Source organism: Lemur catta, chromosome 5 (assembly GCF_020740605.2).
Source record: "Lemur catta isolate mLemCat1 chromosome 5, mLemCat1.pri, whole genome shotgun sequence".
NCBI lineage: Eukaryota > Metazoa > Chordata > Mammalia > Primates > Lemuridae > Lemur > Lemur catta.
This window is the reverse complement of record NC_059132.1, coordinates 10,387,009-10,509,299: the sequence shown is the minus strand read 5'-3', so window position 1 is coordinate 10,509,299 and position 122,291 is coordinate 10,387,009. Positions and strand designations below refer to the sequence as shown.

General features: G+C 44.4%; 1 protein-coding gene and 1 long non-coding RNA gene across 7 annotated transcripts; one reads left to right on the top strand and one right to left on the bottom strand.

Moving 5' to 3' along the window:
* Positions 1–4,425: 4,425 nt before the first annotated feature.
* On the bottom strand, positions 4,426–119,223 carry SH3RF2 (SH3 domain containing ring finger 2). Of its 5 annotated transcripts, none has more exons than XM_045551119.1 (11): positions 118,197–118,660; positions 116,552–117,035; positions 71,271–71,540; positions 68,066–68,161; positions 60,790–61,101; positions 34,497–34,588; positions 33,035–33,205; positions 25,875–26,107; positions 22,207–22,562; positions 18,963–19,271; positions 4,426–5,213 (listed from the first exon to the last, which is right to left on the bottom strand). In XM_045551119.1, exons 2-10 carry the CDS (start codon positions 116,927–116,929, stop codon positions 18,996–18,998), a joined length of 2,184 nt encoding a protein of 727 aa, XP_045407075.1. In that variant the 5' UTR covers positions 116,930–117,035; positions 118,197–118,660; the 3' UTR covers positions 4,426–5,213; positions 18,963–18,995. The 5 variants fall into 5 exon arrangements, with proteins under 5 accessions (XP_045407075.1, XP_045407072.1, XP_045407074.1 ...); XM_045551116.1 differs by lacking the exon at positions 4,426–5,213 and adding an exon at positions 117,703–118,082 and having other exon boundaries at positions 16,776–19,271; XM_045551118.1 differs by lacking the exon at positions 4,426–5,213 and adding an exon at positions 16,776–17,036.
* On the top strand, positions 27,773–31,591 carry LOC123637925. 2 transcript variants are annotated; one of them, XR_006735093.1, is made up of 3 exons: positions 27,773–28,527; positions 28,957–29,118; positions 31,437–31,591. It is a non-coding gene; the product is annotated as an uncharacterized LOC123637925 (long non-coding RNA). The 2 variants fall into 2 exon arrangements; XR_006735092.1 differs by having other exon boundaries at positions 28,859–29,118.
* Positions 119,224–122,291: the final 3,068 nt, after the last annotated feature.

Genomic DNA, 122,291 nt, shown 5'->3' with positions numbered 1-122,291 from the left:
CTTCCTGATGCTAAAGGACAAAATCTCAGGTTGGTGCTGTTTTTGAACCTCCAACACTTGCAAATGTTGAGGCCCCAGGCTCAAAGCCTTCGGTAGGCAACTGTTCTGGGTTGAATTGTGTCCTTCACCTCCCACCCCTCTGCCAAAACATATGTTGAAGTCTTAACTCCTGGGACCTGGGAATGTGACCTTATTGGAAATACGGTCTTTGCTGATGTAAAGTTAAGATGAGGTCATCAGAGTAGGTCCTAAACCAATATGGCTGGTGTCCATATGAGAGGAGAAGACATAGAAATAGAGACAGAGAGGGAGGACAGTCACCTGCAGATGGAGGTGGCGATTGGGGGGATGGTGCCCCACACCAAGGAATGCCTGGGGCTACCGGAGGCTGGAAGAGGCAGGGGAGGATCCTCCCCCAGAGGTTTTGGGGGGAGCGTGGCCCTGCTAGCACCTTGATTTTGGACTTCCAGCCTTCAGAACTGTGTCAGACTATGTTTCTGTTGTTTTAAGCTACCCGGTTTGTGGTAATTTATTACAGCAGCCCTAGGAAGCCAAGAGAGCAATCTTCTATATGTGAATCCAACGCTCTTGTTTTTGTTAGGGCAGCAGCACAGAACAGCGCTGAAGACTCTGGGTTCTGAAGCCTGAAAGGTCTCCTTTATTTACCAATTATGCAGCTATAGGCAAATCTACTAGCCTCCCTCCATGTCAGTGTCCTCCTCTATGTAGGGGGTAGTGATAGTGCTGACCTCACAGGGCTGTGAGGATTAGAAATCGAGACATTTAGCACAGTGCCTGGCAACAAGCAAGGGCTCAGTAAATAGGAGCTATGACTATTGTATGGCTACTTTATATTTATAGCAAGTTATACTAGTTTCCCATTATAGTTGGGATGTAAAATTTTTTAAATTTTAGATGAAAATTGAGTCAATTAAAATAGAAAAATTAAGTAAATAACATAGGTGGTAGGTGGATATGGCAAACATTGTGAAGGTGGTCAAACACTAATTTTTTTTTTTTTTTTTTTTGAGACAGAGTCTCACTTTGTTGCCCAGGCTAGAGTGAGTGCCATGGTGTCAGCCTAGCTCACAGCGACCTCAAACTCCTGGGCTCAAGCGATCCTCCTGCCTCAGCCTCCCGAGTAGCTGGGACTACAGGCATGCGCCACCATGCCCAGCTCATTTTTTGTATATATATTTTTAGTTGGCCAGATAATTTCTTTCTATTTTTAGTAGAGACGGGGTCTCGCTCTTGCTCAGGCTGGTCACGAACTCCTGACCTCGAGTGATCCACCCGCCTCGGCCTCCCAGAGTGCTAGGATTACAGGCATGAGCCACCGCGCCCGGCCCAAACACTTTATTGAAGACTTGTGTGTGCCAGGCGCTGTTCAAAGCACGCTACGTCTTTTGAGACATTTATCGTTAATATCTCTTGGGAAGGTGGTATTATATCTCCATTTTCCAGAAAAGGGATCTGAGCCACAGAGAGGTTAAGTAACTTGCCCAAGGCCACATGGCTGGTAGCACAGGCAGAGAAGGCTTCCAGCCAAGGTGCCTTCTTGGGCCCACGTGGTTGTACAACGAGAGTTTGCTCTGCAGAGCCAAACTTCGCCCTCTCAGCGTGCGCGGAAAGTGCCACTTGTCTCTGCCTCCACCCATCCGACCAAGTGATTCCTGTCTTCCCAGCCCTCCCTTTTGGATGACTAGAGCAGCTGCCAGGAGCTACATCCCTTTGGGAAAAATTAAATGTTCGATGTTGACATTTAATCTATGAAGAAGTACTGGCCTCTCCAAACCAGCTACTGAAAAAAATCCAGGCCTGGGGGACAACTCTATTAAGTGAAAATAAATCTGTTTTTATTGTTTCATGCTAAAACACGTATCAGGCATCACAAGCATACAGCTGGGAACAATACACGTTTTTGGCAAAGGAGGCTTGAGTAGTCTCTGCACTTTCATATGGTTGACCTCTCTCTGCATGAAGAGCAGATGGTATTTCACACACAGGTTTCCGGCGTAGTTCTTCTGGCGGCTGATGTGAAACGTGCGAGTGGACCCCTCCAGCAAAGGAGCCACCCCTGCTTCCCCTCTGCTGCTTCTCATCCGCCTGGGAGGTGAAGAGCCGATTTAGCACTTCATTAGAGCCACTAACCCAAGTAAGTAAAACTCCAGGCTCTGAAAGCATTGAGTCTACCACAGAATCACAGAACATAAAACAGAATTAACGTGTATAGTCCTTAGATGGTAGACAGTGGTCCTGGAGGGAGGTGGCTTAGGGCCATGGCTTCTGTTTTTTTCTAGAAGACCATGTCAAGTCCGAGAACAAAGGACTTGACAAAAATATATGCTCTCCAGGAAAAACATTATCCAATACTAGATATGTAAGTGAAAGACAATAACTCTGGTATTAAACATCCCATTAGCCTAGTTTTTACAAAAAGCTCTGAGTGGTACAAATCTGAGAGTTACCCAATAGGGAAGACATATTCTGTATGTTTTTCTTCTTACTAGAAAATTCCTTTTGGTATTCCAGGATACAATGTGTAGAATGAATCTCTGATGACTCCAGGTGGGTAAACAACACCAACACACATGCAACAGACTTGTTAGAGTAATCCGTACAGATCATTATAAATTATAAAACCAGAAAACAAACAAAAAAATTCCCCAAACCTCTTGCCCTTACAGTGGAATATACTAGGGAAATAAGCTGCCAGCCCTGGAACTCTCTGTTTTTTGGAACAAAGATATGAAAAGTTTGTATGTCCTTAAGTGTCCACTGCCCTAAGCAATGTTTTATGTTTATATATATTATATATCTAAAGTTTATTTATATAATATTCTATAATGACTAACACATTATACCCCTTTTATGAACATTATTCACATACATATTCATAAAGATTATCTTTGGTCTATTAAAAACGCTATACTTAAAAAAATAAGCAGAGATACAAAAATCACAGCTTTTCTGCTTATATTTCCATGGAGGAGTGAGTTTTTCTCCTTGTCCATTTTCTCCTTCCTCTTTTTTGCCCTAAACAACACTCTCTCCCCTGATCTAACACGTAGTAATAAGAAACAATTCTAGGAGATGCAACTCAGCCTTCATGGTTAGTTAACTGTTCTGGGGCAAATTTCTGGGCTGACATTGTAACCATTCAAACTCATTCTTGCCCAGCTCCCTAACTCCCCCACCACTTTTTGACCCATGACCATGTGGAATCTGTGTGCCGGAACTGAGAGTCCAGAGATGAAAACTTTAGAAAATGGGAGCTTTTCCTAAGGTGCTGGAATTGGCTGGTAACAAATCAGGTTATTTATTTTGTGTTTTAGAAAATATTTGGTTTATTGGCTGAGCAGGTTCAAAGGAAGAGCTAAATCCTTATGAAACACCCCACTATAAGTCATGGAAAGTTTCCAGAGACTTAAAAAAAAAAATACAAAACAGCAGGTGTAAGAATCAGAAGTGGTGGTTTCCTGCTGCTCAAATTGTGAGAGAGGGAAGCCAGTGTATGAAGATGGACATGTGGGTAAGAGGTCCTTGAGGACAAGGTTGTAAATAGCCAATGTGTCAATCATACCTCTTGCCTTCTTGGCAGATAAAGCCAATGCTCTGGGACTTCTTCCCACCTTCTCCCCTGGTTAACCGAGAGAAGGGTATGGTTAAGAAGTCCAAGTTATACATCCCATTAAAAGATGGGTGCTGGTGTAAGCTCCACATGTGACCATTTCACACAAAAGAAAACGTTTCTGTAACCTCACAATGCAATCCTTGCTCTGCTCATGGTTTGGCTGATGCTGGCTCCTATTTACAAGCAGAATTGGAGGAAAGACTGAGGATGCTTCAGTGTAAAATTAGGATCTGAACTTTAAAACAACAAACATAACAATGATTCTGCATTTCTGCCATCGTCTTTGATATACAGATAAGTATGTGCTTTTAAAAATGAAATTCTGGCCAGGAGGGCTGGTTCACACCTGTAATCCCACCACTTGGGAGGCAGAGGCGGGTGGGTTGCTTGAGGTCAGGAGTTTGAGACCAACCTGGGCAACATAGTGAGACCCTGTCTCTGCAAAAGATTAAAAAATTAGCCAGGCATGGTGGTGCATGCCTGTAGTCCTAGCTACTTGGGAGGCTGAGGCAGAGGATTGCTTGAGCCGAGGAGTTTGAGGTTGCTGTGACCTATGATCACACCCTAACCTGAGTGACAGAGTGAGACCCTGTGTCAAAAAAAAAAAAAAAATTCTTATTGATGTCTTAAAAGAGAGAAGATGAAAATGTGTAGTTCAAAAAGTATCAGGATATTTGTGAATTTCACTTACCTGTGCAATGTCTCTCTCAGGTTAGCACAGATAATTTAAAAATTGTATTTTAGATTACAGTTTTTTAAAAAAACAGTAGAATGTCTTCTAATGGCTTGTTCTTTGTGATGGCTTATTTATGAACATAAAAGAATGCATGGTTATAACTGATATTTATATCTTTATACTTGAAATAGCCTCTTTGTAAGCATTGCAGTCTGTGGTATCTCTCGTATAACATCATGGATTTTTCTTGTCTGAGATTCTTTATGTGTCGAGTTCCTATTTCCTTGATGGCTATGTTCTAACAGAATTCCTCTGGGTCAGCAGGTATGGGGGAAAGACAGAATGGAAACGGAATGGGAAAGAATGAGGATGTGACAGAGGCATGCAGGCTGCTTGGCAGGGAGTCGGGTGGGGTGAAGGGCAGAGAACGTGGTGAAGAAGCAATGCACTGTCTGGATTGAACACCCAAGAGAAGACTGTTATGTCATCCCCTGCATTGCTCTAAAGCTAAGCTGGAGAGACAGGCCAGACACAAAGCTGGAAGGCATTTGACGTCCGGTCTTTTCATGTGTTAGGTGCCAAGCTGTGAAGAAGTCGGCAAGATAAAAGTTAGGCTTTGACAACAGGGGTGAGGGGAGTCAGGAGTAATCTGTGACAGCGCCTGACTCACTTGCTTCTGCACCCTGGCCCACCACCCATTGCTACTGGGGGTGAAGGCAGATTTGCTCTTTTTCCTGTCTTGGGAGCCAGACTATTCTTATTCCTGTGCCATCCCTGATGTTCAAGGAATATCACATGGTCCACAGACTCTCCATTGAGCAGTTTCCATCTGAGCAGATCATTTGTTCTCTTCAGCATCCCAGTCACTCCTAGCTCCTCCTGAGAAGTTTGCCAAGGCAGGCTCTGTGAAAGTGAAAAAGATTTCAGAATCTATTTTGTGTGAATGCAGTTGGGAAGAACCAGAATTCTTTAAAATTCTTAAGCCTTTTGGGCAGGAGTTTGTCTTGTCTTGTCATAGAAGAGATGCTGTGTCCTTCTCAGTGCATGATATCAGGAGGTACCTACTATCTATTTCTGCATTACTGGTGATGCTGACCTTGGTCTTTTGGCTATGGTGGTTGCTTACCAGGTTTTTCCACTGTAAAGTTGTGATTTTTTTCCTTTGTGATTAATAAGTGTCTTGTGAAGAGATATTCTGAGACCGTTCAAGCTTTTACCTACTAGTTTTAACATCCATTGATGATTCTTGCCTGAACCAATATTACTGTAGTGGTTGCTGTCTGATGATTTAAAAATTCCATCATTCCCTCTACACTAAGTCATTGGCATCTACTGTAAGGAAGAGCTTTTCCTTTTCCCTCATTTATTTATTCATAGCAGTTTGAACCCAGGGATTCCTGTTTGATTCTTTGGATTATCATCCATTACTGTCAAAATTAAAAAATAGGAATCTAATGATGAAGAAATAACAGACAAACCAAAAATTGAGAGAAATTCCATAAAATACATGGCTTATACTTTTCAAAATGCCAAGACCATGAAAGACAATGAGTTTTGAGGAATTGTTCTAGCTTCAAGGAAACTATAGAGATATGATAATTACATGCAATATGTGCTCTTGAAAGGGATCCTAGACAAGACTTTTGGAAAAAAATTTTCTATAGAGGAAAATAGTAGGAAAATTGAAAAAAAAATAGTAGGTCAATTGAAAATAGGTCAATTGAATAAGACCTGTAGACTAGTTAATATTAATAGTACTATATCAACATTGATTTCCTTATGTAAGAACATATCCTTGTTTTTAGGAAATACCCACTGAAATGTTTAGGTATAAATGGGCATTTGTTCTTCAACTTCCTCTCAAATGGTCCAGAAAAATTAAAATGAACACAGTACAATGTTAACATTTGGGGAGCCCAGTGGAAACATTTACAGGAATTCTTTGTACTATTTCAGCAAACATATAAATGCTTTACTATCATCCCCACATACGTAACTGACGTCCTCCCCTCCCTGCCCAACCTTTTGTCCCTTTTCTCCTCCTTAGGGTGAGCATGCTCAGGAGGAAAGTGCAGCCCAACACCCCGGCAGCCCCTGGTGAGGGCAGGTGATTTGAAGGGGTATAACGGGAACCAGTTGTTCTTTATGACTTTGTTGCCAGAACCTGGCTCTTGGCCCTTCTGAGTGCAAATAAAGTCCACACCAACCGTGCTGAGGAGGAAAGGAGAAAGCTAAAAGGATGCTGAGAAATCAGTTTGCTAAAATTTACTAAGACTTTTGAGTTCCCATGAAAAGCCAATAGAAACAGAAAAGTAGGACAAGCAGTTTTCCATTTCTTGCCCAATTTCTTTTCATCTAGAGCCTTATTTCTTTTCTATCTGGGGACTTGTGCTGATTTAGCAGGCTAGTTTTCTCCCTGGGGAAACTTTCATGATGATCGCAGCCTCACTCCTTAGGGGGTGGTGTGGAACAGCCACATCTTGCAAGCAAAGTTTGTGGGCATCTCACCACATCAGTCTGGGGAATCTTACCCAACCCCCCAGGCTCTAAGGCAGAACCATGATCAGTGGCCCCAGAGACTGGATATCCCGGGGGGAGCACTGGCTTTCAAGCAGGCAACCACATCTGGGCTCAAAACTGAGCTTCTCGGAGCTCTTAGGGCCAGTAAGTGCATTGCTGCACGTGCCCATTTGCTAATGTGCTCCTTGCAGCACGACAGCAAAGCCTCAGAGGCTTCAGGTGGCTGCTTTACATTCAGCAGCAGAGGCGGCACGAACACAGAGTCTGTGATTACTAGGATGCATCCTGTGTCTCACCACATCAATAAATTACACAGGATTTGGAGTTATGCTGTCTTTACTATACACCACTGAACATGGGCAGGAGTTTCATTTTGTTATTTATGTATTTTAGCCCTTAAAGAGGAAGGCGGCCTGTCTTAGACATGTCCTGCCTCTCTTCCCTGTGCCCAGGTTGTGGCAGAGCTGATGCTGCTGTCAACCTGTGAATCTCACGGTGGGTCCAGGTGTGGCTGCTTTGATCCACACATCAGTCTTGGTGCTGGCAGCTGGGAGACTGTCCCTCCAATACCAAAGGCAAGATTATTTTGGATTACTGCGTCTGGATCTCAAGGGAGTGGTGGTGGTTTGTTTGCTCTTTTAACTACATTTATTGTGATGTAGCATTTCTGAGAACAAGCATGGGGCAGGGAAGTAATAAGGAAGTAGCTGCCAAGGGAAGGCTGGCTGCCACATTCATCTGACCTTCCAGGTTGTGCTAAATGATGTAGAAAGAACTTCAACTCTAAGATCAACTGACATTTTAATAGGCATCTGGAAATCCTATCAATGGTGGGAAGTGTGACTTTTCTTCTGGCTGGTGCTGTGCAGGATGGGGGAGCAGCCCTCACTGGTGCTGCATCTATAGGGCAGGGGTTTTAGGATTAGGCAGGTAATAATAATTTTTCCTGTACTGAGTGCTCAGAAGGCAAGTCTATTTGAAGTAAAAAAAGCCCTGATGTCTGCAGGATGCTTTTGCGTCTCATCTTAAGTGAGGTGGCAAGCAGTTGGCAGCCATAGACTAGGGCCAGATGACCTGGGTTTAGTTCCAAACTCCACTAATTCCTACCCTTGTGACCCCATGAAAATGATACAATCTCTCCAGGCCTTAGTCTTCTTACTAGTAACGTGGAGCTAGTAATAGCATTTACTTTGCATGGTTGTGGTGAGATTTTTAGATTGGTAGATACACAGTGTAAGTAAAGCATACAGAACAGTGTCTGACACATAGTAGAAGCTCTATAATTGTTGGCTCAAAATTATTGTTATAAATTAAATGGCATGATGAAGGCTATTTGTTGTGATGCTACTTCTCAATGATCTCAAACAATGAAAAATCCTGCAGGTGGAAACAGATCATGAGACAGTGGCTCACTGTCACACTCTTTGCTAGAGTTTCTTTTGCCCTAAAAACCTGTTTCAGTTTCCTAAGTTGAGTTCTTAAAATCTTACATCATAATCTATGAAAGGATAAAAATAGATAGTAATGAGGATAATAATAGCTTCGTATTTACTTTATATGGTTGTTTTGAGATGGCCTCTATTATTATTTCCATTACACAGATGGGAATACTGAGACTTAGAGAGGTGAAACGACTTGTCCAAAGTCACACGGCAAGTCGGCAAGTCGTACTTTAGATACAACTCAGATGTCCCAATTCTATAGCCTGGGCTCTTAACTGCTGTGCAGAGAAGGGTGGAGGGAAGTAGCAGGAGAAGGAGAGAAAGAGAGAGAGAGAGGAGGAGAAAGAGAGGGAGGAAGGAGGGCGGAAGAGAATGAGACTCACAACTAGTAATAAGTACTTTTTGAATGAATAAGGGTGTGCAGAAATTCAGTAAATACATCCTAATGATAACAAAGGAAATGACATTTCACACCTTGTCTATACAATTCCAAACAACCATTTTGTCTTAAAAAAAAAATGACAGATTGCTTTTTGCTTGCTGCATTGTCATTGCTTTAAAGAGCCGTGAGGGCCAATCCCTCTGGAAGGTGAGTTCTGGAGACCCTGCAGTCCCAGCGTGCTAGCACTCAAGCCAAGCCCCTTGCTTTAGAGAATGGAATGGGGCGGAGAAAAGGGACTAACTTGCGTTGCAACTTGTACTAACGCCAGTGGCATCTTTCTTAAATTCCTCCTTCCTATGAAGGTTCCTTCTTGTCAGGAAAAAGGAGGATTCATCTATTCTCCAATTGCTCATTCAACAAATATTGTGTGATCAAAAATGTTTGATAAATGAAGGGATGTTCATCGAATGTACCCCATGGCGAGCTTCCTGGGTGTGCTGAGCTCGTTCCTGCTCTCCTCACCATGCTGTCTGTCTGGTTCCTTCTTACTCTTCAGGTCTCAATTCAAATGCCACCCCCTTGGAGAAAGCTTCTCTGGCCACCCCACCTAATATAGCTCATGACCCTCAGCTATTCTCTGCCTGTCACTTTGTTTCCTTTGTGACATCTGTCAGACAGAAATCCCCGTTAGTTTACCGTTTCCTCCTCTTCACAAAGGTGGGAATCTTATCTCCATTGCTCACTGTGTATCTCAACTGCATGGAACAGTACCTGCCATACAGTAGACGCTCGATATTTATTGAATAAAAAATGAAGGAATAAGTGAATGAGGTGACATCGATTTTTACCTAGGAAGAAGACATTCTGTGACTTTAAATGGAGATGACTTTAAATGAGAGTGACATTGGCCTGGAGTCCTCGGGTCACAGTGGCACATCCAGCAGGAGTTTAACTAATCGGCACATGTATTTTCTGAATTACAAAGTGTGCCAGGGACATTTAATTTCTGTTAATTGGCACCAAGGAGGAGGGGTTGTGACTGAAATCACCAGCCAGCTGGAGGCATGTCTGCAGCAGGCCTATTTGCAAATCAGAGTGGACAGTTCATAAATGAAATGTCCCTAGAGGGGCAGCACCCATGTGCTTGCTGGCTGCATTTTGCGGCGCAGACAGCCCCAAACCTTAAATCTTCAACAGATGAGGTGGTGAGGTGGTGGGCACAACCAGAAGAGAAAAGACTGATGCAGATTATAGCATAAAGTGCATTTTTAAATAATTGTCATGTTGCCCCAACTCTGGCACCATTTACCAGCTTATCTGAATGGAAAGAGAGCAAAGAAGCTGAGGTTTCTAGTCTTGCAGAGCTGGTCCCACCATTTGCTAGCTAACCTTGGACAAGGGATTTAGCCTCTGAGCTTCAGTTGTTTGATCTATAAATAAGGCACAGTAACACTTAACTCACGGGGGTGGTGGTGAGGATTAATTGAGAAAATGAATGTAAATAATAATAACGGTAGCTAACATCACAGTACTTTCTACATGCTGGGCACTGTGCTAATGACTTTATGTGCATTATCTCATTTAATCCCCACCAAACTGTTCAAAGAAAGCACAATTCATATCTGCATTTTACAAGTGAGGGAACTATAGGTTGGAGAAGTTAAACGACTTGCCCACGGTGACACAGTGACGAAACATGGAGCCTGTATTTGAATCCAGGTCACCTGACTCCACTGGGCTGTTAGTAACCCTGTGGCAAACCCTCTAAGGGACTGACTGCTCAGTACCTGGCGCTCTGTACAAGTCTAATACATGACAGCTATTAACAGTAAGATTCTGTCCCTAGGCTCAGTATTCCTCCTGCTCACTGCTTTCAGGCCTTCGTCATGCCTGCAGTCTCCAGCAGCTACCCTTCTGGGGACCTTCTGCACACCAGCCTCTGGCCTACTCATTTCACTTGATCTTCCCAACAACCCTATGAAGTGTCCATTATTGTTCCCACTTTTCAGATGAGTAAAAAAAGGCTCAGAGAGGTTAGTTAACTTGGTCCAAGGTCACACAGCTGAGAAGTGGTGGGGTTGGGATTTGAACCCAGGGACACGTGACTCCAGAACCCAGGCACTCTCCTCTCCATATCACAACGTGTCTCCATACTGCCCATCTTGCAGAACCTTTTCTCCTCCATGAAGCTCTCTTGATAACTAAAACTCTCTCCCATTGTTCCCCTCTCTTACTTCTGTCTGATACAGCATAACTTATTGTAGTACTCTCTGTTCTTGAACTGTGCCTGCATATCCATTACTGGTATCAACTACCATGTACTGAGCTCTTTGATGTGCCCAATACCACGCTCGGAGCTGGACATGTGTGATCTTGTTTCATCCTGTGGTGAACCCTAGAAGGTAGATGTTCTGATCACCACTTTGTAGATGAGAAAACCGAGGTCTAGGGACATGTTAACCTTTCTAGTTTCTTTAGTTATTTGCCAAAGGAAACACACAGCTGGGACAAAACCCCAGGTAATCTGGTTCCAAATCTCATCATCCTAGCTATTATATTAAATTGCTTCTCCAGATCTTGTAAAGTTCTAGTGGATTGGGAACATAGATGATACAGTTTCAATCTTTGTCGACTGATGCTTTAAGTCCTCTGTTGGAGGCCCCATAACAAAGAAGGCCTAAGCTCCCAAACTTGCCAACATCTAAAAACAACTTAAGCTTAAAAAAAGAATTCGGCTTATAAATAGAATGTGCAGAACAGAATATTTGGAAATGTGGTTCTGATATCTAAAATTAGCCTTCCCTTCAAAGCAGTATCACCCCTTCTGACTGTCTGACTGTTCTGTTCCTTGTCATGGAAGCTGGTGCTATCTCTCTCTCTAGCTGTGACTGACATGTCCTCTGCGTTTAAGGCAGTCCTCCACGCTCTCCTTGACAGAGATCTAAAACAGCTCCCAAGGAACTGGGGAGAAGGTGAAAGGGGCTGGGGGACGAGCAGGAATCTGGGTGCAACCCTTTGAAGGCAATATTTATTTGAATTCCACTTTGATCCTCCAGGCCTGTTTTAGCTGCCTCCCTATGTTTAGATTCAAGTTTGCTTTTCGTTTATTTGTGAGGTTCTCATGAATGCAAATAGCTTTCATAATCCTCTTGGATGGCCAGGGTGTTGGTGTTTTCACGGGAAGGTCATTAGGATGGTGCTGGCCTCCAGGACACGTGTGACCTACAGCAGTCAAACTTTGACATCACAAATGGCTCTCATCAAGTCGGTCGATCACGCTAGCACTGATTTTATAGCATTAGCAAAACTGCACACAGTGCACAAAATGGCCTTTTGCCTTTCTCTCTCGGGTCTTAGCTGGCATCCTTTTAGTCCTTACCAGGCTACAGCTCTTGTCCATCCAGCAGTGACACCATTTGCATAATTAGCTTGCATCCGTGGGTGTGTATCTACCCCCCAAAGCAATTGCACTTGAACGTTGGATAAACACCAGCATGGAATACTGGAAGATGTCAGTTCTCTCAGCTCTCTTATCCCTCTTGTTACCATGGAGGAGATGAAAGTGGGGGTCACTTTGAAAATCATATCCCCTTTCTTCTGGGACTCCACTCTGTATCATTTAGAGCGAGGACAGACAAAACCAGAAATAATCTCACGAAGAGAGAGTGAGCTGGGGAATGCAAAATGATCACTGTGTTTTGATGTCAATGATCCAGAACAACACTGCAAGCTTCAGTCCTTTCTCAAGTTGCTCGGCTCTGTCTGGCAGCCCTCGAAGCAGGGGTAGACTTGCTTTTTGGATTTCTCTGGGCAGAACACAGTTTTCTTCCCTCCCACTCCTACTTATTAGACAATAAGACCTTACCTTGTAGTTTTTCTCTGAGAGCTTGACTGAGTTAAACTCTCCTCTGTCTCCATCCCCATCCTGGTGACCTCAGCAGCACATCCCATTTGTCCATACTCTCCAATCTCATCCACGTTGACAGTTACCATTGAAGAAGAGGCAGGTAGTGACTTAAAATTAAGATTTGGGCCTTAGAGTGGATTCTAGTCCTTGTTGCTTTGGACGGGTCATTTGACCTCTGAGCCTTAATTCTCATCTCTAAAATGGAATAATAACTGTACTTCTGTCATAGGACTGGGTAGAATTAGATGACACAAAGCATGTAGCATGTAAAGTGCTTGGTACATCCTGGTGCTCAGTAATGATGGCAATTATTGTTGGATGAGGAGTCAGAGATGCTATTTTTTTTTAAGTTTCCACTCCATCTCAAAGTAATTCTGTGACCTTTAGCAAGGAATTGAAACATTCTGAGTCTCAGTTTTCTGATCTGTAGTCTGGGGACAAAAATAGCTTTTCCCTCCCTTCTCACAATGTTCTTATGAGACTTTATCAACAGCAGTAGTGGCAGCAGCAGCAGCAAGATCTCTTTCAGTTTCAGATTCAGAGGAGCTGCTTTTGGGTTCTGTGGTTGGCTACTCAGGTGCCAGGCAAGGCCCAGAGGACAGCTGCCTGAGAAGCCCTGCACTCACACAACTCTGGCACAGCCACACAACCCGTGTTTCCTTATTCAGAAGCAGCAAGGTCTCCAAAGACAGCTGTAATTGGAAAAATTCTTGTAAAAAATCCCTCCACACTAGAACCTCTAAACACCAGACATGCTGGTGCATCAAAATCTCGGTTTCTAGCAATGAATCAAAGCCTGAGACTCCCAGGGACAGAAGCCAGATGTGAGCTCAAATATTCAGGCAGAATGTCTATGGCCTTGGGTTGCAATATTCGCTTTGACTAGTGTTTACCGAATACCTCTCTGCGCTACACAGAAAATGCCATATGGTGCACGTGTGGGAAAATGACAAGGGAAAGATAAGCACGGAATTCAGGGTAGTGGTTGCGAGGGAAGTTGGAGGGGAGGGGAAGACAGGAACAGGATTGAGAGGCACACGGTGGGCTGCAATGGTATTGACAATGACTATTTTTATAAAAGCTGGGTGGCAGGCATATGATTATTTGTTTTATGATCTCATATAAATATATATGTGTGCATACATATATATTTCATATGTATGAAACATTTAATAATAAAAAGGAGAGAAACTAGAAAGGAGTTCTCAAATCCAGAAAAAATTAATGAGAAACAAACACTGTGTAAGGGCTGTATCTGTTTTTGTCTATCCTGTTATCTATCCCGTTAATGTTTTTGTCTCCATTGCCTCTCCCAGGGTCTGGTCCGGAGTGGGTGGCGGTTCCCTGTGACTGAGTGAGGACACGGACGACTGGACGGTGAGTCTGTAACGCTCCTCCATGGCCCAGCCCCACCGGCCTGACTGGGCAGCACCTTGGCTCCCACGGCTGCTGCATGCTGTCTGTTAGAGGGGAGGTCCGTGGGCAGAGGGCCTCCTGGGAACATTTTGTTTCTGCTCTGGTCTAGGACATAATACCATGGCTTGGCAAACAATGCTCAAGATGGCTTGATCACTTAACATTCCCCTATTTCAAGCAAAACGTCCTTGCATGATTTATTCCCAGTGACACCAATCTGCTGATAGCATCTCTGGAGTGAACTTCTCCAGTTTGGTCCTGCCTGCCAAACACACTCCCTAAGTGACTGTCTTTCACGGTCACCTGAGAGGTTGCTGGAAGAGAGTGCTAACGCTCTCTTTCTTAGCTAAAGGGAGAACCAGGGCATTTTCTCTCAGACGTAAATAAGAGAAGCATCGGTGGCGGCAGCTGCTGAATCGGGCACTGCCCCACACCAGCTTGCTGAGCACTTGGGCCCAGCTGGAGAGATGGGGTAGGACTTTGCCATTTTGCCTGCCACAGCTGTTCACTTCCCGGGAAGGGAGTTCAGAGGATGTGTGGCTGCCTGGGTGGTCAGAGGTGGGAGAGAGGATGAGGATGGATGCCTGCTCTTCTTATTGAAACAGATGACTTCTGTACCTGCCGCACTGGTGCCAGCTAGGAAGCTCACGGGCATTACTTACATGTGTGAAAGTGTTAGCAGAAAAAGGCAGACCAGCGAGCGTGGAACTGCCCTCCCTCCCAGTCAGCTCCTTTCCTAGGCCAAGGGCTGGGCGAAGGTGATTGCCAAGGACTGGCCAGGAGCCAGGATGGGGCTGGGAGTGCTCCTGGCCTCTGAGTGACCTCTCTGGGCCCTCCTCTGTACTATAGGGTAATAGTCAAGATATTTTGCCACGAGTATGGCATAGGCACTAGCCAATCAGAACGCAGAAGGGCTTTATTGCTGGGGGTCTCAGCTGCACCTGGCCTGAGGGAGGCAGAGTGTTGGGAAGGGCCCTGGGAGCTCAGAGCATCCACTATTCACCTGGGAGTACAAACCTATTTCAACATTCTAATGACCAGGGTGGCCATACTCCTGTGGAATGTCAGCTCTGCTACACAATGTGACAAAGGTGGATTAGATCTTCACATGCATCACAGTCAGTTGGGGGGAGACTGATAAAAACACAAGACACACAGATCCCTCTCCCACACTACTGAATAAGACTCTCTAGGGCCCGCGCTAGGCTCACTATGCTCCTGAGACCCGAGCTCCCTGGATCCGCTCGCCTATCTCTAAGGATTCAGCTCCAGTGTTTGAGGGGTTTGTGTTGCCTTGAGAGACAGAATCCAGCACACAGTCTCTAGGGGGTCATGCCTGATCCAGGTGCAGGTCATGGGGGTGAGTGCAGCAGGCTGGGGGAAGCATAGCACATCAGAGAGTGCCTTGCTCCTGAGCCAGCCCCCTGGGTAGCTGCAGCTCAGTAGTGCAGGCCTGGGGCGGACAGATCCCCTGACTTCTCAGGACATACTGGAAGTCATTGAGCCATGTATCGAGTCCTGCATCCACCTGTCACAGGTGGGAGCACTGCCTTACACTCTTCCTGCTCCAGAAGTCCTGGCTATGGGATGGGTGAAGCGTGGGGGAGGCGAGGCTGGTCCCACACAGGCAGGGAAGGAGACAAGGCCTAAGTGAGTGGTCTAAGTGCTGCTTTAACAAGACCATTTCCTCAAGTATCATCCTCAGAATGTGTCTTCCACCCCTCAGATGTCCCCCACGTCCCCCATCCAAATCCCACCCTCAGCACCACTAGTAGCACCGGGGTGCCAGGGTCTGACCACAGGACAAAGGGGCACCCTTCCTAGGGACTGACTATCCGCATCTTAGCTGGGGGTGGAGCTCCCGCAGATGGAATTTTACCTTTAGACTTGATGTGCTGGAGTTCAACCTGGGATCTCTGGAATGTTCCATGACGGAACAGAGTCCTCTACGTGCAAGAGAACTTGGACCAAGTGTTATAGTTAAACCCAGTGGCCAAAGCTCTCCCTCTGCTTGGGACACCCGTTCTCCCACCACTTTGTCTACCTGACTCTTACTTGTCCTTCAGGACTCAGCTTGCACTGTGTTCCAACCTCTGAGACTAGACTGTCTCTTTTCAGCACCATGTCATGTCACCATAGTCCTGGGCATGCCCTCGTGTTAGAATTTCTCTCCTGAAATTTCAGTGGCCCATTTTCTTAGAAGCATCCAAGCCTAACATTTGTTAGGTGTTCGCTATGTGCCAGCATTGTTTAGGTCACTCTGTATCATTATCTCAGTTAATCCTCACAACAGCCCAATGACGTTGGCACTACGTTATATTTTTCCTATTTAAGTCAGTGTGGCTCTGCTGGGAGGTTAAGAAACTTGCTCAACGTAACATGGCCAGAAAATGGTAAATGAGGATTTGAACCCAGTTTCTGTGCAGCAGAGCCTGTTGGGCATTTTTGCGTTTGCAACTAAAATTGCATTATACATTTGCAGCCACATTGCACTATGCTGCCTCCTAACGTCTGGAGTCAGCGTCCTGAAGTCAAGGACGGGCTTTTGGTTCATATAGCAAGTCCCAAGTTGGGCTCTGAAGTCAGATGGCTTGAGTCTACATCCTTCCTCTGCCACTACCTGTGGTTAACCTTCAAGCCTCAGTTTCCTTGGCTCTGAAATGGGGATAATTGTATCTGTCCTGTAGGATTATGGTGGAAATTACATGAGAGGATGTGTCTGTCATCCTCACTGCTGTGCCTAGCATGCAGTGAATGTTAGAAACATGTTGGCGGAATAAATGAATTGAAGCTGCCAGTGAAGTCAACTCATTTTTACTTGGAAACAACATCCCCTTCCCCTTTTAAACCCTCACAAAGCTCCACAAAGACGGGATTTGGTTTGGGAGGGAGTGAGTTTGAAGCTGAGCGTAGGAGAAAAGGCTGGATGCAGCAGGGGCGGCAAGCCTGGGAGTGTTTACATTTCTCAGAGAGGTTATCCCACAGAGATAGTGGACAGGGGGAAGAACATTCCATTTCACTTGGAAGGCGTGGTCGTGTCTCCATCACACCCAAGCAACCTGTTTGTCAGCCGCAAAAGTTAAAAATTAACTGGATTCATTGCTACTGAGGCATAGACTAACTATTTGGTTGGCTGGTCATGCCGTATCGCTGCCACTCTGGGTGTAGAGTAGACGGCTAGACCATTGCTAAACTCATCGAGAGTGCTTTTGGGGTACAGATGAGATGCAGGTACTCATATTTGACACATCATAGGATGCCTCCCTGTCCTTGTGACTTTATCCCCATTCTCCACCTGGATTCTTATATTCAGTTCAGTGAGGCATGGAGTTGGGGACGCTGATTTTGTGGAGTACCGGTGGGTCAACAGCTCACAGAAATGCTGCAACAATGTGCTACCATGTTGGCTCTCCTGGCCCCAAAGTTCTGACGTATTGGCAGTATTCTGTGGCAGAATTATGGTTTTGTTCTGTTTTATTAAAGTCTGGAAAAGCCTGTGGACAATTCCATTGGCCAAGTGTATGGGTGGGTATGGAAAAGGTACACGTTGAATCCCAGTATCTTCAAGAACTGTTGAGGGGAAAGGCCTTTTCTTTCTTTCTTTCTTCTTTTAAATGGTACCCAGCCTTAGTACCTAATAGTATTTATGTGTTTAAGTGCCCACATTGATGGGCATGCCCTAAATGTTAAATCGCAACAATTAAATATAATGGGAATTAACGGGCTGTCATACAGCATTGCCTTGCTTCCCTGGGACGCCTCCTCACCCGGTTACAAGGCTCTGCCTGGGTGGTCCCGAGCACGCCAGCCCCATCTTAGTGGGGTCACCTAGTTTCACCCCCTTCCCCCTTGCAGACTCTGTCCTTCTTTCACCACCTGTCAGGATGGCAAGGTTGCCCCCTTTTATCTCCTTCCCTGATACTCTCAATCCTGTATCTTTCTCTCTTACTCCCACACCCTCTTCTCTCCTCCATACTTTCTTCATTCTCCCTCTTTTTTTTTCTCTGTTTTCCCATTTCCTCTCCAACCTTCTTTGTCCAGTCCCTGTTAGGGCAGCTTTCCTCTAGGCAGCACCCACCCCAGCCTTGGACTGGCGTGTTCCTGTGACATTGTTGCCTTGTGGGCAAAGCAACTGAGCTGCCCCCCATGAGAGGAAACCAGGGGAAGTCAAGGCTGTTGCAACACAAACAGAATTTACATCCAGACTCCATCCCCATACAAGGCTGTCTTTAGGCATGTTGTGTTCTCTTGGGAGAGTCAGGCTATAGAGCCAGCATGAATCCATTGCCAGTGACACCATACATGGCCCTACCCACAGCCACGTGCTTTCTGCTTGTCTATCGTGTAAGGACTGTATGTGGGAAAACAGATCTAGAAGCTTAAAGTATGACAATCTTTTGATACTTGGTAGTCAGCTTTCTCTCTGACATTCTTGTTTGGAGCAAACTCGGGGAGCTGACTCTAGTTTTGGTGGGTTCTCAGAATGTTCAAAGTATCCATCTCACACCCCTCCCAGAAATTCTCCCTTTGCAGCTAAGATTATGGCTTTACAGAGGGGAAAAAAAATATGGTAGCTGCCAGTAGCCAGTGCACAGGCCCCAGAAGATGGCGGAAGCTGTTAAAATGCTTGCTGAGGTTATGATAAGGTCAAAAAAGCAATGCCAACAATCCCCCCCTTGGTCACCCTGTTAGGACACCATGGAAATTCTAGACAGAACACAGGGGGTGAGGCCACATGCTCAATGCTGGGGAACCAAGTGGGCACAGCAGTCCCCCACTCCTTGGTCTGAGTAGTGGGCTTTGCTACATCAAATCATTATGTTTGGAAGGACACCCCATCTATCCTCCCACCCAGGGCAGGAATTCCCACTTCCACTTTTTGTTTTCCTGGAGGTAAAATGGGAAGAACAAGGACCCGTACTCAAGTCCCCAAAGAATGGCAGGATGCCCTTAGTGGAGGCAGACTGTATTTAAATGCAATTCACCTCTTTGGGGTCTAGGAAAAGCCACCTGTAGATTCATTTGCTGGGAAACACGGTCTGCATGGCTGAGGCAGCGGGAACCAGGGTCGTGGCCTTGCCAGGAGCTGACTTTCTCCGGAGGTCTGTCTGCTGTCCGGAGTGGCAGCCACTTCGATGGGCGAATAGGACGGTCATCTCTGGGCCCAAGGAGGATGCTTCATGCTGGGACCCCTTGAGGGTGGCTGGCTGTTCAGGCTTTCCAGAAGTGGGATGGGAGGTGTAGTGTTTGGTGGGAGGAGGGCTGTAATTCTGAAATCTCACGGTTTTGACTTGCTGCAAGAGAAAGAAGAGGAAAGGGACACGGGTTAGGAAGGTGGGAGACTTGTGATATTTTACCCTGGGACTTGGTTCATGGTGTTTTTTTATACTTTTCTACACTCAAAATGCCTCTTCTATGTGTTCACTCAGCAAATATTTGTGTCTAATATAAATGCCTACTATGCACCATGCGCTCTGTTAGGTGCTATGGATCCCACAGTGAACAAACCATCCTGACAGACATTTATAACAAGTGCTGTGATGGGGGAAGTATAAGATGCTGAGAATGCAGAGGAGTATCTACTTCTGCATGGAATGGGGTAGACAGGGAAGTCTTCCTAGAGGCAGAGCTGTTTAAGTTGAGAACTGCTCAGCACTTTGGGAGGCTGAGGTGGGAGGATTGCTTGAGGCCAGGAGTTCAAGACCAGCCTGAGCAACATAGCACGACCGTGTCTCTACAAAATTAGAAAAATTAATGCGGGACTACAGGGTGGTGGCGTGCGCCTGTAGTCCAGCTACTCAGGAGGCTGAGGTGGGAGGATCGCTTGAGCCCAAGGAGTTCAAGGCTGCAGGGAGCTGTGATGGCGCCACTGCACTCCAGCCTGGGGGACAGAGGGAGACCTTGCATCAGATAAATAAATAAATGAATAAATAAATAAAACTGAAGGATTAGGAATTATCTGGGAGAAATAGGGTAGGCAACCCCCTGTGAAAAGGTCCTGAGGCAAAATTTTCTAGAAAAATGAAAGTTTACCTTCCCTCTCTCTTCTCTGCCCATCATTAAGGTCTGTCTTCAGGCCTCCCTCCTCCTTGGGCCCTGTCCTGATGACTCCATTTAGAGATTTCCTTAGAGCAGAGTTTGCAAACTGGACACCTGCTGGCTGATTTTAGCCTGCAGAATGTTTGAGGGTTTGACTGACTTGCCAACACATACAAATTGGGAGATTGCATATAAAAATCAGAATTTCATATGTGTCTTTTAAAAAATGAAAGATCTGGCACACTGGGCCTATGGCCCATTCTGCAACAGCTGGCTGGAGGTGAAAATCAGTCCCCTTTATATGAGATCCATGATCTCCAGTTTGTGGCAAGCCACCCCCGCCCCTGGCCTCACCTCTCCCAGCCTGTTGTGTATCTGCCAGGTACAGTATCTGTTTGGCCAATCCCTGTCTTAGGGAATAATGAAGTGTTCTATGGCACTGCTTAGGAATGATTTCTTGTTTCCATAAAATTCAATCCTAGTGTTCCCCACAGAGAATCTAAGATTTTTCACACTTTCTGACCCTTGCCATATCTGGCAAGGTCTGGGCACTTATTAAACACTTACAGTTTGAGGGCTATATCTAATAATTGGAGTATTGGGCAAGTGGGGCCTAGAAGACTTTGAATTATTTGAATACTATAATTCAGAAAGAGAACTCCCAACATTTACATCAGTTAACACTAAGTTTTTCCAAATGCTTTTTCCCGTAAGCATATAGCTTAGCATTAAGAGCATGGATTTTTATATCAGATCTGGATTCTACTCCAGACGCATGGGTCAGCTGTGTGACTTTGGGTGATGCTCTTTAACTCCCTAAGCCTCCATTTCCTCATTTTAAAATGAGGATGAAACTAATGCCTATTTCAGAGGGTTGTTGTCAGGATTAAATGAGATGAGGCATGGGAAGTACTCAGCATGGTGCCTGCCAGGTCGTTAGCATTCGGTAAATGCTTAACAAATAGGGGAAAACCACATCCTCTTTCTCTTTTGGGGAAACGGGTGATGCTGATGGTGATGGTGGTAGTAAGATGGTGATGGTGATGGTGATGATGATGGTGGTGGTGATGATGGTGGTGGTGAGATGGTGATGATGATGGTGGTGATGGTGATGGTGATGATGATGGTGGTGGTGATGATGGTGGTGATGGTGATGGTGGTGGTGAGATGGTGATGATGATGGTGGTGATGGTAATGGTGATGATGATGGTGGTGGTGATGATGGTGGTGATGGTGATGGTGGTGGTGAGATGGTGATGATGATGGTGGTGATGGTAATGGTGATGATGATGGTGGTGGTGATGATGGTGGTGATGGTGATGGTGGTGATGGTGGTGGTGGTGGTGGTGGTGACAGTGATGGTGATGATGGTGGTGATGGTGGTGATGGTGATGATGGTGGTGAGGATGGTGGTGATGATGGTGGTGGTGGTGATGATGGTGGTGATGGTGATGGTGGTGATAATGGTGGTGGTGACGTGATGGTGATTGTGGTGACATTCAATGAGCATCACCTAATTTTCTAATGTCACCTCTTCCTTCCCACCATCTGTCCTGCTTCAAGGATATTACGGAGACCATAAGCTTTTTACAAAAACTCTTATGCTTTCTAGTGGGAAAAGTCCTGGACTGGAAGTAAATAGATTTGACCTCTGCCAAAGAGGTCACAATAAGTTGATTGTTGGAGTCGTTATCATTCAGTGTGAACTTGATGTCACTTAAATTCTCCTGTGTCTTAGTTGCCTCTTTTATACAATGAATGATTATGTGCCAAGCCCTATGTAAGCACGTCACATATCTCATTTAATCTCTACTCCAACCCTATTTTGCCATTACTATTCTTACCTGCATTTTACAGATTAGGCAAAAAAAGAACCCCAGAAGGGTGAAGTGTTTTGGCCAAAGTCACCCAGCTAGCAAGCAGGAATTCAAATCAAGACATGTCTGATGCCAAAGCTATGTTTTCTTCAAGCCACTCTGGGCCTCAGAAGAAGTATGTATGAAATATTTGGGAAGCACCCAGAGAGGGTGTTAGTGGTATGAGGACGTGTGTGTGGGTGTTGTGTGTGAGGAATCATTTGAGGCTGCAGCTCTGGTTCCTTGTCCACTGACACTGATATCTCAGGAGCCGAGACATGGTGCAAAATTGGGGATCTAAAGACTCAGGTCCCCAGTGTCACCCCACGCCTACCTTTTCAATGCCATTTCTTGAGTTTTCTGGTTTCACCAGGATCGATGGTGGTGCAGACGCGGGCGGTTTTGGCGGAGGCTCGCTCTTGTTGGGGATGTCCTTGCCTTCCATGATGAGGGAGCTGGTTGCCGAGTGGATCCGGGCATCGCTGCCCCTGCTGATGCACGTGAGGGCGGGCTCCCCCGTGGGCGCAGGCTTGGGGCCCATGTCCGCTGCCGCCGATGGGGAGGAGGAGATCCCGTGTGGCTGGTAGAATTGGAACTGCTGAGGCTGCACGACCATGGTGGGGCTGCGTCTGAGGGAGCCCAGCACGAGGGTGGGAGCCCCTGGCTGGACGGGTCTCTGCAGGGATCCATCTGGGGAATCAGATGACAGAGACATCAGCAACTGGGGCGCTGACGGCCGCTGGGTGGGGCTGGGTCAGTGCTGCTCCTGATAGCCCAGAATAGGTAAGTGCTTTCCTCATCTGACTGCGCTCACATTCTCTCGGGGTCGTTCAAAGGTGACCTTATTCTTTTTTTAGCGCTGTTTGCTGATGTTGGCAGCAAATAACTCTCTAGCTGAATGTTGCGTGTGTGGGGCTGACAGCAGGTATATTGCTTCCACTTCCCCCCTCCCCTCTCTATCTCTCTCGGGCACGTGTGCACGCACACACCGCACAGTGTGAAGCAGACACAGAAGCAGGCAGAGCAAATAGGAAACAAAAGACAGAGTCGGAGACAGGAGACAGAGAGCAGAAACTGAGAAACACCAGGGAGTGGCAACTCAGCAGGACGAGACAGAGGGAAAGAGGAAAAGAGAGAGAGGAAGGGAGAGGAGAACTCTGACCAGCTACTTGCTGAAGAAAATTCTAACATAAGCTTCAGGCAGGTGGTGGTGGGGTCTCTTTTTTGTCGGGGGCTGCAGGGAGGACGGGTGCGGGGACATAACAGTGTGTGCGCTAGGGGAGCGCGGCCCCAGACAGAGGCCGATGTGGACAGGTTATTTATTCCAGAGTTTGTGCTGGGTGAACAAGCTTTGGAAAGTCTCATGACATAGATCTGGAATCAGATCTTCTCCTGGGGAGCCTGGGAGAAGTAAGTCACATCACCTGCTTGCACCTCGGTTTCCTCATTTGTAAACTGGAGATAGTGACAGTATCTCATAGAGCTTCTGGGAAGATTACGTTTTATGAAGCGTGCAGAGTGTTAGCACAGTGCCTGGAATGTAATAGATGCCCCGTGCCTGTTAGCTATCATTATTTTTGGGTAAACCATAGCATACCCTCAAATTGCAAGGTCAAAGAGTTTGGTTTTGCCCCTTCTTGAGCTCATTCTTTTTCTTTTTTTAAAAATTGAGATGGTCCTTCTTCAGTAAAAGGAAGCCATCTTTCTCCTCAAATTCTCCAGAAGACAGGAGATCTGCATCCCCTGGACATATTTCCTGTGGGTGACCTGGGGAATTGGGAGTTCACTGCGTTCTGTGGGGTGGTGGGGGAGACACCCCTGAGAAACATTTTGGGCCATTTCTCTGTAAGAGTCTGCCAGCATTTAGAGAGCCATAGGTTACGTCCCGGCCAGAGATGTTAGTAGAATACTTTGTGACACTCCATGGACACATGTTTGAATCAGAGTCATTTGTGTCCAGCACAGAGGGCCTGAGCCAAGGCCACGTCTGCACTGTGACTCTTCGTCAAGCCAGATGCGTACATGAAAAGCAGAATGCACACTAAACACCGTTGGCATCCTCAGCTGCTGCAAGCAAGCCAGTCACCATTTACACAAGTTTGACCTTTCAGTTGAGACATTTATTTTTCCACTGACAGCCCTGTGAGGTGCACATGGTCAATTCGCTTGTCATTTCTCTTCACTTTGGGGAGATTGATAGCCTGACCAGCCTCACCTTGGGAAAAGGGAGAAAGAGAAAGCCTCCGGGACCCGGGAAGTCAAAGCAGCACGGGACAGACATGGCCCAAGGCTCTCATCAGTGTGTGAAAAATGGGTTTTATGCCTTGTCTATTTATCTTGTCAATTCCTAATTTTGAAGAGATTTAATGCTTGCTTATTACATGTGCATACAATGCAAGAAGTCAAAGCTGCAAGCCAAGCAAGATCTATGCGAAGATGGAGCGGGCATGGATCAAAGAAAGCGTGAGCAGTTGCCCAGAGGATGCAATTCTCTGCATTCCTAAGTGGTCTAGACTGAGTGTGGACATTTCAGCCCTAAGTGAGTTCACACTCTGGATGGACCAAAGATGATATACTTAGTTATAGGAGCAATGATAACCCTAATAAAATAACACTATAAAAATTAATGTTTCTTGAGAGATTAATTACGTGCCAGGCACTATGCTATTAATTAGCCAGGCACTATGCTATCAGCCTTATGTGAATTGTTTTATTAAATCCATTCAGTAACCCTGACGAGGTAGGCATTATTTTTATTTCTTTTATAAATGAGTGATCTGAAGACTGAAGAGGTTGGTAACTTGCCTAAGGCTGTTGTGGTGGGATTATGAATTTTGTGGGTGTGCTGGGGGGAGAGGTGGAGGACGGATGGTAGGGAGGGTGAAGGAGGGGGCAGGCTGGCAGGAATGCAGTGGCCAGAGCAGTGGTCTGATGGTCAAGCAGGTTGTCAGATGAAAGCACTGGGACAGGTGGAGCTAAATGTGTCTCTTTTTCTCGGTGAATGTTCCTGCGTGGCATCTTGTCCCACACGCTTGCTATTCTTCTGCCTTGACTAGTCAGACTGCATTTTCATGTTAACCATTTGTTAAGATCCCAGGAGAGATTGCGGGCCCCGATTTAAATCAGGGAACATGGAATAAATCGTATTTACTGTGCTTGGCTTTTTGTCCTCTGCAGAGATGTAAGAATATAAAATTTTGATTTTTTTTTTGTTGTAGAACAATTGGGTTTCAAATACTTTTTAGAACACCTGAAAATGGAATCTTGTATAGAAGCTCCACCAGTGAAGAGATAAATGCACGGTTCTTAAGATGAAGAATCTGTATACATTGCCATGTGTGCAATGTGGATGTTACGTAGGTAAAAATGAAAGCAAGGTGCAGAATAGTGCAGTGAGTATGATAACAAGTTTCTGTATTTTTCTATTTCTCTGTCTATCTATGTATGGAAGAACTTGGGCTGGGGGTTAAGGATATGAGAGACTTGCTTTTGAATACTTTGTGCACTATAATCTTTTTTGTTAGCATGCATTCATTACTTAAATAACATGGGAATCGGGAGCTCTAAGCACTGCCTCTTCAATCCGCATTTCCTCTTCCCACCCTCTGCCTGCTTATTCCATCCTTCCCTGTTTCTCTTGTGGCACCCCCTGAGGGTTCCCTGGAACATAGTTTGAGAAGCACTGACCCAGCCAGTGCTTTGGTCATTCTGTCTTAAGACCCAGCATCCACGTTGGCCATGTTCTAATTACGTGTTGGCACTCACGGCCACTATCACCCAAGTCATTCAATTTGCAATGTATGAAGTAACCCAAGGCAGTGACCTTGGGTCAGTCTAGCTTCATTCAATAGAACAACTCATCCTTTGGGAATTGTAAAGCACCTTTTGCAGAGGCTCAGTTTAAAGCCGAGATCCTGTTTGTATGAAAAGCATCCGGTGTACCCTGGGGTCATATCCCCCCATCCCTTAGCTCTAGGCACATACCTCTCCTCCACCACTTACTCTTTCTCATGCTGCTCCGCCCTTTCCGAAGAGACCCTTGTCCTATAGTCCCGGGGCCGGCTGTGCTCTTTATGGGGTTGACAATGGCGGTGGGCACAAAGACGGATTTGAAGGGACGGCTTTGTCGGGGATCACCTTCTGAAATGCTGCCTTGGGAGGACACAGAGGAGGTGGATAACGTCCATGTGGCATAGAGACCAGGGCTCCGGGAATCTGGAAAACTAGAGGTCTTTCTGGTTGTTGGACATTTTTTTTTTTTAAAGAGAGAAAAAATAGAAGAAAACGTTCAGTTTTATTTTAAAAACGTAACAACTCCCAAGCATATATCAAATGTAACCACTTTTTACCTTCTTCCCACCCATACACACAATTTTTTTCAACCACAGTCGGCCCCACCTCCCTATCCCTTGTTAACGGTGAGGTTTGTCAAGTGCGGGGAGAGGGGCTCACACCGGGCCCTGGCGGAACTCGAAGACTTGAATTTCATCATCTCTTGCTCTGATTCTGGTCACCCCTCACCCCACGTCCCTTTAGCCCTTGAAAGTTCAAAGCACAAGACCCTGTGTGCATTCAATTTGTTTGCAGTGGCAGTTTCTTAGTCAGTGACTTTTCCACTAGGTTCTAAACTCTTTGAAGGCAGAGAGTTTATAACTTACTTTATTTTTATTTATTTATTTTTTACAGACAGGGTCTTGCCCTGTTGCCCATGCTGGAGTGCAGCGGTGTCATCATACCTCACTGTAACCTCAAACTCCTGGGCTCAAGCGATCCTCCTGCCTCAGCCTCCCAAGCAGCTGGGACTACAGGCGTGCCCTACAGCAGCTGGCTAAGTTTTAAATTTTTATGTTAAGATGGGGGTCTCACTATGTTGCCCAGGGTGGTCTTGAACTCCTGGCCTCAAGCAATCCTCTCGCCCAGCCTCCCAAAGTAATGGGATTACAGAAGTGAGCCACAGTGTCCCACCTTATTATTAATACTTTATCTCTCTGTATTCTGCATATAGTGTTGATTAATAAACATTTGTTGAATGGCTGCCATGATGCTTTCAGCACTGATGCCAGTCATTTTGGCTAACACAGGTTGAGTGCTTACTGTATGCCAGGCATTGGCCAAGTGCTTTGCCCACATTATCTCATGGGTTCTTTACAACAGCTTTCTTACGTATGTGCTCTTAGTGCCACTATTTTATAAATAAAAAAATACAAAGACTTTCAGTTACTTGCCCAAGGAACTATTGGGCCTGGGATTTGAACCCAGGTTTAGGCTGGCCCTCTGTTCTTACCACTGAGCTACACCACCTCTAGTTAGAGCATTCATCATTTGGTAGCAGAAAAAGCCCTTTATTCCACCTGAAATAAATGAACTGAAGCAGCTGGTAGGCCCTACGTATGCCTCCATAAGACTCTAATTCTTCAGCCTCAGGCTGTGACTTTCGAGAATAGTATTAAAGTTTTATGAAACAACAATCCCTTGTCCATTGTTTCCAGCCTGCAGCTCCCTGAACTCCGTGGGGAGTGGCTGTCATCTTCGTGCCGTTCTTGCCCTTTTACCAATCCAGCCCCAACATCACATCTCTTACCGAGCAGCCCATCAATCACCTTGTCACTCTGTTGATTAAGTAACTTCTACTAATTCCCTGGGAATAATGAACACAGCCAAAGCCCTGGCACAGAAATGCCCTCATGGTTTCCTTCCCACCAATGCCTCCAGGTCTTCTGTAAGGTCATTTCTCTTTCTCCTCATCCTCCTCCTGCTCCTTTTCTCTCCTTCTTTTGATTAAAAAAGTGATATGTAGCTTAACAATGAGTCAGTGTTGTATGAAGATAGGCAAAGCATCATTTAATTGTGGCCAACGCTGCTCAAGAAGTATATCTAGCCAAACGCTCCAGGAACGGATGCTCACAGCCAGGGGATTTCTATTCATAGCTGTCAACCTGCCTGTGGTCCCCATGGTGGTGCAGTCAGTGAAGAGGAGTGGGGCTGTCTACCAGGGAGGGGTCAGACTATATTCTGGAGAGAAATGCTCAGCACTGGCTTCCATGGCAGGGTGCACCTGATCTGCCTGTCTTTTGAAAAAGGGCCTCGAGGTGTTGGATGCTGCAAAATGGATTGGCAGCAGGAAAGGCAGGTTCCCAAATTATTCCCAGCAGTAGCAGCAGCAGCGGCATTAAGGACAGAATACAGCTAATTAGGCCCTAGACACTCTTACTCCACCAATCCCTTCTTTGAATGATTGTTTATAGACTGAGGTGCGACCCCATTTCTCCAGAGTCCGCACTGGGCTGGATTCCAGGAGCTCCTAAATCCCATATCCCCCATCCAACACCGAGTCCCTCTATGTCTTGTGGCAAAAAGCTCAGCACTTACCTGGCACTTTCTTCCAACATCAGAGCACTTTACTAACATATATTAATTGATTCCCGTGACACCCCAGTCCTGCAGACATTGTGATCTTTGTTTTCCAGATGGGGAGACCGAAAGACATCCTGGGCTTATGTGGGACGAGTGGAAGTTGCACCTGATTTGCTCCATAGTGCAGGTCCCTGTGTCCTTCTCTCTAACTGGGACATTAGCCCTGACAAGCCTGCCCGATTGCACACGGGGCATCACAAACAGCAGCTCCTCTGTGCTCACCCCTGGCAGCAGCCTCCTGGTAAGGAGAATGGTTGGACCTTGATAATCTTTGTATAGATGTGTTTAGAGAGTTAAAGGCCAATGAGCGGTGGCCCATTTGTTGCTTTTCTCTACCCATAAAGTACCAGGTAGGCATATGTGTCTGAAGTTGCAAGAAAGAGGAAGATCCTGGCTAACAGGGCAGAAGCGGGTTTATTGGGAGGGCAGGAGTGGGAGTTACGGGCTTGGAAACAGGATGCAGGAGGCTGCAGAGAGCCGGGCGGCAGGAAGCCTCAGGTCACACGCTGCGGCTGGGCTCTCACCATGAACGGTCTTTAGCATCGCCGGCATTGCTTCCTCCCTTGTCTAAGTTTCAGAGTCCCCAGGGGGAGCGTTAGATTGGCTGGACCTGACCCTTCGCTGTGGTGATGGGTTGAGGAGGAAAAAGGGGAGGATTTGGTTTCTTCAGCCTCTGAAGACAGAGGACGCGCCTGCCTCCCACCAAGACTGCCCATGAAAGAGGACACCCAAGGGATGCTGGACGCCGCACAGACGGAAACCTGACAAATGCCCTGTACAAATGTCTCCGGGAGCTGGGAAGAGGCACCATGGTGACGGAGATTCAATTGTGGTCAGTAATAGCTGGACAGCTTGGTTAGCTGCCTTTTCCTCTCTGGTGGTTGAAAGCCTCATTCGCTGAATCTTAAATCTAAACCCTGACATTTTGGTCAATTCTCATCTACAGTTAGTCCCTAACCTCTGGCTGGTGCTGTTCATTAGGGGCCGATGCTAATAAGAGCAAAGGTTGCAGTGCTCAGGGGGCACCTTACACCGCGGAGCCCAGGCCGTGTTATGAGAGGCTGCACTACGCACCATGGGGGCTGCATGTGCAGAGCCACCACTGCAAACGGAAACAAAGGCTGGGGGGGAAATCCTCAAATGCACGGCATCCGGGAGCAGAATGGGCTTGCACACGTAGGCCGGCCCACTCTGATCTTGCACACAACTTGCTCATGGTTGTAGAAACTCAGCTGACAACAAACAGCATCATTCAGCCTCGACAGAGGGAAGAACTAAAGTTCCCGCAGTGGAAAGGGTAGTTAAGAACAAGGGTTACCTGCCTGCACCCAGGTAGATAAATTGGGTGTATGTCATTCACGTCCAGGATTAGTGGGAAGGGAACTTTCTTTGCATCAGTGAGACCATCAAGGAAAACATGCTAACACTGCAAAGGCCTCGATCCTCTGTCACCTAATAACCCCCCAGGAGCACATCCTCTGACAGGGACTTGTTCTTCTAGGGAATACTGGTTCCCCATAAGCACAATCAGGCCTCAACATTAGCAGCACCTCAACATATGCATATGTTCAGATTTCTGTGAGCTGGGAGGAAGGGGTGAACCCAGCAGCAACCTACAATGCCGAGACTCCCTCCATCATCTCTGACGAGCAGGCATCTCTGAGGGGCTGAGAACAGATGCTGACCACTAGACTGGCCCAAGAACAGAAGAGATCTACCCAGGAGAAAAGCCAAGAAGGAGAGAAACGGAAGCTGGAGCCTTGAAATATACTGGAATGGAATCCTACATGCATTCTAGTTAGGGTGACCCTAGGGCCTGATTTTCCCAGGAGAGTCTCAGTCCAGGATACCTGCTCAAAATTGTCCTAGTTTGGATGATAAAATATATGGTCACCCTTATTTTAATGGTTCTTTAATGGCTTAACCAGGATGTTGGGTTAAGTCCTAATGTCTAAGCAAATATCATAGAAGTAGGCTGGGCCCTGGGGAAATCATGGAAGAAACCATTCGTAAGTTAGGACAGGCATCCTCCTTGCTCCTCACTGTTACTTCTAGAACACTCCTTACCCTCCTCAATACTTCCCGGCTGACTCATATCATCAAACTGGACCACCCATGCGCCACCTTGCCGCAGCCATCATTTACCCTCCACGTAACACACCCTCATTCTTAACAATTCTAGCTGCTGGCTGAGTTTTCACCCTGTGGATACAACTGATCCTACCATGATGGTCTCATCAAGTCTTACGGCTTTAAACACCATCTCAAGGCTGAAGCTCTCTCTTAGATGCTAAACTGGTGTACTCAACTGCTTACCAGTATCCTTACTTGGATCATCAAGAGGCATCTCAGACTTAATCTGCTGCCAACTAAGCCTTTGCTTCCCTTCATACCTCAAAACCTGTTCCTGTAGTGGTCTCCTTCATGTCTATCATAGTGAAAAGCAATTCCATCTTCCAGTTACTCATGGCAAAAACCCTGGACTCACCTTGAAGCCTCTATTCTTTCATACCTGATATTGGATCTATTAGAAAATCCTATGGTTTATAACTTCATGGTATATCCAGAATCTACCTAGTTTTCCCTACCCTCAATGGTTAACGCCCTGGATCAGTTCACCATCCTCTCTCCCCAGGATTATTACAGTAGCCCCTTAACTAGTTTTTATGCTGTTCCACTTTCCTGTCTATAGTTTATTCCTAGTGCAGCAACTAGAGGGATTCTGGTTAAACATAGCTTAGATCACACCACTCTTCTGCTCAAAACCGTGCAGTAGGGCTAAAGGCCAGTCCCTCATTCTGCATGATCTGGCCCCTGATGCTATTCTGACCTCACCTCCTACTCACCTCCCCTCACTTGCTCTACTCCAATCCTGCTGGCTTTTGTGTCAGGCGCTCTCCTACTCGGGGCCTTTGGACCCGCGGTTCCTGTGGCTTGGAATGCACCTCCCTCAGAGCACCACTCGGCTCACCCCATCTCCTTCATTCCTCCTTACTTCTCAGCAAGGCCACCCCAAACCAATTGTCTGAGATCTTAACCACTCCCACGCAAATGCTATCTGCACCTTCCGATTTTTCTTCTTAGCCCTTATCACTAACACACCACATATCTTACTTATTTATTTTGTTTCTTATCTGTTTCTCTCACTAGAATGTAAGCTGCTGTGGGCAACAATTTTGTGTGTCTTGTTTACTGGTATTTCTCCAGTGCCTGGAAAGGTGCCTGACGCAGAGTTAGCACTCAATCAATATTTGTTGAAGATGGCCTGCCTGTAGTCCCAGCTACTTGGGCGGCTGAGGCAGGAGGATTGCTTGAGCCCAGAAGTTTGAGGTTGCTGTGAGCTAGGCTGATGCCACGGCACTCACTCTAGCCCGGGCAACAGAGTGAGACTCTGTCTCAAAAAAAAAAAAAAACAAACAACATTTGTGGAATAAAAATGAATTAAAACATCAATTATGGATACCCTTAGTTTGCCTTTGGATAGTTTGCAACTTTGTAACAAATTTCAAGAACCTTCCATGGAAAGAAATGACTACGGTTTCCTATCCCATCTTTCTGCCATGTGAAGAAATCTTTTTATACAACCCTGGATCTAGGGGCACCCAGACTTTGCCTGTACTCTTCCTAGAAAGGGGGTTACCACCCACCGGCCCGCCTGGTTGGAAAAGAGCTATGGGTTAGAAAATGCTGCCTTTTATTGAACCCAAACCTTTTAAGTTGTATACGCTGGTCCACTCCACTGCCCGCTCATGGAACAAATCTACTTCCTGGTCTACACAGTCTATTATGATCCGTCTGCCCCTTTTCTGCTACAAGTTAAATAACCCCAGTTTCTTTGTCGGTTTCTCCTGTGACCTAGGTTGCTGTCTCCTCACCATCCTTGCCGCCCTCCTCCGGACTCAGTGCCCCGCCTAAATGCAGGCCCCCAACCTGGGCACGGGGCTCCAGGTCTGACTCCCATAGAGAACAATGGGCAGTCACTTTCCTGGGAATTGTGACCCACTGGTCTGTCACAATTGTTTGACGGGGGTGGGGGGGGGTGATGGCCTCAGTGCCTTGAAGCAGGCTTTGCCTGGGCTGATGGGGGTGGAGGCAGAAGTCACGGGTAGCGTTGGGGCCCGTGTGCATCTGCAGCAGTGGTGTGAGGTGGCAGGGCAAGCTGGGGGTCGATGACATTAAGAGGAATGCGGCGGAATGGTAAAGGCTGGGAAAAGCTGTTGGGGAGGAGGCCCTGCAGGGTAACTAGCGTTTGATGTGGGCGGTGCATGAACAGGTAGTGGTCTGAGTTCAGGGAGGCTCTGCCTTAGGGCCTAGCAGCCTGAGAAGAATCCCGAGGTGCTGGGGAGGCCATTCGGCCACATTTTCCCTGTTGTGCCACTAGATGGAGTATTGGGGTGGAGGATGTGAAGTGGGATTTCTGGGATTTGTGCAGAAGAAAACCTGACATCTAGTTCTTGAGCAAGTTGCTTAACTCTGCACATTCGTTTCCTCGTCTGCAAATTAATCTCCACCTTGCAGGGTTCTTGGGCATAGCCAGTGAGCTAGAAGACATGAAAGTGCTTGTAAGCTGTGAAGAGCTGCAGAAACGATAATGATTTTCGCTATTTTGATTGAAGAGTTAGAAGGGCACTAGCTCTTTCTTAGCCTATACTCTGAGAGAGCATTGAGTCCTCCATGAACTCAACTTGCAGATGGCTGCTGGCCATGATGACCCGACCTCCCGATGCCTGGGATTGGAGGAGACGCACCTGAAAATGGGGATGACGTAGTTGCTTGGGAAGATGCCGGCTCGCCCGGTGACCAGGGAGATGCCCCTGAGCCACCCGTCCTGGCACTTCCCCAGGACCCTGACGCCTTCTCCCTTGTGCAGGTCCAGCTCGTCAGGCCCATGGGCTGCGTAGGAGTGCAGGGCCACAAACCTGGGGAGACACAGGGACCAGGTGAGGGAAGAAGGTGGGTGCGCCTGCTGGCGGGCGCAGAGCCGGTGGGGGGAGTCGGATCGCGCAGCCCGTCAGCCCGGTGGTTAGCAGTAAAGACCTCACACTGACACCACGACTCTAAGGCAGACAAAAGTGGCAGAACTTGGTTGAAATAGCAATGGAGGGGGCCAGATCTCTGCCTCCTTCATCCCTTCCTCCTCCATACAGTGCTCCTAGCTGCCCATCACTAATGTAGGCTGACCTCGCACTTTAGCAATGGGGAAAATGGCCTTGAACAGAGAGAGAAGTTGGCCACCGGGAGTTAGTGGCAGAGAGGGATCCCGAAGCTAGAAGTACGGGCTCTGCATAGGATGCTTTCCCCCAAGGAAACAGTCGCAGCCAGCAGGGTTCTGGGAAATAAGAGGTCAGCGATGGAAACCTCTCTGATCCACTCCCATTTCTGAAAGCAGGGACATGTCTGACTCTCAGGAGTGGCCCGACGAGCCAGCTTAATGTAGGCTGGGAAGTGGACACTGGGAGGCAGGGGGTAGTTTTGGGTTTTTGGCGTTCGGTGTAATATGGGCTTCATGGTGGGGTGGAGGGGGATGGGCCTGGGATGGGGCAGGAATGCCCTGGGCTTAGAGCAGAGACTTTGCGCTCGGAAGTCCACCCAGGAATCAGGTGAGCATGTCCAGGTGTGAGTCACGGGGGTGAAGACAACAGGGAATAGCGAGGTCGTGGAGGCGAGAATAGCTGCCTGACTACAGCCATTAAAAACCAATCCTCCTGGGCTTGCCAGATTCAGGCGTCGCCAGCACACGGCCCTCAGGCAGCTCAGACATTAGGAAGCCCTTCCAGGCTCTAAGGACTGTGAGACACCGGAGTGTTTTCTCGAAAGAGGGGAGTGTTCTCATCTACGAAGATTTTTTTTCTTTCTTCCTAAAATGCTATATTTACTTTTTGCTGATTACTAAAGCAGCATCTATTTATGACCCAACATTTTGAATCCAAAGCAAGACAATAGAAATTTCTCAATACCCAATCTCCTGGTGGTGTTGTGGTACATAATCTTCCAGTCTCTTTGTACTTCTGTGGGAGAATGAGCTAGGATGATGTGGTTGGCTCATTTGTGTTTTTCGCCACTATTTCATTTGGAGGTGGTGGAGGAAGGGGAGCCGCTGTCTCTCTCGACGGGATGGTTTGAGGGGGTGATGCTCGTTGGCAAAGGGCCGGGGAAGCGACCCCCCCCCCAGTGCCAGGGCTGGGGTGAAGGGCTGAGCCTTTTACTCACATGTTGGCTGGGAGGTGTTGCTGGGAGCCGGGCACCCTGACCATGGCCATGGAATGTCCTGGGGAGGCAGGTACTGGGTGGAAAGTGCTGACCTGCACAGACACACAGACAGAAAAGACAGCCAAGCAGAACTGGTGAATGCCACGAGCCAGGCCCAGAGCAAACAGAGCTGCCACACAAAGGCCTGATACAACTGAAAACCAAGAGCCAAGCCCAGCGCCACCCAGCGTGCATCCTCTCTGTGGTTTGCAGCTGTGGGCACCGTGGGGCGGGGACGGGCTGTTCATGGCCTGCCAGGGTGGCATGCCAGAGCCACGTTCCAAAACGCTGCTCAGATACTGGGGAGGATGAAGAGCTGTCCAGTTGACAGTCCATGGGGCACTGCCAGACCCTCCCCCCAATCTCCCAGTGCGCTCACCTCCCTCTCTGAAAATGATGCAATGGCTAGCACTGATTCAGAACTTCGCATCTGCCAGGCAGTTTTAAGTGCTTTATAAGTATCAGCTAAGTTAATCCTTAGTAAAAATAATATAATCCCCATTTTTGGATGAGAAACTGAGACACACAGGGAAAGAAAGCTCACCCAACTAGTATGAAACAAAGAAAATTTAAAATCAGGTAGTCCCGGTTCTGAGCTCATACTCTTATCACCTATTGCTAGTATTAACACACACACACACACACACACACACACACACACACACACACACACACAGCAGCTGCTCCAATAACTTGTGGATGAGTCTGAATCCCTTTCACTTTTCCAGGGCCAGGACTTTGCCTATTATCCAACACACTGCTTTGCTTACTTCCTTCTTGGCACATATCACAGACTGCGATTATTTCCTTGTTTATTTACTGACCATCTCCCCCCTCCCCTGGACTGTATGTTCCCTAAGGGCAGGGACTGTGTCAGTCTTGTTCACCACTGTATTTCTTGTGTCCCCAACATGTACTTGTAGCTTAAAAAACAAATGAATGAATGAAAAGATCTTCCTACCTAGTACACCAAGGACTAATGAAATCTCAACCATCTCCATGTCATCCAGAGTAAATATATTCAATCTGTTTTCAGATACTCACCCATAAGTGATGGGAACTATGTACGTGTGCTTTTCAAGGACCATGCTTTTATGCTTTTGTGTGTCTCACTACTGTTTGTGTATTTGTGTTTGTGCAGGTGTGAATACATTACTAAATGCGTGTGTCTCTGGTTGTATGTGCAAATGTGTATGTTTGCTCAGACTCACAGCAATTGCATGCACCTATGTGATGGTATTGGTCCACTGTATGTCTGCTTATGTTCACACATGTGGTCTATGGATTGAAACGTGGTGCATGTGATTATATGTACGTGACTGTAAATATTGAAAAGATTCTGTGTGTCTGTGAACTCCAGAGGTGTGTGCAAGAATGCACAACCATGTAGTTTTGTATGTGTCTGTGTCAATGATTGTGTAAATGCATGTGTAGTTGTGCATGTATTTGCGACATTTCAAAAACCATTTTAGTCAGATAATAACAAGTGTTGGCGAGGAAACAGAAAAACTGAAACCCTCCTACATTGCTGGTTGGAATGTAAAATGGTACAGCCCCTTTGGAAAATAGTCTGGCAGCTCCTGAAATGATTAAACATAGGATTGCTATATGACCCAGTAAGTCTACCTCTAGTATGTACACAGGAGAAATACCTACTATATACCCAAGAGAAATGAAAACATATGTCTGCACAAAAACTCATACATAAAAGTTACATTATTCATAATAATCAAAAGGTAGAAGCAACCCCAATGTCCATTAACTGATGAACGAATAAACGAAATACAGTATATCCATCTAGTGGAATATTATTCAGCCATAAAAGGGAATGAAGTATCGATGCATATGAGAACATGGATGAACCTTGAAGACATTACACTAAGTAAAAGAAGCCAGACGCAAAAGACTGCATATTATTTGATTGCATTTACCTGAAATGTCCAAAAGAGGTAAATCTATAGAGACAGAAAGTAGATTAGTGGTTTCCAGGGGTCAGGGGAATAGGGGATTATAGGGTGACAGCTCAAGGGTCCTGGGCTTCTTTTTGAGGTGATAAAATGTTCTAACATTGTGGGGTTGACGGCTACACATATCTGTGAATATACTAAAAACCTCTGAATTGTACACTTTATATGGGTGAATTGTATGGTAGGTGAATTATATCTCAACAAAGCATTAAAAAAAGAAACCATTTCACAATCACCCATCTGAGGTGCTCTAACACCGCATAAAGTGTTCTGCTCTTTGCAATCAAATATCGTCACACCCGTTCCCTCAAACAGACACGGAAAGGAGCTGGCTTTGGGCTAGGCTGCTCCTTCCCCATGACTGGGCAAAGTAAACCCCTGCTGGGCTTGGGAGACCTGCCAAGGGAGAGCCTTGTTACGTGAACAACTAATCTTATGTTTGTGGAGACTGTTGGATCACTGATTAAGCAGGATGAACTTCACTTAACACCCCTGGCTTTCCAATGTTATGTTTGAATAAAAAGCACTTCTATCCATAAACACCATTCATCATTGAGGGAGGGAGAAGATGCCAGAATGCAAAGCCATCTACTCATTACACCAGGCTCTGTCTTTTTTTACTTCTCTGAGCCTTCATCTGGGGAGGGCATCTTTCCCCCTATTTGGAACACTGACCCTGGGCAGGACAGAAATCTGTGGGCTTGTGATGGAGTTGTCTCTAGTGTGCAATGGGAAAGGTTGTCAGATTCTCAGGTTTTGAGAAATCTAGGAGAAGATAAGGGAGAACATGAGAAAGAGGCCCAGGAGAAGGAAGGAGAGGGAAGGGTGGTGGAAGACCCTGAGAGTGGGCTCAGGGTCAAACTGGGACAGGGACACCATGGGAGAAAGACCCAGAGGGACAGAGAGAGGAAGGAAGGAGAAAAGAGAGACATAAAAATGGACGGGAGAAACTCTTACAATACATTCATAAGAAGAAAAACAACCCAATAACAATGAGCAACAGATACCACAAAGCAAGATATAGTGAGTAGCCAATAGCACACAAAAAGGTGCTAAAAATCAACCATTATTGAAGAAATGCAAATTAAAATCACCATGCGATACCACTACATCCCTATGAGAATGGCTAAAATGAAAAAGACGGATCATACCAAGTGCTGGTGAGAATGTGGAGCAACTAGAATTCTCATACACTTCTTATGGGAATGCAAAATGGTGTAGCCACGTTGGAAAACAGGTTGGACATTCCTTATAAAGTTAACTATACACTTTCCACACTACTCAGCCATTGTCCTCACAAGTATTTAAAAGAAATGAAAATTTATATCCGCTCAAGGACCTGTACATGAATGTTCGTATCAGCTTTGTTCATTTTAGCCCCAAATTGGAAGCAACCCAAATGCCAATCAACTGATGAATCAAATAAATTGTGGTATAACCACGGTGGAATATTCCCCAGCAATACATGTGACAACATGGATGACTCTCAACAACATCATCCTAAGTAAAAGAGCCAGAATACAAAAGACTACATACTATATGATGTCCTTTACGTGAAATTGTTAACAAAAAAAAAAAGCCAGAAATATAGTGACAGAAAACAGAAAACAGACTAAGGGTTACCAAGAGCCAAGGGTGTGGGGAGAGATGATTGGTTACAAAGGGGCACAAGAAATCTTTTCAAGGTGATGCAAACGTTCTGATTTTGGTAGTGATTACATGCTGCATACATTTGCCAAAAGTCGTTGAACTGTATACTTAAAATGGTTGAACTTTATTGTATGTAATTATACGTCAATAAAGCTGTTAAAAAAGCAAATATGAATACAGTATCTAGTTGGCAGGAAATGTCCAAGTGGCCTTGGCTTAACTCAGCTCAAGCTCTGGAATTGGCCAGTGAAGGGGTGGGAACAGCTCTGCTTAATAGAGGGCAGCTGGCGAGTGACCCTCACGGCAGGAGGCTGCCTGAATAGGAGGGAAACCGAGAGAGGGAACCTATGCACCGGAGGCTCAATCAATAAGGCAGAGGCAAAATGAATGAATGATGGAGGAGACAGGAAAACAGAGCACGACGATCAAGGCAGGGAGGAGAGAAACCGGGTGGGAAGGAGGGCAGGCAGAACAAGACAGAAATGAAGGCCCCACCCGGTACATGAAGACAACTGGCTAGATGGCCAACTTCTGCGGAGGCAAGTCTGTTCCTGTCGCTGAGATCGAAGGTAGGAGGCCCAGCCTTTCAGAGGAAACGGGCCTGGCGGTGGTTCCTTTCCCTGGGGTCAATTGTGACCTCAGGTGCCCGTGCCACAAGGGGTTTTTGAGGCTGGATGGGAGGTTCTCCTGCAGCCGGTGCTTCCCGGCAGAGGGTTCAGGGAGCTGAACAAGATCAGGGAGTGGGTGAGGCTGTGAAGGGTGGGGTGGGGATGGGCATGTCTGCTAAAATCTAAACAGTTTTCCCTGCCTTTTGAAGGAAATGACTCATTCATTTAAAAGGAGAAGTCTTTACTGGCCACAGAAGAATCCACAGCTGTGCATCTGGCTTCTGGGCCTTTCCAGGTCCTCAGGTGTTAAGTGAGGGAGGAAGGAGGTAAGGGGCCTGGTGCCTGCTGCCCACCCGGCGGCCCCTGCCGCCCTCACCGCTGGCCACTCAGGCGCAGGGCACGCGGCCGCCCCGCAGGAGCCTGGGAGGCCGTCTCGCTTAGTGCTCAGGCCTGCGCCGCCACCGTTAGCCACGTCTTGTGATCTTGGGCAAGTGATCAGGGTATGTGGAGCCTCCATTTCCTCAAAATCTGTAAAATGGGGCAATGGTGGTATTTCTCTCAGAGCTGTTATGAGGATTAAGTAAAATAATCCATGTAAATGATTTAGCACAGGGCCTGGCACATTGTAAGTGCTCAATAAATAGTCCTTATTTTGATCTGCAAAGAGATTAGTTGCTGCAGAGGGTGGGGATGGGGTGGATGGGGCACCTCCTTCGGTGGGACGACCCGGCAGGTTCCTGGAGCTTGCCCCTCTCCTCTAGGGGAAAACCTCCCCAGCTTCCCAGAATGTAGGTGTGCTGTCCCCCTCCTGACCCACTCAGCTATTTCCTCCAAGGCTGTTGCCTTTTTGTAACTCGGTGGATGTGGGGTGACTGTCTTCCCCAGTAGAGCCTGAACGACTCTAGCACTTGGTATTCCCAGGACCCAACCAGGGCCTGGAACCCACAGACTGTGCACTCAGGGTTGGGAGAAGGGCTGCATTTTAGGGATAGAAAATTAGGTATTTGGTAGTTTCTGTCCCCACCACTGGGGATAATCCGGAGTTGACTATCTGACTTTATAAAGTTAAAAGCTCATTCCCCTCTACAGATTCAAAAAGACTTAGGAGCCACATTCAGTAACTGCAGGGTGTGGACCTCACTGGGTCCAAGGCACTGTGCTGGGCACTGAGGGGACCGCAGGGAGCAAGACTCACAGGGCTCGTTCCCACGTGGAGCTCACCGTGTAGCCCAGGAAGGCAGTTGCACCTGTGATTGTACCGTGTAAGCATGGCGCGCGTTGGGGTGGGACAGGATGCTCCCCTTGACCTCTGAGGGCCGTTTTACTCTCATGCTATGACTCCAATGCCAGTTTATACACATGGGTCCCCTGGTCATTATCCCCATTTCTACAGATGGGGAAACTGAGATAAAAAGATTTCACGATTTTCTGAAAGTGGCCAGCAAATGGGCGCTCAAGTTGATACTAGAGGCAAGAACTCTAGGCTCAGAGTCCTTTCTGTAGAACACCAAGGTTAATACTTGCCGTTTCCAAATCTCAGTGTGGTGAAAGGGGTCATATCTACGAGGCATGTGTGTGTCCCCCAGAAAAACCACCTGGCCCAATACAACATTCTGCAGTTTACGTTCGTGGTTGTGGTAACCACTGTCCCTGTCCAGTGTACCTGGGAACAAGGGATAGATCTGAGGGCAGGTGGAATGTTAAATTGTTTTTGTTTGTTCTTCTCTTTTCCTCCCTGGCAGAGCCGAGGTGCCACCACGGCTCAGGCTGCTTTCAGCCCTTCTCCACCTACGCCCCATCAAATCCAGCCCAGCCTGCAGCCCTCCCTGTTCTTGATGAGCACGGAGCAGCCACTCAGGGTTATTTATTTGTCCTGAGAGTAAAAATACTGTCTGAGAAAGAGAACTCATTTATGAGCTGTCAGCAGGTCCCTTTAGGTCCATCTCGGAAAAAAATTTTTTTCTAAAGTACATGGATGGGCCAGCAGAGGTAATATCGTGTAGCGCTGTGAAGACTACTAAATTGACAGTTCCGGGGCAGTCCTGCCGTTTGGCATCCTCTGCCATCCGCCTCCTGCCTTCCTCTCCAGCCTCGCTTCCTCCACCTGTTCCCCTGTCCCTTCGGTGGGGTCTTTTCCCAGCTCTTCGAGCAGGCCACACCATTTCTGTCACCCTTAACCTTTGCACCTGCCCCTTATGTCCCACCTCTGGTCTGACTGTAACTTTCATTTGTTATGAAATTTAAAAATTATAAATACATTTTGCATATAGGTAAGTATATACTTTTATGTACCATTTAATGAATAATAACAATAATAAAACTGACACCTGTATACATACCACCCAAATTAAGAAATAGAATAAAAATCAAAATTGAATACTGTACTTAGAGGCCCTCTGTGTATTTCTCCGTAATCAGATGTTGTCCCTCCCCCCAGAGGTAATGTTACAATGCTGAAATTTCTGTCAATCCTTCCAATGCTTTTCTATGTATTTTTTTTTTTTTTACTACCTTGGCATACATTCCTAAACAATATGTTGTTTTAGTTTTGCCTGTTTTTAAACAACGTATGAATGGACTCACAATGTGTGTATGTTGTGACTTGCATCTTTTGCTTAACACTAAGCATTGTGTATATTGGTGGATAATTTTCACTGCTGTCTCGTATTTCATTGTATGACTATACCGCCATTTAGCCGTTCTGTCATTTATGTGTCATTTGGGCAATTTTCAGTTTGGGGCTGTTATGAACAATGTTGCTATGAACATTTTCGTGCATGTCCCCTGTGCACAGGTACAAGAGTTTCTCCAGGATATACATCTAGGAGTGGAATTGATGGGCCATGGGCTACGAGCCTGTTCAGTTTTATTAGGTAATATCCAACTGTTTCCCAGTGTGGCTGTAACAATTTACACTTCCAACAGCAGCAAATGACAATTCCTGTTACCCCACACTCTCCCTAGCATGTGGTAATATCCAACTTTTTAACACCAGCCTAGCTGGTGGGTGTGAAATGCTGTCTCACTGTGGTTTTAAATTAATTTCTCTGAGTACCAGTGAGCTTGAGTTTTTCTTTTTCAAATGTGTATGGGCCATTCTCGTTATATGAAATGTCTGTTCATGTCATGTGTCTCTCCTTCCCCCATTGCGTTGTTTATTATTTTCTTAATAAGTTATGGAGTTCTAATATTTTGAATATGAATTCTTTGCAGCTGATATTTTACTCTGTGGTGTCTTTTAATGAAGTTCTTATTTTTAATATAGTCAAATTTACAACATATTCCCTTATGGTTCAGACTTTTAAACAATCTTAGATAAGATTTTTTTTCCCCCCAAGGTCATAAAGATATACTTCTACACTGTCTTTTAAAAGTTTTATAGTTTTGCCTTTCATGTTTAAGTCTTTAATACACCTGGAATTGATTTTTGACAAGGGAGGAATCCAATTTCACCTTTTTCCACATGGATACCCAATTAGCCCAGCACCATAGTTCATCCTTCCCTTCTGATCTGCAAAGCCTGCTCTGTCATAAATCAAGTCTCCATGCTGTGTCCGTTTCTAGGTTCTCCAGCATGTTCCCTTGGTTTAGTAGAATCTCTCTCTGCTAAACGCGGGCCATCTTAATTACTATAGCTTTAAAATAAAAACTGGTATCTGATTGGGTAAGTCTCACTCTTCACCCCAACCAAATTCCATCTTCTTTGTTAGAAGTATTTTGCCTCTTGGCTTTTTGTTCTTCCATTTGAATTTTAGAATCACTGTTTGAGTCCCATACAAATGAACTAGCAAACAAACCCATTAAGATTTGAATTTATGGTTAAATTTGGGGAGAATCAACATCTTTAAGAGATCAAGCCTTCCCATCCAAGAGCATTGCATACTTCTCCATTTATTTTAGGTCCTCTTTGATGTCTTTCAATAAAGTTTTATAAATTTTCTCAGTAAAGAGTTTACACGTATATCCATCCTGAGTATGCACTCAGAAAAAGAAAAAACAAAAAAAAGAAAGAAAAAAAAAAGCTTGCATGTCTTTTGTTGGATTTATTTCTAGGGCTCTAAACAATTTAGTTGCCACTATAAATGGTATCTTTTTTAAAAACTATTTTTCTTTTTAGTGTACAGAAATGCAATTGACTTTCTTCTTATTGATGTTGTATCCAGTAGACTTGATAAGCTCATGTTTATTCCCATTACATTTTTTGTAGATTCTTTTGTGTTCTCTATATAGATAATAATATTATCTGCAAATAATGACAGTTATATTTCTTCCTTTCATATACTTAACCTTTTACTTCTTTTTCTTGCCTTACTGTGCTGGCCAGGCCCTTTGGGACAGTGTGGAGCAGAAGCATGCTAATGGGCATTCTTTTCTTTTTCTAATCTTAAAGGAAATGCCTTCAACATTTCACCAGTAAGTATGATGTTTGCTGTAGATTTTAGATAGATTCCATTAATCATGTTAAGGAAGTTTCCTTTTATTCCTAGTTTGCTAAATTTTTCAATAAATGATGATGGATATAGAATTTTATCAAACATTTTTATACCTATTAAAAATGTCACATGGTTTTTCTTCTTTAATCTGTTAATATGATAAATTATATCAGTTAATTTTGTAATGTTAAACCCAACTTTCAATCTTGATCATGATGTATTCTGTTTTCATACATTCCTGCGTTTGGTTTGCTAATAATATACCCTTGAGGATTTTTGCATGTGTTCCTGAGTGAGGGAGAACTCTACTTTTCCTTTCTTATGTTGTCTTTTTCTGATTTTTTTTTTCTTTTTTTTTTTTTTGAGACAGAGTCTCACTCTGTTGCCCGGGCTAGAGTGAGTGCCATGGTGTCAGCCTAGCTCACAGCAACCTCAAACTCCTGGGCTCAAGCGATCCTCCTGCCTCAGCCTCCCGAGTAGCTGGGACTACAGGCATGCGCCACCATGCCTGGATAATTTTTTCTATATATATTTTTAGCTGTCCATATAATTTCTTTCTATTTTTAGTAGAGACGGGGTCTTGCTCTTGCTCAGGCTGGTCTCGAACTCCTGACCTCGAGCGATCCACCTGCCTTAGCCTCCCAGAATGTTAGGATTACAGGCATGAGTCACCGCGCCCGGCCTCTGATTTTAATATTAAGAATATCCTGGCCTTATGAAATGAGTTGGAAAATGTTTTATTTTTTCCTATGCCTTGGAAGAGTTTATAAAAGTTGAATTATCCCCTCCTTGAAAGGCAAAAGAACTCATCTGTCTCATCTGTAAATCTGTCTGGGTCTGGAGTTTTCTTTGTGGGAAGATTTTAAATTCCTGATTCAACTTTTTTTTTTTTGAGACAGAGTCTCACTCTGTCACCCTGGGTAGAGTGCAATGGCATCTTTGTAGCTCACAGCAACCTCAAACTCCTGAGCTCAAGTGATCCTCTTGCCTCAGCCTCCTGAATAGCTGGGACTATAGGCATGTGCCTTGACGCCCGGCTAATTTTTTTTTTTTGGTAGAGACGTGGTCTCAGTCTTGCTCAGGCTGGTCTCGAACTCCTTAACTCAAGCCATCCACCTGTCTCGGCCTCCTAGAGTGCTAGGATTAAAGGTATGAGCCACTGTACCTGGCCCTGATTCAACTTCTTAAATGGTTAGAAAAATATTCTGAAGGGTTTCCAAGAGTTGTTTAACAGATGTAAAATATTTTTTCAAAAACTCTTTGTTGAAGAAAGGTTCCTGAGGGAGCATTTGCCTGGTGGTCTCTGCAGGGGAGAAAAGGGGGTACCTGGAATATCTGCATAGAGGCTTGGAAAACCCCAGCCAACATGGGCCTTCATACTGTCAGTTCAAGTCCTTAGAGAGCTCCAGAGTCCCACTGCCTTACTCAAGAGGAAGCCCACAGGACAGTCACTGATTAGGTGGCATTTTGTAGTTCCCTGAGACACTATGCAGCCATGGCTAACAGAATGGATTTTGGGGGCTGTCTAACCTGGGCTTGAGTGTTGGCATTATAACTTACATGAGGCTCAGACTCAATTCCTCTGGGCCTCAGTTTCCTCATCTATGAAAGGGGGCAATAATCATGGCTACCTCATGAGATTCTCATGGATTCAATCAGATGTGCATGCAAAGTGCTTTGCATAATGCACTCATGTGGAATATCCAGTACCTGGTTACCACTGTTACTGTGGCGAGATGAGAGACCTACCGGGCAGATGTGTGGGGAGACGAAGCAGGCCATGGGACTTTCTCAGTAGCACTGGATTTGAGAAGGAAAGATTCATTCTCTAGGACACAAGGGCCAGCCACCGTAGCCCAGGTTCCCTTTGAGGAAGACCCAGTGATGGGTGGCTGTTGGGGGACATGTATTTAGGAGTCTTTCTTCCTCAACACTAGGCTGGGCTATTTTCGAGCATCCTGAGGCTTCCAGGGAAGTGGGAGCTCTGGCACTCCTCTGCAGCTGTGCCCTGCATCCTCTGCTTGGGAAAGCAGAAAATGCAACCCACACTTCAAACCACAGACAAAGCCCTCCCCCTGCGCTGGGTCCTCTGGTTGGGTACAGAGTGCCTCTTGCCCTGCCACTCCGCTGCCACTTTCTGCCTCAGGCTTTCCTGAGCCCAAGGCCAGCTGCCTCCAAGGCAGGGCTTGGCATCGAGGTGGAGTGTGTTGGGCTGGGTACCGTGAGTGCTTTCTGAAATGCCAGGGCACACGGAAATCTTAATTATAATCCTTGCCCTCCTGGTCATTACAATCCACTTGGAGAAGTAACTGTTTGGCAATAATTATAATTAAATCCTCTCACTGGGCCTCATTAAAGGCCATACAAATTTAAATATGCAAAGCTCCTCTTAAGTCTGCTGTGGGTCTCCTCCTGGCATTTACTCACAGAAGATGCTGCTTAAGCATCTAGTAGGCACCAAGTGCTGTGCCAGGTCCTGGGATCAGTGACAAGGCCCCTGCGCTCATGGGCAGTGGGGACTGTGTGTCCCATCTCCTCTCCGTCCCACACCAGGGTCCTGCCCTCTCATTTTCCAGGCAAGACTATCCCAAAGATAGGCAGTCTCTGAACATCTAGAAATTCCCCTGCTCCAGCCACCTCTGACATAGACTAAAGGACTTTAAGTCCTTAGAAAGTGGCTTTTTATGGTGGGAAGAGTAGCCAGGGAGGTTGTTTCCTGCACTAGGGAATATGGACCCGCAGGGAGAGTTGGGTAGGGTAAGGAGCAGAACACAGCAGTCAAGAGACAATGTAGCACAGCTCTTAGGAACTTGGGTTCGGAATTCAGATTTCCCTGGGTGTGGGTCCTTGCTTTGCTGCTCTTTCACCGTATAATCACGGGCAAGGTATTTAACCTGCCTGGTCCTAGATTTCGTCATCTGGTCTAGGTGAGCTTTAATAGCTTATTCTCTAAGGACTTGCCAACGTTTATAAGCCTAGTGGTCTCACTTCAGGGCAGACAGCTGGTGGTGCAAACGGAAGTCAGACTAAAGAAAAGTTAATTTTAAAAAAAGTTCCTTCTAAGGAATTTAGAGAGCCCAGGAATCATTTTACAATGTCGAGTTCATCCTGGCATCTTTAGAAAGTTTAGTTTTTGCCATGTGTTTGTTGTCTCAATTATTTAAAAAATTTCTCAAAGGATGTTCTAGCAACAGCAATGGACATTTTTAAAAAGAAGAGAACAAATAACCGCTCAACAGCCCCCACGTTATCCAAGCAGTTATCTCTGTTGCCTTTGAGTAACCGAGCCCCCTCCATAAATGAAGGATTTACATTCTTGAAGGCACAGGAGCTGATGCTCTCATGGTACCTTGAAACACTGCCTGAGACCTTCTTGTTGGCAAGTCTGCCTTCCTCTTCTCAATTATTACTACAGGAGACCCCTGGGGAAACACTGCATACTAAGGCTGAGACCGTGGTAAGTCATGTAACAATTTCTCCTTCTCATAAGATTAATAGTACGTGGCTGCAGAGTCCCCCAAGATTGGAGAATCCTTTCTAGAGATAGGCTCAGGGATCTGCAACAAGTGAAAAGGACTGGTGATGTTTCCAAGGTTATCACTTAAAGCCCCTTTCTGAATAGCGTGCTTGCTGGCTTTGTAGGAGTCTGCAGAAATCAGGAGAAGCTGGTCCCTCACTGTCTCAAATCAGATTTAAACAGTTTTGATTGGCTCCCCCCAGGGGCCCACCATTCCTGCCTGGAGGGCCCAGGCTGCAGTGCTGGACGAGGTTCCCCTGCCCTGCCAGGGAGCCCTCTGCTGCCTTTTCCCATCACTGGGTGGCCCTTGCCGGCTTGGGCCCCGGGCTGTTTGGACAATTGATGCATCTGACCTTTCAGAGCACTGCATTTGATGGAAAGTAAAGCGGGAGTAAAACCTTTCAGGTAATCCCTGTTTCCAGGCGTCCTAATATTTTATCTCATTGTGCTAAAAAGAAAGGAAAATATTCACTTACATTGAAAAGAAGGAAATCTCTAATTTGGGCCCATCCTTACAACAAATGTAAATTTATTTATAGCCCCAGCTTTTCAAACAATACCTGAGCACTCGTAGGTGTTTGTTGAGTCTGCTTTTGGGAAGGTCAGTGTCTCTAAACCATCTGGGACAGATGTGAAGAGACTGTTTGTCCTTCTCCCAATTCTCTCTTCTGTTCTTGTTAAGAATTTGATAACACCAAACAATTGAGATTATATTTGGTGGTGGTGGGGTGGTCACTTTTGGTTCTTTACCTTTCCTTGCTGTTACCGAATTCAGTCTCTTTTCCCAACCAGTGATTACTCACAAAATGTGGGCGTCATTTTTCTCACAAGAAGGCTCAGGGCCAATGCTCATGGATTTTGACTAAGGGAGCTCCTGTAACATCCAGGGAACAGTGATTTGAGATTGTGTCGTCCCCCTGCAATTGACAAGTGCTCTGAGCTCTAGGTGACACAACGTGGAAGATGAAATAAGGTTGAAAAGAAAGCATAGTCCTTGTCCTCAAGGAGTGTGTAATCTCGCTAAGATGGGGAAAACCAAAACAAATTTCCCAAATTATAACCACTGCAAGAGCTAATGTTTGCAGAATACTTGCTGGGGGCCACACATCCCTAAACACCCTATTATCTCATGTAATCTTCACAACACACCAAAGGGCTAAATACCATTATCGTCATCATCATCATTCCCATTTGACAGATGAGAATGTCAGGGCAAAAACATCACAGCAACTAGTTCAAGGCCACAGAGCCAGCAAGTAGGCTGAGCCAGGATTCAAACCCACACAGTCTGACTTCAGAGCCAGCCCTCAGCCGACCTGCAGTACCGAAGGCAGCGTGTGCATTTGGGTGCTGGCTGTAGGGCTGGAGGGTTCTAGAGGGCAGGAGTCAGTGGGAGCTGGAGCTCTCAGGCAAGAGCCTCTCCAGCTCTCTGTGCCTCATTTGCTGGGCTGAGCCAGGACAGGTTTGCCCAGTTCCTGAGGACTTTGCAAAGATGTCTGAGAAGAGACTCCTCAGTCATTTCTGTCATGAGGTCTTTATGGGCACACTCTTGTAACTTTCTCAAGGCATAAGCAGCAGGATGTCAGACCGGGCCTTGGCCCTGCGCAGAGGCTCAGCAAAGCCTGAGGGAGGTGATGATAGCGTCTGGATTGTCTTGGCCAAAACAGAGATGTGGCCACACCTAGTGCCACCTCGCCTCTGGTCACCTGCCAGATGAAATAGCCATCTCCTATGTAATAACCAATTTTGTTTATAAAGAGTTGGGGCCAGGGGATCCAGGTTCATATTAATTATATGAATCTGGAAAAAACTGAAGCCCGTGTCCCTAGTTTTAGATTCCTAGTATGTGAGAGTTAAAGGATCATCTAATTTAATCGCCTAAGCCTTGAAGAGGAAATGGTGGGCTGAAGGTCACCCATGGGGCTCGGCAGCAGAGCAGGTTCAGTGATCTGATATACCACTGGCTCACGTCTGTTTAGGGTTTGTCTTCCGAGCACATGCTCCAGGCCTGGCGCACAATAGGGACGCAGCAAATCTTTACTGAATGCACAGACAACTGGCACGTGGTAGACACACCATGTTCGTGAACAGAAACAAGGAGGCAGCCGGACTTCAGGCTGAGTCAAAGGCGCTGGGGAAAGGTGCGAAGGCCCATTTAGGCAGCCCGAGCCTAGCCCAGCAGGTGGGAACAATTTGTTCTCATTTCTGACTCTGCCCTCTGTCCTCAGCATTGCCCTATACCCAGCGTGAGAAAGCAGGACTTTCCTAGCCAATGCGTCTTGGAAACAGACAAACTGGTGCTTGCAATATTCTTTACCCAGGTAAGCAGTTTTTAATATGCATCTGGTTGTGCAATTTTCCACCAGGGCTTGATTGTGTTGGGGTGGGAAGAAAGGAAGAAGGATGGATATTGTATCTCCCAAAGTTTGTGCTTTGAAATATAGTAAATGGGTTTGCTTTTCCATTAAAGAAAATGGTCCATTTTCTTGGAATTTTCTCTTTTCCTTTCTTTTGTTTTCTTTGTTTTTCAAAAAACACTATTACTGATCAAAAATAACATTCCTGAGGCATTAACAAAGCGTTGTGCTAGGGGCCCATATCTTGTTTTTCTATGAAGAACATGCCCCTTTTGTGCCCTCTGTAGAAACTCTCACTTGAGAAGAAGGCCTGATTTTTAGCTATGTCTGGAGATAGCACAGAGCACATGAGCTTGTTCACTGAACACACGCAGACGTACCCGTAGCCCAGAGCAGTCCCCAGGTACTGCTATAGGGGGCCACTGAGTCTTAGATGATGGGCTGCGTGGGGATGGCAAACACATGGCACCTGTGCCCCATTTCCTGCGCCTGGGCCCATGACTGACAGGTATCACTAATCAATCCTTCATTCCTTCCCACTGAGCCTGGCTACTGCCCTAGAATCTCTTCTAAATCATCACTGTGGACTAGATTAGCACGTGAGATGCCACACTCCCGCCACTTGGGCAGGGAAAGCGTGTGGGCTTGGAAGACAGCCAGACCTGGGTTCTGATCCAAACCCTGAAATGCACTTGCTGGGTAACTTTGAATCAGTTACTTAGCCTCTCTGCATCTCAGTTCCTCCATCTAAAATGGGAAGGATAACGCCTATGAACAGTACTCGTGGAGTATGTAAGACTGTGGCACTGGGTCTGTCACAAGGTAAGTTCCTGTTCCTTTGTGCTCAGCAGGACTGGAAAGGGGACCTGTCCTAGCAATCCAGTTAATGCGCAGACCCCTTCAGCCCCTGTGTTTGCAGCGCGTGGGGGAAGAATGGACTGCCGGGGCGCTGCAGAAAGGGCATTTTTTTCCACACAGGCCTTAACTTAGCTGCCATTTATCCTGCATCTAGTGCATGCCACAGCCTGTGCTACAGCACATCAGTGGTTCTCAACTGGGGGCAATTTTGACCCTGGGAGGACATTTGGGAATGTCTGGAGACAGTTGTCATTGCCCTAAGTGGGTGGTGGGTACTACAGGCATCCGTGGCTGAAGGCCAGGGATGCTGCTAAAAATCCTGCAATGCACAGTGTAGCCCCCACAACAAAGAATGATCTGGCCCCAAAGGTCAATAGTGCTGAGGCTGAGAAACCTTTCTGTGTGTGAGTATCTCACTCAATCCCCTAACAGGTCTAGATGGAAGATGCTATTAGTTTTCCCATTGAAGATGATGAAACTGAGGTCTTGCAAGGTTGAGCCAGATGGCCAAGGTCACTGCACCTTTAAGGTCTGTCTGTGTCTCTATACTGCCCTCCTTGTCTCCTGGCTACTGCCCTGACTCCGCTTTTCTCTTTCATTCGCCCTTCTATTTTATTTTACTTCTCTTGTCTTCTCCTCTTGCTGAATTCTGTGTGTGTGTGTGTGTGTTGCAGGCCCCGGTGGCCTTGGATGTCAGTGTCCCCTGCTCCTGGCACCCAGAGCTAAGGTGTCCATGTTAAAACATCTGAGGTGAAGGCTGGGCCGCTCCCTCTTTCACCCGGGCAGGGCTGGGTCTCCTCAGTGGCTCACCTGTCAGGATTAATTGGGCAAAACAATGATGTAAAGTTTAACCTCTCGTTGGAGAAATGCTGAATCAAGGAAGCAGGCAAGGTTAATTACCGAACCTGCTTTAGTCACCAGAAACCAGAAGGCTTTTTTCCCAAAAGACCTGAGGGAGTTTGGGCAGGGCCGGGGATCTGAGTCTGCCGGAGTCACCGTGCACCAGGGGTACTGGCGTTTCCAGGCGAGGACCTCGTATAAAGGGGGTTGGGCTGCTGGGGCTAAGCAGAGGTGTATGCAGGATCTTGGCTGACTTCTATTACCCTCCAGGCTTCCACCTGAAGGTCACTTCTTCCAGGCAGGCCTCCCGGACCTCTCAGCCTGGGTGGGCCCTTCATTCCTCATCCTTGAACCTCATAGCACTTTGCATATTTATAATCTTGTAATCAAGTATTTTAACGCTTTGTTTAGTTTTTGTCTTCCCTGCTAGCTTGGAGGGGCCACAACTGTAGGGGCCATGTCTGTCCTGTTCACTGTATCACCTGTGCTCGGCTCAATGCCTGGTGCATGGTGGGCATCCAACAACCCCTTGTGACTGGTTCACTGACAGGCTGTGAGGGGCTTTGGCAGCCAGGCCCACTATAGGCCCTGGGCACTCACCAGGTGAGGCTCGCAGAGAAAGCTGAAAGGTGCATGTGGAAAGCAGTGGGCAGATGGCTGGCCCTGCCCCACGCTCCATCCTGGTCTCCTTTGTCCAAAGCCCTTTTTCCTGCATTCATCCCTGGCTTCCCTCACATGGGTTCACATGGGATTGCAGCTGAGGGTCTGCACTAAGTAAGTGCAATTGCCCCAGGTGCCCCCTGGGTGCAAGCCACATGTCACACTCCTTCCTTCTGCATTGTCACTGCTTATCAAGGAAGCAAAGGGGCTTTTGGAAGCCTTGGCACTCCAAGGCAGGCTCCAACAGATCATCCCTCTGAAGTGTGTGGCTGGTGAGTCTCACTCTCGGCAGGCCTGTTTGTACAGGCCAGTCCTGGGGCAGTGGGGATCGGGGGTGGGTAGATCTTCTTGGCTTGACCCAGAGTGAACATTTATTGAGCCATTTACCACTGCTGAACCCTGGCCATTAGCTCATGTATATTCATTGCCTCGTTACATCCTCGTGGTAACCTTAAGAAAATTACTATCATTAGTTCCATTTCACAGATATAAAAACTGAGGCTCAGAAAGGTTAAGTATTTAGTCCAGGGTTATACTGTTCAGGGAGAACTACTGGGAGATGGCTGACCCCAAAGCCCACGTGTGTGTTTCCTCCCTGTACTGCCTGTGCCAAGAAGCTCTTTGCTAGGAAGCCCAGAGAACTCTACCTGACACCTGCTGGGCTTTGCACTGGCCAGGGAGAAAACAGGTCTCTTGTGAATGTGTGCTTGAGCAGAAGAAAGGAGTCACAACGATAACTACCATTCATTAAAGAATAGGAACAGCAGCTCTTCTCCGGGGTTACCTCTTCAGAGTGTGCTGTTAACTAATTAAGCCACATAATACTCTGCCAGGTCAATGTTGTCATTCCACCTAGCAAATGAGAAAACTGGGACCCGGAGAGGCAGAATGCCTTGTTTAGGGCTACACAGTTAAAGTGTGGGAGTGCTAAGATGACCTTCTCTTAGGTCTAGCTGGTGACATGTCCGTCACCTGTCTTGTGCAAATAATGATTACTATAATACCACCCGGGATTATGTGGCTCAAGCATGAGGCATTCAATTCTATGTTATAGGGATTCTTCAGTGTTAAATTGCCATTGTTTATTTATTTATTTAATTTTGGGGGGAAGACCTTGAGTCTGTTGAGGAAGTACCTTTCCCTGTCGGTTTTCTTGCATATAGAATGAAACAAGATCACACTTTCCCGTGTCTGCTGGTAGTTATGAAAAATACACCTTAGAGAACTCCCATTAGAAGGGTCATCTAGATTTTAGAAGATATTTGGCTCCTTCCCTGCCTTAAGTCAGGAATTCTCCTCAGTCACACATGTTCTCTGCTTGGAGGACAGAAGGGGAAGGTAACAGCAACGGCTACAGCTTATTGACTTACTGCCAACCCTCGCACACACCCTGCAAGGAAGGACTTATCCCATTTTGCAGATGAGGACACTGAGGCTCACTGGGGTTGGTACTGAGTTCAATGTCATTATTAGGTGGCCACGCCATGACAAGAAGCTTTGCCTGACTCAAAGCCTTTCTATTTATACCAAGCTGCCTTCCTCTACCGGAAAAATAACAGTCAAACCAAAACGCACCACCACCAACAACAAATTCCACAGGCTCCTTCAGCATCGTCAGTATTGAGTTTCTAACAGTCTATGTGATAGGAGAGATTTCTCATCGTAGCTGCCCAAATTCGTCCTGTTTTGATTTAGGGGCCTTTTCTCTTCAGAACCCAGGAACACAAAGCGGGGATGTAAACCTAAGTTTGGAAAAATCAAGTCATCACCCATCCCCACCTCAACCCTGAAGCCTTTTCTTCTCCAGCCTGAACGAAGTCAGGCCTCTTCCTCCTGGTCTTGGTCCAAGTGTGGAACCAGCCCTCAGGAGGGCGGAGGGGGTGAGCACGTGGGCCCCGAGGCCAGGCCGAGGGCAGCGATAAGGCCGCAAACAAGGAGACCGCACAGGCAGGCAGCAAGCACCCGCCCAGCTGGCAGCTGCCAGGGGGGAAAGGGGGAGCAGTTCAGTGATAGCCAACATGCCAGGTGGGAAGGCGGTGAGAAATGAGACCTGTCTTTGAGCTGGGGGCACACCCAGGAACAAATGAGAGAGAGAGAGAGAGAGAGAGAGAGAGAGACAGTTAGGTTAAGGACATGAGCACTTTAGATTCCCCAGTACTACGATGTGCAGTGAGATAAAGGTCACTGTGCAGCATCCTAAGTATAGTCAGCTCTCAGAAAGGAGTAGTCAATATTATAGAAGAATTGTGGCTTAAAAAGACTTGGAAGGAATGATAGATTTGGACAGATAATAAAAGAAATGTTAGTAAAATGTGGAGAAATTGGAACCCGCATACACTGTTGGTGGGAATGTAAAAGGGTGCAATCGCTTTGGAAAATAGTTGGCAATTCCTTAAACAGTTAAACACAGAGTTACTATATGATCTAGCAATTCTATTCCTGGGTATATAATCATATGAAAACAAATGTCTACACAAAAACTTGTATACAGATGTTCATAGCAACATTATTCATAACAGCCAAAAAGTACAAACAACTCAAATGTCCATCAATTGATGAATGGATAAACAAGATGTGGTATATCCATACAACAGACTATTTGGCCACAAAAGGGAATGAAGTACTAATACCTGCCACAACATGGCTGAATCTTAAAATATTATGCTAAGTGACAGAAGCCAGCCATAAAGACCAAATATTGTGTGCCTCCACTTATATAAAATGTCCAGAATGGGCAAATCTACAGAGACAGAAAGTAAATTAATGGTTGCCTAGGGCTGGGGTTGGGGGGAAATGGGATCTTGTTGGGGTGATGGTTAAGAGGTGCAGGGTTTCTTTTTGAAATAATGAAAATGTTTAAAACTGGCTATGGTGATGGATGCTCAACTCTGTGAATATATTAAAAGCCACCAAATTGCACACTTAGACAAACAAACAAACAAAAAAACAAGAAGTACTTAGCACTGTCTATGAAATATTCTTGCCAAAAAATTGAGCCTGAAGCTGATCAAGTTTCTAGATCCAACTATTAAATATCAGTTTACAGAGAGTACGGGGGAGAGAAGAATGTGTTAAACAACACTGCAGGGATGCAACCAGCAATATCCAGAATGTGGAAAATTCAAAAGGACAAATAATTTTTTTTTTAATATATACAAGACAGGGGACGAGAGAGAGAGAGAGAGAGAGAGAGAGAGAGAGAGAGAGAGAGAGAGAGAAAAGACAGAGGGGGGAGATAATTAGCTAGGGAGGGATGTGTAGAATAAAAGAAGTGTAAGAGACATAGTAACCCAATGCAAAGTGTTTACCTCATTTGGTTCTTATTCAAACAAATCAACACTAAAAAAATTTATAAGGCAAATATGGAAATTTGAACACTGAATATTTAGCGTTTTAAAGAAATTAGCATTCATTTTGTAATGTATGGTAATTGTATTATGGTTATGTTAAAAATATTATTATAGAGACATTTATGAAATGTTTATGGATGAAATGATATGATTTCTGGACCTTGTTTTAAAATAAACCAACCGGGGGGCAGGTGAATGAGTGGGGATATATCTGAAATAAGATTGACACATGAGTGGATAATTGCTGAGACTCGGTGATGTGTCCATGAGGGTTCATTACGCTATTATTTTAACTTTAATATATGTTTGAAATTTTCCATTATAAAGAGTTCAAAAAAATGTACAGGATAGGGATTAAAGAGCAATCTAGCAATTGACTAAAAATTTTAAAAACAAGAACAATAATAAAAGTGGTAGCCAAGCACTTTGCATCCACTTTCATTTTTTGATTTTCTCAACAACTCTGTGAGGCAGGGGTTATTCCCATTTTTTTGTTGTTGGGAAATGGAAGCTCAGAGTGGTTACCAGTTCGTCCAAAGTCCCATGATTGAGATGGGGATGAGGCAGCTGCTCTAGGTGGCTCCTGATAGGTCTTTACTCAGAGGGCACTGGTGGAACAGAAAGAGCTGGGGGCCCTCTGGTCTTTTCTTGTTTTCTGCCCGTGAACCCCTGCCAAGGCATTAACTCATCATTTCTGAGAACAGTTTAAAGGGCTTTCTTCACCCAGGGGTATATTCTTGAAAGTTTAACAAATGTGTTTCAAACCCCTGTTAGGCCCCATAAAAGGGATCACGGGATCAGATAACGATGACCTGAACAGAGTGGGTTGAGGGGCTGGTGGAACCGCCCCCTTTTTCTGCCTACACAACATCATTTATAAGTATGGATGTGTTGAGTGAAAATTATAAAACGAAAGAAATTTATATTAGAAGATATCAACATAAGAATGTAAACATAGAATTAATTTATCTCTGTAAATTACCTTCGAAGGAGGATTAGCTAAGAATCTTAAACCTAAATTTGCATTAAGAGAGTGTCCAAAGGAAAGAAATGATCTTAATAATAAGTAAAAACCATTTTTCATGGCATCCCTGAGTACCATAAAGTTGGGTTGGGAGACCCCTATAAAAGTCAGGGACAAAGGGAGACCCCTGGAGAAGATCTGGAGTTATAATAATTCTAGCTCCTAGAAACTTTTTTTTTTCAGACTATTTCAAACATGGGGTTAAAAGAAGAGTCAGCTTTATAGACCTCAGAATTCCCCAAGATGCATGACAGATCATCTTCCCAGTAGCCCAGGAAAGATGGTTGGACTTGGCATTATCACCCTGGCTGTGCCCAGGCTGGAGGAGGGTAGGGAAAGAATCACATTCCTTATGCTGACTTGAGTGACTGGCTTTTCTCCCTCCCTCTGATCTCGTTTGTTTTCTGGGTGATCGGAAAGGGGTTTTGGAAACTCAGTAGCAACATAAGTGAATAAAATACCATCCCTGCCCTTAAGTACTTGTCAATCCAATGAGCATGGTGATGATATGTATGTGTGTGTGTATATACGGTATTTACAGTACAAAGAAGATGTTATATATTCTAACACAAATATGTTCTAATACAACTATAAACAATGTACTGTGAACACAGGGAAGAGATATAATTCTGCAGGGGACAGGTGGCAAGAGCTTCCTAGAAGAAATGGTACGCTTACAGGGCCTTTGGGTATAGATATGACTGGAACAGAGGAATGCACCAAAAATACATTCCAGCAGGAATAGCATTTATTTATTTAACAAACATTTGTTCATTGCTCTGAATAATGCAGGCATTGTGCTAGGTACAAGGACAGAAAGCAAAGAGATGGCCTCATATGCTGTGCTTAGGAATGTTGAATAGGCCACTGTCACTTTCATGTGTGTGCTTGTGTGTGGGGGGTGCTGGGGTGCTGGAAGGCGAACTCTGTCAGGTCATGGAGGGTCCAGAATGCCATGCTAAGAACAGATTTAGGGGAGAGAACATATGTCTGTCCGTAAATCCTGGCTCTGTTCCTAGCTTTGAGACTTCAAGCAAATTACCTACTCTTTCTGTCCCAAAGTCTCCCCCTTTGGTAAAATGGGCATACCAATACCTACTCTGAACAGTTTTGAGGAGAGTCATAATGTTTGTAAATCATTTAGTATAATTGCTAGCTTTTTGTGGCCACTCAATAATGAGAACTATTGGTGGTTTGGGGAAGGGACATGGCTGAATGGATTTGGGTTTTCAAGAGGTGATTATGGAGGCCATGATTGGAGAAACGGATGGGGTGGAAGGGTTGGGCAGGGCGAGGGGTAGTGACTGAGTGTGGGCTTTGGGAGGCCAGCAAAGAGCCTGGAGCAATAGTCTAAGCAAGAGACGAGGGGCCAAACTAAGGCAGGGGGATGGACTAGACAAAAGCAATACCTATGTAGGTGGCAAAACGAGCTTACTGACTAGCTGAATGTAGGAGGCGAGGGAAAGAGAGCTTCTAGTTGTACAGTCCCACTACCCTGGATGTGTGATAGAGGAGGAGGGGACTGGGGAATGGGCAAGGGGATGAGAGAGGGGCAGGGGGAGGGGAGAAAGAGGAAGCAGAACCTCTTAGGAAAACAAGAACACCTCATTGTTCTGTGTGTGTGGGAGATGGAGCCAAGAAGGCTCCGTGTATATCCTGAACCAAGTCAATCTTAGAATCACCAGGATTAGCCTTGCACTCATAACTTCCTCCAAGGAGGCACTGCTGAAGGAATTCCTTCTAACTTGTGTCCTGTGAAGTTGACCTTCTTTCTCCTTCTAAGGCACTCCTCAGTGCAGACCTAGAAATAATCTCCAAGAGTCTCCCAAAGGCCAACTACATTGGACTCAATCCACCCACTCAATCTCCTCCTGTGCAGTTTTCCATGGAACTTACTCAGCGCCTTCAGGTATAATCCTAAATTGTTCTCAAGTACAATTGTCTGTAGTTACAGTAGATCTTTGAGGCCATTTCCTGGTGCCCTACCCAGAAGAGTCAGGTGGTTTCCCACAGGTGGAAAGACACAGTGACAAAGGGAAAACAAAATTCCCTACTCTAGCTTCTCTTTATGAGAGGGTAGCAATGGCTGCCCTTTGGTGCTTCAGACTTGAGGGACAATCCAAGACTTGTCTCTACTATAGGAAGGGAACCAGGCAACAGCTTATTCCTGGTGCTGTCAGCACCGTACGATGTTTGGATACAGTTGGTAGTTCATACAGGAGCAAAGTAATAGTAAATGGAAGTCTTGTTCAGTTGCAAAAGACTTCGGACAGATTCTTTACTGAGGGGCTGGTGGGGAAGAGAATGCTGGAAGGCCTTAGAGTTAAAAAGGAGTCAAGTGAAGATAACCAAGAAAAGGGAGGCTGCAGACATGCAGGATAAACTGGGTTGGCATAATGACAGCATAGCATAGTGCCAAGAACTTATGCCCCAGAATTAGACAATTCCAAATTCAATCCAGGTTCTCTACCAATTACATGAACTTGGCCAAATGATTTTTTTTTTTTTTGGCGGGGGGTGGGGGTGCTTAATTACTTTGCTGTAAAGGTTGATAATACCTCCCCTACAAAGGCTCTTGCCACATTTTTACGATGGATGGCAGGACATAAAGGACTAGCAGCAAAAGAAGACTTTGCTATCAGAAGATATCCTATCTGTCTGTCTGTCTAGCTGTCTGTCTAGCTATCTGTCTAGCCATCCAACCATCCCTCCCTCCCTCCATCCATCCATCTCATATTAGTTTCAGTAAACTTTGAGATTAATGTTACTGTTCTTGTTGTTTTGGTAGTAGAATTGCCAGTGTTCATGATGGTTATTAGCACTTGGTAAATACTCAGTAGCTATTTATTGGCTGGAAGAGTTACACTGGTCTGTAATCTTTCTATGGGAAACTACCACCTCTAGTCTTCCTTAGGTATATGTCACCACCATCCACCCAGATATTTAAGTCAAAAGTCTTAATTCCTTGATTTATTGAGGACCTACTATGGTCTAGGCACCCTGTGGTGCCTTGATAAGCTAGACACAATCATAGTTCTCAAGGATGTTGGAGAAAAAGGAAGCAGATCTTGTCATTTGTTCAACTTTCTGCTCATCTTTAGGTATAGCTCATATGTGGGGCATATTGAGTGTGCTGTGACAACACCTAGACAAACATGTAGAAATACTTATCCACAGTCATCTGGATTGAGAAAGGGCTGTCAGTACTGTATGGTGGTTCTCTGGGTATAGGATGTGTGAATGCCACACTTAGGAATTCTCACTATTTGTGAAAACTAGGAGGGAATAATACTTGTTTTGAATCCTACTAGGATTCTCCCACTCCAGTCTGGCCTCTCTGTAGATGAGGTAAATGACTAGAAATAAGAGTTAAAAAGGCACGTGGAAAAGGGACTCTTGGCTAAATTTTTTGGGAAGCCAACTTGCAGCTGAGTAAGCTAGCTTATTTCTACAGAGTGTGGGCTGTACTTTCTATATCTGTGTCTATATATAAAGAATGGTTTCAAAAAATTTGGTGACTCTTTGGCTTAATGGTGAGTCATAAGGCTCCCACTTTAGAGAGAGAGAGAGAGAGAGAGAGAGAGAGAGTGTGTGTGTGTGTGTGTGTGTGTGTGTGTGTGTGTGTCTGTGGCAGAGGGATAACTTTGAGTACAAAGCATGTATGTTTAAAAAAGTGTTGGGAATGCATGTGGGATGTTTTATGGGTTTTTTTTTTTAATTCAAGGAGAGAGTATGTGAAGGAGAAAGTGTGTGTGTGTGAGATGCGGGTGCCGAACAGAATTATTAATACACGAGCAGCCAACTTGTCAGAGATCCAGACAGTGGTATGAGATATAAAATGTTGCAGGAGGTGATTGTTTTCCTTTCAGAATAGCACACAGGTCTTTGAGGAGCCCTTGACTTTCTCCTTCCTCCTTGTCTTGTTAAAAAGGGATTACAGTCCAATTAAGCCATTTAATCCCAAGGTGGAAATTCATGTTTAAAAACAAGATTTATGGCTTCTTAAGAAAAAAACACATCAGTGCAAGTTAAGGTTTGTCCTTTCAAGTCGCCACCTGCATGGTTCCAAAGAGTGTTTTTAGCCGAATACCCAATAAGCAGTTCTTCTTAATTATGATACTTTGTCTCATCCCTCTACTGCTTCATCTTTTAAAGCACCCTTCAACCTAAATAGCCACATGCTGTTAGAAATACTGTTTCTGGATGGCTATGACTGCTCCTTGGCTTATCAAGCTTCAGTGACCAGGGTTAATAACAGTGGTATTAAGAGCTAATACTTACCTGGTGCTTGGTGGGTACCAGACATCATGGTGCTAAGACTGTACATACATCATGTTATTAGCTGCTCTATGTGAAAGCACCCAGGGCTGGCTTCATGGGTTTGTGACATGTATAGTCATATCGGCCCCTTCACTTGGTTTAATGCTTTGTCCTTGCCTTCTTGAAATGCTTAATTATTTTAAACAAGGGATTTGCATTTTCATTTTGCACTGGGGTCCACAAATGACGTATGTGATTGAGAACACTCAGTGACTCACAGTTTCTTTTGCTTTCTTTCCACATGATGCCTAATACGTTGTCAGAGAATGGGATAGTGAATCCCAAATTGTGATGCCGAAATCCTCTCTGGAAAATGGGTGGCACCCTCTCTTTGGAGGGAAGTTCTCTAGGGGACAGGAACCATTACATGGCACTTAGCAAGGGAAGGAAAAGTGTCTGTGAGAATTTGGGCAAGTTGTTTCAGCCTTCTAAGCCTCAGTTTCCTCAATTGCAAAATGGGGATAACAGTCATAATACCTAACTCACAGGCTGTTCAAAGATGAAATGAAATCATGGACATAGAGCTCTGATATGCAATACATACAACGTTAGTTATTATTAGTGCATTGTGTGTGGTTAGCAAGTACTGAATATCAAATATTGCTTGTGACATGGTGCAGATCACTTGCCCAACTCCAAGGTGCCCTTATCCCGGGGATGTCTTCCCTACCTGCCCTGAAGAGCTGGGAGGGACGTCTGCCTTCTCCGCGTGGCTGATCACAGAGGGGTTGCTGGAGCTGATGAGCACGGGGGTGCTGATCTCTACCATATGGCGCCCCGAGGGAGAGTGGACCATCCGGTTGAGAGTGTTCAAGGCTGTTGTGATGGAGAACTGCCCGGGCCCCTTCCTCCTGGACCCTGGGCCCCTGCGGAGGGTGGGCGTGTTACCTCTGGAGGATGAGGGCACCAGAGACAGATTTTTTGCTCGGGATGACTGACGGCCTTTGTTCTTCTCCAGGAGGTGTCTTGCGGTGAGGTTTGGCTGAAAAGACAAAAGGTCCGAAGCGAACTTAGTCTTCCTGATCTAACGTGAGTAGCTAAGTCCTACCCAGCCTCGTCTGAAGCCAGGTCAGATGCCACCTCCTCAGTCATTGGTTCAGGTGACCATTTCCTGGTCAACATCATAACAGCTTCCATCTTTCATCAATATGTCCCACTTACTTTGTTCTATCGATAAATTTCTCAAACTTTCCTGCCAAGTAGACATTAGTTTTTTACTGAGGTACAAAGAGTATAAAAATAAGCCACTGATACTCTTTCCTGGTTGGGAGTATTCTTCCTTTACCCATTTCTCCCAGCCATGTCCAGCCCTTTTCACCTGGTGGCTCTCTCTCCTCTCCCGTCAGTCATTCCAGAGTCCCCTGCTGGGCTCCAGCAGCGCCTGGGCTTCCCTGTCGTTGCATTTTCCACTCCACACCATTAGCATTTACCTGCCTTCCCCCCCCCCCCCCCCCCCGCTGGTCTGCTAGCCACCTGGGGGCAGGGACCTTCTACACAGTATTCTCTCCTGTACCCCAGAGTGCGTGCTCAGTGAGAGTTTGTGGAGTAACGGGCGAAGGAAGTTGCTTAAGTACACATATTTGACAAGCTAGAATGTAAATGCATGCAGGACCCGGATCCCTTATGCTAAAACTGTCCTTTACTACTTCCTTTAAATACTTTCATCTCATCACCATTCTTCCTTGTTTTAGACCTCTTAGTCAGTGATGTGCCGGTAAATTAGGAAAGAGAAAGAAAGGAAGGAAGGAAAGAAGGGAGGGAGGAAGGGAGAAAGAGAAAGAAAGAAGAAAGAGAGACAGAGAGAAAGAAAGAAAGACATTGATTTGTAGAGTTTACCAATCTACCAGTGGTTTAACAACTGGCTGGCAAAATTCCTAAAAATGTAACAACTAGCTCTTGCCATGTAGCTCCAGCCAGCTAAAGCGCAACACTGTATTACTGTCTGCCTTCCCCACCGAAATTCCCACAAGAAATATCTTCCCAGTGCCCTACTCACTGAGGGCCCCTGTGGGTTCATTTCCTTTAGAAATCGAAATATGTTGATGAAACAAGGATTTGTGTGAATAACCCTTACATTTCAGGACGATTACTTAAATTTCATTATCATCATTGTCACATGATGCTCTCTAAAACCACACGTCTCAGTCTAGAGGTAAAAGGGAAGTTGCCCATTTGAGAACTTTTAATGACAGTGTGCAGAGGATGAACATAACTGAGATAGAAAATTTTAAAGATGTAATTCTTGCCTCAAGAAGCTTGTCATATTGTGAAAAACTCATCAAGTAGGGGAGTGGGCATTATTCTGTCCACTTTAAAGATGAGACAATTGAAGCCCGGACAGGGTGACTTATAAATGACAGAGCCATTTAAACAAGAACACATCAGGTATCATAAGTGCTGAGCTGTGATACAGAGTGATCGGAGAGTAGCTACCTTAGATGGGGGCGGCAAGAAAGACCCGCTGAGAAGGCAGCATTTATGGTGTGACAACAAATGACAAGAAGGAGCTAGGCACGTGAACATGGGGGCAAGAACATGCCAGGGAGAGGGATTACAGGCTAGTGGGAAAGCTCTAAGGAGGGAAAGAACTTATCTTTTTTGAGAAAAAGACAGAATCAACAAATCGAGAAGGGTGGAACAGAGCAGGTGAGGAGCAGGTGTTCAAAGGGGAGGTCACAGAGACAGGCAGGGCCACACCTCTAAGGCCCCAGGAGTGGGGTGTCCATTTTATTCTAAATATCATAGGAAGCCTTTGCCAAGATTTAGGTAGAGGAGTGATATGATCTGAGTTATGCTTTTAAAAGTCCCTGCCACAGTTTGGCAATTTCTTACAAAGTCAAAGCCATGCTTAGCATCGGACCCAGCAATCCCACTCCTAGGTAATTACCCAAGAGGAATGAAAACTTAGGTTCCCTCAAACACTGGGATGTAAATGTTTAGAGCAGCTTCATGCATCGTTGTCAACAAATGGAAACAACTCTAAAGTCTTTCGACTGGTGAATGAATAAACAAACTCTGGTATATCTGTACAATGAAATACTACTCAACAATAAAAAGAGATGAACCACTGATACGCAGAACAACATGGATAATCTCAAATACATGATGCAAAATGAAAGAAGGCAGGCTCAAAAGGCTACGTTTTGTGTGATTCCGTTTATATGACATTCTGGAAAAAGAAACCTATAGGAGCAGAAGACAGATTGGTGGTTGCCCGGGGTTGGGAGTCAGGGAAGGGACCGACTACAAAGAGGGAGCATGAGGGATTTGGGGGAAGAGTGTTGGAATTATTCCATATCTTGATCATGGTGTGGTTATACAATTATATGTATTCATCAAAATTTATAGAGCTGAACACCAAAAAGAGTAAATTTTACTGCATGTAAATAAAAATAAACAAATGAAAAGCTCATTCTGGCTGTTACTCAGAAGTGCCAGAATAGCACTTAGTAGGGAGACCAATTAGGACGTGACTGAAATTGTTTAGGCAGACTCTGGTGGCAGCCTGGCCCAGGAACAACGCCTTACACGTCCCAGGGCACCTGTTCCTCCATTATTCACTCAATAAAAGGATAATGTACACTCTTTGAATGAAACGAGTAAAATTCTTTATATAGCCATTCATGGCTTTAATGAAATAAATTAATTTTTTCTGCTTTGACCTAATTGTTCTGTCCCCAGGTAAGCCCCACCGTCAGCTTTTCCGACATCAGCATTGACAAAGAGCCCCGTGAGACTCTGCATCTTCCCTGTCCTCTGCCAACATGATTAATAGCTCTGTTGGGGAAGAACTGCAGGTCTCTTAGATTTGCACCCACTCACTTGAAACAATATCTTTGAGGTTCACTGGGCTGAGCAAAGTTCATATAAGCCAGGCAGGCCCCGTTGGAGAAGTCCTAACAAGAATGGGCATAAATTCAGCCTTTGCTTTACCACCTTTGAATGCAGCTACAAGTCAATAAATCAAATGATGCATTAACAAGAAAAATCCTGTGTATGCCAAAAACACCCCACGTCACCCTCGTAAGGCCTCCCTTCCTCCCAATTACTTTGCATGGCACTGGTAATTAAAACTTATTTAAAGAGTTCTCAGCAAGTGCTAGTCTTAATGAAATGACTGGAGTCAAAATTTAAGTAGTGCTTTAAAAAGCTCAATTTGGGTTTCAAGTAATTTTTGAAAACCAGTTTCCCAGATCAGAGCAACCACTTGATTATCCTTTTCCCCTCCTAGCAATTAGGAGAACAAATGAAGCAATGGCTAGTTTAATCATCATCTTGAGGGTTCTCATAATCACTAATTTTAGAGGTGAAGTGGTAGAGAGAGTATCCAAATGAATAATCATTAAATGTAGAAGTTTTGGGAAGATGGGTTTCAGAAATGGGTAATAATATGAGTGGTGCCTTCCCCCCAGCCCTCAGAGGTATAAAGAAGCATCTCAAAAAATAATTCAAGAGACCATGCATAAATTTCTGCAAAAATTTAAGCACCTCCTACGTGTCCATTTAGGTACTAATTGCAGCTGATCTCTGCCCTTGGAGAGTCAACCCTTGTCTGCCAATGATCACAACTGTTCCTCCTCAGAGAAGCTTGCTTGACCCAGCAAAGAGCTCCACCACTGACCTGGGTACACAAATCAGAAAGTGGGGCTGTCCTTGACTACTTCCTCTCCCCTGCCCTGCCAATCTCCCCACTTCTGTCAACCTCCTAGTACTATGGATTCTACCTCCTGAAAGGTCTTTGAATCTACTTGTTTCCGATCTACTGGTCTAAGCCACAGTCGTCTCCTAACTGGGCAATGCAGTAGCCTCCTAACTAATCTTTCTGTTTTCTTCTCCCTTCTCTTCAAATCATTCTTCCCACTGCAGCCAGAGCAGCCTTTAAAAGGAATTCCAAATCTGACCCCTTAAAACGTTTCCATGGCTTCTATCTGCCTTTGCATCTAATCTAAACTCCTTGTGATATGGCAGACAATGACACTCACCCGATATTTCATGTGTTCCCTTATACTTCTCAGCTGACCTGAAGTCAGGAGGGGCTATGTGACTGGTCCAGGCCAATGGGGTGTGAGTGGGAGTGACAATTGTCACTTCCGAGCTGAGGCATTTATTTGCTGACACACAACTCACTCTTCTTCACTTTTCTACTGTGGAAACTAGGAAGCCCACAGGTTCCAGGTGGTGCAGACACCAGATGGCCCAGCCTTGTCAGTCTGGGTGCCTGAGTGACTGTGTGAGCAGAGCCTCTCATCGTCCTCTGCTGATCATGCAATGTGGGTGAGAAATAACGTTTTCTTTGTTGAGTCCCTGAGACTTTGGTGCTGTTTATTACTGCACACAACCTAGCCCACTCTGACGACACAGGACGGTTTACAAAGCCCTCTGTGATCTGTCTCCCATTTACTTCCCTGCCTTCATTTTTTGTTACTCTCTAAGCTCCAGCTCTGGTATTCTTTTGGTCCTTTTGATACATCACACTTCCTCATCCTGCAGGACTTTTGCACATGCTACTCCGTTACCTAAAAGGCTCTTCCTTGCATACTTACTTACCTAACTCTAATCATCTGTCAGATCTTGGCATAAGTGGCATCCGCCGACCCATCCGCCCAGATGGGTCTACTTCAGTCTTTGCATCATCCATCACTCCTGTGATTACAGGAATACTGCCTGACTTTCCAGTTTCTGAGAGTAGGGACCCGTATCTATTTTGTATCTTTAGTACTTAACACAGGACCTGGCATAGCATGCACTCAATGAAAAATTATTAATAGTTGAATGATTAAATCTATATTTAGGATAGGGTCACACTGAATGGTTTGCTTTCCGAATTTTTTCCTAGTAGCTCTGACTACCTTCCAAATCATTTTTCATTCATTCTCTTGTTAAGCTATTTTTTTTTTTAACAGAGTACCTGTTCTGCGTTAGGCTGGCCTGTGAAGTACGATCAACACACCCATCAGGTGCTCACAGAGGAAGGGGATCACTAAGGTTTCAACCAGTAGCTGAAATTTTACGTAAAGTGGGTTGCTATCTGAGCCTTGTAAAATGAATGAAATTTGACACGTAAAGAGAATTGGATGGATATATCTGGAAGGAGTCCCAGCAAGAGAAAAAGCATTAGGAACCAGAGATAGTAAGATGACCAGCCAGCCCTTCTGGACCCTTCCTCCATCCCGTCCATCAACTATTCATTCCTTCAATACTGACTGAATAGAGGGTGGACAGAGAAGCTTGCTATTAATAACTATAGCCACCCTACTCTGCTATCATACGGTAAATTTTATGTTATGTATTTTTTTGTCACAATAAAGCAATTAGTTGCACTATATGAAGCCAGGAAATCTTGAAAACTGTGCAAGGCTCTGAGTACATCATTCATTTCAGAACCTGCTTTAGCTCTTGTGATAGGATGAAATGGTCCCTTTCCATAATATCAAATATTAATATTTCCTTAATTATGCCTCTGTTCTGCTTTCACCCCACCTTCCTAGAGGGCAGAGAGTGTGCCTTTTACTTCTTTCATAGCTCTCCGCTCCCCATTTTTATTGGGTACACTTTATGCGTGCACCCAATAAATGCAGTTGAACAAGGAAAACTCTCTTTTAAATTTTTAATGACTTGCTCCAGGCTAGGGTGAGGCTCATGGCTAGTGAGGTTAGGGACTACAGGTTACATTATTATACTGAAGAAATAGATAGATAACCTAGCACGTTAGCACGTTTTCTTTCTTTCTTTTTTTTTTTTGTAAGTAGCTTTAAAGAAAACAGCAGTAACAAATACATGCTCATTTCAGAAGATTTAGAAAATACAAATTGGCAGAAGAAAATGAAAATCATCTGGAATCTCACCACCTAGTGATCATTACTGTTAACATTTTGGTATATATCCTTCTAGTCCTGTATCCATTTATATACACAATATAAGTAAGTTGGCTTCATATGATTCAACTTATTTTTTTATTGTGGTAAAAAACACATAGCATAAAATTTACCATGTGATAGAAGAGTAGAATCACTATGGTTAGTAACAATGTACTGTATATTTCAAATTGGCTGGAAGAGAGAACTTGAAATGTTTCCAACACATAGGAATGATAAATATTCAAGGTGATAGAAATACCCTGACCTGATCATTACACATTCTATGCATGTAACACAGTATCTGTGCCCCATAAATACGTAAAATATTACATGTCAATAAAACTGGAACATTAAAAAGATTACCATCTTAACCAATTTTTATGTTATATAATTTCCCCCAGACCCATCTTAACCATTTTTAAATATACAGTTCAGTAGGATTAAGTATATTCACGCTGTCATGAAACAGATCTCCAGAACTTTTTTATCTTGCAAATCTGGAACTGTATACTCATTAACTTATTTATTTACTTAACAATAAATCATATATCTTTGCCTAATATCAAATACTTCATCATATTAAATATTATTCTCCAACATTATTGTTAATAGGTATATATTTTTCCATTGCTACAACTTTTAAAAACTAAATCCTTATTGTTGGATATTTAGATTATTTCTGATTTTTCATCATTATATACCACCACACTAATGCTATGGTGAACATTTTTGCACATTTTGTACGCATATCTTTGCCTACTTATTTAAATATTTCGTTACAATAAACTCTCGGATGTGGAATGGCTGACTCAAAGGAGGTGCACAGTTTTAGGATTTGTGATCTGAGTTTATTGCAATTTGGATATGAGAGATTTTGCCAGTTTGCACTCGCATCAGCAGAATGGAAAAGGCCCATTTCCCTACACTCTTGCCAGAATTGGGTATTATCGTCTGACATTTTTTCTTTAGAGATTTTAGTCAGTCCTGAAATAATCCTCATATCAAATAGGAGTTGCTCTCAGGCATCGCAGTGGCACGTGCATATTGCTGAGTGGGCGTGAATGAGATGCATACTTGATACTCACGTACCTCTACAAACAGGATAGGGAAGATGCCTACTTTATCCCCTAACTTGCCTTCTGCCCAGTTCTCATCCACTCGGCTGATCACAGTGATGATATCGTCCTGAAAGAGAAAGGCTCACGGTCAGCATTTACTCTCAGTTTTCAGGTGGTAAAAGCTTTCAGCGGAGATCAGTTTGGAGTCCCAGATGGTATGAGGGGCAAGGACTGTAGCTCATGCATGATTTATTTAGGAAACCTCCCTGCTAAAATGAACTTTCTCCATAAAGGGTAGTATTTAGGTCACCAAGACCATAAGGGGAATAGAAATAATTTGGAGGATCAATGGACTCCAATAGGAAAACTTGGAAACGTTTCTAATTTTTAATCACTGGCAGAGTCCAACCTTTTCATTTAAATTACTCTGATGGAGAAATCAAGATGGAAGCCATAGGGGGACACACCTTTGGCTTACCAAAAAGAATGAATTTTATTCTCATTTTGGAGACTTTTTAGAACCTATTCATTTTTTAATGTATCAGACATAAAGCAGCTTTTTATTCAATTTTTTCTTATTATAAAACATTATATGTAAATTTGTAGAAATGTTTAAAAACACAGATAAGCAAAACAAGGAAAAAATTCTATCACAATATAGATACAATCACTATTAACAGCTTAACATATTTTTTCCATCAAGATAAAACATTTATACACATAAACATATATATAAATGTTTATATGTGTATATGTATAAAAATTGATTTTTATAAACCTGTCAACATACACACATGCATAAAGTGCGTAAATCTTAGATATAAAGTTTAAGGAAGTTTTACATTTGAATATATCCACAAAACTCCTATCCAGATGAAGATATAGAACATTCCCAGCACCCAGAAGTGCTCTTTGCCACAACCCAGCAAGAGGTAACCACTATTCTGACTTCTAGCACTATACATTCATTTTGCCTATTCTTGTACTTCATATATATGAAGTCATACAGAACACACTGATTTTTTTTACTTAATACCATATCGGGAACATCTTTCCATGTCCATACGTGTTCATTGATCCAAACCTGTATATTCATCCACTAAAGACCTTCTGATTGGGCGGGGCGAGGTGGCTCATGCCTGTAATCCTAGCACTTTGGGAGGCCGAAGCAGGAAGATTGCTTGAGGCCAGGAGTTGGAGACTAGCTTGAGCAAAATCAAGACCCCATCTCTACAAAAAAATAGAAAAATTAGCTGGGTGGAATGCACCTGTAGTGTCAGCTTCTCAGGAGGCTGAGGCAGGAGGATTGCTTGAGCCCAGGAGTTTGAGGTTGCTGTGAGCTATGATGACACCTCTGTACTGGGCAACAGAGAAAAACCCTGTCTCAAAAAAAAAAATAAAAGACCTTCTGATCTCTCTGATCTAGTCCAAGTCCCTCAGTAATTTGGATTAATCCAAGTCTAAATTCATTATGCATCATATCTTTTCTTAGCTTCCTCTTACACATTTGCAATTACACATTTATAGGTTTGTACTTACACATTTATGGTTACTACAAATTCACAATTACGCGTTTATAGGTTGTTATTTCTTTAATGACTGTCCACCCTATCAGACCACAAGCTCCACGTGTGCAGGGCCTGTGTCTGTTTTGTTTATCTCTGTTGTTCCGAGCACCTAACACAGTGGTTCCCCTTCAGTAGTCATCCAATAAATACTTCTTGATTGCATGCATGCATGAACAAACACATGAATGTTCGAATAAATTGTACAATTTACTGAGCTAGACAGCACTAGGAAAAGGGCAGCTTCGGGAGGGAAGATCTTAAGTTTAATTTGGATGTGCTCAGTTTAGGAAGACCATGGGATTTCCTAGTGAGGTCTTAGCATTCTATAGCCTTCTAGAATGGATCAAATCCTCTCTTCTCGTTTCTTTGTCATAATTTCTCATTTATGAGGGTGTTTCTTCTTCACAGACTGCCAGCTCTGTGAAGGTAAGGACAATGACTCATCACTTTATCCCCAGTAGCCAGCTTGGCACAGGGATGGGCACAAGGGACGAATGACCATGGGGAGTAAGTGTCCCAGTTTGCAAATTCCCAGAGAGGGTCGGAGAAGCAGATGATGCTTCCTGCTTGCTTATGTCTTCCTCCAGCTGTGTCCCCAGAGCTCAGTGTCTAAGGCCTGGCACAAAGTAAATACTTAATAAGTGTTTGTGAAATTGAACTGACCTTCCTTTAACTGCAGTCTAAGTTTAAACTTTGCTGTTCAGGCTATAGAATGACCTTCCTTAGGAGGTTCTCTCAGACAGCGAGGTTATCTACGTTGAGGGAATCTGAAATAAATGTCATTTTTGGTAGTGGTAGAATAAAAATATTTTACAAAACAAAGACCTATTGTAGCAGTGCCACTTTTTGTACTTAGAGCTACATATAAGGCAAAGAATGAAAATAACTCCAAATTTGGTTTCTATGACAGAATTTGAATGTTTAAGGAATAACAAATACTGGATGCGGAGAGTTAAAGTAGCCTAGACTTTAGGGGAATTGTCATTACTTATGAATGGTGAAGACCATCCGATGGAAAAGAGAGGCAGAAAATATCGTAGGGCAATTGATGTGTTTGGAAAATATACCTTGTAAGAGGTTATTTGTGTATAAAGGTATGATTATATTATTGTATATGTTTGCAGTGTTTTGAATGCTATGTTTAAAACAAAATAGAATGCTGTAAAGGAGTAGAATTAGGTGGCCATAAGTTGGTCAGCAAGAATACCCTTACACATACATGACAAAGAGGTGGCAGCTGCAGTTTTGCATAGCATGTTATCAAACTGTTTGTGATTTTCTGCCCACATGTCTGTTACTCCCATTACTGTGCTAGGACAGCAGGGACTGTGACTTGTTCATGCTCTGTCCCCAGCACCTGCAAAGAGTCAGTGCTCAAAAGTGATTCTAGAATGAATCAATGAATGTGTGGATGTGTATTTTTGTAATTGCAATGGAAAAGCCTTAAGGACTTCTATCAAACTGTTCTTAGATTTCTCTAGAGATTTCACTCCCATGTAGTTTGAATTGTATACACACAATACAATGTATGCACACATTCACATATACATTTATGTATAAAATGTATATAATTTTAAAAATATCAGCAAATATTAAGCAAACGTCTCCAGGTTCTGCCATAGTGTCTAGGCCGTCCCCGGAGACCTTGGCGGCTGACCAGACTCTTACCTTGAGGAAGGTCAGGCAATCGTGGTTCTCACTCTTGCCCTTGTCTCGTAGGTCGAAGTTGTAGAGGGCCCTGCAGAGTGGGGGTGGCGGGGGCAGCTGCTTGATGACTTCCACTGAGCTGGCTGGGAAGATCCCACTGACGCCATTGATCTCCCCCTGGTACCAATTCTCATCAATCTGTCTCCGGAGGAGGATCACATCTCCCTTGTTAAACCTCAGGTCACCAGGATTCTGCCCTCTGTAGTTGCATAAGGCTTTGGCTCGAGGCACCTGCGGTGACACATGAAAATAAAATATGTACTTAGCTTAGAGGATGGAAGGGCAGAAGGTATAATATTAATAACTACAGAGCACTTCCTATGTGCTAAGTGTGTGTGCATCATCTCTTTGAGATAGACACGCATTACCCCCATTTATAAGATAGGGCGACTGAGACACAGAGTGGTAGTAACTTGCATGAGGTGACACAGCTGGGGAATGGCAGTTATGAGCTCTGAATGCAGGCTGCCTTATTCTAGATGCCTTGTTCTTTTTTTTTATTTTAAAATATTAAGGGGGTAAAATGTTTTGTTACCTTTTATAAAGGTTAAGTCGGGGCATTTGGTGTGCCTGTCACCCGAATAGTGTTCATTGTACCCAATAGGTAAGTTTTTACCCATCTGCCTCCCAACTTTTTGATTTCCAATGACCTGTACATCTGTTTGTGCCCGTGTGTGCCAGTCAATTAGTACAGTCCTTGTTCTTAATCACTATGCCAGGAACAGGGTTTTGAACTTGACTCCACAACTATGTGAACTTGAGTGAGTCAGTGACTCTTCCTGATTTGAATTCTGGCTCTACCTCTTGCCACTTGTATGATCATGGTCAAGTTATTTAATCTTTGTTAAACTGTATTCATTATAAAATGGGGTATTAATAGAATGCCTACCTCATTAGGGCTGTCATGAGGAATAAATAATATTTATAATGCATTTAGCATCTTGCCTAGCACATAGTATGTGCTCAATAAAGGGCATCCCTTATGGTCATCATTTATAATGGAAGGCTGGTGATATCTACCTGCTCCTCAGTGTGGATGGGAAGGAAATTGAGGTGAAAACCATCTGAAAATAGAAAATGCTACATAAGAGTGATGCAACATAATTTGTCTTCAGCCTTCTGCAGAAAGTGTAAACCTCATGACTGTTTGGGTCATTACGAAGCTCAACTGAGACAAAGAAACAATTAATCAGAAATCAATCATCAGTTAAAAAAACAGCTCAGGCATCATTTGTCAAATCAGTTGTCTGTCTAAATAATTATTTCAGTTAAATCCATTTTTTTTTTCTAATTGAAACTGGGTTCTCCACACAGAAATGGCTTCACGCTGGTTTTGCTTGAAGTCAGCTTGGTAAACTGAAACTTCTAACAGCTGAGGTTTAATAGAAGGCCATTTAGTCACCTGGAATTGTATTTTATTTTGTGCTTTTCTGAGCAGTGGGGTGCAGTCGTCCTTCACACTGTGGCAGTCTTGCTATTCATAATGGAGTGTAGGGGGGGCTTTAATTCAGGTCTTCGAGAATCTCCCAAGTCTGCCATGTTCATTTGAAAAAAGAATTCCAGGTAGCTTAGGGCTAGAGACAAGACCTGACATCACTTTGCTGATGGGATGGTAGAGTTGTTCCTTTCTGCTGGTTCCCGGATGCAGTCAGGAGAGCCCAGGAATTAGAAAGCCGTAGGAACACAGCTCATCCCCAAGAAACTGGGGGACAAGTGAGCAAAGACGTGTGTACTAGGGGGTTAACACAGTGGTGGAATAAATTATGATACACCCACGCAATGAAAAACTCTCCAGTCATTAAAATTGATGATGTTGATCTATAATTAATAACACTGAGCATTACTGATAGTATACTGTTAAGTGTGACAGAAGAAGTTAAGAACAGTTACGTAGACTAGATTTTCATTACAAATTCACATGTATATTTTTACTTGGGGAAAAGGCTTGATGACTATACACCAACACTTCAGGAGTGCTTATTTCTAAGAGGTGAGATTTTTGAATATTAAATTTTTTTTCCCTAAGTGCTTAGCTATGTTTTCTAACTTTTCTACAATGAAATAATTGTATCACTTATTAAAATCACTTAGGGAGGAGAAAGTGAGTGAAGCTGGGGAATGAGGAGTGAAAGGTATGGGAGGAATTTAGGAAGAAAATAAGCCAAGCTGAGTGTGACAAACAGACCGGGCAGCTACCGTTTTGGGGGAAGATGTTCCTTACCTGAGGGATAAGCAGATAGAAGCAGGATAAGAGCAGAGGATTTCTGGGGAATGACCCAAATCTGCTAGATTCCTAGGGTAGGGTTTATTAGGGAACAATAGTCCCTCCATATTCCTTCTCCCCACTTGTCCATTTTGTGATACAAACCATGTTTTTCTGGGTATATGACTACCTGGAATACTGCTCACATTTTCCAGCCTCCCTGGCAACTAAGTTCTGGCCAGTGAGGTAATGACAGAGACTGATTTTCTTTTCTTTCCCCCATCTTTGCCACATGGAATGTGGATATTGGTCCCGGAGCTCTGGCTGCCATCCTGAATAATGGGGACGAGGGCCACACCTAAACAGGGAGGGCAGGAGCCTGGTCGCAGAGCCGCCACACCCATCCTGGACCGTGTCACTTCCAGACTTTTGTCTGAGAGCAAAATAAACTTCCATCTTGCTTAATTCATTGTCCTTTCAGATTAATGAAAAGAAAAGAATCCAAGCCTCTTTGGTTTTGCATAATAATGAGACTATCAGCAGCTAATATTTATGGAGTGTTTCTTCCCATATGCCAGTTACTGTGCTAAGCACCACACAGTATATTTTATCTAATTCTCACAACAACCTCTGAGGTGTGTATTAGTTCAAATTCCAATTTTCAGATTAGAAAACTGAGAATCAGAGAAGTTAGGAGTTGCCACGTTCACAAAGCAAGAAAGTGGTGGATTTAGGATTCCAACTTAAGTCTATCCTCAAGCCCAAGCACTGGTAAGCTTGTGTTTCTCAAAACGAAGTCTGTGGTTTGCCTGCATCAGAATCCTGGGAGATGCTAAAAATGCAGCCTCTGACCCCCATCCCTGTCCTATGTGATCAGAATCTCTCGGGGTGGGAGTCAAGAAGCTGCACTGTTGTCAAACACCCTCACCCTCCAAGTTTGATGCTACTGGTTGGAACTATAACTTATTATAACTCAAATGGGGGTGATGCATGGAGTTTTGATGTAGGCTTTGTAAATTGCTAACCTGCTTTCTTCTTTTTTTTTTTCCCCCTGGAAGATATTTCCAGTACAACTGGCTTACATATTTTTAATGATTACCGAGAGAGCATATTAAACTACAATTGCACAAAATGCTGAAGTTTCTTTGAAGATGCCTAAACTCTGAAACCTTGAGATAGTACTAATTGCTTGACTATTTTCATCTTTTCTTCATGTCTCTTCAACATAATTAAATATTGTGGACGTGAATTATAATTATTTTTAACATGAAGACCCTCTTCACGTTTGTTTTCGTTGTGGATAATCTCTTCCCTGGTATTCTCAGTTCTACATTCATGCTTATAGAAGACATTGGTTTCCATGGTGCAAAGAGGGGTGGAGGGAGGCCAGAAGGGAGAGAGTGCCTGAGAGTGAATGACTCCGAAGAGGAAATTAACATTTACTGGGGTTCTGCCAGGCCACAGAAATTTTTCTTATGTTATTGCACTACTGCACTTTCCATGCATTATCTCATTCATGTGATCTCAGAACCCTATGAAGTAGGTAGTAGTGCCCTATTTCATCGAGGAGGAAACAGAAGTTCTGAGATGATAGATGTCACCGGACAAGGTCACACAGCCAGCGTATGGTGGACTCAGGATTGGCCGAGGCTCATTTGACCTGAAAGCCCTGGTGCTCCCACCACCCTCATTGTCTGCCATTCAGCTGAAGTCACCTCGTATGTTTTTCCATCATAAAGCTCATTTGGGGCTCTGTTTTGTAATCAAAATCTGAATAGAGTGTGAATGCAATTTGCTTGCTGCCGGCTGCGTGAGCATGAATTATTGAACTGCAGAGCCCTCACATAAAAGTTAAGCACCTGAGGAGGCTCGGCTCGTTGATTCCATCCTGTCCTCCACTGTTCTCTCAAGGGACAATGATTCCAAGTTCCATGTCAGCTCTCACCTGCTGTATTGTTGGTGACAGCTTTTATCACCGATAATGGTTTTCTGTGTCTACAGGGGCAGGGGCAAGGAGGTAGGGGTATGAAGCGCGTGTGTAGGTCTCACTGTCACGTCTTCACCAAGCTCTTCTTCCTTGTGCGTGCCTAAAAGGCTTTCCTTTTCTGAGATTCAGAAGCTCAAAACATCTATGCTTCTATAATTCATATGTTCCATTTGTCTCCTCAGTGGGATCTGGAGACCACAAGAGACATGATTTGGATGCAGAATAGAACCCGGAAACAAGGGCATGAGGATACTTCAGTAGTAAGGTTATGTTGTTGCTTTGCCAAGTGTCCCCTTCTCTGAGTAATGACCTGTTCTCTCTTCATCTTCTTTTTCTTTATTTACTTTTTTTTAAAAGACTAGTCAAGTGCAGTAGTGAGAAGGGGAGAAAGTAGTAGAACAAGGAGTTCACTCTCTAACTGACTGTGAACAATCAAGTGAGAGAACTCACCACCTTCGGACCAGCCTCCATCTTCTGATGGTGGGGTCATTCACTCTGGCCACACCACACATGCAAGGGGACATGGCCCTGGCTGGCCAGTTAGGGTACCCAAATCCCCCCAGCATGGGGACCAGTACAGGGCAGACATGTGCCTCAACCAGGCCCAACTGGTATCTTCCCTGAGGTTTGATATATAGATGCTGAGAAAGAATCTTTATTACTTTTGGATCATGAGCCTTTGGGTTGTGGGCCTTGGCCCCTCAGTGCAATGTAGTGTAGTCCAATACTGGGCAATAATATTGGTGATATTTCCCAACCAGTAGGCACACCTTCCTGAGGGAAGCTGCAGAAGGCAGCAGAACTAGAGATGCATCAAGCTGGAGAGGTAACCAGATAGCTAGAGCCTGGACAATAAAATCTGAATCCCTAGATTTAGCTGTGCCTGAAGGTTACTCAGTTAAATGAGATCATATCCCCAATTTATTATTTATTACTTAAACTACTTGGAGTTATTTTCTGACATTTGAAACTGAACAAGTCCTGACTAATACACATATTCAAAATCCAGAAACAACTAAACCGCATAACAATAAAATATCCAAATAGTAGAATTCAGAAACAGCAAGAGGTCCAGCTGCCAGTGAGCTCTGAGCTTATGTCCAATTTTAAAAAATGAAGGGGTGTGTGGATTGACGACAGGGTGAGAGAAAAGGCACCCAGTGGGGCAGACTCACCGCCGTGACACACACAGGGAAGAGCTGGAATGAGAGCTCCACCAGCTACTATGTAATGAGATCTTTGTCACACACTAGTGACAGCTATGCCAGGTAGGTACAAGACCCTTCATGGAGCTTACAGTCTAGTTGGGAAAACAGAGATCAAACCTACAGACATACAAATAAATTATATATATTGCAAGTTGGAATAATGGTAGAAGGAAAAGACTAAGGAGGTCAGGGCCCTGAGCGATGGGAAGGAACCCAACATAAGGAAGATTCTTATTATTGGCCCCGTACCTATCTCTAAAATTCTATTCTGTTCTGGGACTTTTGCCATGTGTCTTTCTCTCTCTCTGGTTATCTCCCCTCAGTCTTTTGTTTTGGCCTTTCTTCTTCCAGCCCTCGGTGGAGAGGTGAGACATCACTGGCTCCCTTTTCCTCTTCACCTGACTCCTGACACTTTGAGTCGGGGGGCAGGACATTCCTCCCTTCCTCATTCAAGCAAATATTACCCCAACACCCAGGATCTGCCAGCCTTTTCCTCCTGGTCCCTCTTGCCTCCTCCCTGAGTTCCAGGGGTCCTGTTGCAGGACAGAGGTGAGGGCAGCAGGAGTTTACACCATGTCGGTGGAGAAAGAGCTGGTCCTAACCCCAGTGCCTTTTCAGGGCTGCCATTAGCATACCCTCCTTTTTCTCCTCCAAACATTTCTCTGAGATTGCTTTGGGGTGATCTCATTTCTCCAGCATAGGAGTTAATCCCAGATGTGTCCGGAGCCGTGTCCCTGGCTCCAAACATAAGCTGGTTCTCAAGAAATAGCTTGGGATTGCTTTGGAAAAGGGCAGGGTGCCAAGTCCCGGAGATGTTCACTGGGATAGCACTGAACTCCCCAGGGAACCAAAGAGTTTCTGTCACCACATCTCCCTCCAGGAGGGCACAGGGCACCTGTGGAGAAGGGAGGGAGGTACGTGGGAGCCAGAAGGACAAGGGACAGTGCTGTCTCGTGGGCCTGGGAGGCAGATCTGCTCCCTTCCACTGCCCCCTTTTCCAGAGGGGGCGTTTCCAATAGGTGTGGCACGTGGGGGATGAGCGTTTTCCATATGGTTTGAGAATCGGAGCCAAATCTAACAGGCGGAGTGAGAAAACATGAGTCAAATGACCCTCACCCCACCACTACCTCTCCCCTGGCTTAGGAGGAAAAATACTCTGGTCGCCCCACTCTGGCTTTCTCCTCTGGGTTGTTTTCTCTCTTTCACCTCCACGTGGGGGTTTCTGGAGCCGAAGGAGGAATGAATACTGACGATGTGACCCAGGCAAACAGCAGGGCATTTCTGCTAGCAGGGCCAGCCGGTCTGGGGGTGGAGGTGGCCCTAGATGTGATTCACAACTTGCACACTGTGTCCTCGGATGAGGCGCTGAACCTCTCTGGGCTTCATTTTCCTTAACTGCAAAATGAAGAAGGTGATTTTTACCATTACCTTACAACTCCAAAGATAACAGAGCTTTTGAAGGTGTGTTATTAAAGCTCCAAAAGTATCTCTAAAATACTTCAGAAACAAAGGTGATAGATGAGATGAAACCAAGTTGGCACAATGTTGATAACTGTTGAAACTTGAGTCGCAGGTAGAAGGTAGCTCATTACACTCTTCTTTTTACTTTTGTGTGTGGTCCTGCTTAGAATTGCCAGTGAGGTAAAGGTGCCGGGAGCCTGACAGGCTATTGCAGAAGGAATAAAGTGACTGCACATACTCCCAGCACCTTGGGGAAAATGACCTTGAAGAGGAGAGCTGGATTGGCAGGGACTGTCCTCTACTGTCAAAGAGTTGCATCTTTGATTTCAAATGGTTTACTTCTTAATTAGTCTTCATCCTTTGAGACTTGCATGTGTGTATGTGTGTGCATATTTATACTTATTTGTGATTTAATTTGGTGATACCAAAGGAACGAGTCTGGCATGACCCTGTTGGAGCCACAAAGCCCTGGGAAGTTAGAATTCTTCCCTCTCAGTTCAGCTGAAGCCAAGATATTTCACCACCCGGACTTTCTGCAAATCTGCAGTTTGCCTCTTTCAAATCAAAATTCAGAGCATTCTTCCCATTTATATCAAATGGAATAGACATGACCTTGGAAAAGAAGCACGCTGCCTGCCTATAGACCTGGACATGGAAGCAGCCAATGGCTGTGCATCAGACAGATGCTGAAGGCCCACATGCCATCTGTCCTGTGGGCATGGGGTCATTTCTTTCAGCAGAAAGGCTGAATTGAGGGAAATCCCTGAAAATCTCCAAGAAATGGAAAACATCACTGATGATTAAGCTATCAAAGTATTGCAGCAGTTATCCACAATTACTTTTCACTCTGAGAGCCAATAGTCTTCCTTAGGAATATGAGATAACTGTTGAATATGTAGTCAGTTCTCTTTTTCCATAAGGTCGTATCCAGATAGGTGCCAGTATCTTTGGCATTGTCCTCTATGTCCTCTGCATCTTTGTCTTCAGAAAGCCTTTCCTGTCTCCTGCCCCCAAGGCTGGGTTGTATTTCCCTTTTTTGTGAGCCGTTGCACCCTATATTTGCTATATCACAGCACTCATCACCCTGCATTGTAATTGCTGGTTTACTTGGTTGTCTGCACACCAGATTGTGAGGTCCGTAGCAGCAGGCCCTATGACTTTATTTTTTTTGAGATGGGGTCTCACTCTGTTGCCTGGGCTAGAGTACAGTGGCATCCTCACAGCTCACTGCAACCTCAAACTCCTTGGCTCAAGCGATCTTCCCCCTCAGCTTCCTGGAATGTTAGGATTGTAGGTGTGAGCCACCATGCCCAGCCCCTATGACTTATTTATCCTCATACCCGCTACATGTTGCACAGTGAGGCCATCTACTCATTCATTCAACAAAAATGCACTGGGTGCCTACAATAAATAAGACAGACACAATCTCTGCCTTTATGGTACTTCCATTCCAGCGGCACACAGTAGGCACTCATTTATTTGTTAGACAAATAAATGACTGAATGAGTATTAAGTCACACCATGCCACTTCAGCCCAATGCAAACTTTGATATTTTGTCAACGCTACTCCTGACAAAGAACTCCAACATACCCAGCTAGTTATTTCCCCAAGATTGGGGAGCATCCAGGCATGCTAGCCAAAGACAAATATAGTACTTTTCTAGGCCATCCTTTAAAAAGGTTCCATTATTTGGAACATGCCTTGAGCTACATCTGTATCCCAGCCTTTCCGGCGAGTGCTTGCCTTGGAGACTCCCGCTCGCTGAAGACTTTTCCTTTCCCACATGCCCTCTGCACTAAGTGTGTAATCTCCACTGCAGGCAGCCACGATGAGTGACAAAAAGTGCCAGCTGGCAGCTCCAGCAAAGGGATCAGGAGAGAGCAAGGAGGTATCTTTTTCTGCCTATTCAGAACATTGAAACCCAATTTATCACTGGTCTCATGGGCCAAAGAAAGCAGCTCTCGGCAGCTGTTGATCTGGGAGGCTCCAACCTCATTTCCATGAGCTGGGTGGCATCAACACTGCTCTGGCCTGTCTGGGAATGGACTGGCATGAAAGAGTGGCCTCTCGCTCTGATCCCTAATGGCTGGCTTTGGGTGGGCCTGTTTCAAATGGCAGAAAGGGTAATAGGGTCACTCTTTCAAAAATTGTGCCAAAGTCTATTTTGTATTTTGTCACAGGTGGACACTATTTAATACCTACTGCCTGGAATTCCTACTCAGCTCATGACTTTAACCCTCACTCAGTGGCGTGCAGGTAAATCAGCTCTCAGAAACAAAATAAACACGCAAATAAAAAACCAAAAACTAAAACCAAAAAAAGACTCTGGTTTGTAACATTTGCAAATTTCCAGAGTGTAAATACTCCTATCTTGGCTACAACGTGACATCACTGAAGGTGAAGTTGGGAAGAGATGTGCGCTATTGCCTCTCCCAAGAGCTGCTAGAAGGTCGTTCCAACACACTACCGCAGAGTTCCTGTCTAACTCACACTCACTCCAGAGTGAAAGATTGCTCCAGCTAACACCATTGCCCTTCTACAACTGGGATTTCAGAATATGGTGTGCAAAATGCTTTTGCATCTGCTACGTCATTAGCTCTCATCATATCATTGTGTGGTATTTTTATGCTTATCTGGTGGAGGAAGAAACTGAGGCAAAGGAAGACATGCCTTGGCTCAGCTCACGCAGCTGGGATTTATACCACTCATATCTCTCTCCAATCTCTTCTCTGGCCATTCTCCTCTCACACTGCCCATTGCAGCCAAACTGAACATCTTTCTGTATTACCATTGTCTCATGCTTTCTCACCTCCTAAGTTCTTCCCAGAATATTCTCTCCACACCCTGCTCTCTCCCTCTCCTGCCCAATTGCTTCTTGTCTTTTAGGTCTCAGCTTAAACATCATGTCCCTGAATGTCCATGTCAGGGTCAGAAATGTTTTTAAGACACACTTTTAAGATACTCTCCAGCACTCCCATCACGTATTTGTCCGATGGTGAGGAAGTGGCTTGTTTATTTACCTGCCTCCTCCACCAGACTGCAAATTTTGTGAAGGCAGAAACTTTTAGCTAGCTCCCCATCCAACTCAGTGTCTAGCACAGTGTCTGGCCCAATAAGTATTTTTAGAACAAATGAATCCATGAATAATTGCCTCCTAATTCTGGATTTTCCATGCTATCTCCTACCAGAGCCCCAAATATCCATTTCCTCATAGATGGGTTGAGGTTTTTCAGGAACCAGGAGAGGCTCCTGCTGGAATGCTCAGCCGGCCAGACTTTGCCATGGGCGGGCTGCGGGTGCTCACCCCTTCTGTCTACACAGGGCTCCTCTGGGCTTTGCAAAGTGTCACCGAAGCAAGCTGAGAAACCTGTTTGGTGTGCTGTGAAATGTGCTCATTACACACATGCCAAGACAAAGACATAGCCGGGAAGAAGCCTCCAGAAGTACCTGCACCTTGACAAAAGGATGAATGTTTAGGAATATCCTGGAACCAGCATGTCCTATAATCATTGCAAGACGGAGCCTTGTGGATTAGCTCTGATTCCCTCAATTTCCTTCCGAGGAGACTAGGAAAGGACCAGAGCTGCCTGCAGACTGGGGACCTGCTGACCTTTTATCACCGCAGGATCTCATAGGTACCTGAGGCACTCGTGCAAATACCTAATCATCTTCTGTAAACACAGACACTGCCACTTAAAATAGACAGGAGTGGAGTCTGGCATGGATTAGTTACTTCTCTACTATTGCCTGAGCCTGCCTACTAATACAAACTTCAGGATGTTCATCTTTGCTCTTGAGCACATATGAGAAACAATAATTTAACAATTGTCAGAGGATCCGATGATACTTCTAGAAGCATCGCTGTCCAATAAAACTGTCTGCCGTGGTGGCAATGTGCGATTCTGTACTGTCTAATACGCCAGTCATTGCCCACCTGTGCTTACTGGGAACTTGCCATGTGGCTGGTGCGACTGAGGAACTGAATTTCAAATTTTATTTACTTTTAATGATTTAAATTTGAATAGCCACATGTGGCTAGTGGCTACTATATTGGACAGCACCGCTCTAGATCTAACTATCAGTTACAAGAAATATGAAGCTGGAGACCATATTAAATGACACCACAGGGGTGCAATAGGAAAAATTCAGAAAGTGAGAAACTATAAGACAAATGATCCAATCCCTCTAATAAATATATTGCATGGAATCAAAGAAGAGGAGGGATGGGTGTGGAGGAACCTAGAGATTAAAAGATTTGGGGGGCATATCAACCGACAGCAGTGTAGGGACCTTGGTAGATCCTGATTCAAACAAACCAGTTGTTAAAAAATTATGAGTCAACTGGGAAATTTTGAACATTGGATATTTGATATCAAGGAGTTTTTAGATATGATAATGGTATTGAGATTATGTTAAAAAAACAGAATCTATATGTTTTAGAAATGCCTGCTGCAGTGTTTGCAGACGAAAGGGTATGAAGTGTGGGCTTTGGTAGGTTCATAGGGGTTCAGTACTATTATTTTCTCTATTTTTTAAGTTTAGAAATTTTTGTAATAAAAAGTTTTTAAAAATCATCAGGGGAATAGTAATGTTGTTGAGAGTATCAGCAAACAGGCACCTTCCTTCTTGAATGTTGGGAGCTTAAAATTTCACATTGAGAACAAATTTGGGTTCATTGGTCAAGATTTAAACTACATGTTCCCTTTGACCCATAAATCCTAAAAATCTCAGTTTCAGGAATGTCTCCTACAGACATATCCTAGAAGCTATATAAAAGATTGTAGAGTGCAGGATCATTTATGATAATGAAGAATTGGAAATAGCCTCAAATGTCCTTCTGTCATGAATTGGTTAAATAAATGATGTCAAGTAATTCTTGTGGAATGCTAAGCAGTTTTAGGGAGAATGATACAGATTGGTATGGGTGGCCATTGGAAAGATCTGTGATATAGTCTTAGGTTAAAAAGAAAAATCGGAAAAAAAATGTATACTATGACCCATTGTGTGTGTGTGTGTGTGTATAAACACAAATTAAAGCCTGGAAAAACATGCACCTCATTGATTTGGGGAGGGGAGAAGCTTACAAGTCACTAAAATGAGTCTGAGTTGCTGTATTAACTGCGTTTGTTTGGTGCTATAACTCTTGTCATCTATCACCATGAATAATCACTAGCTGATTGATTATCAGGCAGCCTGGCCTTTTCTCCCAGAAGAAAATCAACGTGGTCTCTGGGGCTGAGATGTTTCATGCAGTACAAACTGTTCATCCCTCCCTCCAAACTGCAGAGGATTTGGGGAGTGTATTTACATCGTGAAAATAGCTACCAGTGACTGGGCATTACCCTGTGCCGACATCGTGCTATTACTGTCTCTGTCCCCTCGTGGGCTCTGGAGTCAAACTCAGATTGTCCCACTTGCTGGCTGTGTGACTTCAGACTAGTTACTCCAGCTCAGTTTCCTCATATATAAAATGGAAGGAATAATAGTACCTAACTCCTGGTTATGAGAATAACGCATATGAAGTGCTTAGTAGACGTAAGTAATAAAGGCTGGCTGTCATTATTTTCTCACTTTACTTTTCCAACAATCCCTATGAGGTAAATACTATTATCCATCCATCTGACAGATGAGGAAATTGAGTCTTAGAGACAGTGATGTGTTGGAGCCGGCTTAGAGCCAATTGTTAAATTTTCCCGAGTTTTTCAAGTTGGCCGACATCATGTTGACAGTTTGAAAGTGGCCATGCCGGGAGTGTTTATGTCAGGACAATGAACAAACATATTATATTTCCCTCAGAGAGCTGCTTGTTAAACAATTACCAGCACACCACTGCTTAAAGCAGTTAAGTAACTTGTTGGAGGCCCTATGGCTGGTAAGTGGCAGAGCCTGGTTTTGGCCAATCCCAAAGGTCACGTGTGCGTATGTATAGACATGCTTTGTTTGAATAAATCCCCGTTTAAGAGTAACTCTTATTTCCTGGACAGGCTCTTCACCATCATTCCCTAGAGCAGTGATTCTCAAATTTTAAGGTGCATGGGAATCACCTGGAGAGCTTGTTGAAATGTACATGACTGGGCCCCACTCCCAGAGTTTCTTATGCAGGGTGGGGCCCAAGAATTTGCATTTCTAACCAGTTCCCCAGAGACGCTGAACTGCTGGTGCGGAGACACTCTTTGGGAGCTACTGTTTTAGTGCAGAATCTGAAGCTCTGTGCTATACACCTTGTCGTAATTTTATTTAGGGCCATGGCTCTGCCAATTCTTTTCTGACGGAATTTAGATTCTAGGCCCTGCATTTTCCACAAGGGGACTCCTGCGGTAGGATATCTGTGTTCCCAGCAGTCTGAACATGGGAAAACAGGAACCCAATCTCGGTGCCTCCCTCTCCAATTGGCCCCCATTTAGCTCTGGCGGCCGTCCCGGGAGCCTGCGCCTCTCCCCACACACAGCAGGAGGCAAATGAAAAAAGCAACATTTCAAAGTCTATCTTTAAAACCTGGCAGAAAGCTGCCCTATAATTACCCTAAGTGAACTAGTTACAACTTCTCTCGTATTGATGTAGGATTATTATGAGATTGCTCCCATAGTCCTGTGGAATCCAACTAATGAATTTAGAGGTTGGTTTTTCTTTTTCCTTTTTTAATTAAAAAAAAAAACAAACAAAAAAAACACCCTTCTCTTCTAACTACCTCCTGCCTCCTAAATATTATAGAAAACAAAACCAGGAAGGAAAATGAGGTAAACCCTGAATTAATGTTCCTAATCAGAACATGTTTGTTTATTGAAATGATTGCTGCTTTTAGAAGCGCAACTTTTCAAGCCTAGTTTTCTAATGTAAGTATCTCAGTTTTTGGCAAAGCCTTAGATGTGGGGCAGCATGGGGAAAGCAGGAGGGGATGGAAATAGACATAAAAATTCACCCTGTGCACACTGCTGCAAAGGAATCTAGAAAAGCTAGAATGGGGAGTTGGCCATCCCAGTTTTGCGCGGATTAAACATGTTCTCTGCAACTGTGTTCTATGACTGTACCGGGCCAGTGGACTTTGGTGGCCACTTCTATAACCTTGAGTTTGGGAGATAGAAAAGGCACCCCTGGCTAACAACGTACCAAGGGCTTATACCAGTTGGACTGGCTTTGATTCAGGGAACCAGGGAATATGATTCTGGGAATGCGAATTTTTGTAGACAATTGAAATCCCAGTTTCTTGAGAGTAGAAACCAAATCTTACAAATCATTCTAGCCTCACATTCCTGAGCACAGAATTAGTGTTTCATCAGCTCAACAAATACTTATGAATGACAGAATGTTATTGTGGAAAGAGCAAGGGCTTTAGAGTCAGAGAGGTGCATTCAAATCCCAGCCATATCGCTACTCTCTGTATGACCTTAGGCAAGTCATTTAACCTCTTTGACACTCAATTACCTCATCTGTTCTGAACATGGGGCTACATCGGGGGACAGTCAGCTTTTCTGTCCTCAAGACATGTGTATGTGACACTAGAGCCTATCTCAAGCTGCCTCTCAGAAACGCTAAATATGGGCTAAAGGTTAGACTACCTGGGTTCAAATCCTGCCTCTACCACTAATTAGCTCTGATATTTCAGCAAGTTAATGGCAATGGAACCAGCCATATGGGGATGCTGTAAGATACCCACCACATATTCACATGTACCTCTGTGTGTATTTGGAAAGGGCATCTTTTGGGGCACATGAGTTCCATAAAGATGCACTCCCGGGCTGATATTGTCCTATTTCAGAGCTTGGTAAGCAGAGGCCGAATTCGACCTGCAGAGTAACTCCTTGGCTGGGTTCCTTGTACAAATATATGTAAACCCCCTAGAACTGTGCCCGGCACATAGTACTCAACCAATACTAGCTTTTATTACTGTAGGTATGTGATGAGAATTAACGTAAGCAAGACATCAATCGTATATAGTCAATGTTCAGTAACTATTAGTTCTCTTTCTGTTAGTCTATAGAAAATAGTAAGCATATATGTCAAAACAAAGTGCACATGATGAGCAGCCACTAGCTTACCTTGTTTTTCATTTTGTTATAACACTTGTAGGAGGTAGCCTGGCCTGAGAAAAAGGGCTCCAGACCAGGAAGAAGAAGACATGGGCTCAGCTCACCCATTGCTTGGCCTCTGCCCAGGTGACCTTGACAAAGCCTCAGTTTTCTCAACTGCCAATCAGATGAGGGCATGGGCTGGCCTAGGTCATGTGCTGGTATTATTACATGAGTGCATTTCATAGCAATAATGCCTGACTCTGCCTAGTGTGCTTATACACAAATACGGGCATGAACCTGGCTCAGGGGAAGTGGTGAGTGGGTGGGTAAGTCTCAGAGGGGCTTTATCTTCCAACGTGCCTTGATATACAGGCTCTAATTGAGATGGCAGGACTTGCCCAGGACTGCATAGCAGGTCGGGGCTCTAGACGGTGTCAAACGACCTTTAACTGCGAGGACCCTGGGGAGAGCTGGCTAGCAAGCCTCGCTGTTAACCAGATGGTGCAGGCGTGTGAGATTCTGTCTCACGTTCTAAGTCTTGCCTGGGCTGGCTTCACGACAATAGCTAAGTCACTTCTGGACAATATGGTCTAAGATTCTATCCAGCTCAGATATTCTATCGGTCAATGATTAATACCTTCCATTTTTCATCGACTTTTCCATTTAACTATATCATTCAAAATCCTAATCAGGCACTTGAATGAGGCATGCTTTCTCCCAATTTGGGGATGACACTGCTACAAGGTGGTTCTAAGTAGTGAGTGTTTTAGCCTTCAGGCAAATGCATTTCAGAAAATCCCTTTTTGCTTTCCTTTTTTAGCTCCATTGGTTTGTAAATAGCTAAGAAAAGTCATCATTTATTAGGGTTCATTGTGGGTCAGAAACTGGGCTAACATGCATTTATTTATCTTTTATTTTATTTTTTTAAAGACAGGGTCTCACTCTGTCTCCCAGGCTGGAGTGCAGTGGCTTGATCATAGCTCACTGCAGCCTTGAACTCTTGAAGTCAAGTGATCCTCCAGCCTCAGCCTCCTGAGTAGGTGGGACTACAGGCACAAGCCACCATTCCTGGCTAATTAAAAAAAAATTTTTTTCTGTAGAAACGGGGTCTCCCTGTGTTGCTCAGGTTGATCTCAAACTCCTGGCCTCAAGTGATCCTCGCAAGTGCTGGGATTCCAGGTGTGAGCCACCATTCCCAGCTAAGTACATTTAGATACAATATCACATTTGATCCCTATAACCAACCTATGAGGCAGGTATTAGTGCCATTTTATAGGTGAAGAATTTGAAGTTCAGGGAGGTGATGTAACCGGCCTAAGGTCACACAGCTGCTAAGTAAGTAAAGCCTGGCCTCTTTCCTCTGTAGTATCCTGCATTTATTGATTATCTGTATGTAGCATTATACGAAGTGGCTTCTCTATTGCAGTTGCTTAATATTCCAGGTTGATTAATGTTCCACAAATATTTACTAAAAACCCACCTCATGCAAAGGAAATTTTTCATCGGTATGTATATGACCTGTCACTGTCTTACACACGCTGTATAGCGATGTATTTGAATATGCTGTTCACTTCAGATATTAAACTTTTCAAAAAAGGCAACACCATTCAGGTGTTGTTGAGTGTCTACCAGAAGTAACATTCATCGGTCAGCGGGTACTGTGTCCCCACGTGGTATGTTATCTAAGCCTCACAGCAGTCCCTGAGGTTGGACCTCTTCACTTGATAGATGAGGGATGTGAGGCCCAGAGCAGGGATTTGCCTACAGCCCCACAGCTCACAAATGGCAGGGCCAGGCACTGTCCCAGGTACGACAACAATGCCAAGTTCTCTGTTTCCTTCGACACTCTGCAGAGGGTTCCGGGCCCCTGTGTAAAGTTGGAACTCAGTTTCAGTTTGTTGCTTGGTGAGACTCCAGCAGGGATGACTGTGAACCACAGGATCAGTGGTCCTGCTCATCTCTCCCTCTGGGTAGGTGGGGTTGGAAGCATACAGAAGGTGCCAGGTGGGGCTTTGTCAAGTCAAAGAGTGCAGGCAGCTGGGGTGGGGGCTGGGCCTCGTCCACCTGCCTGCCCTAGGTTGGTGCAAGGTGGGGGTCTGATTCTCAAATGCCTTCCTTTCCCCCACATTGCTGTGAGTCATCTTGTGTCTGCATGGAGAGGCTCCCCGTGATGTCTGCAGCTGCCCCTCTAAGACAAGAGACTTGGCCAACTAAGAGAGGAGTCAGAGATGTGCCATGTTCAGCCAATCTTCTTACAGCAAGTGCTGGAAAAATGCTGGTTTCCAAGGACTGACGCTGAGCAGCACTTTTGGAGCCATCTCGTTAAAGTGACTATTGGGAAACTGAGCTGCAATGTCAGTTGGGAAGGACAGAGTGTCCAGGAATAGAACGGGACATTGCAAATGAGCCATGAAAAACAAGCCCAGGCCCCAGCCTGGCTGTCTGGGTCCAGATGTGCTCCCGCAGAAGTTTGGCAAAACAGGGGTGGAGAAGTCTGCCTGGATGAGCCGGACGTCTCCAAGGTTCTGGACACAGCTTGGCTGTAGCGTTGACTCTGGTTCTGAAAATCTCAGGTGGGCCAGAAAAAGGTTTAGAAGCATGAGACTCATCTGTAGTCCCACTGGCTTTAGTTTAAGATGACGCTTTTTTAAATTGGGTGTTTCTTGCCAAAACTAATCCCACATATTGTAGACCTACAGGTTTCCTTATTGACGATAGTTTTTATTGACAATTTTGTTTTTTTTTTAAACAAATTTGCATACATTTGGAAGCTCTGGTTCTCTCTCTTTTCTCCATTCTCTCTTTTATTCTCCTATTGTCTCCCACCACCTCTCTTAAACTATAGCATTCGTAGTTAAAGCTTGGGGTATAGAGTCTAATAGAAACAAATATGAATCCAGGTTTCATTTTTCCCACTGTGTAACCTTGGGAAACTTGCTTCACTTCTCGGAACCCTGTTTTCCCATTTGTAAAATGGTCATAATAGTAACAACTACCACACCGGGTTTGGAGAAAGATTAAATGATAAAATGCATGTGAAGGTAATTGGCACAGTGTCTTGCACACAACACATGGTTAATAAATGTTATATATACGTAAATACACTTTCCTCCTCCCTCTATTTTTTTTTCTTCCCATTGATCTTTTCTTTTCCTCCCCTTCCCTATCCATCTGTGGCAGACAGACTCTAAGATGGTCCCCAGGTTCCCCTCCGTGAACAACCTGTTCATGCCTTTGTATATACTCCCTTCCCCTTGAGTGTAGACGGGACCTGTGACTTGTTTCTAACCAAAGAACATGGGAAAGGTGATGCGATATCACTGCCCTGTGATTAATTCACATTATATAAGACTCCATTCTGCTAAACACTCTCCCTCGCTGGTTTTGACAAAATAAGTGACCGTGTTAGGAGATCCCCATGGCAAGGAGCTGGGAATAGTCTCCAGGAGCTGACAGTGGCCTCCAGCCAACAGCCAGCAAGAAGCCTCAGTCCTCAGTGTTACATTCATTTCCTTGTGGAAATGAATACTGACTACAGCCTGAGTGAGCTGGAAGTGAACCCTTCCTTACTTGAGCCTCCAGATGAGAACGCTGCCCTGGCCAACTCCCTGTTTACAGAGGGTCCAGCTAGGTTGTGTTGGCCTCCCGACTCACAGAAACTGTGAGATAATAAACATCTGTTGCTTTATGCCTCTAAATTGGTGGTAATTTGTTACACAACATGGAAAACGAATGTGCCTTCTTTTTCAATCTTCCTTATCCCTTTCCATCACTTTACAACTTCCATAATTTGCCATGTACATGTCTTAAACAAAAAATGATGTAGAACCACTTATATCTCTTGCTGAAATATTTAGGAGAAGACAATTTTGTCTTAAGGTCAAAAACAAAAATAGACAAAGAATAAAACAAAGAACAGATTGAGTTGGGTTGAATGGGCTCAAGTATCCTTGGAGAAAGATGTAGGGAAGCTACAGTTATTTTTATGGCAAACTGGAAGCACCGTCTCTTTCCTCCTGTGGGGGCCAACAGAGATTTCAGCAATTTCTCATCCTTCCTAAAAAGATAAACTTGTTTTGGGACATTTCAACATCTACCACTTATAGGACCAAAAGCTTCAAAGAGTGAAAGAGCCTGAAAAGAGTTATTTTTGAGAGAAGCTCAACTGGTTTCAGATCCACTGTCTTTCATGGATGGTGTGGAAGATAATGTTAAAAATGCCCAGTCCCTAAATGATCATATGATTTTTCCACTCAGAACTCTTCAGCAGTCTTCTCATTGTTCCCAAGACAAAGTCAAGAATCCTTAATTTGGCACAAGGGCCATTGCCACCTTCTTCAGCTTTACTGCTCCTCTTTCTGCCTCTGATTTCTGAGTTCTCTCTCACCTCAGAGCTTTTGCACATGCTGTTCCTCTGCTCTGAAACCTCTTTGCTAATTCTTCAACTGGTTAACTCTTAATCTTTTCAAGTCCCAGTTGAGATGTCATTCACTCCATAAAGCCTTTCCTGACTCCCAAGCACAGGTCAGGTGTCTCTTCTTGGGGCCCTTTACTTCCCTAATCACAGCTCTCATTAAACTGCATTTTAATTGCATGTTTACATGTCTGTCTCACTCCAGTAGACCATGAGTTCCTTGAGGGCAGAGTTCATATCTGGGTTCCCCTTGTAGCCCTTGTGTAGACTTGGGTGCCTGGACTGTGACTATAGTAGCAAGTAGGACAGTCCTGCCCTCATAGAGCTCAGACTAGGATCAGGGTACTGCACACTGCCAGCCCCAGCTCTGCTTGGCCCCACTTAACCTCAAATTCCTTCTACCAAATAAACCATGTGTTTTGCCGTGATGCCAGACCAGTAGGGGTAAAGATAATTTATGCAGCCTCTGTATCTCGCAGAAAGGTACAAATGATACAGAGCAATTGCAGAATAGATGCCTACCTCTGGGGTGATGGGGCCCAGCAGACACTTGCACTTCCTGTGACACTCACCCCTTGAGGCAGTGTTCAGTTTGGGAGAGGATATCACATCCAGTCCACAGCCTCTCCTATGGCCCCGGGAAGTCACTGATGACTGCCATGTGAATGGCACCCTGGAGCCTGATCTACAGGGAGCAGGTCAAGTACTTCTGGTGGGTAGTGGTGGTGGTGGTGGGGAATCCTTCTAATTACCTCTGCTTCTGCACTTGCTCTCTTAAGAGGTGGCTTGTTGTTTCATTTACTTAGGAACCAATAAAGCCAGCTGGTCAACTTGTGGGTGTAAGAAAAGTTTCCAAGCCCAAGGGCTCAGATAGTAGATAGAACAAATATGGCTCCTTGCAGAGTTCTCAAGTTCAGATGTAGCCATGAGGGTAATAGTCACAGGTTGCTTGGGACTGGATTTCTAAGTTTTTGCAGGAGAAAGTAGAGCCAGGGTCAGAGGGGAACCAGCCCAATGCAAAGGAAACCTCAAGACTAGAGACTGTTTAGGCTTGGAGGGTCTTGTAACAAGGTGTCCATTAATATTCCTTATGACCCCAAAATGACTCAAAGTTTCATAAAGAAATTGTTTTTCATTTTTTTAAATTGCTCTGAGAATAATGGGGGGATCAAATTGCTTTTGTAACCACATCAGTGAAAATTACATGTTCATAAATTATCAGAATCTCTTCTGATATACATCAACTATACAAGGTTCACTTCCTTCTTATAAAACAATTCTCACAGCTCTGAACTCATGTAGTTTCCAGGGACCTGGGAACAGAAACATCATGTCCTTTTCTTTTCTGACTGTCTTTTCAGTTTACTAGGTGTCTTAGTCTGTTTTTTGCTGCTATAACAAAATACCACAGACTAGGTAATTTATAAACAATGGAAGTTCATTGGCTTATGGTTCTGGAGGCCGGGAAGTCCAAGATTGAGGGATCTCATCTGTTGAGGACCTTTATGTTGTGTCATAACATGGTGGAAAGCATCGTTTGGGCAAGAGAGAGCAAGAGATTGAACTCTCAGCCTCAACCCCTTTTATAATCAGCATTAATCCATTCATATGAGTGGAACCCTCAAGACCTAAACATCTCCCATTAGGCTCCACCTCCCAACACCCCATTGCATTGTGGACTAAGTTTCCAACATGTGATTTTTAGAGAACACATTCAAACCATAGCTCTAGGGTAAGTTAGGGTCCAGTCAATACCCAAGCAGGAAAAGTAGCTATAGGACAGTCGTCAAGAGCATTGGTTTGGGTTCAGATTATATCAAACACCAGCTCCAGCCCTGACTGGCAGTGGGAATGTGAGTAAGCCAGTTAATGTTCCTGAGCCTCAGTTTCCTGGTCTTTAAAATGATATATTGGATTAAATAAAAGATATTAAAATTAATTTCACCTTTATTTAATGTGGCTACTAAAAATTTAAAATTACATATGTGGCTCACATATTTTTAATGCAGAATAATGTTCTGGATTTTTTTCTATGCACACACAAACCTACATACATGCACAAACATATGTAGACATAATTTGCAACAAAAATATGTTGCTTTCCTCATTTAGCTGTACTTTGTGGACATATTTTGTTTGAATATTTACGCTGCTTCATTTTTAAAAATGGCTATAATATTCTGCTATAGAGATATATCTTTGTTTATTTAATTAAGTCTCTGTTGATAGGATTTTGAGTTATTTCCAATGTTTTCTTTTATAAACAATACTGCAGTGTGTGAGCAGCTGTGCATAAATATTGCTGAGCACTTCACTAGTATTTCACAAGTGAGATTATTATATCCATAAGTACATACATTTTAAATTTTGAGAGATTAGGCCAAAGTTTTAACTTTTGGAGGTCATAGACCCTCTTGAGAACCTGATGAAACCTATGGAAGCCAGGAAACTGCACATAGGCGAACATCCATACAGTTTTTCATAGTGTCAGGCATTCATGGATCCCCTGACAGCAAAGTTAAAATCTCTTCTGGAGAAATATTAATAACTCACCATAAATTCAACTTCTAAGTGTTCTGATTGTTGGCTAGAAAAGACAGTGATAGTCCCACATCATGGTCAAACCCTGTACCCGGGGTTAGGCGGACCTGGCTTCAAATCCCCACTCTGCCATATATAATCTCTGTAACCACAGGGATGTATCTGAAACTCATCAAGCCTCAGTTTCCTCCTCTATGAGCTAAAGGAATAATACCTACCTCATGGGCTCTGGCACACAGCAGGTAATAAATAAATATTTCTTCCTTTCTGGCACTTCCTTGGAATTTTTTTTCTTGAGGTGTCTTTGTTTCATGGATAGAATTAGCAGACTTCTTTCAGTGCTCAGCTAATGGCCAGAGACTGACTTGATCAGGATTCACAAATGGGCAAATTAGAGGAGTCAACTGATGTATATTCAGAGTTTAATTAAACATTTGGAGACTTTTCTTCACACAAAGCTATTGCTTTGAAGCAGTTGCCTGAATAGGAACTTTAAACAGTCTTCAACTCATACTACGACTTCTGTTCTAATATCATTGTTCCAACTGGAGGATTTTCACCTAAATTATAAAAGCTAAAGAGTTCTTATTCCTTTGAAGGGTCTTGGGTTCCTATCTATAAAGTAATTGCTTCTGTTTGCTCTATGAGCATTCGTCTTATCATCTCTTCATTTCCACTCATAAAATTTGGATTGTTCTGAGTGCCAGAATGATATCCCATCATTCTCTTGTGTTCCCGCATAGCATCTGATGCAGTGTTGGATATAGAATGTGTATCTGAATTCTTGTGAACTAGAATCCCTGTCTAGAGGGTTCTCAGCACCGAAAAGAAGTGAATGTTTATTCAAATGGTTCCCATTGGCCTGAAAATAATGAAAACAACAATAGCTAACATTTCTGGAGTGTTCACAGCATGTTGAGCGTTGTTATTAACTCATCACATACACTGTCTTCCTTTAGTCTCACGGCCCCAGGATGTAGGTGTCATTGATTCCACTTTTATAATTCAGGGAGTGGAGTCACCAGCATCGATCTCAAACATGTCACTTTGCTCCGTCCCCACTGCTGCCATCATCCCTGTTTGCCATGTTCTCCTGATAGCTCTTTCCATTTTCACTTTGTTCTTGCGCAATCACTCACCAAGACAGCTAGAATGATCCTTAGATCTAAGATGTAAGTTGGATCATACTGTTTTTGTTTAAAGCTTTCCAGTGCCTTCCCACTGTCCTTAAAAGCAAGTGGGTCCCTGCCTCCCACACCCCTCCCCTCTGACTCTTTCCCCCTTCTTCCCCAGGCCTGAGGTCGCAGCCTCTAACAGTGTGATCTCCCTTCCTGAGGACTCTGCACAAGTGACTACTCTCCTTGCCTCAAATACTCTTGTCCAAATTTTAGTTGGCTCTTCCCTGCTTATCCTTCACTCCCTCTGGAAGTAGCTTTTTTTTGATTCCTGATCCTCACTTTCATTAAGTCTCCTCCTCAAATAGGCCTGAGCTTTCAGGCCTTACCAATCACACTTTAAAATTATATATTTATTTGTGCGTTTTACTACATGACATCTCTCTGATGAGACTGCACACTCTAGGAGTGCACCTACATTTTTCTGCACTGTATACCCGTGGCCTAGTAGTCTGTCTGGCTGATAAATAAATATTTGTTCAAAGAATGAACGACGCTTATTAGTGTAAACACGGATTATCTTAGTTCTTTTCAATTCTCAAAACCCCATAATGCCCAGTCTAATGCTCCCTGTGCAAGAGGCAATGTTTGTTGAAATGAATACAATTGAACTTCAACTTTTTTTCCCTCTTGGATTAACGGAAAACTGCCCCCACCCTAATCCAAAGCAATGATGGCTCTAGACAGCAAAAACAGGTGATGGCTCAGAACAGTGTCAAGACAATTTGTAACACAGCTTGTTAATTGATTGTTTACTCTGGGGCTAATAAAGCTCACACAGGACTCTTCACTTCATGGTTACCTACAGAATCAGACACTGAGGGCAAATACTATTGGCAAAATGGGGCAGTGCTATTTCTAGGAGGAAAATAGAAAACTTGCAATTGGTGGCTGAAATATGATTATTCTAATTTTTCCTTTTTGAACAGCTTTGTCAGAAATAACAAAAGCCTGAAAAACGAGTTTGCCACTTCATTTAATTGTTCTTAGAACATACAAGAAAATGACTTCCTCTGGAGTGTCCTTTGTGAGAACCAAGGATCCACAGTCAAAATGGACACAGGGCAAGTCTCTACAACCTACTCACCTCTCGTTTTTGCTGTTGGATACAACTTAGTGACAACTGCAGTTTGTGGATTTTCCGATGATAGGGAGACACAGCAATTAAAAAACCACAACAATTAAGGGAGACTCCAAGAAATCGAAGAGCTGGAGGTGAGGGATGGGGTTGCAAAAGGTTACCTGATAGCACTTAATCCAGCTCCCCAACTTCAGGGGATTTGGGAACCAGTTATAGATGATGGTGGGAAGGCTTTGGGTGTCTAATCAGCCTGATAGAACCGTAGTTCATTATATTAAAACGAATTCTCTTGTGTAACAGCTTAAATGTATTGTGTTCCATCTGTTTTTAATATGGTTATGATACTTACCAGTATAAAAGTTTTGATCCCTCACTCAGCTGATCTTAATCCTTTTATTCTTTGGAACTCTTTCTTATTGGGACAAAGGGGAGATTTATGTCAGAAACTATAACTAACTCTATAAATGTGGTCATTAATTCATCCATCCTCCATAGATCCAGTACTTATTTTGTGCAAGCTATTGAAAAAAAGGAATAGTAGAATAACATAGTCATTGCCCTTAAGGAATACTGAGTTCAGAAGGAGAAACATAAATAAATGTCAACCAACGGAGGTAAGTGTTATAATGGGGGAGATGAGTCCAAAGGGGATCTTGACTCAGCCCCTTTTCTTCCTCCTTCGCTTGCTCCCTTACTCTCTTTTAATGTTTTCTGAGCTTTTAATCTGGTGGGGGGGGGGGGGCAGGGAGAGGGCAGAAGGCAAAAGCCATGCATATATTATATAAAACAGAGAAAGGCAGGTCAAGGTAAGTGCCAGGTGAGTCTTGTTATAAGAACTGAAGCAGGAGACAGAATCTCAGGGACCAACTGAGATGATTTGCCAAAGAGGCGTGTTTGAATAGAACCTTAGAGACTTGTGGGCAGGATTTTGATTGACTCATTTGTGGAGCAGTGAAGAGGTTGGATGAAAGAATCAAAGTGTTAAGAGAAATAATAAAGTATTGGTAAGTACTTCAAGTTTCGGTTCCTTTTTGCTTTTATTATTTAATATAACTCCCATGCAGAAAACATTAATGACCCTAAAAACGCACTTAGGACTTAAATATATCTGAACGGAGACACTTGTCTGTACAAGCTCTGTTCCGTTTGTGAACCGTCTCTCCTTTAGTCTCTAGTAATTCAGCCTGGGTCACGTGGTCCCAGCGGGCCGATCCTGCCCGGCCTTCTCGGGGCAGAGTGGTCACATGACCTGGTCCCGACCAATCAGAGTATTCCTTATGCCCCATCCACAGCAGCTGCTCGGAGTCACACTGGCGACCCAGGTAAGCTGATGGGAGTCTCCCTGGCAGAGCTGTCATGGAGAACACCCTCGATTTCTTTAAGATTAAGAGCTTACGGAGTGGTGCAGGCTTTGGCTGCCAACGTCTCGCTCCCGGAAAGGACCTGCCTGGGAACGAAGAAAGCAGCAGCAGGCAGAGCTGAGACACAGAAAGGTACAGAACCCAGGATCCAGATGACTGTGAACCCACGTGTCTAAGGTCCACCCTTCACATCCCCAGGAAACTACCGATCCTCTAATCACGTCTCCTCCCTTATCTATTTAGTTTTGCTTAAGCCAATTTGAGAAGAAATTTTGCAAAGTACAACTGAAAAGGTCTTCATACACAAAGCAGATAAACTGTATTGACACAAGGGAAAATTTCCTGAAGAAGTTGGTCTAATTAGTATTAATAGAAAAACGGACTCTTCAGGCTAACATCTGGCTTGGCCCACTTTTCTTTCTTGCTGAATCAACGGCCTCAGTCCACTACTTCAGTTAAAATGATCAAACCGCTGTGGTGATAGCACATGGCCAGGTGGCTGCCCAGACTCCTGCTTTTTTTCTTTCTTTTTTTTTTACATCTAAGCTACTAAAATTTCTTTAATCACTATTCACCATGATTATGTCCTGTATTTTAGGTATTTGAGTCCTTTCATTCCAAAGAATCCCGATATAGTTCCCTATCTGTACCTAGAATCCTAGGAGTGTTAGTTACTTTATGTATATCTGAAGTGTTATCTCTCTCCTCAGTTCCCTCCCTCCCCTAAGGCCAGAAAGAGGCGGTGGTAGTTAGAGAAGGTCAAAGAATGTACCTTTCCGAGAAGTGAGAAAATTCTAATGAGTCACCAGATTCTTTTTTCTATTACCAAATAAGGGAGATTGCCATAAACGACATCTCACGATGACCCCCCACTACAAACTCTTTGGAACTGACATGAGGCAAAAAAGTGAGGGTGGATGCAGGAATGCAGCAGCTCCTGAAAAAATCCCACTGCCTTCAAAAATGTTATCAATTTGCCCTCTTCGTTTGACATCCACAGGCAACTTTGCAAGAGTCAAGGCTGGGTGACGTTCACTGTAGGAGTATGTGTTAGCAAAACTAATTTCAGCATCTGTATAAAAATTTCCATCAGTTGCTTGCTGCTATCAAATATCACACTACCTGTGAAAGCTCTTTGAGGAATTGCATTTTAACTTCCTGCCCTGTTTTTCAACGGAACTGAGATTTCTATTTGCCGATTTGCCTTGCCTGTTGGGTTCTTTCTGATCCCAGTTTTGACTCTGCTAATGTACCTTTAAGTGCCAGTAGCAATTTTACATCCTGTTAATATGCTTCCTAGGTAAGAATCTCATTTTCTATTCCAGTCGACTTTCATTGGTAAAAATGCCAGGTTTCCACTTTTCAGAAATGTTATATCCCTTCCCCCCACCACTACAAAAAGAAATTAGACAGCCACTAAAATTAAACAAAAGTTCAGGGAACAAATATTTTAGACATTAGGAAAGTAGAGGGCATAGGACTTGAATTCCATCTTAGTTTTGTCAGTATTAGACATAAAGGAGTCTTAGGACTTAGAATCAGGCTTTTTCCATTAAGCTTCTGGATCATTTCAGTCCAACAGATGTTTACTAAGTGCCAGGCACTGACCTAGGTGATGTTGAAAGAGACTTTCCTCCTTTTCTAGAGTAGCAGAGCTGGAAGCATGTAAGTCCGAGCTATCTGTTGCCATGTTTTTTGTAGTACATATTTGTGATTCTTTTGAATGCCCTGCATCTGAACCCCCTTTCTATGTTTGGGCACTTACCCACCTTATGAGTTTTGGTGGGTGGGAGAACCTGCTCCAAAACTGAAAAGATGAAAATGCCAGCTTTATCAGCCTTGCTTTCAGCCAGGGATCTAGGCTTTGTCAATGAGATTTGTCAATGAGATGAACCTGACTTGAATTTCAAATTGGGAGTTAGTGACCCAAAGAGAGGACCAGGGAAGACTCCTGTCCACCTCTGTGTGATGATGGTGGAGGCTAGAACAGGTTGAACTCCAGCTGCAGCAATAGGGGCTGGGCCAAGGCAGACCTGGAAGTCAGTACTTGGTCAATTGGGGCATTGTTCCTGCAAGGTGGCTCTTCAAATTAGTCTTTCAGCCCTCCTAGCAGTTCTGTGAACAACCCAATATCCTCTTGCTAATCCTGCGTCTGCTTAAATTTTTTTGCAGTGGATTCTGTTTGCAACTAAGAACCCCGGAAGATGCACATCGTGGAAAGCACCATTTGTAAATGGAGAGAATGAGGCCAACATACACAAACAGGTAGAGTCGAGGCAGAGGAGAACCACCTGCCAGGGCCATCTGGGTCCTTACAGGCCCTGAGGCCACCTCTAACTCTGAACCTTCCATTCTGCAACTAACAAATTCCTAGTTTTGTTTGAGCTAGTTTGAGATGGTTTCTGTCCCTTGCAACTAAAAGTGTTCAGCAAACAGAGATGAAAGCAAATTAATATTATGCATCAGGAGTCTCAAAACTATTCATTCCCTTTGGCCCAGTAATCATTTTTCTATTCTTTGGAAATAACATAAAATGTTAAAAAAACAAAATCAAAATAGTTGGTGGGATTGGGCAAATGGTTGCATAAAAAATGCTTTTCAATAACAATATCCATGAAGTTGGGGGAACTGGCTGCCAATTCCATGCACACCTGTTTCGTCCCTTTTGTGTTACACTTTGAAGATGTTTTCATTGCTCCCTTAGTTTTATTCTGTGTCTATCTGTATAGCTTTTTCCTGGTCCTCTCCCTGGAGTCTTTGGAAGCTGCCTTTTGAGGCTCAAAATTGGCATAAATTGTGAAACCATGTACATGCTTATTTGCTTTTCAGACCAAATAGCAGTTGAGCCCCAGAGGTCTCAAAGTGCCCCGGGCAGGGCACGTTGCAAATCACCACACACAATCTGGATGTGTTCGTGTTTCTAATGGAATTCTTTACACTGCAATCTGGTTTGGAGGCCTCTGACCCAAGCCCAGCAAACGAATTACAATGGCTGGGGCAAGATTCGAGGCAGTTTGGTAAAATATAAAGTGCATGGATTGAAAGTCAGGAAACCTGGATTGTGGTCCTTGTGCTTGTTCCCTGGCAAACTGTGACCCTGGAAAGTTCCATTCTTCTCTTTAAGCCTTAAACTCCATATTTGTATAATATGACATCGAACCAGGTTTTTTTTTTACAACCCTTTCCTCACCACCTATGTTTTATGATTCCTTATAAGGTGGCATTTTAAAAGAAAACCTGTGATGAACTTGGTTTAGGGTCCCTTTGATGCAAAACCCAATCCAGATCAGGCCGCAGGCAGTCATGGGAAGAATTTGCTTGGATGAGTTCCCCTGGGAAGGAAAGCTGCCCTGAGTCCTTAGTTCAAGTCTCCTGGACCAGCTCCCAAGGATGTGAACCTGACTTCACCCCAATTCTGCTCCCCGCTGGAGGTACCCAGGGAGGTGATCTGAGTTGACTCTGGGACAACCCAGTCAAGTTTAACCTTACAAGGTTCCATTTAGTCTTGAGAACAACCATCTGACGTAGGTGTTGTGACTTTACAGAGGAGGAAACTGAGGCTCTCAGAGTTCTAGTGACAGCCAGCAAGTGAGAGAACTGGATTCAAAGATAGGTCTTTTGGATTTAATGCCTGTAATGTTCTCTCCACCTGACAACATCCTGTAAGTGAACGCTGTTGAAGTGAACGGTGAGATGCACATTGAGAGAGGGTGATGTTCGGTAGATTCTCTCTCCACCCCAGTTTTAGTGCTACAATATAGTGTCTCCAGAGCATCAGCTTTGGCCAAATCCAGTGTTGTTTCTTGCCCTCTGTGCCCTTGAGCAAGTTAATCTTTCTGAGCCTTGATCCCCTTACATGTAAAATGGGAATGAAGATAATAGTACCTGCCACACACAGAGGCTGCAAGAGTTACACGGAAGTGCTTAGCACACTGGGTTTTCAGTGAGGTTAGTGATATGTAAAGGGTCTAATTTGCATGTCCACTTTCCAGCAAATTCTACTGTTTCTACTTCCAAATTTACTCTCAAATCTATCCACTTGTCTCCATCACTACTACTATCTTAGTTCCGGCCATTCGTCTAGATAAACAGAATTGGTCTTCTACTTCCATTCTTGTCCTCAGAAATTCATTTTCCACACAGGAGCCAATGTGATATTTTGAACTGAAAATCCCGTCAGGTTATTCCCTGCTTTAACCTTTCTCATTGCATCTGGGACCCAACCCCCTTCATTACCGTGGCTCCGTGGTGCCTCTAGACCGTCCTCCCGTGCAGCATATCTCAGCGGTTATAACCCTCCAGTCACCTGGGTCTTCACACTGTTTCCAGAACTCAGATCTTGCCAAGTTCTCTCTGCCCCCGGGAACAGGCTCAAGTTGTTCCCTTTTGGGGGAAACCACTTCTCCACTCTTCACAGGGCTGCCTTCCTCCCCTCTCTCAGGCACCAGCATAAATGCCTGCCTTAGAAGGGCCTTCTGTGACCACCCTGATCAAAGATCTTCACTTTTATCCTCCATTTCATGTCTTGTCTGGAGTTAGTGTATACAGCTATGCTGTATCGGTTACTTTGTGTGTGTGTGTGTGTGTGTGTGTGTGTGTGTGTGTGTGTGTGTGTGTGTGTTGTGATGCTGTTGGTGTTCTGCCCACGTCTCTTCAGAGCCCTTCACCATTTCTGCACAATCTAGCTTCCCTTCCACTAGCCAGCTATTTTGTCGGAAGCCTCCTCCTAAACTTCTAGAACCTACTTGACCCCTGGGGGCAGCTGTTAACCTATGACTGACAGGTATAGGAGTATAAATATCCAGATCTCTCACCTCTTGGCCAACATGATTCTGAGGTCTGAGTTTTACACTGTTTCCCAGAGTTACCCCAGAGGATTAAGCTTCAGTTGCCCACTGTGGTAGCTGATTTTATAACACATCCGTACTGGCCACCTTCTCTTGCCTATATGACACTCCCACTCCCCAGCCAATGTCCTTACACCTCCCAAATAATCTGCAAGCACTCAATCCTCATCTCAGGGTCTGCTTCTGGGGGGAACCCAACTAAGACCATGGTCTTTTTTGTTCTTTTTATCCCAGTAGAATGCACATAATACATCTATCAGTATCTTGTTTATGGTTATGTCCTAGTGCCCAGTTTAATGTCTGATGCACAGTCAATAGACATAGTGCACTGAGTGAATACTAGTGGTTATTATTATTTAAATATGTAATTTCTTCCTTTCCCTGAGTTTAGCTTATACCAGCAGCTACCATGCACCCGCAGAATGTAAAATGAATGTGTTCTCTAAAACTTAGAGCAAAAATCCTTTTTTTTTTTTTTTGCTATGGTGGCTTTTAAGAGTAGCATTTCTGTTAAGGTGTTGTTTTAGCAAAGTTTGTTATGGCTAGAGACTCTTATTATAGGAAGGGAATCACAAGAGAGATTCTCTAGGAGTGTGGCAATTCTAGGAGTGCTGAAACCCAGCATGGAAATGCTTCAGAGATTGTTTTATGGGACAAAACTCCATTCTGCTTATTTATGGGTGGTTGAAACAGAAAGCAACTGGGCCTTGGACCAGGTACCCTCAATGGAATAAGATAGATACTGTGCAGAGTGGCAATAATAATACTAAATAATAACAAAAATCGTTAACATGAGTAAAGTACATGTATGGGCCAGTTCTCAAGTGTGTCCATTAATCCTCAGAGCCAATGTATGGGGTAAGTTATAGGTTACCCACATTCCTGATGGAGAAACTGAGGCTCAGGGAGGTTAACTTACCCAAAGTCAGACAGCTAACAAGAGATACTGAAACCAGCTGCTATGACTTCAGAGCCCATGCTCTTAACCAGTCCTGTATCTTTTTCCCTGGGTTAGGAATACTTGAAACCAGTTCACTGGGTGAACTAAGTGAAGTACTTCAGCTTGGAGCAAATAAGATATTAAAATAAGATGCAGCCTTCCTGAGTTGCCTTCAAAGAGCTGTAGGTTCCCATGGAAGGGTGGGCAGATGTGTTTTGTGTGGCTCAAATTCAGGAAGACTTTTCTAATATTGCTTTCCAGAGGTGCAGGGAATAGGTTGTGTTTAGGCCCAGAAAACTCCCCCCTACTGAAGATTTGAATGCACCGAATTCATTCAGTCCTCGCACATGTGGTTGGCACTGTGTAGTTCTGGAGGGCCAGGATGTAAGCTGGCAATGGCAGCATGACTTGGGAGAAATTTACTAATGCTATGCTAATAAATAAAAAAAGATCTGTGCTATGCACACTCTTTACACAAGGCAGGCAGAGCTACTGTGCTGTAAGATGAACCAGCATAATATGATATTCAGGAGTATGGGTTTTGAGTCAGTCTACATGGGTAGCTTGCCCAAAGTACTCCTGAGCCTCAGTTTCCCTATCTGTAAAAAAGTGTTACTCTGTGAATTAAATAAGCTTTTGCAGGTCAAGTATTTAGTACAGCCCCTTGAAGCCTGTAAGAGCTCACATGAAAACCTTTAAATTCAGATTTTTTCTTAAAAACATAAATGCAAAGACTTCTATATCCTCTGCATCCTCTGTAAAATATGAAGAGGGAAAGTTTTAAATTTGGGATGTTAGAATCCTGAGACTCAGAGAATTTAAACTTTTCCCACAGCCCTGGTAATTGATAAGATTTATTAAGCACTCAGATACATTCCATGTCACATGGTTGGTTTTCAGCTAAGAAACGATTGGAAGCTGAGTTTCCTGAATTTCAGGTTCTATTTTTCTCCACCTATAATGGACCATTTTGCCTACCCAGATGACAGGTTTCTGTAAGGAACAGAACATAAATACTTTGTCCTGATTCTGTTTACTTTTCAGGAAAAACAGATCAGTTCTGGATCTCTTTCAAATATCCCTCCCTTGTACATTTGATTTCTGATGGCTTCTCCCCTCTTCCCCTCCTTCTCCTCTGGTTTTTGTTGCTGCTGTCTGGATCTCACGGGCACCTTTCTCCTTCTTCATCCTCCTCTTTTCTCTCACTCAACGTTACCCTCTCTCATCTCCCTCTCTATTCTCCTAGACTCATTTTTACTACTTAAATCCTTAAATTTCACGCCAGACAGTACCCAGTGAAGATGCAGCATATCATTAACATGGAGTTGGATTTGCTGTGGGTTAAATCGTGCTCCGAAAGCTTATCACCAGCAGGGGAACAGTGACGTAGGTGCTGGCAGGAGCTGACCAGCAACAGCAGCTAGTGAGGTTCCGGGGACACCACACGGATCTTGTTCGCCCTGACTGGTCAGGTCAGAGCCCAGTCCTTGGATTCAGGCAGACCTGGTTCAAGTTCTGTCTCTGTCGCTTCCTAGCAGTTTTCTCATCTGTAAAGGGGGAAAACACCATGGACCTCCAAGGATTGCCAGGAGGGTTAAAAGAAACCATGCTTATTTTGCTCAGTGCCTGGCACATGGCATGAGCTGCAGGATGGCAGCGGTTATTAAGGTGATGACTCATGGCTATATCTACTTCCTCTCTGGCTTCTGTCTCTCCTGGTGTCCCGCTCCATAACCAGCCAATCAGAACAATCACTCTACTTGGTGAACTTGGCTCTATTCTCCAGATCTTGGGATAGCAACTGGAATAGGGGAAGGTAAAAAAGCTGGGACATGTTTCAACCACAAAGCTTTATGGCTGTGAAAAAAATCCTACTGTTTCAAAAACTTAAGAAAACAACAATAAGGCAATAAAAATGTGTTTAATTGCAAATTCATTTCCTTTCCCATACAAAGAGAAGCAAAAGGTGGGGGATGGGAAATCTTTTTCCCTGTTAAAATGTAAGCTCCTGCACCCTGGATCTCCTTTGTAACTATCGTCTCAAGAGGAAGAGAACACTGTTACCTTCTTCCATTCTTCTCTCCCTTGATTCCTCCTTCTTTTAAGCATGGAGCCAGCGTACTTGGAGTTCCCTCATCCATGGGAATTCACCACGCCAGGAAGAAATTTGGAATCCAGATTACCTCTCCTGCTTCTCCAGAGACCTGGCAAGGGAAGTTTTCTCTTCTGCCCCTCCATTTCTCTGCCATTCCTGTTTATTTAGCAAAAGTCCCAGATAAGATTTATTGCCGCCTTGCCTTCCTCATATCCAGGCAGTTGGTTAATATCACAGAAGAACACCTTTCCTGAACACAACCCTGCAGAGCTCTATTCCTGCTCTCTGCCCCGTGATTCTGCTACATTGCCTTGGCAACCAATTAAAGCACTTTAATGTGTACAGCGATATCATTCTTAATTCTGCAAAAACCAGGGCGACCTGCTCAGAAGGCTTCAACATGCCAGTCAGTTGGTGTTCTCCTTGGCATCTGGTGCCATTCTGGTTTGACTTCTTTTTTCACTTCCCAATTACCTCTGAATCCCCTGCAAGCACCTACGTGCCATTTCTAACACACCTGGCCTTAAGTCAAGAAACACCCTTGTCAACAAGACAGGCTGGAAGGGATCTTGGGGACAAAATGGCTGGTATGTCTCCTTTCCTTTAGTCTCAGGGGAAGAGACTAGGAGCTCCTTAGCCATGAGGCTGGTTGATCTAACTGTGATTTCTTGCAATATAGTGAATATTATTCAACAATTACTTAGTGAATGCTGATTGCATTTCAGGCACTATGCTAGGTACAGGGGAGGATGAGACATGTCCTTACCCATGGAGCTTGTATTCCAGCAGCAAAGGGACATAAGCAGACAACACTGTACAGTCTGATACGTGCTGTGGAAGCCGTAGGGCAGCACAAGGGACTCTGGGAAGCTGCGGAGGAACCTAAGCAGAACCCGAGTTTGGGACCAAGGGCTGACTTCCTGGATTAACAAAGGCTACGCGCATGAAGCTGGAGCCCATTTTTCTAAGTGAAGTATCACGAGAATGGAAAAACAAACACCACATGTACTCACCATCAAGCTGGAACTAATTGATCAACACTTATGTGCACATATGGAAATAACACTCATCGGAAATCAAGCAGGTGGGAGGGAGAGGAAGGGATGGGTAAATTCACACCTAACAAGTACAATGCACACTATCTGGGGGACTGTCACACTTGTAACTTTGACTCAAACAGTACAAAAGCAATTTATGTAACCAAAACATTTGTACCCCCGTAATATTCTAAAATAAAAAATCAAGAAAACAAACAAAAACAATAAAATAGGCTACACAGGGACCTAAGAGGGGGCTGCAGTCAGCCACGTTGGGGGAGTTTTGTGATTAGATGGACGGTTTCATTCTTGCCTTCTCTAACACTGGCAGTCTGAGGATGCCCTGAGCTCTGTGTTCTGCATCTGACGCCCCAGGATTATTTGCCTAATTTCTCTTTTCTCCAGGCTAAGGTTTTCCTATTAGCCTTTCAGGAAATGGCAACAGTGAATGACCCAAGTTCTCTGGGCTCTGCTATTGGCCCTCTGTGCTGTGCTTGTGAATGGCGCCCGAGAGGCACATATTCCAAAGCCAGCGTCAGACTCACCACCTAATGTATGTGCCTCTCAGTGTACTCCGATGTTTGCAGTCCTCTGTGTCATGGGTTTCTGTTAATGCCTGTGTAATTAGGAATCAGATCATTTGCACTTTAAAAGAGTGTAACCTCAATAATTTCCCCAAATGCTTCCACAAATGGAGGGATTCTAAATTTTGATCTGTGATCACATTCTTTTATGGACAATTATAGAGCACAAACCTCTCAGGTGTAGAGATACCAGTAGCACTGGTCTCAGTGGGTTATATGCGGAGTTAGATGAGATTGTGTAGGTGAAAATGCGTAGCCCAGTGAATGACACATAGTAAGTCCACCATGCATCTACTCTGTTGGTGGAATCCCTTATCTGTGCTTTCCTAATACGTGAAACCTTTGTTTTAAGATTTAACTGCATCGTAATGGTTCATTTACATGGCTGTCTCTCCCAAAAGACCATGAGATCTTTGAGGACAAGGATCACGTCTCATTTGCTTTAGTTCTCCACTGGAGCTCAAGCAAAAGGTCTTACCCATCAAGGGCATCTTGTACCTATCTGCTGCATGGATGAGACCTGAGAAATATTAATAATAACAGTGCCTGACATTGACTGTCGCTGAGCTTACTCTGTGTCTGGCCCTGTGCTAAGAGCTTTATAAGGATTATCTTGATTTATCCTCCAAATGATGCCATGACCATTATCATCCTCATGTCTACACTGCAGGGAAATAGCAGTCTAACTGCAGTGAGCGTGGTAACTTGTTAAAAGGTAAACCTATCTGGATGAGTACAAGCAGATAGCTAACCTTACTAGGAACGTATTTGGTGCCAGGCCCTGTGCTACGCATTTTATAGGTATCATCTCATTAAACCCTTCCAATAACCTTACGAGATGAGCCTTACTCTTTCCATTTTATAGCGACGATGCTCAGAGTCACTAAGTAACTTGCTCAGAAGCACCCAACAGGCACACTTGAAGGGGACCCTTTGTTCTGCCTCACATTATCTTGTTTACTGATCTCATTAGAAGTCGAAGGTCGGAAGCAGCAGAAAATTGGAATGCATATTTTAAAAGCGATACTAAAATACATAGTCCTCTTATTCAGAAAGAATTTTAGAAATATATATATGTATATGTGCCAGGGGTTAGGGGGAAGAAAGAATGGGGAGTTCCTGTTCAGTGGGTACAGTGTTTCAGTATGGGATGATGGAAAGTTCTGGAGATGGGGGAGAGCGGTGATTTTTGCAGAACAATGTGACTGTACTTAATGCCACCGAACCGGACACTTAGAAAAGGCTAAAATGGTAGATTTTATGCTATGTATGTTTTGCCACAATAAAAAATATAATTGTTGGAAAAAACGATAAAATTAGGACTTTGGCAGCACAAGGACAGGGGCCACATTCTTACCTGAAGTGCTGCTTTCCCTTCATACTGGGGGGCCAGGTCGATTCAGCTCATAAACTCAGCGGCACATTGTTTTAGAGCCCCTTTCTTTCTGTCACTGGTATCCTTGTGACTAAGTGTCAATTAACTGAAGATAAAGTGTTTCTCCCAAGATCAAAAGAGCATGTGAAAGGTGGTGTGTGATGCAGGAGTTCAGCTGTATGTGGAGTGGCATTTACTATCTTCCTAGGGGCAGCAGTTCACGAGCTAAGTGATTTTGAACCTGACCCACTGTGTTTTCCTGAGCGATATTTGTGACCCAAAAAGGTATTAATAAGGTGATTTACATCAAGCATATTTCAGTGACCACATGACTTCACACCTAATACAGGGTGCTGCCCATTCCTCACATAGCTCTGTAATGGCTCAGTACATGAAGGCTTCGTTTCTGCATCACGCGGAGTTATTTCGTGATTCCATGAAGTCGACCACAGTCATGAGTATGTTTATTTACTTACTCTTCCATCTAAAAAACATTTCAGGCTTCCTAATATGGGCTGGGCTGTGGGATGGGTGCTTTGGGCACAGTACTGAGCAATGAGTTTCCTGCTCTCTTTGTGCTTGGGGAAAAGATTGGAGAAATGACAGAGATCTGAGATGAACTCAGCTGTTTTGAGTCCTGGAGTCTGAGGCCTAGAGTGTCCCAGATGTGAACTTTGAAGACACAGCTTGGCACACAGCAGGAGCTTGGGGACAGTTTGTTGAGTGCTCTGGCTTCTGAGCTGGGATCTGGAACAGTTGGAACAGTGTGACCCTGGGGGCTGACACAGACCCAAACTGCAGGAAGCTGCTCATGGTGAATGGACCAGTCTCTGCTCGCCTGTGTTCTACCACTTGGTTGGGATCCTCTGGCTGGCGTTCATACGTGCTAGGGTTATCAGGTAACCTGACCATTGTGGAAAGGAATGGCTCTGTCTGCCACCGACATGAAGACTGCTCCTCAGTTACCCAGTCAGCTCAAACACCTGCTTGGAGCAGAGATACCTTGTTTGGCTGCACTGAATCCATCAGGTTGCTGTAGGCACAGCTGATAGGCCACGTGATAGCATGTAGTTCGGCATGATGGTTGCTGGGCAGAGTTTATTACAGGGAACACTTGGCATGTGCCTTCCTAGTGGTACCTAGTCACCCTGATAAGGAAGGCGAGTATCTAGTCACTCTGTCTCTTCTCCATCTGTTTCCTTCTCCCTCTCCTCCAGCTTCCATTCTAATTCAAGATATCCCTGCCCTCTCCTGCCTCTCCCAGACCCATTTGCCTAGAACAGACCCCACCTTTTCATCCCTTGACCACATCCTTCTTGAACCTTAAAACTCCTATTTTTTCTAGGAAGTTTATTTATATTGACTAAGCTTCATTTCCCTCAAAATGAACCACTTTACTACCTGACATTCTCATTTGCCATCATTTGATGAGTCCAAGACTTCTTTGTCTCAATCAACTTTATTGGGTTATAATTAACACACAAAAATGTACCCATTTTAAGTGTCTGTATGATGAATTTTGATCAGCCTATATACCATTGCACAAAACATTTCCATTATCCCCAAATCACTATGGTTTACAGTTTTGTCTTCTCTAGAATTTTATATCAATGGAGTAAGACAATATGTACTCTTTAGTAAGATACTATTTTTTCACACCTTAACATTTCAAAAATTGGATGTATCTTACAGTGGGCATCTAACATGCTCTTTTTTCTACTAATAGCTATAAAGAAATAGATAATACATATCAAAATGAATATCTTAAAATCAGTATCAGTATCCCTGATTTTAATATGTAAATATACATGTCTAGTGTATATGTATGTTCGTATACATGTACACTGACTGGTTGGTTTCCCACCTAGTCTGAGTTGGTTTTTGCATTGGGAAGGTGAGAATCTTTACTTTGCTGTGTGGGTCACCATAGTACCTATAGCTGGAAACTGGTAGGAACTAAATAACTACTGCAGAGGGTGGTGATAGTGAGTTTCAAACAGTTTTCTAAATATATCTTTTGCATTAAGACTCAGCATAGTAAGTCTGAGATAGCATTTCACAATTTTTGTTCCATGGGCAATTAATATTACTAAGGTCCTAATAAAAGGGAGGAGAAGGGGGTTGCCAACATCATAGAAATTTGGGAAACATTTCTTATTACAATATTCCACATAGAGATTTGCAATTCATTAGCATACTGGAAGTTCTGAAAAGTCCTGCAGCAAAGAAAAATGTTTAGCTTTGTTTAAATCTCAGGTTTGTTTGACCCCAGCACTTTGTGGAACACCTATTAAGAGCTTATAGAATACACCATGTGAAAGGCTGGTCTAAAGTATAAGCATGAATAAAGAGAATGAGAAAGAAAGGGAGAGCCAAGTGTGGTGGCACGTGCCTTAGTCCCAGCTACTCGAGAGGCTAACGCAGGAGGATGGCTTGAGCCCAGGAATTCAAGGTTATAGTACATGATGGTCATGCCTATGAATAGCCACTGCACTCTAGCCTGGGCAACACAGAAAGACCCTGTCTCTAAAAAATAAAATAAAATAAAATAAAATAAAATACAATACAATAGAATGGGAGAAGAAATTGAGTAAAGTTGTACAGATTGAGTCTTCCTTACCCGAAATGATTGGGACCAGAAGAGTTTTGGATTTCAGATCTTTTTGGATTTTAGAATTTTTTTCTAAATTTCAAAATATTACAGGGGTACAAATGATTTGATTACATGTTTTGCTTTTGTGCAGTTTGGGTCAAAAATTATAAGTGTGCCCATCACCAAGGTAGTGTGCACTGTATCCATTAGGTGTCAATTTATCCATCCCCTCCTCCCCGCCCCCACACCTAGTTGGTTTTATTGAGTTTTGCTATCGTATGTGCACATGGGTGTTGATCGAGTAGTTCCAATTGAATAGTGAGTACACGTGGTGTTTGTTTTTCCATTCTTGCGATATTTCACTTAGAAGAATGGTCTCTAGTTCCATCCAGGTTGTTACAAAAGGTAGTAGTTCACCATTTTTTTGGATTTTGGAATATTTGCAGAATATATACCGGTTGTGCATTCCAAATTTGAAAATACAAAATCTGAAATTTAAAATGCTCCAATGAGCAAGGCATATGATTAGAGAGTTAAAACAAAAAGAAAAAAAACCCCAAAAGATAAAATGTTCCAATAAGCATTTCTTTTGAGTGTCCTGTCAGCGCTCAAAAAGTTTCAGATTGTGGAGCATTTTGGATTTCAGAGTTGCAGATCAGGAATGCTCAACCTGTCTGTGAACTGGTCCCAGCTACGCCCAAAGCAATGTAATGGTGTCTGAAATGGGCCAAATAAGGATGCTTTTCAAGAGTCAAGGGCTAAACAGGCACTTTCCTTCTCTCCAGAATCTCTTTATAGTATGAAAGGACATCTGGCAGGTACCCTTTCCTAAGAGAAAACAAAAACAACACAAAAATATGCATTGGCTAATTCCTTAGGTAATACGTCCCCAGTGCCTGTGGTGGATGATTGAGGTTGAGTAAGAAAAACCCCACGCCCCACCCATCTGCCTCGGAGCTGAGGCCATCGTGTGGGGAATGAGCTGTTGTGTTTGTCCGCTGTTTGGCCAGACACCTTTAACTGGTAAGAAAACTGAGGTGGTAAGAGAGTGGCTGGCCGAAACAGGGGGATGCTCACTTGCAGGAATTACCATGAGCATTTAAATGGTGGCAGAGTCTTTCTCAGAAATAACATTGACCCAATACACATAGAGATGAAAGGAAAGCAGAGGGGACCAGGTGGAAATCCAGCAGAGACTAAAAGAAATGTGTAAGAGCTCATTTCCTTTTTTAAAATATTGTTTAAAAAAATTACCAGTTGGTAAAATTGACGTTTTTCTCATGGCGTATATTTCTACGAATTTTAACACATATATAGATTCCTATAACTACTACACAGTCAGGGTACAGAACAGTTCTGTCACCCCATGAAGCCCCCTAATGCTGCCCCTGTGTTGTCACATCCTCCCCCAACCTAAATCCCCCGGCAACTACTGATCTGTTTTCCATCACTGTAGTTTCATCTTTTTTGAGAACTCCCTTTCCTTTTGCAATCCCCGGTGCCTAACTTTTTAATGGGGATCTCTGCATGTTTGTGTGTGTGTGCAAAGAACTCCAATGCCCGCAGTCTTTTCCCCTCTGTCGTTACTCTCTTCTTATTTACTGTTGCTAACATTTATTAGCACCTATTATGTACCAAGCTTTTTATGTATATTATCTCATTTTAATCTCACAATAGTCTTATGATAAAATATATGTACATGATTATTATCTCCACTATACACATATGGAAACTGAGGATCAGAGAGGTTAAGTGACTTGCCTAAGGCCTTAGAGCAAACAAATGATTGAATCCCAGCACAAACCCAACTCCATTTGACCACAAATCAGTAAGCAATAAAAGGCAGGGGATTGTAACTAGGAAGAAGGTGCACCAAGAGGAGTTGGGGGCAGTGCCAATTTGGGGGCCATGTGGTTTTTAAAAATGTTTGCAAATGTGTGTGAAGCTGGAGAACCATCTGGGTCTCCTGACTTCTCAACCTCAGCCCCTACCTTTATGGCTTCTTCCACCTGCCACATATGGTCCTTACTGTCCCAGGTGGCACCTGCCTGCTGTTTTCAGGGGTCTGGGATGACTTTAATCCCCTTACAAATTTAGCAAAACCACTGTCTGTATCACAGCTTTGTCTCAGGACACAACATCTGAGACCTAGGAAAGGGGCTGGACTGCCTTCTGGTTTCTACCCAACCCCGATTCCCTGACATGCTTTCTGACCTCCTTTTTCTCCCTCAGTTGCTTGCAACACTGGCGGAAACGTTTCTAGGACAAAGCCACCTGGTCTGTGTGCTGGAGGTGACAGGTGTGTTCTCACTGATAAGGGGCGAGTGAGACAGAAACGTGTGTAATTGGGACAATACTTAATAATGTAGGGACAAAGTCCAGCCTTGCAAGATTCAGGGTGGCGAGGTTCGAGTTGGGGAATAGGGTGAGAAGCGGGAGAAGGGAAAGAAGAGTTAACGAAGAATTGATGATGCTGGGAAGTGGACAAGGTTCTTGGCCTGTGTATGCTTTTCCTTTGAACTTGCTATTTGGGCAAGTGAAGTTGGTTAGGGAGTTTTCTCCTGGAATCAACTCCTAGCTCCATAAGGGTCCTGGAAGTGAGCTGCAAAGCCAGCACACGCCGGGGAGGATCACGCGTCTGAATCGTGGCCACGGATCATTTGGAGGCAAATAAAATAGCCAGAAATCAAGGTGCTGAGGACCTAGATGGCACTTGATTAACAAGGGGGTGAAAGGGGGCGTGTAATTTAGAGTAGAAAGTGTTGAGTCACTTCAGTAACAACCACAGCTAACACTGTGCTAAGAGCTAAGTGACAGGAATCACCTCATTTATTTCTCACAACGACCCTCTGAGGTAGGCACTACTATAATCTCCAATGTGCAGATGAGGAATTTAACTAACTCACCCTCCCCCAAGTACACAACTGTTGAGGGACAGACAGACTCAGGATTTGAATTTTGATATTTCTCAAACCTAAGGCAGCAAATGCTTTACTTCTCTGCTCTACTGCCTGTCCTCATTCAGAGATGTTGTTAAAATGTAACAGAATGAAGAGGAAGAGAGATCAGCTATTCAGGAACCCACAGTCCTTTTGGAGGCTTGCAAAATTCCTTTGGTTTAACTACACGGTGGGAAAGAATAAGAGCCAGTGGGCTCTGCATGACCGGGGACCTGCCAGGAGTCTGGTGATCTCGCCTGTTGGTCTGAAATAATTGCATGCTGTAGAAACCGACAGTTGTTTCTCAAGTTTTCTTTTTACACAATCAGCTTGGGAGGGTTTGAGACATGTCGGCACAATGGGCTATTTTTTTCTGTCTATTGGGCTGGCACCATGAGGTGTGACTATTGGTTCCACCCTAGCATACTGGCTGGCGCAAGATGCATCAGGCTTCTTTAAGCTAACGAAAGGATCTCGATGAGCTCGTTTTTTAGATGAACCTAGGTGAGCAGAGCAGACTTTGGGCTTAAAAAACTCATGGACAGGAAGTTAAATGAACTCTTTCAGAACGCCAGGTTATCAGCAAGTCCTCTGAAAGAGGTGTTTTACAAAATGGTACCCTGCGACAACAGGTTATTTATGTCCTCTTAGGGGAGTACTTTATACTTAGTATTATCCTGGCCTGAACCCATCATAGAATCAACTTCAATAATAACACCTGTTACACGCTCCTGCAAGGGTTGTAACTCCTTCTGTGTTTTGCAGCATGTCTCATGCATGGCAGGGCACAATAAACAGTCAATAATAATGTTCACCATAATAATGATCTTCCAAATGCCTTTCATCTAAGGCTCTCAAAGTGCTTTACAAACACTCATTAGTTAAGCCTCACAATGGGTGTTTTTAGAGTACATCTTCCCATTTTACAGAATTTTAAATTGAGACCCAACAAACTTAAGTGGCTTACTCAAAGTCATACAGCAAGTTTAAATTAATGATAATGATGCTTTGCATTTACATAGCAGATGTTTTCTAAGGTGATAGGAGTATGTTGCAATGATTATTTTCACACTGTCCTGGAGGAAGGTGGACAGTAAGTATTACTTCACTAGATTGGCTAATCCAAGGCAGAGAGGGCAAGTAACGCAGGAGGATTTGACTGAGGGTGCAAACTCATTGTTCTGACTCCCAGAACAGAGTGTGGCATCCAGACAATGCCCAGTTTTCTCAACCAAGGAATGCTCGGTTGCTCCCACACTTACAGAAAAGACAGCTATATTTTGGGGAGTAGACACGGGTTGCAGAATATCAACCATGTTTACATCCAGAAACAAGTTTGTTCATATCCCTACTGAGAGAGGCAAAAGGGATGAGAGGAGCCACTTCACGAAAGAATCACTCAAGAAATGAAGGAAACGGGGCAGGGGGGTGAGGTGGTGGCTGCCAGCTCTGCTCTCTTGCAAAGCATCTTTCTAACCTAGGTCTTTCCTGAAAGCAGGAGCCGTTAAAGGCTTGCGTCTGTGTCTCAGCCTCATTGGTAGGACTCGGTCCCGAGCAGCTTGGAGGATGGGCAGAGACACATCACGGGCACCTCACTCTGATGTTACAAGTCCCTGTGTCAGAGTTCCAGGGGCACCCGGTATATTAATGGCCGTCTCCTACATATAACGAGCTGTCATCTCAATTCCCTGTGACAGAAGAGCCCTGGGAATCCTGTATGGTTCAAAAGCTCGGTAGCTGTGGACCCATTCGTTGCTACCTTTCCTTAGCACCACAGCCACATGGAAAAAGATGAGAACCTGAACAAAAATGTTTGAAGCTGATAAGGGACTTGCCTTCTCCCAGTCCGGCAACCTCTCCTTACTGAGTGATGACACTCTGCTGAAAGGCAGGTGGGGGAGGGGACAGGCTGCTGGGTCTTAGGAATTCAAGGGGGATTTGCTGACCCAGAGATACAGCCCTTTTCTGTGTAAACAAGGCATGTTTGAGAAAAATTTGCTCCCCCACCCCCACCCCGCCATTTCCAGGCCTGTGGATTCTGATTGATGACTAGACCAGGGCTGATGGAGAGACTTAAAGAGGAGCGCCAAGCCCTTTTCTGGAATGTGTTCACACACACAGGCACAGCAGCGATAGAGTCTGCAGTGCAGAAACAGCAATGTCCTGCTTCTTCCCACTCCCGATTTTTGAACGTTTACACATGCCCCTGCCACGTGGGTGGCTTAAAGGTGCAGTGAACCCAGGAAGGGGTGAGCTCTCGGAAGGAAAATTTCAGAAAGTTGTCCCAAATACGTATCGCAAGCCACTTCTCCTGAGCGGGGAAGGAGTCTGTGCAAGACCCTCCCACACACTCTTCAGAGCAAGGAGTCGTGGGTCCCTCCTGCCTGTATTAAAGTTTGCTTTAGGTAAGACTTCAAAGAATGCGGCTTTGCTTTTCTAAGTATGCCAATGACCCAAGCTGCAGCTCTCTGTGTCCACTTTGGCACACTGACTCCAGGGGTGACGGTGCAGATAATCCTGCCAGCCTCCCAAGGACCATGTCCTTCTCTCGAGACGTGCCCTTACACTGCATCCTGCCACAGGGCTCACCGCCAGGTCAGATAAAGCCCCCGGGGTGTACTTGCAGGGCCGGACCGAGAGATTCGCATTATCCAGACACGAAAAGCATTACTGGGTGATTGCCTGTGCAGTTCGCCTGGGTCTGTTTGGTTTTTTCGTCGCAGCCTCTGCTGTGTATTTTTTGTGTGTTTTATTCATTTTGCAAAATGAGACATATCTGCAGCACCCCTGTACTTACCTGTTGTACTTCACAGCCCAGCCCTTGCTATCAATCCGTCCACCCACATAGACGCTGCCCTCTGGCACTATCTTGGGTGTCAGGCAACTCGATAGCTTCGAATAGATTATGAATGGGCATTGTCATAAAAGTGCTTTATGACTAGGGGTGGGAAGATGGATTTGGGTAAAATTCAAACGCAGCCTGGCATTTGGAAACTTCTGGGAGATCTCAAAAGCAGCAAGCGTTTGGATTTGTTTTCTCTCTTTTCCCCACCCTTCACGCATTTCCCACGAGCTGGTTTGCCCTCAGAACAGTAGAAGCGAAAGACCAAAAATATAATCTAAACGGCTTTCCTCGTTCTCCTGCCTCCTGGACAAGAAGTGAGGAGAGCCTAAGGAAGCTTTAACAGTTGTAAGGAGAATTCTTAGATGAATTAGATAGGCTCGGGATTCCACCTTGTTCCGGTAAAATGATCACTGCCCACAGAAACTTTTCCCTGGGGAATCACTGACAGCGCTTTGAAACTAACTAAAAGAAGATAACCCCTAGCTCTCAGTATAGGCAAATCCAACTTCCAAGTGACAAGATATTAACAAGTAAGCTCTTTCTTACCCCATCCATGTGGATTCTGATGTTGGGCACCAGCCGGAAAGGGCTGGCCTGCAGACCTCTGGGGTTGGTCCTGCTTTTCCTGCCGTCCGGCAAGGTCAGCCCGCCGGGCCTGCGGAAGGAACCCCCTCTCCCGGAGCTCGGCCCCGAGCGCACGCCATCCAGAAGTCGCACGAGCAGCAGGTTGGCCGGCAGCGCCTCGATGCTGCAAAACACCAGGGTTCTGCACTCCGGGCACCTCAGTTCCTTGTGGGCCTTGAAAACCCTCTGTAGACATGGTTTGCAGAAGGTGTGCTGGCAGGGCAGAACTTTGGCTGTGACGTCGAGCTTTTCAAAGCACACAGGGCACTCCAGAAGATCAAGCAGTGTCAAATCATCCATTTTATTTCCAAACTCCAGTCCCGATCTGGAGGAGCAGGGTCCACATGGTAGGGTCAGCTCGGACAAGGGGCCAGAGCCCGTCTCCTGAGAGCGTCAGAATTCCTGCCTGCTCCAAGGAGAAAGGAAGGGAGGAAAAAATGTGACTGCTCTGCGAGGTATATCCCACCTACATTGAGGCAGTGTCTCATAAGGCAGTTTGCAAGTACTTTGTTCTGGCACCCAAGTTCTGCATGACTCATTCTGATTCAGTGCTAGCAGGTATAAGACTCAACTCTCGCCTGCTGTAAGGATCATTGGGAACATTCGGCAGAGGACTGACTGCTCATTGCCCCTGTGGATGCTGGAGCAGGGCAACTAAACCAGCCTGTAGAAGTGGCTACTCTCTCCTCTGCACCAGCCAGGGCTAGAAGGGGTCCCTTACGCTGCCTGGGGAGAGCACCCGGACAGTGAGTCTCAGCTCTTAAATCAGAGTTCCCTCAGAATGCAGTATCTGCAAGGCTCTCTCCTCCTTCTTTCCCCAGGTTTAAATTTATCTATTACCTGCATCACACGCAGATAACTTTAGGGGAGGAAGTTTATCTGAATCTCATGCAGATGTAGCATTATTTCCTTCACAATATATCTTCCCCCACTATTTTATTCCAGCAATGTATAAGAAAAATTTCTATTAGAAACCCATTTTCAAAAATTGTTTTGCCTTAACTACAGGCCAAGGTACTTGGAAACTCTCTTTTCTTTTTCTTCTTTTTTTTTTGCCTCCTCACTCTGATTACCTTAGGCTTAGAGACAATATTCCTCCCACAAGGTAAAGTCGCGCAGCCTGTTTAGTTACTTTGACAATTGTTTTCAGTTTCAAGTGAAGCAGATAGGAATTCTGCACTGTGGTCACAACCTGTAGAAACCAATATAGAGCAGCGTACAGGTGGGGTCTGTGTGTGTGTGTGTGTGTGTGTGTGTGTGTGTGTACCTGTGTGTGGTATGAAAACAACCCTTGTTCCAGAAGCAAGTTTCCTTTGAGATGTCCGAAAAGTAGTCTCCAGTTTAGAAAAGTCTCCTGGGAAGAAGTCAGTTGTCCCTCCCAAGTGCCAAGGCTCCAGCGACCGCCACCGCAGCCCAAGAGGTTTGGCAGGAGGGCGAGTGACCCGACGAGTAGCTAGTAAGCAGGGCAGACATGACACGGGAGGGTGAGAGATGGCGCCTCGCCTCCCTGAGACTCCTCTCCAAAGACATCAGCATGGCAGGCGGGGAAGGTGTGGGGGCCACTAACCTTGTACTTGGAGCCTCTGCTGAGTCCGCTCGGCCCCTCCTCCGCTCGGCAGGGGCAGGCTGCTCCCTCCAACCGGCTTCCTTTTCCCCCAAGTGTGGCCGCTGCTGCTACTACTGCTTTGAAAACTTTAACAACTCAGTCTTACTCATTTGAAGGGATCGCCTTACCCAGCCCTGTTAACGCTTTCACCACCAGGCTGCTGCCTCCAGCAATGCTTTTTTTTTTTTTGTTTTTTTTGAGTTGACTCTCTGCTACTGAGCCTTCCTTTAGGAAACTGAACTGATTTCTGGGAAAAGATTGTAAGACACGAAACAGAAGTCAGCCCCTAAGGCCAAGTATTTACAAAGTTGATATTTTTACCTTTCCCATTTTCTAGTCCATCCAAGGAGTTGAAACCTGCTCCATTATAAACATACCAAAGTGACTGTGTTTATTTTAAACCTTTGTAAGGATTTCCTGGGAAGGTCAAAAGTATTAATGGCAGTTACGATAACAAGGACAAGCTGGCCACCTAGAAAATATTGCTCTTTAAAAATCACAGTCAATCCCTGAATTTAGAGATAACAGGGGCTTTAGTGATCTTTTTGCTCAGTCTCTTTAAACTCAAAAAATAGTGCTGTGCACGTACGCATACTTGAAAAATCAAAGCACAGAAGGACTTTTTTTAAAAAAGGAAAAAGCAATGGTTCCCACCTCTCTTCCCGCCTGTTATTCACTGTAGTCCTTTCATATCCCCGAATAATGCCTATGCTTCTATTTTTTTGGTTTATCAATAACACATTTCATGTAAAATTACAAAGGTATCCAATTGAGTAAGTAAATAACAATAATCTTACATAACACCACGGTAGCGCTTGTCTGTGCCAAGCACTATTTTCTATATACCTTACCTGTATTAATCCATTTCACCCTCTTAACGACAGAAGATACACTAAACTCCTCTTACCTTCATGCTACAGAAGAGGAAACTTGAGATACACACCAGAAGGCAGATAACTCACCCGGAGTCACAGCTGGTAGAGGCAGGTGGTCTGTGCTCTTAGCTACTGTGAGTGATATAACTTTAGGAAAAGAAGAAGTGGTTTAAGGGAGCTAAGCCTGATCTAGGATGGCAGGAAGTCACGAGATAATGACCAATACGACCACTCAATGGAGCAGCAGAGTTTGGAAAGATCAAGAGATTCTCTGAAGTTGCCCAGTGAGTTAGAGGCATAACTGGGACTAGAATCAGGTGTTCTTTTTTTTTTTTTTTAAACTGTATTTTCTCTCTCAACATAAGGATGACAGTTCTTTATTATGCAGAAAGCACTTAGATACAGCTCCACGGGAAAGTTTTAAGAGAGGACCAAGAGGCCTGAAAACATTGTGGTGATTTAGGTTTTTCGAAGTTCTTCCATGTCACTTCTGAAAAATCAAACATGCATGAAGTTCAAAACAAGGGAGAACTTTAGGCTGGGACAGAGGAAGTTATTATCTGTCTTCTGAGCACTGAGGCCTAATTTGGTTACATGTCAATTTCAGAGACCACTTTCAACTCATTTTTTAAATCTCCCTTTTGAGCTTCAACACCATCACTTCCCATTCTGCTTGCCTGTCTCCTGCAATTAAATCCCACTCTTAACTCTGTGCCCCCAAGGAAGGCCCTTGTGGCTTGAGGCCCTTTACTGCTTTCCATTTAGTAAAGCTGAGCTGGTCTCTTCTGTGTCCTCTAATCCACTCACACCCTAGAAAGGGCCACTCCAATGCTGGAACTCCTGCTGCGGGGGTTGGTAACATTCTCTCTCCTTCCCTCTCTGCTTCTGAAACACATTCTCTCTCTCTTACATCCCCATATCTGCACCTGTGCGCACATACATACACAAGCTTGCGTAAGGACACACACACATGTGGAGCACTTGCTGTATGCCACGGGCCGGGCCAGGGCTAAGACTTTAAACAGGTTATCTCATTGAATTCTCCCAAAGACCCCATAAGGTACTATAACTTTCCCAGGGTTACAAAGCCTGTGATCCGAACGCAGGTTGGTCTCATCCCAGGGCCTGTGTTCCTTACTATTATTTCTTTTCACCTTATAAAGTCATGTACATGCCGTAAGTACACCCATATGTCTTTACTGTATAAATCTATACATGTTTATACAAATATCTATATTGTGCACACCAGCTGATCCCAGGGCCAAGCGAAGACAAAATAATGATGTCACAAGAGGAGACTGGGCTCCTCTGGCTCTCACTGTTTGTGGTCTATCCAGTCTCGTGGCCTCTCCACACCCCTGTGTGGTCAGTGGTCTCCAAAAGCTTCAAGCATTTTGAACCATCCCTGAGAAAACACAATCAAACCAGTGCATTCCCAGAAGGCAGGAGAGATCCAGTGGGTTTCTCTTTCCTAGCATATCTGGCAACTGAAAATTCAGCTGAACAGAATTGTATGATAGAATTTTAGGCACTAGTGGAGGACAGAGAAAACTGACACTGAACAGGAGCAGTGATCTCTTAGCACCTCTCAAATCACACCCTATGGGTGGGCCCCAACACCACCCACGTGCCCTTAGTCTGGAGGAGAAAATTTCTCTTGAAACTTTTAAAGAAGCGGGAGGGTTTGAATGGGGATTTCATCCCGGCTCACCCAAATGCTACCTTGGCATCAAATCAGATGAACGTCTGGTCTTTTAAAAATAAACAAAAAGTGAACTAGGGGGCTGGGTGGGAAAAGAAATTTTTTAAAAAGGTGAATTATGCGTGCCTCTCCAAACTCCAGGCCACTCCCAACCCATCAACACTCCGGCTTCACTGTTTTTTAATACCTGTGTGATATTTATAAGCTTCTGCTGCTTGTGTTTCCAAGTACATCTTGATTTCTGATTATAAAAAATAGCAAATATGATAATCCAATCATATTGTTCCCCTGTTCAAAACCCTTCAGGAGGTTCCCATTGGCCTTAGGATAAAATCAAATCCTTCTTCTGACCTACCAAGCCCTGTGTTACCCGGCTGGTGTCCACCTCTCCTGCCTTGGCCTGTACCCACGTCTCCTCCTCACCCACCACACTCCAGACCCGCTGGCTTTCTCTTTACTCTTGGGACAGTTTCAGCTTTCCTGCCATAAGGTATTTATTTGTTCATGCTTCTCTTCCTGGCAACACACTCTCTTCCCCTTCCTCTCTCCCTAGTTACTTTCTTCCTTCCCGCTCTGCCCTTTTCACCTCCTCCTCTGCAAATTTGAGCTTTCCAAAATGCCACTTCCTCAGGGAAGCCTTCCTTGATTCTCACTAGCAGAAAGTTTGTCATCCTACACTCCTCCTTTGTAACAATTATCACAATTGTAATTCTGTAATTATTTTATAATGATGTATTTAATACCCACCTCCCCAAATAGCTTTAAGAGAGCAAGGAACTTAGGTATCTTCTCACTGTTCTATCCCCCATATCTAACATAGTCTCTGGCATGTGGTTGAAGCTTCATAAATATCTGTGGAATGGGTTTATAAGTGAATGGTATTCTTGAAAATTTGTGTTTGGGCAGATGTACATCAAACGGTTGATAATGGTTTTATACTGGATACCTCTTGGGTGCTGCTTTGAATGTTCTCAGCACTACCTTAAGCTGAGTTTTGCCAGATTCAGGTGGATGCTACCTGGCAGTATCTCTCCTCAAGACCCTGCTGTGTACTTCTTGCCTCCTGCCCTAGAGCTTTTCTGATGTCGTGACATGGGGCACCCATGGGACTTTTCTCCATACTCACCCATGCACGATCCAGGAAGTGTGGACCATCTGTGACTGATGGGGAGTCTATGGATAAGTGCTCCCTCCTTTCATCCCCTGGGGCAGGTAGTCTTGAGATTTTATAAGGCTCTTCAGAAGGTCCCGTGGGATGAGCACCATTCATCCATTGGATGGCTCACACAATAATGCCTGTTGGTATGAACTTTCTCTCATTCCCTGTTTCGCTCCCCTGTCCCTAACTCCTTCTCCCCGTCAAATTACCTTCAAGGCAGCAAGCATTGGTCTCAGGCTAAAGCAGTTTCTTTCAAATTTAAAATTAAATCGCAAAACAAGCGTGCAGATAATTTTTGTCAGTCAAATTGACGTATTTAT

Excerpts from the sequence above, each read along its gene's own strand:
- SH3RF2 (XM_045551117.1), bottom strand. The coding sequence starts at position 116,929 with ATGGATGATTTGACACTGCTTGATCTTCTGGAGTGCCCTGTGTGCTTT. Across the intron at positions 61,102-68,065 it reads TCCCTATCCTGTTTGTAGAG|CCAAACCTCACCGCAAGACA; the intron begins GTACGTGAGTAT and ends TTGTCTTTTCAG. Across the intron at positions 19,272-22,206 it reads CAAGAAATGGCATTGAAAAG|CAAGTCAAAACCGTGAGATT; the intron begins GTAGGCGTGGGG and ends TTTCTCTTGCAG.